Source organism: Phaseolus vulgaris, chromosome 1 (assembly GCF_000499845.2).
Source record: "Phaseolus vulgaris cultivar G19833 chromosome 1, P. vulgaris v2.0, whole genome shotgun sequence".
Classification (NCBI taxonomy): domain Eukaryota; kingdom Viridiplantae; phylum Streptophyta; class Magnoliopsida; order Fabales; family Fabaceae; genus Phaseolus; species Phaseolus vulgaris.
In genome coordinates, this window is record NC_023759.2 from 1,621,268 (window position 1) to 1,763,913 (window position 142,646).

General features: G+C 30.5%; 15 protein-coding genes and 1 pseudogene across 24 annotated transcripts; 10 read left to right on the forward strand and 6 right to left on the reverse strand.

Annotated features, from left to right (window-relative positions):
- Positions 1–904: 904 nt before the first annotated feature.
- Positions 905–8,720, reverse strand: LOC137816475 (uncharacterized). 4 transcript variants are annotated; one of them, XM_068619625.1, is made up of 10 exons: positions 7,878–8,720; positions 6,134–7,227; positions 4,878–6,017; positions 4,671–4,712; positions 3,787–3,863; positions 2,415–2,499; positions 2,258–2,341; positions 2,036–2,137; positions 1,854–1,952; positions 905–1,256 (listed from the first exon to the last, which is right to left on the reverse strand). In XM_068619625.1, the coding sequence occupies exons 2-10, from the start codon at positions 7,217–7,219 to the stop codon at positions 1,116–1,118; spliced, it is 2,856 nt and encodes a 951-aa protein (XP_068475726.1). In that variant the 5' UTR covers positions 7,220–7,227; positions 7,878–8,720; the 3' UTR covers positions 905–1,115. The 4 variants fall into 4 exon arrangements, with proteins under 4 accessions (XP_068475726.1, XP_068475725.1, XP_068475724.1 ...); XM_068619624.1 differs by having other exon boundaries at positions 6,134–7,270; XM_068619623.1 differs by having other exon boundaries at positions 6,134–7,273.
- A 6,757-nt stretch (positions 8,721–15,477) lies between these two features.
- Positions 15,478–19,381, forward strand: LOC137816476 (patatin-like protein 2). The gene is made up of 7 exons (XM_068619627.1): positions 15,478–15,890; positions 17,040–17,221; positions 17,293–17,485; positions 17,585–17,743; positions 17,876–18,181; positions 18,275–18,450; positions 19,046–19,381. Exons 1-7 carry the CDS (start codon positions 15,747–15,749, stop codon positions 19,107–19,109), a joined length of 1,224 nt encoding a protein of 407 aa, XP_068475728.1. The 5' UTR covers positions 15,478–15,746; the 3' UTR covers positions 19,110–19,381.
- A 4,031-nt stretch (positions 19,382–23,412) lies between these two features.
- On the forward strand, positions 23,413–27,007 carry LOC137816483 (patatin-like protein 2). The gene is made up of 7 exons (XM_068619634.1): positions 23,413–23,635; positions 25,172–25,356; positions 25,439–25,631; positions 25,738–25,902; positions 26,007–26,297; positions 26,404–26,579; positions 26,713–27,007. Exons 1-7 carry the CDS (start codon positions 23,525–23,527, stop codon positions 26,798–26,800), a joined length of 1,209 nt encoding a protein of 402 aa, XP_068475735.1. The 5' UTR covers positions 23,413–23,524; the 3' UTR covers positions 26,801–27,007.
- Positions 27,008–28,300: 1,293 nt separating this feature from the next.
- Positions 28,301–30,376, reverse strand: LOC137816482 (patatin-like protein 2). Of its 2 annotated transcripts, none has more exons than XM_068619631.1 (6): positions 30,116–30,376; positions 29,827–30,008; positions 29,540–29,729; positions 29,280–29,441; positions 28,678–29,156; positions 28,301–28,582 (listed from the first exon to the last, which is right to left on the reverse strand). In XM_068619631.1, exons 1-6 carry the CDS (start codon positions 30,254–30,256, stop codon positions 28,495–28,497), a joined length of 1,242 nt encoding a protein of 413 aa, XP_068475732.1. In that variant the 5' UTR covers positions 30,257–30,376; the 3' UTR covers positions 28,301–28,494. The 2 variants fall into 2 exon arrangements, with proteins under 2 accessions (XP_068475732.1, XP_068475733.1); XM_068619632.1 differs by having other exon boundaries at positions 29,827–29,956; positions 30,116–30,208.
- A 5,914-nt stretch (positions 30,377–36,290) lies between these two features.
- Positions 36,291–38,366, forward strand: LOC137816484 (patatin-like protein 2). Of its 2 annotated transcripts, none has more exons than XM_068619635.1 (6): positions 36,291–36,551; positions 36,659–36,840; positions 36,938–37,127; positions 37,226–37,387; positions 37,511–37,989; positions 38,085–38,366. In XM_068619635.1, exons 1-6 carry the CDS (start codon positions 36,411–36,413, stop codon positions 38,170–38,172), a joined length of 1,242 nt encoding a protein of 413 aa, XP_068475736.1. In that variant the 5' UTR covers positions 36,291–36,410; the 3' UTR covers positions 38,173–38,366. The 2 variants fall into 2 exon arrangements, with proteins under 2 accessions (XP_068475736.1, XP_068475737.1); XM_068619636.1 differs by having other exon boundaries at positions 36,459–36,551; positions 36,711–36,840.
- Positions 38,367–41,019: 2,653 nt separating this feature from the next.
- Positions 41,020–44,311, forward strand: LOC137816478 (26S proteasome non-ATPase regulatory subunit 14 homolog). Its single transcript, XM_068619628.1, has 6 exons — positions 41,020–41,309; positions 41,395–41,572; positions 41,681–41,762; positions 42,782–42,958; positions 43,052–43,219; positions 43,910–44,311. The coding sequence occupies exons 1-6, from the start codon at positions 41,168–41,170 to the stop codon at positions 44,099–44,101; spliced, it is 939 nt and encodes a 312-aa protein (XP_068475729.1). The 5' UTR covers positions 41,020–41,167; the 3' UTR covers positions 44,102–44,311.
- Positions 44,312–44,516: 205 nt separating this feature from the next.
- On the reverse strand, positions 44,517–45,722 carry LOC137816477 (probable carboxylesterase 13; annotated as a pseudogene).
- A 1,606-nt stretch (positions 45,723–47,328) lies between these two features.
- Positions 47,329–50,066, forward strand: LOC137816486 (succinate dehydrogenase subunit 5, mitochondrial). Its single transcript, XM_068619638.1, has 4 exons — positions 47,329–47,706; positions 48,473–48,783; positions 48,885–49,070; positions 49,799–50,066. The coding sequence occupies exons 1-4, from the start codon at positions 47,562–47,564 to the stop codon at positions 49,853–49,855; spliced, it is 699 nt and encodes a 232-aa protein (XP_068475739.1). The 5' UTR covers positions 47,329–47,561; the 3' UTR covers positions 49,856–50,066.
- A 135-nt stretch (positions 50,067–50,201) lies between these two features.
- On the forward strand, positions 50,202–53,489 carry LOC137816485 (uncharacterized). Its single transcript, XM_068619637.1, has 3 exons — positions 50,202–52,407; positions 52,519–52,918; positions 52,991–53,489. The coding sequence occupies exons 1-3, from the start codon at positions 50,972–50,974 to the stop codon at positions 53,357–53,359; spliced, it is 2,205 nt and encodes a 734-aa protein (XP_068475738.1). The 5' UTR covers positions 50,202–50,971; the 3' UTR covers positions 53,360–53,489.
- Positions 53,490–54,155: 666 nt separating this feature from the next.
- Positions 54,156–59,541, reverse strand: LOC137816479 (uncharacterized). The gene is made up of 3 exons (XM_068619629.1): positions 59,032–59,541; positions 55,255–55,439; positions 54,156–54,780 (listed from the first exon to the last, which is right to left on the reverse strand). The coding sequence occupies exons 2-3, from the start codon at positions 55,417–55,419 to the stop codon at positions 54,328–54,330; spliced, it is 618 nt and encodes a 205-aa protein (XP_068475730.1). The 5' UTR covers positions 55,420–55,439; positions 59,032–59,541; the 3' UTR covers positions 54,156–54,327.
- Positions 59,542–60,329: 788 nt separating this feature from the next.
- LOC137816481 (uncharacterized) lies at positions 60,330–65,535 on the reverse strand. Its single transcript, XM_068619630.1, has 7 exons — positions 64,949–65,535; positions 64,672–64,760; positions 64,424–64,583; positions 62,169–62,264; positions 61,911–62,033; positions 61,435–61,697; positions 60,330–60,943 (listed from the first exon to the last, which is right to left on the reverse strand). The coding sequence occupies exons 1-7, from the start codon at positions 65,352–65,354 to the stop codon at positions 60,833–60,835; spliced, it is 1,248 nt and encodes a 415-aa protein (XP_068475731.1). The 5' UTR covers positions 65,355–65,535; the 3' UTR covers positions 60,330–60,832.
- A 4,224-nt stretch (positions 65,536–69,759) lies between these two features.
- On the forward strand, positions 69,760–73,699 carry LOC137816487 (origin of replication complex subunit 2). Of its 2 annotated transcripts, XM_068619640.1 has the most exons (7): positions 69,785–70,019; positions 70,108–70,214; positions 70,312–70,444; positions 71,137–71,431; positions 72,331–72,555; positions 72,633–72,853; positions 73,275–73,699. In XM_068619640.1, the coding sequence occupies exons 1-6, from the start codon at positions 69,879–69,881 to the stop codon at positions 72,827–72,829; spliced, it is 1,098 nt and encodes a 365-aa protein (XP_068475741.1). In that variant the 5' UTR covers positions 69,785–69,878; the 3' UTR covers positions 72,830–72,853; positions 73,275–73,699. The 2 variants fall into 2 exon arrangements, with proteins under 2 accessions (XP_068475740.1, XP_068475741.1); XM_068619639.1 differs by lacking the exon at positions 73,275–73,699 and having other exon boundaries at positions 69,760–70,019; positions 72,633–73,135.
- Positions 73,700–78,584: 4,885 nt separating this feature from the next.
- On the forward strand, positions 78,585–83,468 carry LOC137816488 (probable protein phosphatase 2C 12). Its single transcript, XM_068619641.1, has 10 exons — positions 78,585–78,794; positions 79,168–79,512; positions 80,032–80,203; positions 80,869–81,022; positions 81,113–81,176; positions 81,611–81,718; positions 82,029–82,154; positions 82,353–82,585; positions 82,672–82,871; positions 82,958–83,468. Exons 2-10 carry the CDS (start codon positions 79,315–79,317, stop codon positions 82,984–82,986), a joined length of 1,284 nt encoding a protein of 427 aa, XP_068475742.1. The 5' UTR covers positions 78,585–78,794; positions 79,168–79,314; the 3' UTR covers positions 82,987–83,468.
- Positions 83,469–89,688: 6,220 nt separating this feature from the next.
- On the forward strand, positions 89,689–91,161 carry LOC137816490 (BRI1 kinase inhibitor 1-like). The gene has a single exon (XM_068619642.1). It carries the CDS (start codon positions 90,004–90,006, stop codon positions 90,910–90,912), a length of 909 nt encoding a protein of 302 aa, XP_068475743.1. The 5' UTR covers positions 89,689–90,003; the 3' UTR covers positions 90,913–91,161.
- Positions 91,162–96,818: 5,657 nt separating this feature from the next.
- On the forward strand, positions 96,819–102,665 carry LOC137816491 (phosphatidate phosphatase PAH2-like). 4 transcript variants are annotated; one of them, XM_068619643.1, is made up of 12 exons: positions 96,819–97,038; positions 97,402–98,230; positions 98,768–99,064; positions 99,201–99,274; positions 100,336–100,420; positions 100,544–100,630; positions 100,739–100,811; positions 101,206–101,249; positions 101,341–101,469; positions 101,549–101,650; positions 101,800–101,935; positions 102,272–102,665. In XM_068619643.1, exons 2-11 carry the CDS (start codon positions 97,427–97,429, stop codon positions 101,854–101,856), a joined length of 1,752 nt encoding a protein of 583 aa, XP_068475744.1. In that variant the 5' UTR covers positions 96,819–97,038; positions 97,402–97,426; the 3' UTR covers positions 101,857–101,935; positions 102,272–102,665. The 4 variants fall into 4 exon arrangements, with proteins under 4 accessions (XP_068475744.1, XP_068475748.1, XP_068475745.1 ...); XM_068619644.1 differs by lacking the exon at positions 96,819–97,038 and adding an exon at positions 97,170–97,308; XM_068619647.1 differs by lacking the exon at positions 101,206–101,249 and having other exon boundaries at positions 96,862–98,230; positions 102,272–102,477.
- Positions 102,666–129,059: 26,394 nt separating this feature from the next.
- Positions 129,060–132,548, reverse strand: LOC137815340 (uncharacterized). Its single transcript, XM_068618485.1, has 2 exons — positions 132,162–132,548; positions 129,060–129,742 (listed from the first exon to the last, which is right to left on the reverse strand). The coding sequence occupies exons 1-2, from the start codon at positions 132,447–132,449 to the stop codon at positions 129,389–129,391; spliced, it is 642 nt and encodes a 213-aa protein (XP_068474586.1). The 5' UTR covers positions 132,450–132,548; the 3' UTR covers positions 129,060–129,388.
- Positions 132,549–142,646: the final 10,098 nt, after the last annotated feature.

Genomic DNA, 142,646 nt, shown 5'->3' on the forward strand with positions numbered 1-142,646 from the left:
TAAAGAAATAGAGAATCAAAATTTTCCCAATTCAGATACAATTTTTTTCATCATGGGATAAATTAGTTTTTTTTTTACTGCTTCATATCTTCAGGAATGAATAGTAAAAAGGCATAATAAAAAATAGGCATGGATGAATAGTGTTAAATATTTTTATAACCTTAATTTATTTTTTTATGAATGATTTGGTGGATGTAAATCATGCTATGTTCCAATAAGTTAACAACATTTCTGATCAGTCATTTCATCAATGAAATGAATTCATTAGGATCTAAGGTAATACTTTTAACAAAGTATAATAATATAATTGACTTTTATATCTTTGAAATTCTTTGGCATTAACTCGCTCAGAAAGTTTTCTCCACTATGCAAGTTATTTGAAAGGAAAAGATTTTGTAACACCCAAAAAGTAAAATACAATACATACCATTATAATAATAATATTTTTAATTAAAAATAAATTAAATATTAATTTATTTATTTATCAAGTATATGTTTATTATGATTTATAATGATGCTTAGCATGAGTTTTTTTATTAAAAAAATAAACATGTTTGACTTTTTTAACTACACTTTCATTTTTAAAATTTTAAATTCATATTCCGTAGTTTTAATTATTTAATTTTTATATTGTAAATTCTACTACTAGTCTAGTATTAAAATATTCTCAATTAAATTTATAATAATACAAAAAACAATATACACTTAAATCAATGTCACATTATACTTATCATTTTGGTTTCTATAATTCAACTAACGTTGAACCTTTGAAGATGAGAGGGAAATAAACACTAAACCCTAAATCCTAAAAATACGAAACATCCCTTTAATGAGTAATCCTAAAAATACGAAACATCCCTTTAATGAGTAGGGCATAGGGCATAGGAGAGAAGATACAACAAAGTAGATGAAGAATTTAAATATACAAGGCTTATATTTGTGTTTTCCTATTTATGTACACTGATTACAACAACCCCTAAATGAATGGTTGATGAATGGGAAACTGTACAAGCTGAGGCAAGCCATATCTAATAGAAGGCTTGCACATTCAAGTTTCATTAACTATGTTAAACTTGGATTTATGACGTTTTTGTTGTTGTGTCAAGTTGAAGTACCTAGCTAAGCTCTTCTTCGGAAACATAAGCTGAGTCAAGGCATGTTTTTAATCTCTGCAAGAACTTTAACGTCTCCGTATACGAAGGGTCTAAGCGGCTCACTGGTTTGCAACAATTTATATGATCTGTTGACTCCAATACCTGTTTCAAAATTTGAAGCCAAATCAGAAAAACAAAACGCTTAAACTGCTATAATACTACAAAAAAGTATGGTCGATTCAAATATTGCAACCGAGTCGCATAAATACTTTGTAAATCGTGAATTGTCACACAGACAGAATTGACTTCTATTGTTTCAAATCCTATGTCATTGGAGTCTCTCAAGAAAAACGTATCCCTTTGGCTAAAAGCTTGCATCTAACAGGACATGCAGATCAACATTGTCCAACCATTCTTTGATAGTTTATGGACTAAAAATTTATAGAAGGGAACAGAAAACTTTTTTTTTCTGATGACCGTAAATATTTTGCAATCAATTCATGGCAACCACAAGTTAGTGATTATCTTAAATCATGAAACTAAAATAGCAATGACATCAGTTACTGCATTATATGTTCCTTAAAAGTGAAAAAGGAACCTTTTTTTTCAGAGTTGCCTTTTGCAACTGGGATGCTGGGAAGGGTAGGGAGATCAAAGGCCAGAGCTTGGATGAAAATGAATTATTTGGACAAAATATTTTACTCTTTATTTCATTTTCCTTTTCTTATAAAATGAGATAGAATTACACAATATACTTACAACTAATTCCCCAAATCCGGGATATGCTGACTCAATTGGTACAATTTCGGTCCGAAAGGCCCATCCACCATAACCTTCAACTATTGGAGTTACCTTGGTCTGCAAAAAGCAGTCACTCACAACTCAAACTCAAGAAAAAAACATCGGAATAGATACTACCAAATAGCTTAATTGCTGATTACCTCACAAAAGCTGAGGACATCAAGCAACCCCTTCTTATGAAGGTGACGAATATAGTCATTAAGCTCTATCAGTCTTGAAGATCCACTTCTTAGCTCTCCTATCTGTTAAACATTAAAAAGCAAGAGCAGAACACTCTTTCAAATGTAGCAAATATAATTGCATAGGAAATAGGTTAACCAACATCTATTGTTGAACAAGGGTAGGTAACTTCAAATACTAACTGTGGGAGCTGGACGAAGCACAAAGCCCATTCGCCAAGGCATATCTGCAAGTTTGCTACCAAAATGTGGGCAGCTATAAAAAACCTGCAACCAAAATAACATAAAAATAAACCCTGCATATTTTAAGCATATATTTAGTTAAGGAATCAATACTTACAATTCCCATAGTATTTTTCACAAGATTATCAAATCTTTCCTCCTTTGCTTTATGAAGAATCTGCTTTACAACCAGACCTCCCATACTGCAAACAATAGAAAAGCACATATGCAAAACAAAGTGAGGTACAGTTTGACTAAACATATAACTTGGTGATTAAAAGGCATCTGAAAAATGCAATTTACACGAAATATATAAATAAATAAACAATTAATTTTGACATTGTCCCAAAAGGACTCATAGGCTAAACTCTTTACTGGAAAAATAAAAGCAATTACAGTTGAGACACAAACAACAAAAATACTTGTCACCACTTGTTCATAAGACATACAAAGTGACGTATGCATCCATCACACCTGACAACAATTCTTGCCAAAAAAGAGCAAAATAGATTACACAGACACACGTAAAAATCAACAGAACTAATTTGTTCTGCATCCTTTTTTGCTACTTTTATATCAAAGTAAGGTATAAGTTCTCTTGTATAAGTAAGACATGTTCACATTTATGAAAAAAAAAGTTGCAAACTAAAACTCTGTATGATTGTGAATCAATCATGACTTAAATTCTTAAATTTAAAACCCTTCTGCATATAATTGTTACCTCAAGATTTTGAGGTGGTGCCACTGAAAGAGTGATTGAAAGAACAAATTATGATTAAAGCATGCCTTAAATATGAGTTAGGTCCTATAACATAACTACTTTTTCCTATTTTAGTACTTTTAATTTTTTTTAAATAGTCTCTCGATGTAATATTGAATTTTTAGCATTAGTTCCTTGTCATTAAATAGTGTTACTGTTAACTGCTGGTGTGCCTAAATATTCAGGGACTAAGGGATTGAAATAAAATAAAAAAAGGCATATTTACAGGGATTACTAAAAATTGTACAAATAGACTGAAGCAGCTGTTAATGAAAACCAAGTATACTCAGGAACTAATGCCAAAGAATTGAATATTGCAGGAAGATTTAAAAACAAATAGTTTCAGAAGTAGTAAGATAAAAAAAAAATGAGTAGTATATTAGACGGATTGATAACTAAAAGCATATCAAACCAAAAAACATTAAGATAATATACCTGAAAACAAGCAATAGTCAGGTGATATGCATGAATTCCCTTAATCTAACTGTTGATGATTGTTTAGAAGCATGTGTATATATATATATATATATATATATATATATATATATAGAGAGAGAGAGAGAGAGAGAGAGAGAAACACACAATAACATACAACAGTGAAAGAAATATTCTTGTAAGCAGAAGTTACTTGCACTTTCAGAGGACGCATGTCAATCATAAAAATGAGTAAGTAAACCAATGAGTGCACAAAAGTTCAATAATCTGAACACTCATAGGCAGCTAGACTAACCTGTGAGTAACAAAAACAACAGGTCGATTCCCAACTCCTGCCGCAACAAGCTTCTCCAATAGCATAGAACTAACTTCCTGCAAATTTCAAAATAAATGAGTATTTGAACTAGAAAACAAAGAGGCCTGTCAGTGGGTAAGTGAAAGGAAAGCAGTGGTAAGGATGCAAGAGAAATTGCCAACTGCAACCATACATGCAGGGAGGAATTTAAGAATTTGGTTGTAGATCTGTAGTGTATAGTTTTAGAGAAATTTAAGAGCTATGATACATACCCGTGATATGCAAACCAGAAACACAAAAATAACAAACTAATAATGAAGAAACAAAAGGATATAGAAAGAAAGAAACGTTCTCACAACTGCTTCACTCAAATCACAAGTAAATTGTTTAGATCTTCATAGTCTCACTTGGTAAGAGTTCATTTTTGGACAGCTTTTCTTAACAGTCATTTAAGCACATGTCAAAACTTAGTATGATGTCTAGATTTATATTTTCATAAAATGCTAACAAACTGATCATACAACCGTGTAATGGTGCTTTAGCCTCAAGCAAGATGAGGAAATTTCATCGTGTATAAGGGTTGGAACACCCCTAAAGTGTTTCTTTTAAATTCTATTAATTCATTGCTGATCAAAAAAAAAAAGATGAGGAAATTTCAATTTGCAAGTCTGTCTGATAAGGCAATTCCAGAATGACTGTAGCATAAAAAATGATAATTCTCTATAATCCTTAACAAGGCTCATAGTGCATGGAGACCCCGTATCCACTTTTACAAAGTCAAGTATCAGCAACTTTCCACATGACTAAGAAGCAGAGCATGGTAGATAAGTAAAAGCTAATGATGTTTCTAGATAATAAATAATGATGTGTTTTAAAATTGTAACCTGAAGAGGCAAGCTAGCTCCAGACCACTGTGTGAGATTAGTCTGCACAAAGAATTTACCTAAAGAGTTAGATGGAGGTAAAGGGAACCACCCATGAAACAAACTCTAGAAAAGGTGATAGAACTAACATAAAAAAAAGAATGCAATTCATATCCGAAACATCTCATCTTACTAAGGCAAATATGCCCCAACTTTACTAAGACAAACCTTGTATTTTAGGGTAAACATCCGAGCCTCAGGAAAATCACTGGAAAGCCATTCACCAGGCCAAAAGGTTCCAAGCTTTCCTGCTTCCTCGTCAATCTTCTCCACCAAGTGTGGTGAAGTAGAGATTTTTTCCTCAGCTATACGCCAAGTTTTGTAAGGCCCACCACGGAGTCCGTGGACAAAAACTATGTCTAGTGGAGGCAAATTTCTATCTGGGTTGCTTTTAGTTGAATCATTAGAAATAGAGCAGTTGTTGTTATTCCAGGATTCTATTCCATTGTCATTATCAGCAAAGGGAGCCAGAGATATCACATTTGATAAAGATTCTTGCTGATCTGTTTCTTTGGGACATTTCCAGTGGGGAAGATGAGAATTTATCAAGAATATCATGTCATCATAACGAGGACATGAGTTCCTATAATTTTTTACACCACCATCAGAAGGACCACTATTTCCACTCCTTCCATTAGGCTGGTCATTGCAAAACACATTTAAAAGTGCTGCCCTGGCATAGCTTTGCATTTTAAGATCACTGCAACCTGGAATTCGCCCATTAGCACAATCATCAAGCCATTTGCACCAGGTTTCATCAGCTGTGACGACCTTCTTGACTTTGGGAAGCAGTGAGAGGATGGTCAACAACCGAGCTGCATGCTTGCGGATATGAGCAGTAGGTGGAACTCGAACACTGGCTGAATCATATAATTCTGATATAGGTGGTTTCCCATCTACATTTGATATCCGCTCCTTCCCCTCATGTGCTCTAGATGATGCATCATAAGCCTCAATAGCAGCAAGTTTCTCATAATCATCACTCAACATAAAGCGCCTCAGTAAACTTAAAATCCCAAAATCAACTATCATGTCTTGACACACAGAATTTTCAGCACAAACTTCAGTCAGAGCTTTAATTCCTTTCAGTGTTGCCACGGCAGAATCTGCAGCATCTAATTTAGGCAGATTATCTTTTTTTAAATTTTTAAATGGTCCTGCTAAAGGTTCCAGAGACAGAAAATCTGCCAGTGGGGATGCATCCCCAGAGGTAATTCCCATTTTTTTAGCAGCCAGATTAACAACAGCAGTGGATAGTTGATTGGCAACTTGTGCAGCAGAAGCAATATTTGCATTATTGATTAACGTCTGCAAAAAGATAACACAGATAAAATGTGCACCAAAAGCAGACTTGGAATTGAAGTAGCACTATCAGATATAGTGAAAGGTAATTTCGACAGAATGAGAGAAAAATATTTGCATACCTTTACATTATCACTTTTTGGTTGACTGGTTCCACTATCATTTGATTTCTTGATAGAACTATGAACTTCAGATAGCATAATGGCTAACCATCCTTGAGAAAGTGGTACAGATGTTGGTCCGTAGTCTTCCAAGATCTGAGAAAGAATCTTTATGGCTGAAGATCGTATAGTATCAGAGGAAAACGTTCCAAAAACCCAAGGTACAAGAATGCCCGACCATTTTTGACTCTCTTCAAGTGACAAATGCAGCTCCCCAGTACAAAGTAGCTCTAATGCCTTTGCCATTGCTTCTTGCACCTGCTTATGTTTTGTCATCTGCTTGGCGATTTCTCTCATTGGGTTAAGACCATTCTCCATCACTATCTTCTGCACTGCAGGGCTCCTCTCAACAGATAAGAGAAGGGCAGATAAAGCTACATTAGCCAAAGAAACATCTTCATGCTTGCATGCCTGAGATATAGTAGAAAGAATACTGGAAGCCCATTCAGAAATAGATTCATTCAAAGGTGTATGGCGATCTTCTAATAGCAACCGCACCACCAAACTTGCATGCCATTTTACAGATCTCTCGGGTGCCATTAAAGCAGCCATGACTGCATGTCCATCTCGATCCAGCTCCCGAATGTGAGTTTTATTCATTTGCGATGCTGTTGCCCAATTTGCTAATGCCCAGGTGGCAAAAGGAACAGCAACATGTTCACAGTGCAAATCATCCCAGAGACCAGGAACAACAGAAGAGGATACATTCTTTTGTTGCGGAGAATTTTCATACTTATTTTGATATATGATAGTTTTAGGAGTTTGATGCTTCAATTCTTCACTATAGGAATCACTGCAGGTCCTTGAAAGCCCTAGAACAGGGGTACCTTCAAGTATCTTGATCCCAATCCCTTTCCTTCCGGTCCCACCACCATCATCTTCACCTTCAGGTGGCTCATCCAAGTGCAAACCCCCTTCCTCAATTACTTGTAGGGCAGCAGCAATGTCTCTAGTCTCAGCATTTCCAGGCAATGATGGATTAAAAGATACCTCTTGTGTATTGTCACAGCTGGACGTAACGATATCCATAATGGCAGCCACAAGCATACTCCTACCTTTCAAAGAATCAGAAATATCAAATGCACTACGTCTTGAATGCTGCTGCCACAAAAATTTGCATAATGTAAATGCCAGAACCAGAAAAGAGACTATCGTCAACATCCTATGCTTACATTTATATAATAGATCTAGAATAGCCACAGCACTAAGAAAACAACAATTCTACTGTGATACACTCACTTTCTCTTCTATCCTATCACATCACTGATCACATTATTAATTACTCTCCCTTTTCTTTTTACTTGCTCTCATGTTTCCACCTACATACCCCCCACCCACAATCGGGGGTGCGTTCATCACTACTCCTAAGAAAATACATGTTAAAAACAAAACAACGATCAGATTTTGGCATGCATCATTAAAAACGCAACAACTTTATGTTAAATATTAGATGTGAAATATACAAAAGGACAGTCATACACTTTATTCTAGTTCAAAAGACAACTCCTAAGATTACATACAGCTTCTGAGTCTTCTTACAAAATATCCTCAAGGAATAAACAAACAAACTGAATGTATTTCATGAGAAGTAATCAAGCACACTAGAAATAAAGTCCAATTGATTGTTCAGTTTGCAAATGCCTAAGCAACAAAACCACCACAACAACTCACACAGAAAAAGTAATTAACATAAAGAATGATTTACCTTCTTCTTCTTAGAACGCCGAGGCTGGCACGAAAATATGAACCTCAGAAGATTCGGAACCGCGTTAGGTCTCCCAAGCACCGCCGCAGACACGTTAGGGTCCGAAATCAGAGAAGCAAGCGCCCTCGCGGACTCCGCCTGAGTGCCGCCGCCGCCTTCTTTCGCCACGGCCTCCAGCAGCCAGTCCACGACAGCGCCGCCACCAGCCCCGACGATCGCGGCCCTACGACCGGAGTTCGCGGCGGCGATGTCGGCGAGCAAGGCCGCGACGCGAATCTCGAAGCCGGAGCGGACCTCATGGTTTGCTGACGACAGCACCGAGCACAGAGAGTGCCAGAGGACCGCAGCCGCGACGCCGGTGCGCCTGGCGTGGTGGAAAATCCGGTCGAAGGAGTCCGCGGCCTTGCGCGCGGCGTGCTCGGCTCTCGTGTAGAGAGGATTGGCTTCTCCGCCGCGATCAGATTCGTGGCGAACGTAGTCGGAGGTGAGGAAGGCGGCGGAGGTGAGAATGGCGGCGGCGGAGAGCGCGACGACGTAAGCGCGAGAGGAAGATTGCGGAGAGATAGGAGAGAGCTTGTGGCGGTGATCGTGGATTGGTGCAATTTGAGAATTCTCTACGCTTTTCTTTGTTGAATTGCTCGTTTTCCTTGAAGAAGAAATGCTTCGAGGAAGATGGTGGCGAAGAAGTAGTTGCGTTCTGTTACAGATTCGAAACATTTTATTTTTATATTTTTGCCTTTGCGTTTTGCCAAGAGAAGAGAAAGAGAAGAGATGTTAGTCGTTTTTCTTGACTCCAAGATGATTTAGATGGCGGGACCATAACTTGCTCTCATTCCTAATGGTACATGGATCATATTCAATTTTCTATATAAAGATTTTTTCTTACATTTAAAATACAAAATTTTATATTTTGGATGATAGAATTTAAAATACAAAATTTATTTTAAATTATATAATTAATAATAAAATTTATATTTCAAAGAAAATTTCGAATTCAAAAATTCTTTTCAAATTAATATAGAAAGAAAATATGTTTCAAACTCTATAGTTTGAAATACAAAATATAATGTATTTTGATTTTCAAATTCTACAATTTATAATCGAATTTGTAATCTGAATTGTTGAATTGTAGTTTTGAAAGTATTTTGTGATTAGAAGATAATTAAGAATACAAAAGTATCTTCCAAATTTTACAATTCAAGATACAATTATATTTTAAATTGTTGAGAATACTTTTCAAATTCTAGAATTTAAGGTAAATTGGATGTTCCATAAAAAAAAAAAAGGAGAAATGGAGGTGCATGAAGAATGTACCTAGGTGCAGGAAGATGCCGATAGAGAGTAGTTGACTGCCAACTTTTTTTGGGTTTCGGCCCACCTTCTAAAGCCCAAGTGATTTGTTATTCAAGTATGGCACTTTCTTCCTGTAACCCTACATTTTTCTTCCTGCACCCCCATAATGTTATGCAAATATCAAATTATCCCTATTATTTTTTAAAAACCCTAAAATGGACTTAAACTGTATTTATTTTTTTGCATTATGGATTATGGAACTAGAAAATTTTGGATTGGCATTTCCGGTAAAATTTCGGATCCACCAATCTCTAATTCAAAATATGCATTTCACATTCAAAAATCTATCATTCAAAAAAAAGCATTCCGGATCCATCAATCCGTAACAAAAATATGCATTATGGATTCAGAAATCCATAATTTAAAAAAAAGCATTCCAAATCCATGAATCCGTAACAAAATCAGGCTTCCAGATTCAGCAATCCAGAAATCAATAATTTATGTAAGAATTGCTTCCAGAACACCCCCTCATCCAGAAAAAAAAAATATTCAGTTCTGGATTGATGAATCCGTAACACACTCCCAGATCCCTATTTCTGGTAACTACGGTATCCTTTTTCAAATAAAAGATTAAGGCCAATTTCAAAATTTAAAAAATTGTGGGGTGCAGGAAAAAATATGTAAGGGTGCAGGAAGAAGAAGCCTTCAAGTATTATAGGAAGGATAAATTCCTCTTACACTCAATCTTTTTGAACTCGCACTCTATATAGTTTTAAATTTTAAAAATGTCCTTTATTTCAAAAATAAAAATCTGAAATTAAAAATAATACATTTCAAAAAAGTAAATCCATAAGAAATGATTGTGTTACGAAAATAAAAATCTGGAAACAAAATCAAAATCCCATTCTGAGTAAAAAAAAAATCCAAAATACAAAAAATTCTTTTAGGAAAAACAATCTAAAAACATATTTTAGAAAAAAGGTTTTGGAATATAATTAAATATGTATTTAAGGGCATTTTGAAATAAATTAAATAACATAAATATAAATTTAATAAACAGTATAACTGAAAATATATTAAATGATATAAATATAAATAAATATACATGACTAATTAGAAATTACATGATATAATTAAATTAAACAAATAAGACCACATATATAATTAAAAGATAAATCAAATAACATGAATATAAATAAATAAATAGAACGTAACAGGAGATTAAATTAAATAATAAAAATATAAAAAGAAAGAAAATAAAATAATATAAAATTCAAAATAGATAAAATGTTAATAAAACATACTTAAGTTTATTATGATTAATACAAAAAAAAAATTAATCTCACTCCCTCTTTACTTTATTGATTGGAGTTACACATTATAAGAACATATATAAATGCTTTTAGAAAAATAAAATTTCTTACAATCCATTGTTTAATTTCTCTCTCTCTCGAAATTTGTTTTTTAAACTCGTGATTGCTTCCACTTAATGAAGAGATAATAATTTTTTCTTATCTTATCTTTTTCTTTTCTTTTCAATCTTTTAGAAGGTTCTTTTAAAAATTTTAATAGTTAATATTAAAAACCATTTTAAGTTATTTATCTGCATTAATAAACTATTTTAAGAAATGTACAAAATGATATTAAAAAACATATAATATTAAAATTTGAAGTTATTAAGCTTTTTGATTTCATAACCATCACGAGTTACTCGAGCAGAAAGAAAGGTTTTTTTAATTAGTGTAATAATTTGCTTTACGGAGGAGCATCAAGAACAAGAAATCGAAAAGCCAATGAAAAGGGTGGTGGTAGAATATCTTATGTTTTAAATTAATGTGAAATTATGAATAATGTGAAACGTGAGGAATTCTTAAATAAATAATAAATATAAGTATGATTATGAATATCTCATCATCACTAATCTTTATAAATATAATATTATATTTGGCGTGCTTATAGTTGTAATTGAGTGGATCAAGTTACTATTTTAATTTTCAAATGAAATAATTTCAAACTTCTTTACTTCTTTTAAAGTTTAGTTGAGTAATTTTAGAGGGTAACTATTTTTCATAAAAGATTTGAAAAACTTTATAAGAAAATATATTGCTTGAATAGGGAACTTTTAAAACATTATACACATATTTTTATTAATTAGGGAATGTTAAATAAAAATTAAAAGCTCTTTATCTTCTTACCTTTTTTATTTTATACACGCCAATGAAATTATTTTATGATTGATGTAAATAAGAGATTTCAAAGTTAAATAATTTAAACTCAATATTTAAATTTCTTAAAAATTAAAAAAAAATTATCCAAATACATCAATGAATTAAAAATTATTTAGAAGCCTTTCAATTATGAGTAAGGTACACCAAAATGGTGGAGCATATTGACCTACTGTGTTTTGCCAATATCAATAATTCACCATGCAAGTCATGTGTGTGTTAAAATAGTAACTAGTGGTTTTAATTTAGTGAGTTATATCTCATATGCATTGGTTTTCTCTATGTGCCCATTCCTACAAAACAAAAGTTCATACCATTATCTATATATTTTATTAAGATAATATAGTTGTTATAAGAAAAATGATTAAATATAATTTTTATCTTTAATTCAAACTTTAGATGTTCTTCGTATACTAAAAAATATTAAAATAAGTCAGATATTAAAATAAGTCAGTGTTTTTATGTAACAAACGAATTTTCAACCAACTATATTATAAATCAATATAAAATATTTTAATATTTTAATTTATTAAAAATTCATTTATCATATAAAAAAAACACTCATAATTCTTTATTTCAATAATTTTCTTTTACTCTAAGTAACTAGAAGACATAAAATTTTGGACTATAAACCAAAATTAATTTTACTTTAAAATACAAAACATATATAACTTAAAAAATTCAACCAATCTTAGCTGTTGGTATGTTGTTTGTCAAAGTTGGACTTGTTTTACATAAAAGTATGTCTTATTATAATTTTGTTTGCATATAAGTATGTCCTATTATAAATTTATCTTGTTATAAGATTTTCAAAAAAGACTTGTGAATTTCTTATATTATTAATCTAAATAAACTCACTAAAAATATTCTTTTTATATTATGTAATACATTGTACATATTTTATACCTAATTATATATAAATAATATAGTAGGAAAAAATAATTTATTTAAGATTATATTTATTTATAACATGAAAAAAATAATATAACATGATCACGTTTTTATATGTCTTTATCAATGTTGATTAGGTATCAAAAAGATTGCTTTTGGAAATTTAATGTATAAGAGTTAAGATACATTTGAACTATCTTATTTTATTTTATTTCTTGTTAATAGGAAGAAATGATATACTTTAATAACTTTATAAACTTTAATATAAGTCAACATACCTAACAATTAAAAAAAATAACTGATACATTCAAACAATTTTAACATAATAATAATTCTATAAAAAAAATCATCTATATTTAGTTAAATGTGTTATATGACTATTTAAATATTTAAGGTCTATCTCTTCTAATAAAATGTTTTTTCTAATATTTTTTTTCTAAAAAAAATGTTTTTTCTAATAAAAAAATGTTTTTTCTAATAAAAAATGTTTTTATGAAGTTTAACTTGCCTAATTTCTAAAAAAAAGGTTTAGTTTGATTTAAGCTCAATGCAGGCTATAAAGTATATTTTTGTGGAATAATCTAACTCATTTTTATTCTTACGAGATATTCTTCTACATATTCTTTGCTATATTTCACATGCACATTTTTTTTTAAATTATTCGGGTCAAGTATGTTCATTATGAATGTTTACACAATTCTATATATAATATTAAAACTCTATGTTATTTTAGTTCTAGTTGCTTCGCATGATTGTTGGAATAATATAATACATTAGAGTAATAATTACGAATTTTTAATAAATCGAGAAATATAAAAAAATACTGAAATTTATATTCTTTTAACCCTTATGGGAAGAGTTGTGAAAAATAGATATTTGTGTACCTCACGAGCACGCCATTAATATTTTAATGGTTATATGAAAACTCGTGTTTCTCGTTTGGGTTCTTCACCTGAGGTTGTGTTGATTATTCATCAATGATGTTGTTTTTGTTACTTCAATAAGGAAAAATAAATAATTGGCATTCATTACTATCAACCAAACCTAACATCAATAATAAATGCAATAAACTAAAATTAAGTAAAATAGATGACAAGTTCTGTATTAACTCAACTGTCATAAAAAAAACTATAAATAAAAATTGATTTTATAAATAAAAAATAATTAATTATATATACTAAATTAAATATTATTTTAAAAATTAAAAAAATTATAAATATTTAAATTAGTTTTTTATTATTAATAAATTATTTATAAATTGATATTTAATTAGTTATTAATATTTTAGTTATAAGTTTTAGAATTTAAATAACTAATAATTAAAATGTTATAACTAATTAAATATCAATTTAAAAATATTTATTAATTATTATTATAATTTTTTATCAGCATAAATTAATAAAAAAGTATACTTTAAAAATATCTTCACCCTTCTACATAATCTAAATATCATGTTACTTAAAACAACAGAACCAAAACAATTATTGTTGTGTATAAAATTAAATTATGAACCAAAACAATTATTGTTGTGTATAAAATTAAATTATGCATGTAGAACAAATATAGTCACTGTTTGGACAATCATATTTAAGCAGACTCTATAAAGTTAGAATTTAATAAATTAATTATAATTTAAACAACCCAAAAAATAAAATTAAAAACTCCTTTAACCTAGCCTGTGCCTCATAAATAATATTCGTGTTATTATAAATTACTAGTTAATTAATTAATTAATGATTTGGAATTTGTAACTTTCATTGACACAGTGTTTTAGATATTTTCATTGACTCATGTTTTCATGAGTATCGTGATGGTGGCTACTAATAGTGAATATTATTCTTGTCGTTAATGATAAGTTTTCTTTATGATAAGAAGGAATTTTCATACAATCAATGTAAAAATGAGACTTTTTTTTTATGATGGTTGAACTTTGTGTCACATAACTTTATTATTTATTGCATACATTTAGCTAGAAAAAGATTTATGTTAACAGTTTAAAATATGGTTAAATGTGTTGAAAATTTGATTAAATGGGTATTTTAAGTCCATCAAAGTATTCCCCATTTTTTAATTTGATTTTTTTATTTATAAAACATTATTGCAACTTAACATCAGAGCTAAACATTGGAGTTAGGCTGACATTTCAATCAACAACAATCATCTATCATCACATAGAAATTTTTTTATCAAAAATAAATAAAAAAATACAAAAAATACAAAAATATGGAAAGACTAAACTATTGGCATCAGTGGTGTTTCCTGGAATTTAGAATGAGAGAAATTGACCCTTTGATCCATCAATCTTTGAAGCCATAAGCTTTTTGGTCTTCTAGCTTAATGGCTATCTGCTGGAAAGTGTGATTAGTTCTTAAAATTTATAGGAAGAGTATCTAGTTTAAGCAGGTTTGTGTGAGCCTTATATGTGCTTCCTGGTGTTTGGTCTTATGTATACGGGTTGGAACACCCCTGAAGTGTCCCCTTTTTAATTTATTAATTCTTTGCTGATCAAAAAATAAAAAAAATAAAAAATGGAAAGACTAAACTAAAACTCATATACTAAGAAAAACGATACATAGTTAGATTATACCTATTAATAAAGAATTTTAAGAATGAACTAGATGAAAGCCTATTATACCAATGAAATGGTTCGCGTAAATCATAAATTAGTCAACTTATCAGCACATACATTTTCCAACTTAATTAGTTTTCTACTATTTATCATGTTTTTTTTATTGATAATACAAAGAATAAATAAATAAAAATATTTAAAAGATACTTCAACAAGTAGTCCAAGTTACATATTTGAAAAGCAAAAGACACCCCCCACAAATCTATATGACCCTACTAAACCATGGATAAGTCCTTAAACATCCTTGATTATATAATGTATGCAGGAAATAGCATCTAATAAAAATGGCAACTACAGATATTTAGCCAACACACTCCACATCACAGCCAACCTGTTTCTTGTGCTTGTCATGTACTATGTTTGTCATGTATTAATGACTACAAAGTTTTATTTTACAGTACACAACACCACCACCTCATGTTAGAGTGGCATGGATAGATATACTCCTCTACGTGTATTATCACTAATGGTTTGAATAGTAGCTCATAAACAACTCGATGCATTCATTGGTTGTCTTGTCACAGTCAAAAACCATAAGTAACACGTGAAAACTGATTAAAATAATGTGACTTAGAAGTTCTCGACATGTTATCCATTTCCATGTTTGTGGCAGCTAATATAACACGCTAAAAAACCAGACAACATAATTTACTCAGTAACATGTTCCTTCTTTACATGGTTTAGCCATATATAAATATCTAGCTTCTCCTCATCAAACCAAGCCATGAAAACTAGATTTTTCTGAATAACTTTGTTCAAGAGTTCTGTAGTTTTCTTTGCCCTTTCCTAAGCTCAGTTCATTCCATCTCTCTCTCTCTCTCTCTCTCTGTCATGGATGGTACCAATGGGATTGGTTCTGAAACTCCAAGCAACAGTGATGAAGGACACATGGTTACTCTTCTCAGTATTGATGGTGGTGGCATTCGGGGAATCATTCCAGGAGTTATACTGGGTTTCCTCGAATCAGAGCTTCAGGTAATAATATCCTTTCCATCTTTCTATAAACAAAGTGATTTCTGATAAGTTGGGTAAGTGATTTTTTCTGCTGTTTGTAAGATATTGTTTGAACTGTTGTGAGTTTTCTGTTATTAAGGTTAAACCATTGAAATGATTCAAAAAAAAATCTTTCTATCTGTTTCTTTTCTAAGTTCAGAAGATAATTATAATTTTTCATAAAACTTTGTGTTCTGTATCTCATGAATTAAATACAATCTTCTGTATTTTGTTGGTCTTCTATTGTAGCAAAAGTTGTAATTCTGGTTCAATTTGTGGATCTACCTTCAAGTGTGAGGATAATGTCTCAACAAGATTTTGTTTTCTGCATTAGTCTTGTCTTCCTAAAATACCTTTTTAAATAAATGTAAAAAAATATAAATTGATATTAATTAATTTTTCATCATTTTTAATTTGTTAACTTTTTACAATATTGACAGTTAAAAAAGTACATTATTTTTTAGATATTTTTCATGAAATTATGTATTTTGTAAAAAAATTATTGTTTCTATGAAAAATATTATAAGTTATTTCCTTGTTCCCACTTGAAAAAGTTTCTGGATCTCGAATCGAGTTTAATCATTAATTTTTGACTAAACTTTATTACTTTTATTTTGTTTTAATCGAACAACCTAACTAATACTGTAAAATATAATTTAGTTAATGACATAAAACAAATAAATGCAGCTAAAATTATGAAGTTTTAAAAATAAATACTCTCTATTTTAAAATAAGAACTATAATTTATAGATTGACCAAAATTATATTTAACCTTGTTAATATTTCAGAAAATTCTAAAAAAAAAATAATGGAGATCACACATCAATTAAAAATAAGAATTTTTGACAAATATATGAATAATTACATATCTTAATTTAAAAGTTGACTAAATTAGAGACTATTTTAAATACTAAAAAATTTATTAATTTTTAAATTAGTTTATATTATTATTAAATAATTTTTAAATTAATATATAATTACCTATCAACAGTTTTTTTATTAAATATAGAATGTAAATAATTAGTAGTTTATATATGCATAAACAAATTTTAATAAGTAGAAAAATATTTTATATTTGGAAAGTGTTTATAATTATTTGATCCAAACCATTGACTCTATTAATAATTGCAGAAGCTGGATGGTGATGATGCAAGGCTGGCAGACTACTTTGATGTGATTGCAGGAACAAGCACCGGAGGATTAGTCACTGCCATGCTCACTGCTCCAAATGAAAATAACAGACCCTTGTATGCAGCCAAAGACATTAAGGATTTCTACCTTGAACATACCCCTAAAATCTTCCCACAGAACAAGTAAACACCACAAACTTCATACCAAATCATTTCCATGTTTCATCACTGTGTACTAATTTACAGTGTAACAGAGGCTGGAATTTGATCTCATCGGTGATGAAGTTGAGCAGAACTTTGTTGGGACCACAGTACGACGGCAAGTATTTACACAACCTCGTTAGGGAAAAACTAGGAGACATCAAACTGCACCAGACCTTAACCAATGTCGTTATCCCAGCCTTTGACATCAAACACCTTCAACCCACCATCTTTTCCAGCTTCCAGGTTCATCTCCTTTCTCTCAATTATTATCTAAAACATATCACTCTCGTGTGTTTGTCTTGTTCTCTAATGAAACTGTTACTCTCTAATGTGATGTCATAGGTGAAGAAGAGGCCACATTTGAATGGAAAGTTGTCGGATATATGCATTTCAACTTCTGCAGCACCAACCTATCTTCCAGCTCATTCCTTTGAAACCGAAACCAACAAAGGTGCTTTCAAATTCGAGCTTATAGACGGTGGTGTAGCAGCAAATAACCCGGTATTATACACTCTCATCAAATAATCATTCATACACTACTATGAGAAAACTTGGTATAAGAACAAAAATCTGTATGTAGGATTGTTGTTAAAGAGAAGAAGTTGATAGATATGTTAATTTGTGGTTTTGCAGGCACTGGTGGCGATGGCAGAAGTGTCGAACGAAATTTGCCATGAAGGGTCATGTGGAAGCGTGAATGTGAAACCGCTGCAATACAAAAAGTTTTTGGTGATATCATTGGGAACAGGTTCTCAGACACAAGAAATGAGATACAGTGCTGCTGCTGCATCTAACTGGGGCATCGTGGGTTGGGTTACCAACAGCTATGGCAACCCTCTCATCGATGCCTTCTCTCATGCCAGTTCTGACATGGTTGATTTCCACATCTCCTCCGTTTTCCAAGCACGCCGTTCTGAACACAACTATCTCCGAATCCAGGTTCTCTCAGAATACAAAACTATCTGCAATAGTCATTCTCATCTTTACAAACCAAAACTCATGAGTTGTAGTTCTTGTGTTCAAATCTTGCAGGACGATACTTTAACTGGGGACTTATCTTCTGTTGACATGGCCACGGAGAAGAATTTGAAAGGTCTCGTCCAAGTTGCGGAAGAACTGTTAAAGAAACCAGTTTCAAAGATTAACTTGATGACTGGTATTCATGAACCTGCTGATTCTCACGAAACAAACGCAGATGCCTTGAAGAGGTATTTATATATCCTATACAAAAGATAAGCTTTACACTTTGCTCTCCCAACATAGAAGATACACATCCATTAAGAAAAAAACATTTCCAGTAGTATATAATTGGGTTTCCAAGAGTTGAGTTATATTTAAAATACACTGCTTAATATGATGGTATCAGAATTATTTTAGAGTTCATTCTAACGAGAGTTTGTTTTCCTTATCAATCGGACCACATCTACATAACATATAGTAAATGTACCGTCAATTAGTTTCTCGTATGTCTAAAACCCCATGTGTCGGAGGTAGACAATTCTTTTGGAATTTTGTTTGAGTACAGATAAATGTGTTTTTGTCTATCTTGCTTTACATAAGAGTTTGACCACCCGTTAAGTGAGTCGGTTTAATTTATTTGTTTTTTTACTTGTTGATACTGTAAGATAAGCCTTTTCTTTAATACAGAAACTATATAAGAAATTTAAGTATAATAAACCCCATGTGTTTATCATACTAATACTTTATTAATAATGTATTTTTTATCAAACAAAATCAATATCCATGAGTTGTAACTTGCTTCAAATCACAGTTTCATGCACAATTGACTATTTTTTTTATCAGGTTTGCGGAACGACTATCCAGACAGAGGAGATTTCGTAAGTCTGAGATGTCTGCAAATAAATGAAATCTTTGAAAGATGAAGGGATAAGAGAAACTTGTTTTTTTGATGAATATGGTATATGATTGGTGTTGTGTGTTAGTTTTTTTATTTTATTTTGTACTGTCAATTGTAGTGAAGATCTATTTCATTGTATCGAATCACAATAAATTGAGTGTCCCTGCAATATTCCTTCATGTGGTGTAAACGCTTTGTGTTTCTTATTTTATTTGTAACCCAAATGGATATTATCAAATATTCTCCCTTCAAAGTGCAGGGGAAGATTCCTTTGTATTTTATCTCATTTTCTCTGCACCAATTTGGTCCCTGCTCATGTTTCTTCTGGTCTCCTCAGAATATCATTATAAATTCAACATCATAACTGAACAAAACTGTTGCTGCATTAGAAATTATGCAGAATTTAGAAATTATGCAGAGTTGATGCATAAGGCAGCTATAAAATAAAAACCAGTACCAGTGTACAAACATTGACTCATATCTTTTCAATTCTGTTTGATGTTATGTTTTGGTTTGTTATTAGGCAGTGAATTTTGGTTCTTTTTATAAATATTGAGAGAAGTGTCTCTTTTAATTTATTTACTTTTTACTGATAAAAAATAACTGTTTAAATAAAATAAAAAAAACAGAGACTTCATTCGAGAGTACTGGAAAAGAAATGTTCTAAAGGACTCACAGCCATGTTAATTTTCTTTAATATTCAGGTACATACAAAAATAAAAAAATAAAAACCAATTTTAGAAAACAAAAATAATTAGTTGTTATAGTAACTAAATTAGAAACTGTTTTAGGGACTAAATAATTTTTTGGTTTTTAAATTAATTTTTATTATTATTAAATGATTTTTAAATTGGTATCTAATTAGCAACTAAAATTTTTGCTACTAAATTTAGAATTTAAATAATTGATAGTTAAAATCTTGGTAACTAATTAGATATCAATTTAGAAACTATTTCACAATAATATAAACTAATTTAGAAATATTTTTTTTTAGTTTCTAAAATGATTTCTAATTTAGTTATTATTGTAACTAATTATTTTGGAATAAAAAAATAGTTTCTATTTAATTTAATGTAGTAGTGTTAGTTTTTAATTGTTTGTTTCCCATCACATGACATGACATATTTATTTAGTTATTCAAGTGTATGTTATACTTTATTCTATTATATCATTGGTTAGTCTATGCAATTGCATCGTCAAAAAGTGCAAAATCTTTTAAAATAAAAGTTATTATTTTGACGTTAGATTAGTTAGCTAAATCACTTAACACTCAATTATACCATCTTGATGTGTACTTTTTAAGGTATTTATAGCATAGTTAGAACAAAAGAATGAGCCAAGTAGTTTTCAATTTTAGTAGTCAGTATACTTACAATCAACTAACTATTTAAAAGTGTGTAAAATGTGTATAACTATAATTAATTATATTTTCTTGAATCTTTTGGAGACTTGTATCAAAATCCAAAATATAGGATTAATTATATCTAGTTGTAATTGCTGATAAAAAAAAAACTCTTCATTGTAATTAGTCATCAATATAGGTTATTAAGTACTTCTCTTGTTCTCATCTGGTTTGAAAATTTGGCTTTTAAGCTTATAGATTATAAGATTGGTGTTGAGGTTAGAAGAAATCTAAATATATAAAGAAGTTAATATATATATATATATAAATTTTCAATTAAGCCCTTCCATTCTGTTACTCCCAGTAGTATTTTATAAAAAAAATGTTTTCATAAAATATAAAACAATTAATTAAAAGCCTTTCCATTAAATGTATGCATCTGGTAATAATATTAATTATCAGTAATTAAATCATAATAGGATATTATTTCAAATATGATAAAGTATATTTTCAATTAGTAATATATACTAGTATATCCTTTTAATCTAATTGTACATTGTTTAGACATCATATATTTCTTCTCTTTATAAATGATTGCAGGCAAAGCCAAGTACTTTGAAAAATAACAAAATCTTCAACCAAAATTATTATTAACATAAAAATTTAGTAACCACATTTAATGGATAAAAAACTTATTATTAAAGATGTATTGAAAAAACAAATAGTTTGGTTTACATATGTATTTATTAGGAAATATTTCAAAAATAATTTAATAATAAATCATCTTTAATTAAAATTATTATATATTGTTTATAGGAAATATAAAAATCAATGAAAGCGTCACATTTTAAGTTTTGTTAATAAACTAATGTTAGACATCACTATGACATCGACATCTCAGATAGGTTGACACCTCAATCTAAACAATCATTTGTCATCACATGAAACAATCCATAAACGAAAAAAGAATACAAGTAAACATGAAGACCAAACTTATGCAAATAAATACAAAGATGCTCCCTAGAACATAGACACAACGATACACAATTTATGCCTATTATGGAAAAGGACTAAGTAAAAACTAGAGGGCAAATTAAAATACTAAACAAACTCAAGTTGATTAAGCAAACATATAGAGACAAGCTTATTAGCATACTGATTACCTTCCCTAAAAATATGTGATACTTTAAACTCAATCCTTTCCTTTTAAAGAAAGACAAACATTTATTACATCTACTATGTATAGTCCAAGGAACAAGATACAAGTGCATAGAAGAAAAAAACGTACCAGTGTAGAATCACTCTCCATTCATAAGCAACAATATCCAACATGTTGAGTTTGTTCAATAACAATGATAGATCTCATGAGTTTGGCAAAAATAGGCGATTGAACACCAAAAAAGGAAGAAAACTCACCAACAAACTCTCTCATACTACCTCTAAAACTCCTAACACACACAACAACTCCTCGAGAACCTTTGGCAGCACCATCTTTATTAACTTTAATCCAGTAAACTTGAGGAAAACTTCAAACAACCCGAATAAGTTGCAAGATTTTCATTGATCTCATTAATTGCAAAGAATCAGATATCTCATTATTCATAGATTTCTTAATAGAGAAAATTATATATTTTAAAATGAGAAGACAAAAAGTAATCTTTAAATTTCGTAGTCTTTAAATTTCGTAGCATTGAGTGTAAAAAATATTTAATCATAAAATTAATTTTATTGAAAACTTTATAATAAAATAGGAAATATGAAGATAAAATGTAACACTACAAATAAAATCAATTTTTCTGGAGGAATACATTTGTAGGTAAAGTCTCAAATTTATCGCAAACTAGACATTACCGATGTATTATATATAGAAATAAATCCATATGTAAATGGGAGATAGTTCTACATACATAAATCTTTCCATGGATAATGTTATCTATGAACTATAATATGTAAATAATGACTAGGTGCATTATCCACAACCAAATGTTGTATGTAATATATGAATATGTTTACTTATGAAAATTATCATTCATATGTAAGAAATCTATGGATTACCTACGAATGTATTACATACGAAAAAATATGTCATATAATCCAAATCAAATTCTAACAACACATAATCTAAATCAACTGGTAACATAATACAAAATTTTAAAATTAAAACTAAATGCCTAATAATTAAAATAATCAGTATGTCCATGTTGGTCTTGGTGGTTTTATTCTTGGTTGTTTTGTTGTGGTCCCTATTGGCATTATTGAGATTTGTGTTGTTCTTGTTGTTGTTCATAAAACACACAAAGTATTACCTAACTCTATACCAAATTTAGAATCTAAATAATTGGTAGTTAAAATTTTGGAAGCTAATTAAATATCAATTTAGAAACTATTTATCAATAATAGAAATTAATTTAGAAACCAATAATATTTTTAGTCTTTAAAGTGATCTTTAATTTAGTCACTATATCAACTAATTATTTTTATTCATAAAATTGATTTCTTTTTAATGATTTATTGTAGTGTGATATTCTCTTATGCACGCATCTCCTCTTAAGTGATCTTCACTGTATCTAAACACATGATAATCATGTGAAGAATGACTCTATATCTTCTATGTATATTATAAAAACAAGGCTCCCAAAAGGTCGATGCATTCAAAAGATTGAATCATTGTTTTTAGTGTTTTTGTACATATCTAAATGAATCATTGTTAATTTAAATATTAGATTCATATCCTTAGATGGATACATTTCTTGATTTGTTCGTGTACACTATAAAAAAAAGCATGATTAACGTGAAGAGTAACTGGTTAATAAACAAATCAAGTGTAGAAGTATTCAACGTAGATATCTCTTGTTTAAAATAATATTATCCATGCTATTTGTAAATTGATTTAACACGCCAAAAAAAAGTCAATAATTAGAAGGATTTCCCTGCATGTTTGTGTAGTTTGGTTGGCCTATATATAGAGATTCTCCTCATCAAACCAAACCATGAAAACTAGGGTTTCTGAGAACCAAAAAAGTTTGCAGAGGAGTTTAACCTCTCTCACTCTTTTGCTACTAACTCATCAATATTCACGTCCATGGCAGCAAAAGAAGATAAACACCTTGTTACTGTGCTCAGTATTGATGGTGGTGGCATTCGGGGAATCATTCCTGCAATCATTCTTGGTTTCCTTGAATCAGAGCTTCAGGTAATGTGTTTAGGGTTTATGTTTTGGTTAGGATATGTTAAAATATCCCTATATATTAATTTTATTCTTTCTTTATTAATAGAAAAAACTATAAATCTTTGGATAAGTTTTTTGTGAAATCATTCTTGAAAAAGAATATATAAAGAAAAACATATTAAACATTCTCATAAGCTAATTCAAAATTATCTTATACATAAAATTAAATATTAAATTTCGAAATGGTTAAATATATGGGAATTTTTACATTTTAATTTATTATTAAATTAATTTTGATTTATGAGAAAACTTTTTTCAATTTTTATTATTTTATTTTTATAAAAGTACTTCTAGGAAATATTTAACCAAACAGGTACAAATTAAAAAAAGAAATAACATATAGTTTGAGAGTAAATAAAAATTTAATTAGCTTAAACATGCTTACTAGTCAGCTAATACGTTTTAAAAAATTTGTACCATTAGCTTATTAAATTTTCATATAACAACATAAAAATAAAAAATGACAAGCACTAGTTAAACAAAAAATTATTAATTTTTAAAGTGTACACTAAAATGGATCAATTAAAACTATGAGAATATAAATTAAATTATTCTTTTATCAACAAAAAAAACAAATTAAATATAATTAAATGGGATGATTGATCTCCAACCCATTTACAAACATAAAAAAAGACTAGCAGAACAACAAAAAGTTAATGCTTAAACCATAAATTAAATTATTAGTCGTTGTCATGTATGAATAAAAATCAAATAATTAAGCCTGCAAGGACCAAAATTGTCGCATATTAACCAAATTATAATTAAGCTTAAATATATATATATATATAATAAAAATAATGTATGAAGTTATAAAGATATTTAGTTACTTCAACCTTTCACAAAAGAAAATATCTATATAACAATCACCACAAAAAAATCATTCAATAAAAATTAATTTTAAAAATAAAAAATAATTAGTTGTTATAACAACCAAATTAAATACTATATTTTAAAAACTAAAAGATCATTGATTTTTAAATTAATAGTTAGCAAAATTTTTACTATCAAATTTAGAATATAAATAATTGATAGTTAAAACATGGGTAGCTAATTACATACCAATTTAGATACTATTTATTAATAATATAAACTAATTTAAAAATTAATAATTTTTTTAGTTTCTAAAATAATATTTAATTTAATCATTATAGTAACTAATTATTTTTAATTTCTAAAATTATTTTCTATTTAATAATTTTATAGTAATGTATACAGAGATATAAATATATATATATATATATATATATATATATATATATATATATATATACTTTGAAAGGAATTTGATCCTTCCATATATAATGCTAAATAAAGTCATCTATTACGTCCTCCATCTATGTATTAATATAATTTATATGACATCATGAAAGCAACAATTTGATTGATTATTTTTTTTTACTATTACCTTAATTTTATTTAGATTAGGTGCAACATATGTAATATACTGCAGTCTATTCCGTCTAGCTTAATTAATTAACATTTAATTAACGTGTTGTGCAGAGGCTAGACGGTAAAGGTGTAAGATTAGCAGACTATTTTGATGTGATTGCAGGAACAAGTACAGGGGGATTGGTCACTGCAATGCTTACTGCTCCAGATCAAAAAACTAAACGACCCTTGTTTGCAGCAGAAGATCTTAAAAAGTTCTACCTTGATCATTGTCCAGAAATCTTCCAACAGAATAAGTAAGAAAAATACCTTAATAAAATCAAATCAAACTATACATTTTATGACCATACAGTAACAGTTTGATGAACCCTAATACAGGTGGTGGAATGTAATAGCGTCTGTGATGAAGTTCAGTAGAACCATGTTTGGACCACAGTACGATGGCAAGTATTTACGCAAGCTTATTAGGGATGAACTAGGCGACACAAGGTTGGACCAGACATTGACCAATGTTGTCATTCCTGCATTTGACATCAAACGCCTTCAACCTACCATCTTTTCCAGCTTCCAGGTTCATCCCTCTTCCATTAATATATTATATAAAATGCATTCATTGTAGAAAAAAGTTGAGAATCAAAATTAGAAGAAAGTGCTAACAGAAAGTTTTGTTTCAACAGGTGGAGACGAGGCCAGATTTGAACGGGTTGTTGTCGGATATATGCATTTCAACTTCAGCAGCTCCAACCTATCTTCCAGCTCATTGCTTTGAAACCAAAACTCACCATGGTGATGTCATAGGCAACTTTGACCTAATAGATGGTGGTGTCGCAGCAAATAACCCGGTACATGCACAATCTTAATGAAATTTAAAGTAAAATCTCAACAATATGATTCAAATGAATAACTAAGATGAAAGAAAAAATGTAATGTAAATTTGGTGATGCAGACACTGGTGGCCATGGCAGAAGTAACAAACAAAATTTCCCATGAAGGGCGATGTGCCAGCTTGAACGTGGAAGCGATGCAATACGATAGGTTTTTGGTGATATCACTGGGAACAGGTTCTCAGAAACAGGAACCGAAATACAGTGCTAAAGATGCAGCTGAATGGGGTACCTTGAGTTGGGTTTCCCCCTTAATTGATGCCTTTGGTCAAGCCAGTTCTGACATGGTTGACTTTCACATCTCTTCAGTTTTTCGAGCACTCAATTCTGAACACAACTACCTTCGAATCCAGGTTTTCATCATTCCACATTATTTTAACTCAGTAGTTCACTCAAAATATATTCTAATAATGTTTCTTTTTATATTTACAAATGAATCCGTGTATTCAAACTTTGTAGGACGATACATTAACTGGGAACTTATCTTCTGTGGACATGGCCACGAAGGAGAATTTGCTGCAACTGGTAGCAGTTGGGGAATCACTGTTAAAGAAAAAAGTTTCAAAGATTAACTTAAAAACTGGCCTTTATGAATTTTCTGATTCTGATGAAACAAACGAAGAAGCCTTGAGAAGGTATACATATTATAAAATGTTTATTTATAATAAACATTTTAACCTTTGTTGTACAGATCCAAACTATTGAATTTGATCATGATTTTGAATGTGCCTGTGCTAAATCTCATGCTTGACTAATTTGTTTCACCAGGTTTGCGATACGACTATCCAAACAGAGGAAATTTCGTAACCCTGAATTGTCTGCAAATAATGAAAATCCTTCGTCTTCAAAGGGATAAGAGAGAATTGAATGAATATTATATATGTTTTTCTATTACAAGTGTTGTGTTAATATAGTGTATGATAAAGGTGCCATTAAGGTCAACTGTTCATTAATGTTCTTCGCTCCACTGTGATGAATCGAAATAAATTTTCTTTAGAAGCTTGAATGATGTGATGTAAACGCTTTGTATATGTTAAATAGTGTTCACTTTCTGCTTATTTAATTCTGGGTTGAAAACGCTTTTGTCCTTTATCTCCTTGGTTCTTGTCATGAATAAAAGTATACCATAAATTATAAGTTGAATATGACCATAACAACAAAATTATAATATGTATTATAAGATGAATATTTACAATTGTGCTTTCGTGGAACTGATTGAAATCAGTGAGGGTCCATAAGGAAGAATTGGGCAATGGCAATTTATCAGATTAATTCGGTTTATACCTTAAGTTAAACTAGGAAGGTAGCCACTTTAGACCGAATTTATATAATTCGTGTACGTGTATTCAAATAACTTATGGTATTTCTGTTTCAGAGAAGAGGTACTAATGGGTCGACCTCAACTCACTCCTAAATTAAACCTATAAACATATATAAATTTGAAGTTAATTTTTTTATCAACAAAAATGAATTAAATAAATAGTGATATTTAAGAGATATCACCAACTATTTCATAAGAGTGACTAGTGACTATTTTAATGATATATCATCAACAAAGCCTAAAACTAAAAACTTTAAACCTTACACTAGGAAATTACTTTTTTGTTATTGCTGAAATATCTAAAATGATATATTGATAACTTAAACCAATATACAAGTTCTGATGAAATAAATGAAGAAAGAGTATTTTCATAATTTCATGAGAAAAAATTAAAAATTTACGCCAAGAATTTCATTCCACCCCAGTTACACAACATAATTGCATTTCAGCACAGTTTACATTTAAATTGTGGGATACCTCCAATACAAAGTTGAAGTTGATAAATCCTCATTAATTCTTTCTCTCACATGCAAGGTTATCATAAAATTATGTTTATTTATTTAATTATGGTATATATAATGTTGATAATAACTTTTTTATTACATTGATTTAAGGTAATTGAGGTTTATTGATTACCTGGATCAGTCAACAAGTTCTTTTGTTTTGGATCATTTGATTTAAACCTTCATGCATATATATATATAAAAGGAATTATATAGTCTTTGATTTTTTATTCTAATAATTTGTTATATAATTACTATAATGTTATGGTTTTGTTCATATCTATTCTATTTTATAATAATTTAGGAATTATTTTAAATATTAATATTATTTTAAAGTATAAAATAATATAATTTAATTAATATAATAATTAATTATTTTTTATTTTTAAATTTAATTTTTATTCTAATAATTTGTTATATGATTAGTATAATGCTGTGTTTTTTAACCACAATAAACAATATACTAAAAAAGAGGTTTTACTTTTAGTTTTGATTTTGTTTTAGGGTAAATAACAATTAATAACACGAGGAATTAATTAATATAGAATCTATATTATATCAGTTGATTAAGTAAAAGCAAAAGTATAAGAATAAAGTAGCTAGCCCCCTGAAGTGGAGTTACATCATATTGAATAAACCCTAAACAAAAATACATGAACTGTATTAAGAAATGTGACAGAAGAGAAGAAAGATAAGAGAAAGAACAATATAGAATGATGAAGAGAACTAGAAGACGAGGGGTTTCTTATTCTTTGTAGTGTGTGGGGATCTCATCTCACGGAGCCTCCTCTCCTGAGACAGTATTTTTGCAAACCTGAAATCAAACCACTAATTAGAATATATTCAATTAATATCATAATTATACTAATTAAACCAAAACTAATTAGAGTAATTAAAAAAGAAACCTACCTTGTGAGAGCGTGTTGATTAGTTTCCCCGTTGGCGAGTGGCTCAAAGAGACCATTCTCTAAATTCACCCTAGAGACTGATTTCTTCAACAGGTTTTGACCAATCTCACTAAGCTTCTGCAGATTCTCCTTGGTAGCAATGTCAACCGAAGATTCCGTTCCACTCAAGGTGTCATCCTGAATTCGAAGGTAATTATCTTCAGAGTGAAGTGCTTGAGTCACAGCAGATAAATGGAAATCAACCATGTCTGCACTCGACTGCGTGAAAACGTCTGTCAATGGAGTACTCCCATTGTAGGTTAGCCAATCCAATAAACCCCATTTTGCTGCAGTTTCACCATTGAATTTTTCCTCATTTCTTGCTGTTCCAGTGCCTATTGAAATTATCAGGAACCGACTATATTCCAGAGGCTTGATGGGAAAGAAATCTGAATTTTGCTTTATGATTTGCTTCGTAACTTCGTTCATGGCAACTAGGGTCTGCATCATCAAATTCCAAGAACAGAACAAGTCAGTGATAACATCATTCAACATTAGTATTAATTAGTCAAATAAAAGTTTTGAAACAAGAAATAGTTTTAGTTTATGCATGTATATATTTACCGGGTTATTTGCACAAACGCCGCCATCAATGAGATTGAATTGGTGTAGGTTCCCTTGGGAGTCTTGGTTAGTGAAAGTGTGTGCAGGCAGATAAGTAGGTGCAGCGGAGGTGCCTATGCAGATGTCTGAGAGTTTAGCATCCATGTAAGAACACTTCTTCATCTGCATCCATTCATTTCAAACCTTCCTGTTACTTTCTTTCTCATTCATTTCATTTCAAAAGTGATGAAAAGAAGAAAAAAAGAGAGAGGAAAGTGAACCTGATAAGAAGAAAAAAGAATGGGTTGCATAGACTTGATGTCGAAGGTGGGAATCACAACGTTGGTGAGAGTGTCATGCAACCGAATCTCTCCGAGTTTCTCTCTCACCACCTCATGAAGGTATTTCCCATCGTATTTGGGTCCTCCCAAAGATCTTACCAAATTTGCTATTATAGTTCCACCAAGCCCACTGCAACAACGCAAAGCATGCTTCATATTAATTTCTCAAAACGAATGAATGCATGCATGCATGATTTGATCTAGATAGAATATTATGAATGAATTACCTGTGGTGTGGGAAAATCTTAGGACCGTGTTCCAAGTAAAAGGGCTTGATGTCTTTGGCAGCAAAAAGTGGTCGATGGTTGTTGTCAGGAGCAGTTAGCATGGCTGTTACAAGACCTCCCGTGCTTGTTCCTGAGATCACATCAAAGTAATCTGCAAGCCTTGCCTCTGGACCATCCAACTCCTGCATCATTTTCATTATCAGTGTTCCATACTAAGTATTTAACATGTCTCTTCATCAATGTTATTGGTTAATATGAATGAAGTAGGTTTTGGAGCATTGAAATATACCTGAAGCTGAGACTCGAGGAAATCAATAATGGTGGCGGGGATGATGCCCCTGATGCCACCACCATCGATGCTAAGAATGGTCACTAAGTTTCCATAAGTTGGAGGCTGAATTTGTTCAACGGATGATTTTGATCTCTCCATGGTTAATTTGTGCGTGGACAAAAACTTTGTCTATGAATAAGAGTTAACGTTGAGAAAATACAGTAGCTTGTTTGTGGAGAGAAAACAATGTGCAAGAAGGAGTAATGGTTTGTGTGGATTGTTGGCATGGTGGTGGTGATATTTATAGTGGGAGCTGGACCCAATAGATATTGATATTATATTGCAGAGGTTAATCGAATTCAAAAGAGGAGAAAGAATTTAATACTGAAGGAAGACACAGTCAAAAGAGGAGAAATGTTGGTTCTAAACAGTAGTTGACCATAGATGACTCTGATGGCGATAACAATTTGAAGATTCACCTCCAAGTTCTTGGTACCTTCATTCACAAAAGTTAGTTGGTATGTTCATAGTCATCACCATAGGATTATATATATATAAAATGCTTACTTAGTTAGTCTTTGGGTGACTACATTTCAAAGAGCGTGTGTCCTGTTCATAGGGAGATCAGTTCCACATTTCTTCACATTCTGCATTTCTGACTAAGTCTTCCTTCAATTTTACTTCACTGTTTCAACTCTTTCAATTCCAACTCTGCATTAACCACAATAGGTACCAAAAATGGGGCAAATGGGATATTAGAGTCGTGCCACTATAAATATCACTACAACTGAAATTTTCTCTCTCACACAGATTAAGGTCGAGTCACTAATTTCTCATTCTCTGATTGGTGTCTTGAACCGTTGATATGTATGTATTCAGTTTAGTTTTATGTAAAAGGTTATTTCTTAGGTTTCTTTTATTATTGATTGAGATGAGATAGAGAGTAGGAGGTCTTTTGGTTGATATGTAGATGGGAAGACTCTTTGAAAAAATCTGTTTTGTTGTATAAGGGTTGGACCACCCTGAAGTGGTCTCATTTAATTTCACTACAACCATGCCTAGTTTCTTATCATCAAAGTTTGCATTAACTTCAATCCTAAAACTCTGAATAAATTTTCTTAAAACGCTTGTCACAAAATCTTCAAGTTGATTTAACATTTTAAATTTTAGTATTTTTTCTTGATTTGCCTTAGTTATATCTTTCTTCATCTTCCAAATTAGTAAGTAATGTTTTTCTACCAAATTTAGAATTAAATAATTGGTAGTTAAAACCTTAGTAGCTAATTATATACCAATTTAAAAACCATTTAACAATAATAGAAACTAATTTAGAAACCATTTTTTTTAGTTTCTAAAAAGGTCTCTAATTTAGTTACTATAGCAACTAATTATTTTTTTGTATCTAAAATTGATTTATATTTCATGTTTTTTTTTTGTAGTGACTTCAGGGGTGTCCCAAACCTTATACAAAATAGAAACATAGACAGTCTAAAAAACCACATCAAATCTAGAAAAAAAAATCCAACCAAGTCCTACTGTGAACAACATTGTTAAACATAACCAAACTGTCCAAGCACTACATAAAACATGTCTGCTTACATATTTAAGATTCCTGTCTACGTTCATCTATTAATAAGTTTACAAAATTGTTTCACATGATTAAACACTAAAATACACCTATTGTCAAATTGGATATAGCTAGAGTGCTCTTTAAAATACTACCCTTATTTTAAAAAAGGGTGGAACTTAGTTACTATCTAAGAGCATCCGCTTTACAGCCAAAAAGCTTCCTTCCAAAGCAGTAACCATCATGCCATCAAACAAAATAGGTATTGAATATGCAAAAGACACAATATCTAGACTTGATAGCCTAATTCAAATTACCACATACCACATTCAGATTAAAGAAATCACAAAGAGTTGTTTGCACATTATTGGAGATAAACACCAATTTGAATATGAGAATATAGATTTGGGGTGCCTAAATGTGATTCAAGCCCAAGATTTGATCTGAATCAAAGCAAAGATTTGAATACCATCTAGTATTTTATTTTTGAAAATTATATCATTTCTATGGTTCCAAAGAAGCAATCCATATAATTTTACATATTTGATTGCGTTTTATAGTTAAACCCAAATGTTCATAACTTTGAAAGTAGAAAATAGCGTCTTGGTAGCTAATTTAGATACCTTTCTAGAAATAATTTTATAAATTTTATTAATAATAGAAATCACTTTAGATAGGAATAATTTTTTAGTCTCTAAAATAGTATATAATTTAGTCAATATAATGTAATTATTTTTTGTCTTTAAATTTGATTGTTATTTGATTATTTTCTTGTAGTGGATGTTGATCAAGTCAATATTGATGTATTTTGTACTTTAAAATTTATTTAATTTAGTGTCAACTATTTTTAATATTAATTTAACTTGGTTTGATGTGATCGACATTAATGACAATAATTTCATAAAACATGTTTCTCATGCAATGCCTCCGTTCTCAACAAAAATAAAAGAAATGCAAAAAAAAATAAGAGAGAGGTGAATATATGGGTGAAGGAGATGAATATGGTTGAGACGAATAATCTAGAAGAAAGATATGGATGTGGATAAAGTACATGAGAGTGTGATGAGATTTATATATAAAAATGAGAGAGAAATTGTGTTCTGATAGGTAAGATAAATCTCAAACGGATTATAATACTTTTGTCACATTTAAACGTAAATTTTTGGACTAAGAGTAAAATATTATTTCAATTCGTTTCTACCAAGATACATAGATTCATAATATATAATAGATTTATAATATATAATTAGAATAGGTTAAAAAATACTAACTTAAATAAATATTAAAAGTATATTATATTAACATTCACTTTTTTTTAACGACAATAACAAATAAATAAATTAGAATCACTTTAAGATGTTTTAACTCTTATAAACATTCACTTAATCAACCCTAAATTAAACAAATAATATATATATATATATGAGTATTATGTTTTTAGCATTAAAAATATGCGCACTTTGATAAAATTCTAGAAGTATTTTGAGAGGCGGCTTGAAAATCAAAGTGTTAGTAATGGTAACAAGTTGCACAAATTTAAAGATATCTTAAAACTTTAGAAGAAGCACTAACCAATTTATAGAAATAGTATAATCCTTGCTAGTACTATTCTAATTCTTAAACCATACTTAGAAAGGAACTGAACTAAGAAACCTCTCTCTGCTATAATTTGAGTTCACTTTGAAAAAAACATTACTACTTTTATATGGCTTTACTAAATTACTAATCATGCTTCCAATTATAAACACATTGTTTTTTTCTTTCTATACATTCCCTTTACATCACCTAGTGGCGTGTCTATTCTTCACACGTCTCCTTCAAATCTAAACAATGTTTCACTTTGTGACCATTATCCTATTTATATCACATGCAACAACTCATCAATATTTTATCGCCATCGGATTCATGGGTCAGCTACCAAAGTTATGTGGTCGTCTTTTACTGCTTCGAAAATAGCTAAATTCCAAACACTAGAACCAAATCACCCACAACATTTCTAAACCACACAAAATTTTAAATAATTTACTCAACTCACTAATTATTTCATCCTTAAAATTATTTTTTATTTAATAAATTTTTAGTAATTTAACTACTTTAATTAAAAATTAGTAGTTGATTAATGTTAAATCGATCGATGTTAGAAAGTTAACATCTATAGTTTTGTTGTTTGTTGCATGTGTGACGTGAACTCAATCTTAGTGTTATGTTTTATTTGTTAATTAGCATCAACTTTTGGATGGTAATAAATATTTATCTTTTGTAGTATAGTTATAACTAAATTTAAATATAACATAATCTATTTAAATTTTCATATGTATTTTATCTTCTTGACTTGAGACAATCAGTTTTTTTAGAAGAAAGGGGGATTTTGGACAGCATTCTCATGGCCAATGAGGTTCTTGAGGAGGTGAAGAGGAAGAAGAGAAGCTGTGTTTTCTTTAAAGTTGATTATGAGAAGGCTTATGATTCTGTAAGTTGGGATTTCATCTACTACATGTTAAGAAGGTTAGATTTTTGCGATAAATGGATCAACTAGATAAAATCTTGTCTGGAATCTTCCTCTCTGTTTGTGCTTATGAACGGGAGCCCATCTAAGGAGTTTTTTTTAAAAGAGGGTCTTACGTCAAGGCGAAAGATTAAGACACCAATCTAAAAAAGAAAAAACAAGTTGAAGGAACTTTGGAAGTAACCCAAAGACCAAACCTTCAGTTGAGCCAAAGATAAAATTTCAAAATGATCAATCACTTCTCCCTTGAAAATATACTTATTCCTAACCAAAGCAATCCAAATATTTTCAAAAGCTAAGTTGACAGCAACAGGAGCGTCAACCAAGTTAAAGTGCAAGAAATGTGAAGCAGGCTCAAAATAATCAGCCGAATTTAACCCTACCCAAGCATAACAAATATTTCATACTAGCCAAGCAATTCTACATTCAAAGAAGAAATGACTTGTAGTCTCCTCTTTCTCCATACAAAAACAACAAATCGCTCTATCCACCACAATCCCATGTCTTGTCATATTGACCTTGATATCGATCTTGTTCTCCAGGACCCTCCAAGTAGTTATTTTTTTTATTAGCAAGAACCCTCTGAGCAGTGATTTGAGTTGAGGGCAAAGTCTTAATCTTCTAAAAAATGTTATACAAACTCGACCTTGAAAAAATACTTTTCAAATTACCAAAACCCAACCAATTATCTTCCCGGAATAATAATTTTTTTCCATTACCAAGCTCCCACCTGAAACGATCTTCAAATGACGTTACCCAAATTTCCTGCTGTCCAAACCTCCTTCAAACCTCTCTACCAGAGGGAATCAGAATTGCATAATCGTTGCTTTTTAAGACTTCTCCACCCACCATACTTAGATTCTAGAATATCCTTCCAGAGTCCTCCCACAATATAGATTATAATTTCTTATAAAAAAATGAGGTTTTTGTTTTGTTATTATGATGATAATCAACTTATCATTTATGGGAGGGACGTGACCCAAACCCAACCATGGTAGACTTTTATTCATGACAAGAAACCAAAGAGATAAAGGAGAAAAACGTTTTCAACCCAGAATTTAATAAGAGATACGAGGCCATTGAAAAACGTTTTCAACGCATTTACCCCAAATCTAGGGGCACCTCTCAAATCCTTCGTATTTATTAATTTTTATTTGAAGGAAAGCTAATTTCAAGTTTATTAAGAAATATATAACTAAGGTAAATCAAGAAAAAATACTAAAATTTAAAATGTTAAATAAACTTGAAGATTTTGTGACAAGGGTTTAAAAAAATTTATATAGAGTTTTAGGATTGAAGTTTATGCAAACTTTGCTAGGCATGATTTTTTTTTTTATCAGCAAATAGCAATGAAATTAAATGAGACCACTTCAGGAATGGTCCAACCCTTATACAACAAAACAGATTTTCTCAAAGAGCCTTTCCATCTACATATCGACCAAAAGACCTCCTACTCTCTATCTCATCTCAATCAATAATAAAAGAAACCTAAGAAATAACCTTTTACATAAAACTAAACTGAATACATACATACCAAGGGTTCAAGACACTAATGAGAGAATGAGAAATTAGTGGCACGACCTTAATCTGTGTGAGAGAGAAAATTTCAGTTGTAGTGGTATTTATAGTGGCACGACTGTAATATCCCATTTGCCCCATTTTTGGTACCTATTGTGGTTAATGCAGAGTTGGAATTGAAAGAGGAGAAACAGTGAAGTAAAATTGAAGGAAGACTTAGTCAGAAATGCAGAATGTGAAGAAATGTGGAACTGATCTCCCTATGAACAGGACACACGCTCTTTGAAATGTAGTCACCCAAAGACTAACTAAGTAAGCATTTTATGTATATATATAATCCTATGGTGATGACTATGAACATACCAACTAACTTTTGTGAATGAAGGTACCAAGAACTTGGAGGTGAATCTTCAAATTGTTATCGCCATCAGATTCATCTATGGTCAACTACTGTTCAGAACCAACATTTCTCCTCTTTTGACTGTGTCTTCCTTCAGTATTAAATACTTTCTCCTCTTTTGAATTCGATTAACCTCTGCAATATAATATCAATATCTATTGGGTCCAGCTCCCACTATAAATATCACCACCACCATGCCAACAATCCACACAAACCATTACTCCTTCTTGCACATTGTTTTCTCTCCACAAACAAGCTACTGTATTTTCTCAACGTTAACTCTTATTCATAGACAAAGTTTTTGTCCACGCACAAATTAACCATGGAGAGATCAAAATCATCCGTTGAACAAATTCAGCCTCCAACTTATGGAAACTTAGTGACCATTCTTAGCATCGATGGTGGTGGCATCAGGGGCATCATCCCCGCCACCATTATTGATTTCCTCGAGTCTCAGCTTCAGGTATATTTCAATGCTCCAAAACCTACTTCATTCATATTAACCAATAACATTGATGAAGAGACATGTTAAATACTTAGTATGGAACACTGATAATGAAAATGATGCAGGAGTTGGATGGTCCAGAGGCAAGGCTTGCAGATTACTTTGATGTGATCTCAGGAACAAGCACGGGAGGTCTTGTAACAGCCATGCTAACTGCTCCTGACAACAACCATCGACCACTTTTTGCTGCCAAAGACATCAAGCCCTTTTACTTGGAACACGGTCCTAAGATTTTCCCACACCACAGGTAATTCATTCATAATATTCTATCTAGATCAAATCATGCATGCATGCATTCATTCGTTTTGAGAAATTAATATGAAGCATGCTTTGCGTTGTTGCAGTGGGCTTGGTGGAACTATAATAGCAAATTTGGTAAGATCTTTGGGAGGACCCAAATACGATGGGAAATACCTTCATGAGGTGGTGAGAGAGAAACTCGGAGAGATTCGGTTGCATGACACTCTCACCAACGTTGTGATTCCCACCTTCGACATCAAGTCTATGCAACCCATTCTTTTTTCTTCTTATCAGGTTCACTTTCCTCTCTCTTTTTTTCTTCTTTTCATCACTTTTGAAATGAAATGAATGAGAAAGAAAGTAACAGGAAGGTTTGAAATGAATGGATGCAGATGAAGAAGTGTTCTTACATGGATGCTAAACTCTCAGACATCTGCATAGGCACCTCCGCTGCACCTACTTATCTGCCTGCACACACTTTCACTAACCAAGACTCCCAAGGGAACCTACACCAATTCAATCTCATTGATGGCGGCGTTTGTGCAAATAACCCGGTAAATATATACATGCATAAACTAAAACTATTTCTTGTTTCAAAACTTTTATTTGACTAATTAATACTAATGTTGAATGATGTTATCACTGACTTGTTCTGTTCTTGGAATTTGATGATGCAGACCCTAGTTGCCATGAACGAAGTTACGAAGCAAATCATAAAGCAAAATTCAGATTTCTTTCCCATCAAGCCTCTGGAATATAGTCGGTTCCTGATAATTTCAATAGGCACTGGAACAGCAAGAAATGAGGAAAAATTCAATGGTGAAACTGCAGCAAAATGGGGTTTATTGGATTGGCTAACCTACAATGGGAGTACTCCATTGACAGACGTTTTCACGCAGTCGAGTGCAGACATGGTTGATTTCCATTTATCTGCTGTGACTCAAGCACTTCACTCTGAAGATAATTACCTTCGAATTCAGGATGACACCTTGAGTGGAACGGAATCTTCGGTTGACATTGCTACCAAGGAGAATCTGCAGAAGCTTAGTGAGATTGGTCAAAACCTGTTGAAGAAATCAGTCTCTAGGGTGAATTTAGAGAATGGTCTCTTTGAGCCACTCGCCAACGGGGAAACTAATCAACACGCTCTCACAAGGTAGGTTTCTTTTTTAATTACTCTAATTAGTTTTGGTTTAATTAGTATAATTATGATATTAATTGAATATATTCTAATTAGTGGTTTGATTTCAGGTTTGCAAAAATACTGTCTCAGGAGAGGAGGCTCCGTGAGATGAGATCCCCACACACTACAAAGAATAAGAAACCCCTCGTCTTCTAGTTCTCTTCATCATTCTATATTGTTCTTTCTCTTATCTTTCTTCTCTTCTGTCACATTTCTTAATACAGTTCATGTATTTTTGTTTAGGGTTTATTCAATATGATGTAACTCCACTTCAGGGGGCTAGCTACTTTATTCTTATACTTTTGCTTTTACTTAATCAACTGATATAATATAGATTCTATATTAATTAATTCCTCGTGTTATTAATTGTTGTTTACCCTAAAACAAAATCAAAACTAAAAGTAAAACCTCTTTTTTATAGTAATCATATAACAAATTATTAGAATAACGAAAAATTAAACACTATATAATTCCTTATAAATATGCATGAAGGTTTAAATCAGATTTGATGTATACATTCCTAGATTTGAGATATAACTGGATCCAAAACAAAAGAACTTGTTCACTGATCCAGGTAATCATTAAACCTTCAATTACCTTAAATCAATGTTATAAAGAAAATTATTATCAACATTATATATACCGTAATTAAATAAATAAACATAATTTTAACATGAGAGAAAGAATTAATGAGGATGGATCAGTGGGGTTATTTTAGGAGTAGGTTGGAGTTGAACAAGTCATTAATGAGGATTTATCATTAGGTTTATTTTAGGATTAGGTTGTGGTTGAAGATAAGTCATTAATGATTGTGGATTTATTTTAGGAGTAGGTTGGGGTTGAAGATAAATCATGAGGTAAATTATCATTTAAACTCTTCTGAAATTTTTTAATTTTGTTATGATTTAAAGTTATGGTGTTTTTCAATACGAAGTTATACAAGTCTCTAAGTGAATAACTTTGACCCCGCACATTTTAAATATATAATAATTTTTGCATTTTTATTAAGCATAAGAAATAAACTTATAAAAACATACCTATTACTTGTATTTTCTAAATGCATATCACCTCATTTGTTCATGCCTTTACAAACTTTTTTTCTTATAAGGAATGACTCATACTTCATTCACATACTCAACAATTAATGACCATGACAAAGAGACAATTTTAGAACATTGAATACACTCTTGTTGAATGCATCACAATCTAGATAATTCATCACACATTCCCTTGCTTCATCACCACATAGAGATTTTGAAGCTTAGAAAAGTAAGATTTTTATCACTGACAATTAGGGGGATGGGATCCGCTCCCACAACAACCATTTAAGTCTTTTAATAGCTAAAATAGTTTTTTTTTTCGTTCACTTGTCAACAAGATAAAAGTTGTAAAAGATGTCAACCTTGTGGATGTCACATCAACAATCTCAAGTAAAAGAAAAATATATTTATTCGTATTGTATGTTTTATATATCAACAATGCAATGTTAAATATATTTAGTAATTTTACTGAATTAGGATGTGTCTACAAAATATTATTTGTAATAACTTCTGAGATTTTGTCGCATCTATTAGAGTCAATATACATGCGTCACATTCAAACATCATTAAGTGTTACATTTTAGTTCTTGATTCTCTTTGTACCTTTCATATACATACCTCACAATATAGACTTTCTTTATATTGATGGCATTATCTTCAGTGTTTTGCTTCAAAGTTAGTAAAATGTTGGTAAACTTCACTAAACAGTCATGTACGTCAAGTAGCATGTATCGTTCAGGTCTTAATTTGCTAGTATATGGATACTTATTAATATCAATCAACTCATGATTTTCACATATTATTTGCACAATCCACCTTCCTCCATTATGTACTCGTTTACCACGTAATTTAAATATAAAAAAACACATTTTCTTATTCCAGTAACCATGAATTGTAAATCATATATGTAGCTCTTATATATATTTCCCACATCTTTCACAACCTAATAACGCATATGTTTCTTTTTTTCTTATTGCTCATTTGTGGTAACAAAACTCAATATCACAATGACAAATCTAACTCTGAATGTTACCCCACGAACCCATTGAAGTAAGTCATCCTTCGTCTCAAATACTTATACAAATACATTAATTGCAACATCAACATATTTTCCTTGTCACATTTTTTACACAATAATAATTTATTTTACTTCTTTCATCCACGGTAAAAGCTCAAACATAATCTCCTTTAACTAATTCATCTTTATTTGACTTAAATTTTTTGATATCAGAAATTTCATCCATATGAGATAATATATCAACTTCTTCAGATATTTTCCTCCAAAATTTTGAATACATTTATGTGAAAGGTAATCAACATTACCAATTGCAATCACTAACATGTAAAAAATTACACATTTTGGATTATGCAATCTAAAACATAAAAATAATATTTTGAATCACAATTTGAAATAAAATTTTCAAATTCAAATATGTATTGCAAATTGTATAATCCAAATCACTATTTTCAAATTTTTGGAAAACACAATTCGAAAGAGGACAATATCAATTCAATATTTTGCCTTATTGATTACTCAATCTAAAAGACTTTCAAATTGCACAATCTAAAAAATGTCAAAATTCATCGCAAGCATAACGTGTTCGAAAACCATAGAAGAAAAAAAAAACTATCAATGATAAATGAGTTACCCACCTTCAAGCTTTACAAAAAAATCTTAAACTTCAACTAATTCTTTAATCAAAACCTTAATATCCAATTAAGATTAAAGAGCAGCAGCAAAAGTACCGGAGAGGCAGCAAGAAAAATGGAGCTTTTATATACATATAAATCACAAAGGACAAAATAAGTAATTTGAAAAATATTTGGTGTAGGAAGAAGATATGGGGTGAAAAAGGAAATGCCATCATTCTAGTACTAACAAAACGTATAAATGGGCCGTTTGGGCCCGAATTAAAGTACCAGACTTTTTTTTTCATAGTTTCTTGATGGAAACGTCACCCTTGCGACGTCGTATTTAACCATCATCACCGTCTTCACTTCGGAACCATTTACAGTAACAACATAACAGCGAAAGAAGCATTCTTTCTTTTCGTGAAACAAAAGAAAACTAAGATTTGAGGTTCCTTGTCCCTTCCATCACCATCATCGTCATGTCAGGGATGGAGAGGCTTCAGAGGATGTTTGCGGGTGCAGGCGGAGCCCTAGGGCACCCTCCACCAGATTCCCCCACCCTCGATTCCTCCGAGCAGGTTTACATCTCCTCTCTCGCGCTTCTCAAAATGCTCAAACACGGTACATTTTTCTTCTTTCTCTGTGCCTTCCATTTTTCTTGGTTTTTATTGGCCCAATTTTTTCAAAAACCCTAATCTGTGTGCAGGAAGAGCTGGGGTACCCATGGAAGTGATGGGTCTGATGTTGGGGGAGTTCGTGGATGAGTACACCGTGCGCGTCGTGGATGTGTTTGCGATGCCTCAGAGTGGGACCGGTGTTAGCGTTGAAGCCGTTGATCATGTTTTTCAGACTAATATGCTTGATATGTTGAAGCAGACTGGAAGGTACTTTTTGGGTTCGGTTAAAGTTTCTTTCTTTCTGTGAAAGAAGGTTTGCTTCTGGTTTTTGTTTCACTTGTGGATAGTTGAAACGCTGTCGGTTTGTTGTTGCAGGCCGGAGATGGTTGTGGGGTGGTATCACTCGCATCCTGGATTTGGGTGTTGGCTTTCTGGAGTGGATATTAATACCCAACAGGTTTTTTACTGTTTCTTTGGTCTTTAGTTCGTTATGGTGTCATGTGTTTGTGGTATTGTGCATTGTTTGTGTTTAAAAAATAAATTTGAAACTGAGTGAGGAATTCATAGATGTGTATGAATTTGCTTTCTGTTCTGAAATGAAAGTCTATAATTGTGCTGGCTGACACTGTGATCCATATAACATTTGTTTTGCTGTTCTTGACCAAAACAAATTAGGCACATGCTAATTGTGATACATCCAAGGTTTTAAATTATGATCTCAGTCTCGGTTTCGTTGTGATTCTTGATAGTGCGTTAGTTGTGAACAAACGTGGCCAATGTGGCCGCAATTGTTTTTGGGTTATGGTCACTGAGACTCCAAAATAGCGGTGGTAAACCATTTTTAAAACCTTGGTTACATCTCTTGAAAAATACTACAGATGGATAGTGTGAGAGAGAAAGAGAGATACAAAAGTCTGCAGTATGGTTATGTAAACAATTTGTTAGATTTCATTTTTATTGTTTACGGTTATAACTTATTGGTAATATGGATGTATAGACAAGTGATATCTGTGCTTTGGCTGTTCATAATTTCAAATGAAAGAAGCATTAATTGGTTAAAACTCATTTTTATTAAGTAGATGCTAGGGAAGTGCAAAAGGGGAGAGGGATGGATTGCTTGGTGTGGGATTGTATCTCTATCTCATTGCATCCCAATCTTAGATTGGAACTGATTCTAGTCGTAACAGGTGGAAATTCGGGAAGGAATAATGTTTGAGTCATAAAACTTGTCTTAATTCTATAGTAGCTACTTAAATTGCAAGAATGAAAAAACTAAACATTCTTCTATCGATAAACTGTGATATGTATTTCATAGCTTAATTTATAAATTATGAATGAACGGAATAATTAATGGTTAAAACTTATGTGAATTTAGAAAGTTTAGACTTGAATTTAGTTAAGGGAGCCTTTATAAGCCCTTAATCCATTAGGGATTTTGGTTGTAGAAATGTAACATATATGTACTTTCTAATGCAGAGTTTTGAGGCTTTAAATCAACGTGCAGTGGCTGTGGTGGTGGATCCCATTCAGAGTGTTAAAGGCAAAGTGGTAATTGATGCTTTCCGGCTGATTAATCCACAAACTATGATGCTGGGTCAGGAACCACGGCAGACAACTTCCAACCTGGGCCATCTAAACAAGCCATCTATCCAAGTGAGTGTTCCTTTATTTCATTCTAAACGTATAGATGCTGCTCTGTTTTTTTCCTTTTGTTGTTACTTATTGTCTTTGCAAACTCCTTTTTAGGCTCTGATCCATGGCTTGAATAGACATTATTATTCCATAGCAATTAATTACAGAAAGAATGAACTTGAAGAGAAGATGTTGCTTAACCTTCACAAAAAGAAGTGGACTGATGGTTTGACACTCAGGCGCTTTGATTCACATTCTAAAACTAATGAACAGACTGTCCAGGTCAGCTAAGAGTTTTCATTGTGAAATATAAATGTTGAGCATTCAACCTTTTAATTTCTGTTTTCTTCTTCCCAGTTCAACTTTTTTTCAAACTTTTTCTTTGTTGAATTCATTGCATACATGAGACTTGCTCAAATAATACAAGCAAAGCACTGTTTAAATGTTACCACTCACTTTCCTGACTTTTCGCACAACAGTGAATGATTGATATGGTTCTCAATTGGAGATTCTGCTGACATGGTTTTAGTAAATTTCAGAAACTTGCTATACTGATTGATTAATTTCTTGATTCTTTCTTTCGTTTCCTTGTCTCTGAACTACTACTCCCCTACCACTCCTAAAGAGATTTCAAATAAAATGGTTTTCACTGATTATTGTAGTATAATGTGCATGATAGTTATAGAAACATAAGAATACAAAAATTAGCTCATGAACTTTAATCTACCCATAATACGAATGGAAAGGACAACTATTTGGATGCACTACATTGCTCCAACATGCTCTGGCATGGTGAGGGAGGAGGATGTGAATTATCACTTCAATCTTGGAAATGAATAATGAGAAACAAATGACACGGTCTTGATAAAGTTTGGTACTGAAAAGAGGGGGATTACGACATGCCTACATTTTTTAAAAAACTGAGCTGAATGACAAATTCAGGTGATAATATTTTTATTACTGATGATGCAGGAGATGCTAAGTTTAGCATCCAAGTACAACAAGGCAGTGCAGGAAGAAGATGAGCTGCCACCAGAAAAACTCGCAATTGCAAATGTGGGAAGGCAAGATGCTAAGAAGCACCTCGAAGAGCACGTTTCCAATTTGATGTCATCAAACATTGTTCAGACTTTGGGAATGATGCTCGACACAGTTGTTTTCTAGAGTTAGCATTGTCTAATGTATTCCTCCTTACACCAACATTTCATTGTCCAATGTATTTCTTGACATGTTTTTTAACAGAAATTGTTTTATCACAGGTATTTGTATTTTGTGTTCTTTAAAATGCAGGAGCAAAGTTACATCTTAAAGGATGAGAATCATATTTTAATCTCTCTAATCTAAATGTAATGAAAGTCTTAATCGTGCGCTAAAGTTTTATTTGTTTATTATTTTGGCTTCAGTTGTACCTGGAAACATATCCATTAAAACTGCATCCTGAGTGAATAATATATTTCTAGAATTAATAGGAGTAGTTAGATCGGTAATACTAATCCATTTTTTACTCCAGAAATAGTCAATTAATTTTTAGTTTCACACAACTTGTTCTTGAGTGGTTTTGTAGAGACATTTTTCAGACTTTTGAAAATCTTGAATCTTTGTACTGTATGCACAAAACTAATTACATGGTAGGAAAGTTAAACAGAATTCCAAGCTGTGCGTTAAATTGAAGGAGGAGGATCTCTGTTGAAGAAAAGAGCCAAGGTTTTGATCAAATCCTGAGCCTTTTCACTTGCCAAGTCATGAAGATGAAAGGCATGACCCTCCCCATGAGTCTCCTCAATCTGCACCACCCCAATCCACCCACTCCTACTCAAAGCATTGTAGTAAATCCACCCTCTCTCCCTCAGCACATCCTTCTCCGCCACACACACCAGCACCCTCCTGCACCCTAGCCACGCCAAGCTCGGCGCTCCCTCCCCCACCGGGTTAACCCGTGGGTCATCATTGTCTGGTGACTCCGGACACACAAAGGGCCACAGCCGGTCCACCACACCCTTCTTATCCAAATCCATGGTCTCGGATCCGGCAGGAACCGAACCCCAAAAATACGGGTGGACAAGACAAACTCCTAGGATGTCCATGCCAATGTCCCAATCCGAATCCCCAAGTAGCATAGTTAAATTATGCACTATGTTGGCACCAGCACTGTCCCCAGCCAAGAAAACTCTTCCGAAGTCTACATTTTCATTCAACCAAGGCTCTGGTCCGTTGTTACTGCGGTGTGACGCTACCCATTGCAGTGCAGCCCATGAATCCTCGTACGCTGCCGGAATAGGGTGCTCCGGGGCCAGCCTGTACTCGACAGAGACGGCGACGAGCTTGGCGCGACAGCGGCGATGTAGTGGTGGTAGGTTGACGTGAAGGGGGAGGAGGTGCAGAAGGCGCCGCCGTGGAAGTAGACCAGGAGAGGGAGTTTGCGGCGGTGGTTGGTGGTGGTGGTGGATGGAGGCGGCGGGAGGAAGAGGCGAGCGGAGAGAGTGGAATGAGGGTGGAGAGTGATGTCTTTGGAGGAAACAGGGTGAGTGGTGGGGGTGGAGGGTGGAACGACGTCGGTTCCTTTGAAACGTTGAATGCGACCATCGGTGAAGACGCGGATGAGACCGGGGAAATCGTGTGCTACTTCTGCCTCTGCGGTGGTCGGTGTGTTGGTATCGGTGTCCATGGGAGTGACTGATGAGTGAGACAGAAACAGAGTGAGAGTGAGAGAGGAACAGAGTGAGAGTAAGAGAGAAACAGAGTGAGATAGATAAGTAGATGGAGAGGTATCATGCTCCACTTATGTTTTGTGGCTACTTGGGCCACCCATAGGATAAGCTTTCATCATGCAAAATTTCTAATCTCGGCCATTCATTATGTTCTTCATATACTATTATCAAACTACAATATTTTTACTCATTAAAACTTAAATAGTACTTTGGAATTAATTACCATCTTATCTTAAAAAAACCTTTTGTCTCACGGATGATTATTTTAGTTTTTCAATTTAACTACTCATCGTTTATCTGTTTTAAAGTAAAGTGATTTCAGCCAGTGATTTTTAAATTAAGTGTTAAAAAACTTATTCGAAAGGTAAGAGACTCATTATAAATAAAAAATAAAAAAAATCAAGGATTCTATTGTTTTTGAGTTTTCAAAATTTTGTTAAGGAAATCGTCATTCGTGTTATTCTTGCTAGACTTGCTAAAGATAGCACCCTATTATTCACGAAGGTTTAAATTAAATTTGATCTATACATTCTTAGATTTAAGATATAACTGGATCCAAAACAAAAGAACTTGTTGACTGATCCAGGTAATCAATAATCCTTCAATTATCTTAAATCAATGTTATAAAAAAATTATTATCAACATTATATATACCATAATTAAATAAATAAACATAATTTTAACATGAGAGAAAGAAAATGAGGATTTATTTAGGAGTAGGTTGGGGTTGAAGATAATTGTCAAATCAATCTCTAGTTACTCTAAACTCTTCTCAAATTCTTTAAGTTTATGAGTTTATTATGATCATTAATGGAGAGTAACAGTTCGGTTCAAAAGTATCTAGTATTATCGATATAGACGGATATTTCCATAGTATATTTTCACTAATGTAATTAACTTGTCATTTATGATGTAAAAATAATAATAAATATTAAAATATGTTGTTTGAAATCTTAATTAGGATTGTGAAGAGAGTTTTACTTGTGATAAAGTTTTATAGGAGGTAATGTAAATCTTGCATTATATTTATATTTGTATAATATGTTTTATTTTTTGGTTATAAGAAAATTAGTAATTTGACTTAATCAATGGTAATTAAACAACAAGATGTAGTTTTCTTCTAACAATGAGGTTTTTGGAAAAGTTTAATTCATTTTTCTTTTAAACTAAACCAATAATTGGTGTGAAGGAGAACAAGGTCTTGATATTGCAATTCTTACTATTTCCTTTTATTAGTTATAACCACCTTATATAATAGATGGATAACAAATAATAATAAATGTTCAAATATAACCACCTTATTCAGGTATAATTTTTCAATATATTAATATCGGGTTACAGGTAGTAATAACTTGTGTTTTTTAGCTAAGTTAAATGTTCAAATTTTCTTAATTTCCCTTTAAATATAGAATAAAATTATATTAAAATCTATGTTGCGTGTATTTAAAGTTATTGATATTTATGTAACATACACGCTTATACAACATGCAGACAGAGAGACGTATAAATGTAAGATAAAAAATACAAATCTATATATATTATATAATTTATAAATAAATATATATATTATATAATTATAAATTAACAATAAAGTTTTAGAGATTTAGGTGGATAAATATGTTTTAATTTTTTTTAATAGAAATTTATGAATGGTTTAAAAAGACATGTTGTTGTGTTAGAATCATATTAAAAAAAAATTGAAGAAATATATTTTGAACCAATATTTCATCATCCATTGTCATATGGGTGTTAGTGTCTTATTTGTATATCCGATCATTTGAGAGTTGTAAACGCATAGCTTAATATACTATTCTTATTTACGAAAGTTTTGTTGTGTTGTGTTAGTGTTTGTAGGTCGCGTGCGTCTTCTGAGTTTTCCCTATTGCAGGCTTTGAAGAAGAAAAAACGAACGAACAATGGAGAAAATGATGCGACTCAGATCACTTTTCCGATCACTGAGTTGCAGATCTTATCACGCTTTTTCTTCCACCAAGCATATCCTTCCTTCAACCTCTCTTCTCTCTCATTCTCCCAATCACTTTCCTTCTCCCTCTTCCTCAGGTACTTTCTCTCTCCTACCGTTTCCTCTTTTCTATTCTGTTAGGTTTTCCTTCCGCATCGCTTTTTTCTTTAATCCGACGTCGTTCGCACTTTTCCCCGCACAATTCGATCCATTTTTTTTCAAATTCAATTAATCTGATTCAATTTCAATGTACTGGTATATGACGCTTATACGGACAATAAGACGGTGTAATACGGTTCGTCTTCCGATTATTGTGACTGGAATTATTTTTTATACTTCGATTCGTAACTAACTCCACAATTGAATCAATCTGTAGTTATAGTACCGGCTCTGTATTCTGGTTAACAAATTGACGATGATTTTCGTGTTGTTAGTGGCATCGTTCTCTTTCATGATGAAATTGGTTATTCATCAAAGAAAAAAATGTTGTATCTGGTTCACTTTCGAAGTGCTGAGGTTTTTTGAGACTTGTTTGGTGAACTTCCCGATTAGAACATGCTGGAATAGAAAATAAGAAGATAAAATGAACTAGCTAGGTTTCTCTTGTGAGTTAAAATTAGTTTTGCATGAGTTAAAATCAACCCTGGAGAAGCTGAATCTGAATGTGTCTATAAATTAGATTGTGCATCAATTAGTTTTAACTAATGAGAGAAGTTTAGTTTATTTTGTCTTCTTATTTTATTCCTCTGTAAGTGTTAGTGAGAAATTTATCGAAATGGAATCTTTGTTGATTGAGCTAGAGTGTTGTGTTTGAGGATGGCTGTCGTATGCTGAATTGGTTTTGCTTCTGAAAAACATGAACAGAATGCAGGTCTCCTTTCTCGATGGGTTTAGGGAGCATGCGATTCTTTAGCGAAGATGTGACTCACATGCCCAATATTAAAGACCCTGAACTGTACAATGCTTTCAAGGATTTGTTGGCTGTAAATTGGAGTGAGCTTCCGGATTCTGTTGTTCATGACGTTAAGAATGTGTTGTCTAGAAACACTGATGACAAGGCTGGCAAGGAGGTTGTGGAGAATGTGTTCCGAGCAGCTGAAGCTGTTGAGGAGTTTGGTGGGATTCTAGTCAGCTTGAAACTGGAAATTGATGACAGCATTGGAGTGAGCGGCGAGGTATTTCTCGTTTAAACTTGCACCTGTAAAGTTGCACTATTGCATTCTATTCAATTTTTCCCATCACATTAGGCTGCTAATGATTGGTTTTCTTTTTGTAGGATGTAAAGCCATTGCCTAATCATATAAAAAATGCTCTTAATCTCATTTTTGATCGTTACTCCACCTATTTGAATTCCTTTGGACCGGACGAGAATTATCTGCGGAAGAAGGTGGAGATAGAGTTGGGCGCAAGCATGATTAACTTAAAGATGAGATGCAGTGGCCTTGGTGCTGAATGGGGAAAGGTATCATCTAACATTTTCACTTGTTATTGCCTATTTATATAGTAGTTTGTGCATGGTAGCCAATGGGATATGTACTGCTTCTCTCTCTTTTTCTCACATGACATACGCATAAAATCTCACTTCCATCATTGAATGAGGAATATGAGGTGAGACATACCCAAAATCTGTCATTCCCTGGGGCCAACACCATGGCACTGCCATTTGAAGATACACCAGTGGAAGTTTATGGCAAGGATCCCCAAAACCATCACGGCAGATGTCATCAACAACTCCGATTTCCAATTTTTGTGTGCACTTGCAAGTTGCAACATGGTTTAATTCTTTAGATCTTTGAAAAATGTGTTGTCAAATGTTATTGTGTCTTGTTTTCTGGAATGTCATTTTAACTTTTTGCATGTGCTTTTTTAAATTCCTCCTTGCATTGTTTAGTTGGTAGTCTATCTATCCTATATAGTTATTAATAAGAAAAATGTAAGTAGCATGGATATACCTTCAGAAAATAACTAAAAAAGAAGAAAAAATGTTAGGAAATTTGTTGTGATAAGTCAATTGCGTTTTTTTTTTTGTTTTTCAACTTTCTTTTTTTCTCTTTCCCACCATGATTGGTTAGTACTTTTAGCATTTGCGGTACCCTTTGTTCAATTACTTCCATGGCAAATAGCATTGCTACATTCAAAATTACAGACCAATTCCCATTCCGTTATCTAAATCTGAGGTTTCTGTTGCAGGTTACTGTTCTTGGAACTTCTGGACTTGCGGGTTCATATGTTGAGCAAAGAGCTTAGAAGAAAGATTCAAGAAACAGAGCATGTAATTGTTTGTTACCCTTCCATTGGTTTTCTCCTGATCTTTTTGTTGTCAAGCGTTTGATAGCATAGAAATAAGAGCGCTTAACTCTGTTAACTGGGATTATCCTTAAACAGCGTTTTCTTTCATTTTGAATGTCATTTTCCTCAAGTTAACAAGTAAATGACAAGTCAAGAAGTTATTTAATTATATCGAGCTACTCATTTGTATAAATGCATGTAGCCTGCAAGAACATTCCGAACAGAACAGGAAAAGCTAGCAACACCTTTTCATCACATGTATACATTAAAATTTATTGAAATTCACAAAATTTTGCTTCTCGTAACAAAAAGTTATACTTGCAAGCAGTTATGATCATGGTTGTCAAACTCGCGAGTCAACTCGTTGACTCGTCCGAGTTCACGTTTCCACTTTGCCTTACCGAGTTAACTCGGTAGCAGACTCGGTTTTGAGGTAAACTCGGTGGACTCGGTGTGGAATCGGTAGACTCGGTGTGGACTCGCGACTCTGGTCCGAGTTGGCGAGTCCAGCTGGGTTTTTTTTTTAAAAACAAAACTGTGTCGTTTTGAATGGGGGCCTGAATGAAATAAAAAAACTTAGGTTTTTGCATTTCGTTTTGTGTTTCCGTTTTGTTCTGTGGAGTGTAGCATAGCAGCGATCGATTGAGTTGTGAGTTGTAGTGGTGGTGGTGGTCGCGTCGCAAGTTGCAGTGGTGGTGGTCGCGAGTTGCTGCAGGTTGCTGTAGGTGGTGCGGTGGTCGCGTCGGGAGTTGCTGTAGGTGGTGGTGTCGCGTTGCTGCAAGTGGGGCGTCGCGGTGGTGCGTTGCGGAGGTCGCATCGGGAGTTGCTGCAGGTGGTGGTGTCGCGTTGCTGCAGGTGGGGCGTCGCGGTGGTGCGTTGCTGCTCATCATATAAGGTTAGAGTTTGGTGGTGTGAAATTAGGGTAGGAAAGGGAAGGGATTATTAGGGTTCTGTTTTTTTTTAATTGGCTGCAGAATGGACTGTTTTTTAATTGAGAATAGTTGCTGGTTGCCCTGCACTTTTGTTTTTTTTTTACAGAAATTGAATTTGGAGGAGCAGTATTTTTGTTAAGAAATGTCTGGGAGTGGATCAAATTCAAGTGAGCTCAATAGAACTACATCTGCATCTTCTAATAGAAGTAAAAATGCTCCAGGAAATAGAACTGATGTTGGATGGAAGCATGTGATAGATATTAATGGCAATGGTAAAAAAGTGAAGTGTAGTTATTGTTCAAAGACTATGAGTGGAGGAATCTTTAGGTTCAAACATCATCTGGCTGGAACTAGGGAGGACTCTGAACCTTGTTATTCTGTTCCAGAAGAAATAAGAGATTTGATGATAAAAATTGTTGCAGAAGCTAAGCAAGCCTCTTTGAAAAAAAGAAAGTTAAATATAATTGATGAAGACCAAGGATGTGAGGGGCTTGAAGAAAGACAACATATATTTGGTTCTAAAGGAAAAGAAAAAGTTGGTAGTAAGGGGGCAGTTCAAGCTACCATAAATCAAATGATGAAGAAAGGTTATAAAGAAGAAGTGGATGCTCAAGTTGCTGAATTTTTTTACACAAGTGCCATTCCGTTTAATGTAATTAAAAATCCAGCTTTTACAAAGATGTGTGAAATGATTGGAAAATATGGAGCTGGCTATAAACCTCCATCTTATCATGATATTAGAGAAAAACTATTGAAGCAAGCAATTGACAAAACTGATTTAGTGCTTCAAGAATACAAGGAAGAGTGGAAGAAAACAGGTTGCACAATCATGTCTGATGGGTGGACAGATAAAAAGAGGCGTTCTATTTGCAACTTCTTGGTAAATAGTCCTAAAGGGACTGTTTTTATGTATTCATTGGACACCTCGGACATATCAAAAACTGCAGATAAAGTTTTTAAGATGCTGGATGATGTTGTTGAATTAGTTGGAGAAGAAAATGTGGTACAAGTGGTGACTGATAATGCTGCAAATTTCAAGGCAGCTGGAGAGTTGTTGATGCAAAAAAGGGAGCATTTGTATTGGACCCCATGTGCTGCCCACTGCATTGATTTGATTTTTGAAGATTTTGAAAAGAAGTTGAAGGTCCATGAGCTTACTATCAAGAAAGGAAGAAAGATCACCACTTATATTTATGGCAGATCAATGCTAATCAGCATGTTGAAGAAGTTCACAAAAGAAAGAGACTTGATAAGACCGGGTGTAACTAGATTTGCCACCGCTTATTTAACTCTAGGTTGTCTTCATGAACTGAAAGCCTCATTATTGACCATGTTCAGTTCTGAAGAATGGAAAACAAGTAAATTTGGAACTTCACAAGAGGGGAAAAAGGTTGAAAATATGATATTAGACAACCGATTTTGGAAGAATATCTCCACGTGCCTCAAAGTTGCTGCCCCTCTTATGGTGGTCCTAAGATTGGTGGATTCAGATGCAAAACCTGCAATGGGTTTCATATATGAAGAGATGGATCGTGCAAAGGAGAAGATTAAGAACAATTTTAATCATATTAAGAAAAGGTAAAAATTTTATAGCTTTTCTCTTTAAAAATTTAATTACTCCTTCTTCTTCTATTACTTATATGATAGTTGGTTGGTTGATATTGATTACTATTGAATGAATGTATGTAGCTATGAAGAGGTTTGGCAAATAATTGATGCAAGATGGGATAATCAACTTCATAGGCCTCTGCATGCAGCTGCATACTATCTTAATCCACAATTCCATTATGAACCTGAGTTTAGATCTGATGATCCTGAGGTGAAAGAAGGCTTGTATACATCCATGAGAAGATTGGTTAAGGATGCTGCTGAAAGAAGGATAATTAATGTGCAACTTGTTGAGTATCATTTTGGTAGAGGAGCCTTTGCAATGGATGACGCAAAGGAAAGTAGAAAAACAATACTTCCTGGAGAATGGTGGGAGATGTTTGGGTATAGAACTCCTGAGTTGAAGAGGTTTGCTATCCGAATTCTAAGCTTGACTTGTAGCTCTTCTGGATGTGAGCGAAATTGGAGCTCATTTGAAATGGTAATTGAAGTTATTTATAATTTCTTTATTTAGTTTTATATGGTTAGTTACTAAATTTCCTTTTTAATATAGGTTCATACAAAGAGAAGAAACCGTTTGCATCAGAAAAAGATGAATGATTTGGTGTATGTCATGTACAACTTGAAGTTGAGTAATAAGCAAATTAGAAAAACAGTTGCTCTTCCCTTTGATGATATTCAATCAGATGATGAATGGATAACTGAAGAGGGAGATAATATTGATGAGATTGATCAAGTTCAAGATGCAAATGTTCACTTAAATCCGGCAATAACAGTTCCAACTCTAGATGCATTTGATCTTGAAAATTTGACTTTTGATGTCAATGTGGATGAAGATGAAGATGAAGATGGAGATGATGATGGAGATGATGATGGAGATGATGGAGAGGATATCATTAGAGGATTGGACATGGAAATTTGAATTTCTAATTATTTAATTTCTATGACTTGAATTGAACAATTTAACTTTTGTAGTATTTGTATGACCTTCTTTATTTGAGACTTTGAAGTTAGATGATTTGGTATATTATTAATTCTCATTCAGGACTAAATGTAGTTATTTACACTATTTTTTTTTTTTAATATGAAAGTAGACTCTTACGAGTCTACGAGTCGAGTCTACGGAGCTCCCACGAGTCTACGTAGACTCGCGAGTTTGACAACCATGGTTATGATAAATTACTGAAATGCATATTCATTAAAGAATGCGCTGACATTTGTATTAGACAAAGACGTGAAATGGTTACCCTTTTTCTTTTTTTTTAATGGTACATTGATAACCCACATTTCTTATACAATTACCAATACTATTATTTTAATAATTTTTTTATATCATTTAATTTTAAACTTACTTTTTATTATATATATTTATTTTTAAATTCATCACATCAAAAATTGTATATAATTTTATAAATTAATTTCATAGAGGGATGCTACTTTTATAACGACAGTTAAAAATTGATGCCCTTTGTTATGAGATGAGAAGAACCACACCATATGCACCAAGAACTGCTCCAAATCATCAATTCTATAAACTGGGACTGTAGTGAATATATGAATAAGTTTTGTCTCCATCAGATAAAAAAGATCGAAGTTATGATGTTCTTTTAATAAATTGATCTGATTGAATAAACGTATAGCTCACATCTAAATCTGGTCGATTCAACCAGTATGCAATCAAAGATCGTGTCATTCTTGTCAGATTAATGAATCAAGTGTTACGCAATTGTGCAAGAGTTTGTTTATCTCAGTTCTCGTATATGTTAAAACTAAACATAGTCTATATGTAGCTTGAGCTATATATCCATTATTCCATCATCTTCAACTAACTTCTCTTACAAGTACACTAGAGATAACTAGAACAGAAAAGACAGAGCAAGTATAATAACTTCAGATAACTTTGGTACTTCTTTGTATTTTGCGTGACAACCATGACTCAGATGGTGACTTAGGCAGTGGTGGAAGTAGCACAGCTTTCCGGCACAGCCCAAAAGGCCACCCTTGGCAGTGGCAGAACTCTTGAATTATTGAACGCCTCCAATGCTCTGACATGTCAACCCCACTCATGCTTGAACATCTAGACAGGTTGGTCTTCACAGAAAAAAATGGCTGCTCACTCACAGCATTCGAAGAACAGCATGACAGACAACTTTTGACGGAGAAAAACTCTTCTCTTTCATCATCTTCTCCATCACCTATCACCACCCTTGGTTGTGGTGATGCCATTGTCACATACAGTTCCCTTGTTGCAGGAGAATCTGTCCAGGAAAAGTCATCTCTCAATGGGCTTGGCTTCAGCTTTTGTTTCTCCATAGCTCGGCTTCTAACTACCGAAACAACCATCTGAGAAAACAGTACACCATAGAACAATGAGAACAACTGAGATCACTTCATAGCTCAACATAGAATTCACCTTATTAACATGTTTGGTTTTCCAAAATCATGTTGAGACGTGATTGTGAAGAATAAAGATATTGGTTTTATATGAGATGAATTCTGAAGTCATATAACAACTAATAAGATCATATAATAATTGATATATTCATAGTGATGTTATACAAATGTTCTCCTGTTTGGTTTCAGGTAGAAAAACTGATTCTGAGTTTAGAATTGATTGAGCTGAAACAACTTAGTAGATAAAAATTTTCATGATGAATTTTATCACTAGCTTTTAAAATACATAAATCATGTCACTTTAAAATCAATTTTAGTTAAAATAATTTTCCTTCAAAATCATTTTTTCAAACCCCCTCTCAAGAACTTTTCAAAGTGAAGAACTTTTCAGAAGGGTTTGATGAAGGTACTTCATGTATGTACCTCATCAACATCTTCAATGATGGGGCACTCCTCCTCAAGGCTTGCAGTAGAAAGCCTGCGGCTAAAAGTTTGACAGTGGGAAAATACTTCTTTCAGAGTCCCTGCAAGGAATTTGCATCTCTTGTTATGGTTCGCTGACTCCTCATGGTAGAAGACACCACCCATGCTTGGAATTACTTGATCAACTTTTCACATAAGATGAGAGGATATATATTACAAACACTTGGTGTGTGCTGATACTCAAATTAATATGCTTCATTGATAGTGGCCTGTTACTGAAACCCCCACTAAGCTTTCCGTTCTTTAAGGTAAAGGAAAGTTAAATGGGCTACAAACACTTTCAATGAATGGCAAGAAAATCCACCTAGTCTTCAAATGTATCTTTGACTGCTTCAAGTAGCAAGCCCTTCACTCTTTTTGGTCCATTATTTTTTTAACCATGTTATCAATTAGAAGTATTTGTTAATTTTAGTGAAATTCTTCCTCTACCTCGCACCTATCGTGTCCATATTAATTGTAAAACCTCTATTTTAAAGTTTTTAAAAAATTCTAAAAGGGTTTTTTTAGATAACCTCTTCATCTCATATCTCTCTTCTAAACATAACTCTAGCGTTAGAGAGAATAGTTCCATTATTTGAGTGTGTAAAAGATAGTTAACGAGAAAATTATCTCTGTTCGATGTTTTCAGTGTGAATTTTTTTTTTTTTTTAGTTTTGTATGCCATTTTTCGTTTTGCTGATTTTTTTTTCTGAGTTTTGTGACTTTTGAATTGTACCACCATAAAAAATAACATAAAATTTATCTTAATCGTTAACGTTCAACACCACTAACAATCAATCAACAAAAACAACCGTCACTACTTGAATATGAAAAAATAAGATATCACATTTTTCATCTTACTCAAATATATTGTTAGAATTAAAAATGTACCGAATTACAGAAAGAAGGTATGGAGGGATAGGTAAAATTTGACTAATTTTATTGATTTCTAACATTTGTCACAAGAAAAACCCAACTGGCTAAGTGATTTTTTCTTGCAATCACATTTTTATATACCTAAAGTCTTAAATTCAGAAATCTTATATAAGAAGATCAACCCCACTTCAAGTCTAAACAATGACTTGTTGCAAACTTTGTTGTATCTATTTTAATCTAATTATCTTTGTGTATAAGTAGTGGTGCTTATTCAGAGTTACACTTGAAGCTAAAGTCATGCTTAACAGGACGTGCCACCCAACAAAAGCAAGTGCTATATCTGATAAATTTGTGTTAAATGGTAAGTAGTAATCCTCCAATTGAAGTTATTTGGTGCAAAGATAATGCAGAAAGGGACAACAGAATCGCTAAGGTTTGCCCTAAGTGGCCCTCTTAAAATTGACTCCCATGACATGACATCAAAGCAGATTCTGTTGGACGTGCAAAAAGATTAATTTCGAGAAAAGAGAAAAGTAAAAGTTCTGCTGAGTCATTCAAAAAAAAGTGCAGAGGAATGCCTTATTTGGATTTTATAATATAGAGAGATAATGAATGAAAAAGGGAAAAGAAAGAAGAAAAAACTAATGAAAACTAAGATAATTTAGATTAAGCAAAAAAAACGAAAAAATAAGTTATTTTTAATATTAGTAATTTATTTTATTAATTATTTATTATTATTATGATTGAAAATGTTACAATTTAATATATTATGTGGAAAGACTACGTATTTTGAATATACATGGAAAAAATATTCAAATATTTATAACATATATGTAATGTAAATATTTAATGATATTAAAATTAGTGGAAAGAAATGGCATTTCCGCATGCATCTACTTTTTTGTTATAATAAAAAAATATTTAATTAAAAAGTAATTATTAAAATAAACTACTATCAAAACTATAAAAAAATATATATAGATAAATAATTAATTATATTTTATTAATTTTATGATATTTTTAATCTTTCAATTAATTATGTTTATAAGGATAGAAATGGTGAAAAAGTACGTATACAGCATAGTAGTTACAAAAACACAATTCCACAATTCGTATATGTACATTTAAAAATAATTACAAAATACTCATTTATTATACAGTAGCGAAAACTTAACTGACATTTTCATTTTTTAAATTTAAATAATTCAGTTTTAAAATACATATATATTTCTAAAAAATATGTGTTAATTATTTTAAGTGAAAATTTAGATGTTTATATTTGGAGAGAGTAATAACGCATTTTTATTAAATAAAAAATTGTTTTTATTTACTGAAAGATAAAATTATTTAATAAAAAAATTACAACAAAGATAATATATATATATATATATATATATTATAAAACGATAAATTGTCAAATAAAAATAAAACATTAAAGATTATTAAAAAATATATTCTTTATATAATGATATATATATTCAATTGATCTTTTTTTTTCTTCATGTTGAAAATTGTCTGCTTTTTTTTGTTATTTTTTCTCCTCATATCAACAAGATAAGAGATCATTTAGTGAGACCAATTATTTCCAAGCACTCTAAACTCAACATTTTTATCTAGACACAAAACTTAAGTTCTTTTAGAATAATATAGAAAAAATAGTGAATTAAGTTCTTTTAAAATAATATAGAAAAAAAATGATTAAGTTCTTTTAGAATAATATAGGGAAAAAACCGTGACTTAAGTTATTTTAGAATAACATGGAAAAAAATTACTGAAGTTCTTTTAATAATATGGAAAAAAAAATGAGAAAGTGAAAAGAGAATAAAATATACTGAAAAATGAAGTGGTTATACTAAGTAAAAGTGAGTAAACAATTTATATATGCAGATCTTCCATTGGAATGAAAGGGGAAAAAAATGAAAAGGTATTTGTTATGAAAAAAATCACTATATCTTTCAAATCCATATCATTTTAATTTTAAATTTCAAAATAAAATGTTGATGTATGCATATTTGATTATCTTCCACAAGTCCATAATCATGTATGTCACTTTCCATTTCCTTGAAACAGTGATATTAATGCATACATAATCAATATGTGTACACACTAAATCAAATTATAATACATTTTATGGTTATATAATCGATTATAAAACATGCCTATGATTATGTATTTCAGTTGTGATTGTAAAATTCACTTTATGGATCAAGAATTCATTGCTGGGAGTGAAGAATTAAGGTGGATGAGGGTTGAAGAATGCAAGATTTGTTCTTGGGTGAGCCAATTAGAGGAGCAAAAATGTGCAAGTGATGGATTCATTGTTGGAGGGATAATTTTTCAAACATGTATATACCAGTTTGAGCTTGACTTTCACTGCAAATCTCACTCTTAATTGGCGAAAAGTAACACCAGTGAAAACCCTAAGAACTTCCTTTGTCATCCCCTGAAAATCAGCTCAAACAATCCATTACAATCATCTCTAATCCAAAGTTAAGTTTGGATCTAACTCATATGTACAAAACTGAGTTTCTGCAAGTAATTTTTCTTCTACAAAATTGAGTTTCTGAGTAAAACTTTTATGTGAAATTATCAAGAATCAATGTATTTGTCATTGATTCTTCATGGATGCTACATTCTAAGATGTTGTTAACAATAAATAATGGCAAATTTTATGGTGAATTTTACATTGCTTGTTTCAATTCAATAGGAACGGTGATATTTTGTTCTTACTTGAGAAAATACATTCCCTGTCAATGTTGCTATAGGTAGAATTTGGGAGTAACAAAACCAGGTATCATCGATCACAATCATATTCCGAACAATAGTGATACAGAAAAACAAGATCAATTCGAAAGAACTTACAGTTCAAGATTCACCAGAATCGTGACGAAACGAAACGACGCGTTGTCATTTGGAGGAGGCTGGAAGGTGGCGAGAGGCGAGAGCGATGAGCGAGTTGAGTTTTGCGAGCGCGGAGGCCTTGTCGGGAGGGCACTTCGCGAGAGAGAGGTTCAGAGATTGGAGCGCCTCGTCCAGCTTGCCGGCGGCGAGGGCGGCGCAGCCCGCCTTGTATGCCTCATCGGCCACGCGCGCGTCGTATCCCTCGTCGGCGTCGAGCATAGCGGTGGCGCGTGAGTGTTCCAGAGCCGAGATCGCGGAATCGATCTCCGCCATCAGCGCCTCCGGCGTCGCCGCGATTATCTTCACGCCGTCGAACACGTTCCAGAGGTGGACTCTATCCGAACCCGAACCCGAACCCGAACTTGAACCCGAACCTGAACCCATGTCCACGAGATCCCGTTAATCGGTTAGTAATTGACGAGAAAAAGAGAAAAACGATGAAAGACTGTTAACAAAGGGGAAAAGTTGCTCAAAAGCGTCTGAAATTATTTGTTGTGAACATATTCCTAAACAATTTTGTTTAAGCACAATTCTCAATTTTTATACTATTGTTATTGAAAAAATATAAATAAATAAATAGTTTGAACAAGTTTTGATAATTAAATAATAATTACAAAAACCATACAGATTTACATATTCAAAAAGTGTTTTATGACCATCTGATAAAAGAATTATACTTTATATAACTTTTAAATATCAATAAACTTATTATATACTCATAATTAGATGATAGTATACAATTATTTTATATTGCCAATGCATAATCTTTTATTTTAATAATACTAATAATAAAAGTTATTTGTAATTAAATGAGAGTGTTAAATTAATTTCTTTATCGTTTTTAATAAATGTACAAATAGTTTGAGAATCTAATTAAAGATAACTAATTAAAAATAATTAAGATTATTTTAAACTATAATGGTCATACATATAAATAATTTTTTTCTAAAATTAAATAATAAAAAATAATTTATCAATCGTTTAGAAACATGTTCAAGAATTACGCTTGGTTTGAATAAATTTATCAATAAACCCCCTTTTTCAATGTTCTATTTTATTACTTTCTTTCTTCATAGAGCAAATATATGTGTGTAAACTATTTAAAGAGTAAAAGACAAATGAATATAATTGATACCAAAAAAAAGTAATTAACATGACTTGAAATTGGAACTGACAAATTAAAAAATAATCAGACAATGTTCTATTTATATATTCACATGCATGCACTATGATTATAATGGATCAAATGGAAGACAGAGAAGAGACAAAGGATTTTGATGATCACCATGAACATGAACATGAACAACATTATAAATCCCAGATACAAGTGAATTATGATTTCAGCTACCTCACAACAAAACAATTTCCTAATCAGTTAGTGCATGTTAGCTTCACCTTTTGGTGAAGACTTAACACGAAAACAACACTTCCCATAGCACTTTCAAAGGAACCAAATACTTGACCAATAATCTACAACTCATCATCCAACACTTTCCAACACACCCTTTTGTGGTTACAGATCTCATTACATAATCTAAGACTCTAATAATTGAAACAAACAAATCAAATTCACCCCACCTCAGTCTTAGACCGGTCTTGAGGGAAAAAATTTTGATCCCCATTTCAACCATTGATGATAAAGGCATAAACATGAAGAACAAACAGTACAATCCACAAAGCATGTCAAATCCAGCTTTGCTTGTCTGCAATCTACAAGGTAGGTCTGCACTCTATTTGATCATGTTATCTTTAATTGTTCATCTCATGTGCTGACAATTCCAGAGGCCCACGGGACGACCAATGGTGCGGAGGGGCGCAAATTTCGATACCATTCAGGATACTTATCCTTAAAGTTTAGTTTGGGTTTCTCTGCCTGTGTTCAAAATACCAAGTATGTAAACCAGAAGGGGTGAAAGGAAAAAAAAATATACACAACTAGATTAATCAATCAGAAGTCATCCTTAGAAAACTTTTAAGATAATTATCATAAAAGTTAACATACTTATCATATGAGAAAATTTACTGTGAAAAACTATTACAATATGAGTGCATTTTACTTAAATTATTTTTATTTGAAGACTAAATTGTCCAAGCACAGGTAGTAGAAAGCATTTTGTATACCCTCATTTAATCACAAATGCAATGTAAGGTGACTTTGTTGCCTTATACATCAACTACTTTAAAAGTTAAATTTATCATGGTTAACGACATAAAAGTTTACTCTGAGAGTGCATAGAAGTTAAACTTCTATTTGAAATTCAAGAGCATTTTGTAAGATCCCACTGAAAATAAAGTACCAAAGGCTATTAAGCATTATGTAAAGAGGAGAAAAGTAGTGAATCACATTCATATGTTGCAACTTACATATTTCAGCCAGCATTCCTGATATTTGTGCTGATAGATATCTGGTGAATGACACCCAAATTGTGATGGGCAATAAACCCAAATATTGCATTTCTTTTCGTCTTTTTTGGCATGTTTAGCATGGTCCAAGCAAGCCTGACAGCAATCAGCTGCACTATCTTTGTGATGAGTAAGACCCCATCTCACCGCAACGCCACCATAATCCGTATGAAGTTCGGCATTGCATTGAGGTGGAAGGGGCCTGCCAGGAAGAACTTCCTCCTCTGAAGAGAGTGTAGACTTAGTACATATAGAAATTAACTTTCTGCATGGAAAAATATGTACACATTTCCAGATTCTAACAAAGTGCACGCATGATAAGTTGTTAACAGAATCTAGTTAAACCACTTTAAGTGATGAATTATAACTGTATAAGGATTACGGCGAAACTGAAAAATTAGAAAAGATGGGGGGAAATTTTTTGACCAAACTATTACCTATCTCTGACTCGCCCTCAGGTTTGTCATTATGTTCTTCATTACCAACCTCAAATGGTATCCAAAGGCCAATTTCTTCAGAAACCACAGTCCAATCAGTCCCCAAAGCTCTTAGTAGCATTCCTGCGAAATTGAAAAAAAAATCGATACAAAGATATAAAAAGCATTCATTGGTAATGTGCAAAAAGACAAACTTCACCTAAATGTGTCAGCAACCCATTTAACTGGCAAAGCAGAGCATAATGTTTTTGTTCATACCTGCCTCTTCATGTGGAATGATTGAGTTGGAAGTCCCTTTGACAATAGCCAACTTGACTTCTTCCAATTTTTGTTTGCGCCAACTTTCAACTGCTTCTGTATAAGTTAATGTTAAAAATATATCAGCAATAAAATATCTTCCATTTTGGACAAAATTATCATTTACACAACAATTTGATTTGAAATGAACTTCAAATACAAAAGATGAACCCCATTCTAAGGCAGAATTTGACCATATGACAGTAAAAGAAATGATTAGTTATGCAATAAAATAATCAAAATACAAACATACACATATTTGGAAAAAATTATATAAAACATCTCAATACAACAAAATGAAAGATTTCCTTTTCTTATTTTTTTATTCTGGTCCAACACCAAACACTGTTGTCTATGGGTGGATACAGTAGGAAACCAAAAGGGGGGGTTTCACCTTCAACACCATGAACACAATAATTTATGAATGGATTCATCCGTACAAAATAGTATGGGAAAAGAAACAGTTATACAGGCCTCCTGCAATAAGCTATAAAATGTTTTATATCCTCCACTTCCCAAACCCCAAAAGAAATGATAGATCCAAATAGCCCAACAGTTCCAGATAAAAGCTTTGACTAAACATCCTAAAGCCAAAAACATTCACTATGTTAAGACTTAAGCACAAGAGGAAAGCTCAATCCAAAAACTAATCCATTAGGTGGAGAGTAGGCTAAAATACTACATCAAGTAGTTCATCTTACTCGATGTAAGACTAGACTACTAACATTGTCACCCCCTTTCAAAGGCTCCACTCTATCAACATTGACCTAGTGGTAACTCCCTTTTCTCTTTGACGAATTTACTCATCTACCAGTATTTAGTTTGCACCTTAATGCAGCCAACAAGTTACTCTTTCTATGACCAAACTCAACAAAAGTACAAATTATTAGGACTTAAGCACAAGAGGAGAGTCCAACCCAAAAGACTAGTCTTATTAGATGAGAGGGTCTCACGGCTTAAGTATCACATCAGGTAACTTATCCTACTCAATGTGAGTCTCCTAACATATTACCAACCTAAAAAATTTCACACCCTCCTTCACATTCTAACTACTTAGCTAATACACTTGTTCATCTCTCAACCTTTACCCGTGCATGGTGATCTTTAACTTTTGTTTCAACATTATTTCGTGGAAAGATTAAATTTAATTGAATAGCATGATCTAATCTGGTCCCAAAAAATCCCTGTTATTTACACACAACACAAGAAAACAAATTTTGAATAATTCAGTTCATCAATCATCATCATTTCTCTAAATAAAACATGAAACTACTGAATAATTTCGTTCTTTCAAAAATCAAATGCATAATGAAGTTTTTGGACATTCATTAGTGTTAAAGATGTCCCATACCAAATTATGTCCTTACCCCTTCAGCTAGATTTTAAGTTTGATATTGCATACTATCCAAATGAATAAATTCATTTTCTTAACAACTATTTTTAAAATTTTGCGTTGAGATTATCTAAACAGGTTTTCAAAGGGAGTAGAAGAGTAATTGCCAACTTCATACATTATGTTATCCTTACGTATTTGAAAAACTTTGAAAGCTATTGTCCCTTCAGGTCATAAGATGGGTCGAGCATGCAACAAATTGCCATGGCAATGTCATTTGTAACATAAGGTTAATAATTGCTTAATCATGAAACCCAATAAAATATCTAATAGTGTAGAACAACTAAATTCTCTCCCGTCCTACACAACCAATATTTGGATTAGGACCAAAATTAATAGAATCCAAATGGTCTCTTTCTAAGTTAAAGATTGAAAAAAGTAGGGGAAAAACGGATGGCGAATAATAAAATCAAAGCAATTTCCTAAGCAACGTTAAAACAGAACAAAAAATTGACAAGCATGTCTTCTAATTGTGACTTGAACCATGATTTAAAGAAAGAAATTTGTACAGTCCATCTTATATTTCAAACATCAAAATTCTAGTTTCCTCATTGAACAACAAAATACATACTATATGACTGACCAGCAAGAAACAAACATTTAAATAAAAGTAAACATCTATTAACGCATCATATCTAAGAAAATTCAAGTTTAGTCCAGAACTTTTAACATTGCAGCAGTTATACATGCAAGGGGCGATAAAAAAAACTCTATGTTTTAAGGACAGCAAAAGGACAAAACTAGTGTTTATGATCCTATTCCTCTTGCCTCACATAGCAACAACATTGATTCTAACAAGAATTTCTTATCAGCAAACGCTCACCTCGCTCCTTAGCCATGACCTGGGGGTGGGAGACATTTATGCTGCTTCCCTTCAAGCTACCTAGTTTCTGCATAACCTCATCAATTATTTTCTGTTTCAAATGCCGTGGCAACTTAACCACCACATCTTCTCTTGAAAACTCACCTTCAAATTCCTTCACCTATTTGCACAAGTTTCACAACATCAACTAGAGGTTAACTTCAGCAAAAAATGTTTGCTCAAGGCAAGGATAACAAAACGGTTCATACCAGTTTCATTAACTCAGCCGGTTTGTAATCCTTCCTGATTCGATTAGACTCTTCCATCTTTTGAATCTGATCTGGCTTATACACCACAACTGAAAACACAAACGAAATTAAGAACAAAAAGTGTTGAAAAAAGAAATTGAACATTTTCCTGTCTCGAACAAAAGACCCTTTTAGGGTGGTTCAAAATTTTCCATAAAGGATAAACTTTTTGCCACCCTTTTTTGTGTTATCAGGGAAACAGAAAGAAAAACATCCTGAAAAGATTGACATGACTTACTGTTTCGTGCAACGCTACCAGAGTAGATATAAAGAGAAGCATAGAGACAGCGAAGAGAGTAGAGAGCAACAACAATGTTGAAAAAGCAAACTAGAAGAGTTATTTTCTTGTAGGAACAATTCCAGTTCCCTCTGTTCAGAAGTTGAAGCCTCCACTCCCCTCTCGCCATTTCCCTCCCTTTCTCTTCTTTTCCCCCTCTATCCTCATCCCACCATTGCCCACTTTCTCTTTCCGAATCAAAACCAGAAAAAGGTTGCCCCTTTGGCAAGATTTCGCGACCCCAGAATCGAATTAGATCGTGAGTGCCTAGTTTTGTTGTGGGGGTTGAAGCATTGAGACAGAACCGGTCGGGTGCTAACTTACGCTTTGTGGTCAGGGAATGGTGGGAATTGGTCGGATCAGTCATTCATTTCGGTGGTTCCCCTCATCATTCATGGTGGACCTGCTGCTCCTGCTAAGGTGCACACCGATTCAAAGCACTGTGTAGTTCCTGTGCATGGCAGCTAACGTGCGCCTCTCTGTAAACATTGATGTAGTTCTGTTTCTTTCATGCTTTTCCATTTATTTTGAGCAAATCAGTTTTAATTATTATTAGATATAAAAAAAATTGTATTTGTGTTTATAGAACTGTTGTTATTGAATATAAACATCAATAAATAAAACAATTGACATCAATAGTTTATCAAAATTAATATATCCAGAAAAGTAAATAATATATTGGCTTAACTACTTGTTCTAGTTTAAATTTTTATGTGGTAATTTTTTATTTTTTAATAAATATTGTAAGCTACTTCATTTGTTTGCTTGGATGATTAATTACACATGCAGCCTAACTAAACATTAAGTAAATAATTTAAACAAAATATTAAGTGTATGTTTAATTGCCCCATCCATTTCATGGCTAATGTAATTTTCATTAACTCAAACGTTAAATTATAAAGATATACATGATTTCGGATTACTTTACAAATAATTAGTTTGAATATGTTTTTATCTGTATATGATTTCTCTGGTTTTAGTTCTTAAAATAGTTATTAGTTTTAAATATTTAACCTTTTGTAATTGTTTTCTTTTAGTCTTCATTACTAAGCTAACAAACAATAAATTAAATTTGGATATTTGGATATTTTATATGCACAATTTAATTAAGTAATATATTTATTATTTAACAAAAAATAATTAATTATATACATACATATATTAATTTTACTTTTTAAAATAATTTTTTTTTACAATTTTGTTTTATTAAAATAAACTCTTTCTTAACGAGTGTGCAATGGGCATTAAAACATGAAGAATTTAGTTACTTTCTATGTTCATCTTCATTTGATCTTGGTATTATGGTGGTAAGAAGTGACTCATTATAACTTTAAATTATATATATATATATATTATATTTTAATTAAATATTTTATGTAATTATTGTTTTTAAGTTATACTTATATATTGGAGGATTTTTCAATATAACGGTTTTTTTTTGTTATAAACAAATTTGTTCTTATTTTATCCTTATATCAATATTTTATTTTAGTTATTTTGTTATTTTATAATTACTTAAATTTAAAAATAATAATAATAATAATAAATTTGAAAGAAACTGTTTGTTGTTCTACATTTATTTGAAAAGAATGAGTCAATTAAAATTTTGAATTGAAACGGAGTTTGATGGGTAGTTACTTTAACTCCAGGGAGGCACACTGCAAAAGAAATAAAATTTTGAGAGAAGTGTGAGAAAAAGAGATTCAAACAATCAACAAAATACATCAAAAAATGAATGTAAACCACAAAAAGGTATTTTTTATTGAACCAATGTCATTATGGTTTATTTTGTTCTCATCAATCAATACAGGTTGCATAAAGTCTTATGGTTTAATTGTTAATACTCTTCATTTTTATTTCTTGTACTCTTGTTTTTCATTCATTTTCATACAACAAGTGAAGACGAAAGAAAAAGAAGATAGAGAAGCATAATATCCCAAACTGTTACTTGAATACAAAGCATTCAGATTTTTGCACAAGTACAAAGTTATCTTGACGTCATTGTTGATGTGAGCATCAACGGGGATAATGGATGTGTTTCCAATACGATATTGTTGTAGAGAAGAAAGAAGAGATTAGAAAATACATATATTTCTTAGGATTTGTTAGTGTAGTTTCCCAAACTTATACTTTTTTTTTTCTTCATTATTATATTCATTTTTTTTAAGTTTTATATTAGTTACAATTCAAGATTAGTGATTTTTAACAACGAAGCAAATGATGTAATTGATTTAATATAATTATGTTCATTGTGTTATAAATTTAAATTTGTTTAATATATTTTTTACTTAAATTTGTATCTTATATATTTACATTATTTCATTAAGCAGGTAGCAGGTAGCAGGTAGCAGGTAGCAGGTAGCAGGTAGCAGGTAGCAGGTAGCAGGTAGCAGGTAGCAGGTAGCAGGTAGCAGGTAGCAGGTAGCAGGTAGCAGGTAGCAGGTAGCAGGTAGCAGGTAGCAGGTAGCAGGTAGCAGGTAGCAGGTAGCAGGTAGCAGGTAGCAGGTAGCAGGTAGCAGGTAGCAGGTAGCAGGTAGCAGGTAGCAGGTAGCAGGTAGCAGGTAGCAGGTAGCAGGTAGCAGGTAGCAGGTAGCAGGTAGCAGGTAGCAGGTAGCAGGTAGCAGGTAGCAGGTAGCAGGTAGCAGGTAGCAGGTAGCAGGTAGCAGGTAGCAGGTAGCAGGTAGCAGGTAGCAGGTAGCAGGTAGCAGGTATGGCCAATAAAAGTGCAATATCAATTAGTATTTGCAAATAAGTGGTGGATGCTGAGGTAGAGTTGTTGCATTCACCTATGTGTGTTTATAACCAATTAGGAGATTCGTGTTTTGTCTAAACAAATTAATTGGACGATTATGTCACGGTACCTGAATTGCATACATATATTTTATTCATTAAATAAGAAAATCATATTTAAGTTCCTTGCATTCAATTGAAGATAATTTGACTATGATTCTTATTTGATGTTTCCCATATCTCTAATAATAATTTTTTTTCTCTTTACTACAATTCATTTTAATCTATACTTTTACATTCCATTTCATCCATTTTTAATTCATTTCAATTTGAGTTTACCTCAATTGTAATTTCAATTTTAACTACGCTCTATTTTTTATTATAAGTTCTTATAGCTTCAATGGTTATATTTAGATATACTTTCTCTTTACAATTTTATTGATTTTTACTTAAAAGAATTCTATTGTTCCCTTTTACAATTTTTGTCATTTATATTTTTTTGCAGTTTTACATTTATTTTATTTATAATTTCAACACTTTTACATTTTTGTCATTTATAATTTGATTAGACCCTAAATTTTTTATTGTCAAAACTACTAGATAGTCTAATAGATGATTGTCGGTTAGACAATCTGATAGTTACACTTGATTTTATAATTATTAAATTCATTTGTTTTAGTCACTGCTTTAAATTTTTAATTTGCTTTTACATTCATATTGTTGTTTAGGGTTTAAATTATAGTTTAAATTATGTTTTTACATTCATTGCTTTGTAATTTTTATTGTTTACAATTTCTGCATTTTTACTGTCATTTACTATTTATTAAATGTTAAAATTTTTATTATCAAAACTAGACAATCCATTTTTATATAATGTTATTTTTTTTATAAAACTTTTTAGATATCATTTAACTTGACATCTTCCAATAACAAAAATCTTAATCATATAAAAAAAAATATTATTAAAAAAAACTAAAATTTTGATTATCAAAACTACTAAAAAAATCCAATAAACAATTATCATTTAGAAAATATGTTAATTACATCTAATTTTTATAATTCTTCAACACATATATCAATAAATTTATATAATATTTAAATTTATTATAAAAAATTAAGCTCAATACACATCAATCAACTATTGTCACCAACCCAACAAATGAATAAATTTTTATGTGTAATTAATATGAGCTCGTAAGTTAACCAAACAAGTTAAAATACCTCAAATATTTTTTTTACTCTGTAGAAAAATGTTTTTTTTTGGATGTTTAAATTTTTTGTCGGTTTTACATTTGAAGTATTTTATAAAATACCTCAAATTTATTGTTGAATTATGAAAAAACATTTGTCAGTTATATCTAACTTTAATGGTTAAAATATGAAAAACAACATAAAAATACATATATGTGTTTTTCTATATAAAATATATCTGTTATTTTGTGGAAAAACTGCTTATTTGATGATGGTTGTTTTATACTATTTTTAATTTTGAAAAAGTGGGTATCTTATTAAAATTAAGAAAATATAACATAAAAGCAATAAAATCCGTTTGGATAAAAGGGACTTATATTAAACTAAAAAAGATTATGATAAGAGAATGAGAATAAAAACTTATAGATTTAAATACTGCATCGTAATATTATTAAAGCATTGTAAAATACGAAATAATCTCACAAATTAAATAGAGTGAGTAATTTATGCATTTACAAGTTGGTTGAGTTTTATAAAAATTATTTTAAAATGCATACTTGTGATTAATGTTTATTCTTACATAAATTTAGTCTAGTAAAAAAATACTTGTGATTAATGTTTATTCCAATTTTTAGTTATTATTCTTACAAAAACAAACATAAATATTTTAATAGTGTCGATGTAAAAGTATGAATTAAAATTACAGTTAATATATTTATTATAAAAATAATAAATTTATCATCAGTTAATTTTGATTAAAAAACCATGGATCGCTATTTTTTAAAATTAAAAAGTTTTGTCAAAACGCTAATCGGGTTATAGGAACCGTCAATGATTTAGGGAAACCCGACCCGGTGGGATCAGATGAAATATGGCGGGAAAATCGTCTAGGGCACAAGAGCATAGAGAAGAAAGAAACTGCATCATAAATTTTCGTCAACACTGTTCCCTTTACTTTGTTGATTGAAGAATGGATACCAATGACAATTGGGACGAGGACGAGGAGGAAGAGTTCGAGTTCTCAAGAAACTATTTTCTGGCGAAGGAACTTGCTTCCTCGGCCAAGAAATCGAAGCATAAGCTAACCGACATCGACGTCGTTGATGAACAGGTATTACTCCTAATTGTAATTCTTAAAGTGATGTTCCATTCCCCTGTATTTTATTCTCTCCAATCACTGCGATTTCGCAATTTACCAGGAGTTGAGGGAAGCCGCATCGCGAATTCAACCCAAGCATGAAGACGAGATCGCTCTCTTATTGGATTCCTATAAAACCATATACCCTGAATGGCTTTTGGCGCTAAGGTTCGTTTGGATGTGGTTTTATTTTATTTTTTCCAAAAGTGCATTTATTGCGCGAAGTTTGTTTTCTTATTTTCCGGTTGTTACATGGATGATTCAGGTGTGGTTTTGGGCTTCTAATGTATGGATTTGGATCTAAGAAAGCTCTGATTGAAGATTTCGCTTCGACGGCACTGACTGAGTATTCTGTAGTTGTCATTAATGGATATCTTCAATCCATTAACTTAAAACAGGTTTGGTTTTTTCTTTCCTAACTTTTTCCATTTCTATGATATGTATGATTAGAACTCTTTCTACTATGGCAAAAAAAAGGAGAAAAGTAAAAGACCGAACTTAGGCATTGTTTGTTTACTATAAAGCAGTTTTATGTGTTGTAAAAATTTTCTGTCTCTAGAGCATATTTGCAAGCGTTTTTCTCCTTAGCCGTTTTTGTTTATTTATTTCTAAATGTCTATCTCCTGAGCACTTGAGTAGAACATGTGAAGAAAACTGAAGAAGAGGATGAGGAAATATCTTCCAGTTCTGTTTTTGTTTTTTAAAATGATTTTCAAAACTTAATACATTTTGGATGGGAGATTGATTGTTAAGTAGTGTGAAATTGCTTTATATAACATTTTTTTTAAAGTGAGAATAGAATCAAACATGCCCTTAGATTTTGTTCCTCAAGCATATTCGGAACTGTTCTTCAATTATAATTTCAGTTTCACTTTGCACAATTAAAGTTTGCATTAAAAAATAAAATAGGTTACTAAGGTAAAACTCTAAATCAAATAGGAGAACAACACCAAAATCACACAAGGAACTGCATCCAAGTTTTGTCCAATAGTAAATGTTTTGTATGAAGATGATGATTGTGATGTGCTCTAAGCATGTTCTTCTCATCGTACATCACTAATCCAGTATATATTTTCTTAAAATATATTAGGCTGTGATAGCTTTAGCTGAACTTCTGTGGGACCAAATGAAAACCAAACGAAGGGTTTTATATCGGGAATCACCGAAGAGCCAGCAGCCACTGAATTCTCAATCGATGGAAGAACTTCTTACATTATTGGATCAAGCAGAAATAGATGATGTTGATTTTTTTGTTTGTGTTGTTATTCACAATATTGATGGACCTGGATTGAGGGACTCTGAAACCCAACAGTATCTTGCTCGACTAGCTGCCTGCGCACGTATTCGGATTGTTGCCACTATTGACCACATCAATGCACCACTGTGTAAGTATAATCTGCACTGTTTCTCTGTCTTTGCAGAATGTTTTATCTCTTGTAAATTGTATTTGTGATTGTTATCTTTGGATATGCCTTAAACAAATGTATAGTTATATTGTTATTTGAAGGTTTATTTTGTTCTGCTATATAATCTATTTGTGATTCATTTTGAGTGCTTGAATAGAACTTGAAGATGCAATATGAATTTGCAATTAAAGGTATAAATGGCTTTGTAAATGAAACACTATAACCTTTTTTTATCTATGCTGCACATTCTTAGAGGTCGTCTGAGTTTCTGATCATATGTATGTTTAACTGACAATAGGACTAAGTAATATCACCCTTTCATAAAGTTGAAGAATCCAAACACTTCTTGGTCATGGAACATAAAATTGAAACTACTAATAACATGCACTTCTTTGAAGTTGTTTGTAGGAAAAAGAAAACAAACAATAAATATACAACAGCATAATTACTTACAGAACAAGCATGGTCTTGTTGTGATGCTAGTGCTGATAAAAAAATAATCAGGTAAATCAAAGTAGGAGTTCACCGTATGAGGAAAAGACGGTGAAATAACTTATGGGTTTGGTCATGTGTGAAGAGACCTGCATAAATGCTAGTAAAAAGAGTTTTTTTTTTTATTGGCACTAGTAAGAAGAGTTGATCAAGTGGAGAGTAGTCCAAAATTTAGAATCAGAGGTAGTGAAGACCAAGCAAAACTCGGTAGAAACATTGAAAAGAACTTCTTAGATCTAAATGGCCTCTTTGAAGACCTGATTCTGACATAATACAAGGCTGTTGAAAGTTCTTTTTTGTTGCTTTAGCAATAGAAATGACGGATATGTGACTGAAAGGTTTTTTTGTAGTCTATGTCTATTAACAATTTCCTCTTCTGTTGGCAGTTTGGGACAAAAAGATGGCCCACACGCAGTTCAATTGGTCCTGGTATCACGTTCCTACTTTTGCCCCTTACAAGGTTGAAGGCATGTTTTATCCTCTGATTCTTGCTCATGGCAGTGCCAGCCAAACTGTCAAAACAGCCACAATAGTTTTGCTAAGTTTGACACGTAATGCTCAGAGTGTATTTAAAGTTCTTGCTGAACATCAACTCTCTCACCCAGACGAAGGCAAGTTTCTATCATCTACTTGGATTTGTTGTTCTTTTCAAATCTAAGTTGTGTTAAATATTTCATTTATTTTACAGGAATGCCAATAAGTGATCTCTACTCAGTCTGTCGAGAACGTTTCCTTGTTAGCAGTCAAGTTACGCTGAACTCTAATCTAACTGAATTTAAAGACCATGAGCTGGTCAAGATTAAAAAGCATTCTGATGGTCAAGATTGCTTGCACATCCCACTGACAGCAGAAGCACTTCAGAAAGTTGTGTTTGAGATCAATTAGTAAATTCAAAATGAAATTGGACGGGTAAGCAAACTACTTAAATGGAAAATTTCCACAATTGGATGATAAGGAAACTCTGTTTATGAATCAATGACAACCATGGAAATTTAGGTCAAATATGTCTGTGTTCTCAAATTGAGGGTTGTAGGATTCTTGACTATGACAAGTTTTAGGTGGAGAACAAAGGTGATACTCAGGATTTGTTCTTAACTACAAAGTGGGAAAATGTATAAAAGACAATGGGTTAAATAAGTTTTTTGTTATCTCCAAATCTGGTTATATTGAATGAAATTGGTACTTCCAAAAGTTTTAGTGTTTTTTATATTCATTGTTTAATAAATTGTTATTTTTAAATTAACAATATTGACATGTTAATTTTGATAATATCTCGTATATAAATAATACAGAATTTAGAGGCTAATTTAAATCCATATTAATTTTGTAGATATCATTGAAAAACAATAACAGACAATTACAGTGAAGCTATAGCCACGTTCTCTGATGTGGTGATAAGACGTGGAATTTCAAACATAACAAGAAAAAAGGAAGGGAAAAACAAGAAACGCGTCCCATTTGTCAACCATGTTGGATGGGGCAACATGTCAAGAGAATAGAGACCATGTGTTTTCCAATCCAAATCACACATAACGTGGGAGGATGTATTCATTAATGAATTATTAATTCATGTTTTTGACACGGTCCAACCAATACCCTGCATGCCAACATAATCACTGGATTTTCATGGAAGACATGGATTACCAAACTATAGTTTGCATATTAATAAGCACAAAAAACATCATTCAAGTCCTTGGTTTTGGCTTATGATGTCTCAAGGTAGCAAAAGCAATGAATGAGGTGTAGTGAGCTGTACCCAATACGCGTATTTGAAGTTTGATAGATATATTTGATGGCAACACTTGCTTGAGAAGGTGGAAGTTTACAGCTTCCAAAAAGCACGTTCAAGTCCAAGCCTTTCTGGCTTGACTAGTTGGTGGAGCATCTTATACGCCTAAAAGTAATAAAAAAGAAGAAGAATATCATAACTTTGTGCATGTATTGGGTCTACTCTCTTCTTCTCATCCTCACTATAATGCGTTACAGAAGGATGGAATCACAAAAAATAATGTTAGGAGACAATTTTATTGCATGGTAAGCAAAAAAACACTAACATTTTCTTGGTTAATAATACCTTTTCATGGATCCTATCCTAAGTTATCTGAGATGTCATTTGTATTGACAGTCTAACTGAAATGTCGATATATAAATTATGAGTATCGTCAGTTTATCTGAGATGGTTGCATTGACAGTCTAACTGAGATGTCGATATGTGAATTCTGATATGTTGGTTGATTTCATAGTGTAATATAAAATTTTATTAGAAAAATGTGAATTTTATCGGTATAAACAATAAATAATAAAAAATACTTCTTTTTATTAGAATGAAAAAAATTATAATTATTAAAATAATTTTTTATTAAATTTTATAAAAGAATGTTCAATTTCTATTAAACAATGGAAAATACTTCTTTTTATTAGGATGAAAAAAAATTATAATTATTAAAATGATTTTTTTATTGAATTTTATAAAAGAAATTAATTTTATTTACAATCAATTTAAAAACCCTACTTTTTGGGGGCACTGTCCCTCCTCTCTAAAAAGCATAGCCATGACTGTGTGAGATGAGCCATGAGAAGTTAGTTGGTAGGTATAAAATTCAGCATCAGCACCATAAACCACGACTCCCCAAAATTAGCACTATCAAAAGCATAAAGAAACTGTAATAAAAATTTAATTGGCATAAAGAATAATATTTACAAAGTTTTTTTTTAAATTATTTTGTTAAAACATGTTGTTCAGATAGAAAATTCTAAAAGTAAAATTTATAAAGTAATTTGATTATTTAAAACTAAATAAGTTTTAAAATTTTATTTGAAATTTGAAATCCTTAGTACTCCCCCTTACTTGTATTTGATAAGAGACTTAAACCATTTTAAAAATTTAAAATTGGTAACACTTAAATAACTTAGAATTGGTCTCTCTTTCTTTTTCAAATGTTTTATTCAGATAAAATAATTAAAATATCTTATTTTGATTTTTTTTTATTTAGATAAAGCAATTGAATTTTTTTAATATAAATTTAATATTAAAAATTTCTAAACAAATAAATATTAGTCTATTTAAAATACTCCAATAATATTTAGTAATTGATTTTTTAATATTAGAATATATTTAATAATTTGAAAATACAAATATTAATATTTGTTTACATTAATATTGATCATTTACAAAAGAACCACTTAGTTATACAAATCCCAATTATAAGAGGTAACATAAAAGCGAAAATAGTGGACTATAATTTAGTCCATAATTAAAATATAAATATGTTAATCAACCTTGTGGTAGATCTTTTATTCGTTTTTTATTCAATAAGTGTGTTTCATTTAATAAATTTTTAAACATCTTACTTTAATTATATATAACATGCAAGTGATACATGCACCAAAAACATATTATAATACCCATCCACTACAATAAAATCTCAATACAATTCAAAAAAATGGAATACATGCAAGTGATACATGTATTAATTTCCTCATTGATTTTTTTTGTCTTGTTTCTTTTCCCTTTCGTGTTTTCTTAACTTATTCCTAACAAAATTCACATATAACACATTAATAAATTTAATATCTATAACTACTAACTTGATTAATCTAATGCATAACTATAGATTACATGAGACTTTTATCCAAACAAGCTCATAATGACTACTAAAAGTCAACATTTCAATAGAAAAATACAAAGGGGTAACAAAACCAAATATATAAAACTATGCTTTCAGGAACAAATTACATAAAAAAACAAACAAAATAATTAACAAGTTCAACACCTTGTTAATAAATTATTTATTTTATTAAATTTATTTAAATAGTAAAATTTAGTTAAATTACGTAAATTATCTTAGTAGTTCAGTTTAAAATTTATTTGAATAATATATTTCCATTAATAATCAATAAATTAATTTTATAAAGTAAATTAATAATAATATAAAAACATATATTTTGATTTTTAAGAATAATAAATTTTAAAACATACTCAATTTCAAGAAAATTATATATATATATATATATAAATATATATATATATATATATATATATAAATATATATATATATATATATATATATATATATATTTAATAGAGCAGGTTTATCAATCTTTAATTTATCAAGTTAACATGTTAGGTGAAATATATTGCTGCGTTAAAACACCTAACCCAATCTTAAATGAGTTTGTCCTCTTACTTTCTTTCTTTTTTTTTTTACATTTATGTCACGTTTTTTTTTTATATTTTCTTAAACTTAATTTTAATCTTGACATTGTTAACTCTACTAAAATTAAGACGTCAGTTAATTGTTTTTTTTATTGATATAAATTAGAGTTTTTTTTAGATTGAGTTTGAACAATTTTTTTTTTCTTTAATCAACACATAATCTCAACTAATATCAACTAAAGTATATAACTTATGTTTTCAAATTATTAAATATTATTTAACATTAAAATATTTTTTAGCTGATGATAACTAAGATATTATATGAAAAAAATCAACAAATTTAAGCTGTCTTATTCAAATAAAATATTTCAAAGAAAAAAAATCAAATTTATTACATTCTAATTTCTTTCTAAAATTACTCACCCAAATACACTCTTACTTAATTTTTGTTAGACGTGACAGTGATTTTTCACAATAAATTATGATACTCAAGTTAAGTAATATTATCACAGGTAATAAAAGTAATGTAATTATATATTAAATATATGTTTACTTACAAGAAATCCTCTTTAAAATACAATCTAAAAGTCCAACCCGCAAATTCTGAGTTTAAACCACAACGATTAAGCTAGAACAATGCATCACTTAATTCATATTAAATTAATTTGATAAAAAATATGAAAGATGTATAAAAAAATATATAGAAACTGAAACTAATTATTTTTTATCTTATATAGTTATGCAGTCATGTTTTGCGATTTTCTACGAATAATTACTTGGTCCAAATAGTGTGACATATAACAGAAACACAAAAGCACTTGAGTCAACGCAACAACCGTGATTATTTGTGAAGAAACTTTTTTGTAATCCGGCCAAATAAACTTTTGATGTATCCATTAATACATACTTTTGGAAGAAGGTTGTGTCTTGCATGACACCCTATGCCAAATGGATTTCTGCCAAATAAGTCCTTAACTGGCGCCAATTCGGATAGAAAACCAACAAAACACAAAGCAATCAAAAGCACGTTTTCAACCCAATTTTTTTCATTTCACTTGATTATGACCAATCACGTCAGAACCGAATGTAGGACCAATTCACCGTTCAACTGTCCAAGAACTCAGTATTACAACTTACAACAATCTAAATATTTTTTTTCCTTCACTTTAATATACACATATATAAATATGTTATGTTTAGAATTAATTAAACCAAATAAGAGAGATAACAATATTTGTAAACTTAAGGACTGAATCAAAATTATGAATTTTGTAAGAATGTATATTTTTTAAAATATAAGAAAAACTAATATCACATTTATTTTCTACTGGTCGAGTCCATACAACAGTTGGAAATTCAATACCCAGTCAGGACCGACTGACACAACTGAACTCATTATGCCTATACAAAAGATTAACAAGACTAACCAGTGGTCAAACATTAGGTAATATCCTCTTAATCATGGCCTAAAGCCTTAATTCGTTATAATAACAAATGGTTCATAATAATCATATAAATAAGCACATGTTTCGAGAATAATGTACGTTGTCATTCAGTACTAATAGTACCGAGTGTGTCGAATACCGATATCTTAATTGAGCTTTGAAATGCCTTCTGCAGGTGTCATCCAAGTTTGGAGTTTACGGGAACGAGAAGCAAAGGAGTGAAAAGAGAGTAAAGAGTCTGTTCCAAAAAAGGAGGGAGTAGTAGAAGACCAACTGAGAAAGGAGTTAATCCTTTGTTCCAACCCCGAGAACATATTTTTTTAAGAAAATGGTTAAAGACGATGTCAACTAAGGTCAATCACAAGACATGAACATAAGAAGTTTTTACTTTTTTTATTTTATTTCTACGTTACTATGTTCCACATTATAGGTATTGTCCACTTTAGAGGTCGGTGCTCCATCACGATTTTGTTATTAAAAGATGTCTCGTTGGATTGCAGGAGGAAGAAATATATATATTGTCATTGACTTAAATCTCGTTGGATTGCAGTGATGTAGGACTATATTGGTACAAAAAACAAGCATCGTCCAAGGGGAGGATTCTCCCTAATTGAGGGGCTAAGGAACCTTTTTGGCCCCACAGTGGACATCATTGTTCTGATCTCAAGGAGATAGCATCGTAAGGGTCAATCACTGCATCCGAAGTATTGTCCGTTTTAGAGGTCAGTGTTCTGTCCCGATTTTATCCTTAAAAAGCGTCTCCATGGGTTGGAGGAGAAATGAATATATAAAATGTCCTTAGTCTTAATTTTTCTGAGTAATGTAAGACTATATTAATATCGGAAACCCAAAATATATATATTAAAATTAAAATAATAAATAAAATAAATTGTTTTGAAGAATTAAAAATGATATTTGGCAAGTGCGGGGTGTGAAGGGTGGAGGAGAAAATGAATACTCCCTTATAGGCTAGCTGGCTGACAGAGCCGAGCCAAGTGAAAACGAAGCGTTTTTGCCACGTCATAGCATTATGCTTTCTGTAATTTTGATTTTCTTTAGAAATGAAATGGTTCATTTTTACGCTTTTATTTTCCCTTCTCTTCCTTTCTTTGTCTGTATCAACGAAAACCAACAATGGAATATTTGCAGGACGTTGGGATCCGTGTTTCTCGATCATACACAACAATCCAATTCAGCCTGCCTCCACATTTTCGCGCCTGAACCTCATCGCCATTTTTCCTTCTCCACTGTAAATTCTCGATTCCGATTCGCTATTCACCGATATCCTCCTTTTGCCAATTTATTTCTCCCTCATTGCCGTATTTCTATCGGCTTAATTGAATCTCTTGTTGCGTTTCTCTCTATTTGCTCCAACAACGACCAACGTTCGAAGTTATTTATTATTTATTTATGTTTTTTCATTCTTGGCGAGTGGTGTTGATATAATTGTTTTGTTACTCTCTTCGTTCTGTATGCATTGCGATCTTGATTGTAGCCACATAGGTTTTTCTGTTAATTTGCATGAAAATGTTGGATTAATTGTGATAATATGGAAATTTCCGTTAAGGTTTTGATTTAGTTGCTTATTAATTAACGCGCGTTTGTTTTGTTTCCATATTTAGGATTGCATTTAATTTCACAGAATGGAGGTTTAAAGTTGCAGGGAACGTGTTGTTGTTGTTGTTGCTGCTGCTCTTCTTCTTACAATTGTTGGTGTTGTGGTGCGGTAGAGGTATTTGGAATTTAAGGATTGAGCGGGAGCGAGAGAAATGGCTGCCAGGAGTGAACACCAAACGGTTCCTCTTTCGGTGCTCCTTAAGCGTGAATTGGCTCATGAGAAAATTGAGAATCCTGAGATTGTTCATGGTCAAGCTTGCCAAAGCAAGAAAGGGGAGGATTTAACACTGGTTAAAACAGAATGCCAAAGGATGGTGGGGGATGGGGTCTCTACATATTCAGTTTTTGGGGTATGTTTCTGACGGCTTTCCTTTCCAGATTGAATGAAATGTTTATTATATAGGATTTGAGGGTTGAAACTTGTCAGTAGATTTTAATGTGATATGTATTTTACGTTATCATTCTATGGACGGGGCATTATGAACGAGAGAGTCGTAAAAATTTCAGGCTTATGGACTGTGATTTCTTTTCGTAAATTTACTTAGAATCCAATCTGTTGTTTTTATTCTTATATTTGATCTACTTGAGTTCATGGCTAAATCAGACTGCGGAAAGACTTTAGCAAGTTACATATTATTGATTTTATTGCTATGTTGATGTGAATAGACTAATACATTTTCTAGGTGTTTTTGCCTCAGTTTTCTTTTTATTTTCAAGATTTGTTTTTGTGCAGTGATTTTAGTTTGATGACAGAAGGACTATAGCTACCCTCTGAACGCTTATAATTCTTTGAACTATCATTTATTTATTGTTATTGTTCTATTTTTTAGTTTTCCGTGGTTTCATTTTCTGATTTAGAGGTTTTACAGATGTTTGATGGACACAATGGATCTGCCGCTGCTATTTATACTAAGGAGAATCTTCTAAATAACGTTTTAAGCGCAATTCCTCCGGATCTTAACAGAGACGAGTGGATAGCAGCATTGCCCAGGGCTTTAGTTGCTGGCTTTGTAAAAACTGATAAAGATTTTCAAGAGAAAGGTATAAATTGTTAAATTCCTTTTAGTGTTTGTTTGGTCCTTTGTTAACTATTTGTTTAGGAGGGAATTCATGTACATCAACTTGAATATCAATTGTACTATCACTAAAAATATTTATACATATTTCTAACTTTTCTTTTTATCCTACATTTAAAGTTAAAATGTTAAACAATGATAAAGAAAAGCTTTGCAGATATGTACCGTGAACATGCTGACCTTATTTTGAAACCTTAGTATAAATTTCGTATTTCTAACCTTTATAAGAAGGTTTGCTATTGCTACTGGCTCTGTTTGAAACAAAGTTATCATAATCTAGCCCATGATAGGTGCAATTTGTGCAGTTTCATACTTTCTTGATTAAAGTTAGTTAAGTGTGTAGTTACCTTTCTAAAAAATATTTACATAATTCCCCATTTTGGAATTTATTTTAATGATTTTTGCTTAGTTTCAGCTTGAGATTCTAGAATTTAACATACTGGATTCATTTACTGCTTTTGTAACATATTTCCTAAGGGTTTTTTCACCTAGCTCTTGTTGGGGTGGGGGGTTTAATATTAGATTCTTGATAAAGAATATCAATTACTAATAAAAGTTATTAATATGATGAGGTCCTGAGCTTGACTGATGATAGTATTTATTTGTTTTTGCTATTTTTTGTTTTTTCAGGACAAAAATCTGGAACAACTGTCACCTTTGTGATTATAGAAGGTTGGGTTGTAACAGTGGCATCAGTTGGCGATTCCCGTTGTGTACTTGAATCTTCTGATGGTGAGATTTATTACTTGTCTGCAGATCACAGGCTAGACACGAATGAAGAGGAGTACGTTGTTAATTGAATGTCTTTTCCTTTTCAACAACGATTTGGAATTTCTGTTATAACACAGACTTACCCTTCTTTTACTTACATCAGAAGGGTGCGAATCACCTCTAGCGGTGGTGAAGTTGGTCGGCTAAATACAGGGGGAGGTGCAGAGGTACATTCCCTTTTAATCATGAGCCCTTTTAACTTAAGTGGTATTTACTTCGTAACAAGCTTCAACTACACTTCCTATGGCCACAAAATAAGATAGAGAACGGCGTGTTTTTTATGTGATTCCTTATAATACTTTTATTTTTGGTACCTATACTTTGCCCAATTACACTACATACACAGAGATTAAGAAGTAAACTAGACGAATCACATCATGGAGAACTGAGAGGCGAGGGTACTTTTGTTGATAACATTAGGTGATAAGACCATATCAACATAAAAGCATAGTGCACTTTGCATTTCATTAGAACTTTTACAATTAAAGGACACTGTTGTTTAGATTTTGTACTATACAGACCATATTTGTTGTCTACCAATATTCTTTGTAAAAAATGTTTGTCATACCAATATGCCTGACTAGATTAACTTATATTTTAGGTTGGTCCTTTGAGATGTTGGCCCGGTGGCTTGTGTCTCTCGCGATCTATTGGAGATATGGATGTTGGTGAATTTATTGTCCCTGTACCGCATGTAAAGCAAGTGAAGGTTAGTCACCACTCTACGTCACTTAAAGCCGTTTCTTTTGTTGATTAGTAACTTTTCTCTTGCACACTTTTTGCTTTACATAGTTCCTTTATCTTCCTCTGTTTGATTCTACACGGATTTTCACATCTCTTCTAAGCAAGTATTTCTGCCATCTGCATGATGGTTCAGGATATTGTGTGGATCAAATTATTAGATTCATTTGTTGTGAATTTATCTTTTGTGTCCATGTAATCCATTAGTCTCTCTTTTTTTAAATGAAGAATTTAATTTCTTCCTTTTTCTCTCCCATTTTTTTTTAATCTTTATTTAGTTGCCCACTGCTGGAGGCCGGCTTGTTATCTGCAGTGATGGTGTTTGGGATTCTCTACCTGCAGAAGTAGCCCTTGATTGTTGTCGTGGCATGTCACCTGATGCCGCAGCACCGCATATTGTTAAAGTGAGATTAATGTACAAATTTTGAATCATTTTGTTTCCTGGGGCTGTTTTCATGTTTGGTGTAATAGTAATCATCTGGACTCAAACATCATAAGATACATTGTTTGCAGATTTAGATTTTCTTAGCTTCTCTTGATAACTGTTATATGGTGCCAGTAGTTATGTTTTTGTGCCGTTTGTACCCTCTCTCTATCTTTAGGAAGCTGTACAAGCAAAGGGACTTAGAGATGATACAACCTGCATCGTTGTTGATATATTACATCTGGAGAAGCCATCTGTTTCTGCACAAACAAGGAGGCCGGTAAAAGGAATGCTCAAGTCCATGTTTCGTAAAAAGTCTTCTGAATCATCTTCTTGTCACGACAAAGAGTACGCTGAGCCAGATGTTGTGGAGGAATTGTATGAAGAAGGATCTGCCATGCTTTCTGAGAGGTCTACTTTTGTAACAACTCGTCTAAGTTTAACCACTTGCTCTCTAGTTTTTTCTCCTGACAGTAAAATGTTCGTCTAAATCGCAGGTTCGATACTAAATATCCAGTCTGCAACATGTTTAAGTTGTTTATGTGTGCAGTATGCCAAGTAGAGATAAAACCTGGAGAGGGCATTTCAATACATGAGGGTGCATCCAATTCTACAAAATTTCGTCCCTGGGACGGACCTTTCCTGTGCTCAAGTTGCCAAGAGAAGAAAGAAGCCATGGAAGGGAAAAGATCATTAGGTGTTTTGATAACCCTTCGTTGTTGGCCATCTTCCTTTGATAGATGTGTCCATAATATAACCCGATATTTTTTATTCTGATTTCAGGTAGACTTAGCAGTGGAAGTGACGACTGAACTCTCATGTATATTTGCATTTTGAGAGTGATAAAAATTGTGAATATGATGGCAAGGTCAAACATCCAAGCAACAAAGATTCCCTTCTATTAGCACAGGGGCTTTATGGATATAATTTGGAATTCCAAATGAAAATGCATATGAAAACCAATTGCATCCCCTTAGAAGATTCTTGACTTGGAAGTATGAAATAGCAACAACCAAGTGTTGTGAAGGGTTGTGTTAAATGTGGCAGTCACACCAAGCTGTCCGAGGTAATGCATTCTTTTTTATATCGTTTTTTTGGGATCCTTTCATTTGTATACGGGTCTATTGGAATCACTATTGACCTTTAATGAAAGTAGCCTTTGTTATTGTAATGTAATATAGGAAGTTTAATTAGAATTCATGGAATCAATTTACTGTAGGCTAGATGTGTGTTTAAGCCTATTGAATGATTTGTTCCTTCATCATTCTATTGACATTTCCTTTTGCCATACCAACATTAGGTCTTTTGTAACAGATTGTTAGCTAGAAGTATCCCTTACCTTCTTCAATCCCCCTACCCCTCTCCTAAAGTCTCCCAAAAAAAAGAGGGAACAAAAACACATTAGTACATTACACATTTACACCCCACCCAACTTTTTTTTTCTTTTTCTATTAGATGTATGAGCATCATTGCACGCATTTGAACACCCTATCCTTGAAAAATGTTTAACCGTTTCCCCAAAATAGATGCTATCATGTTTTTACTACTATTGTGTCTTTTACGACAATTCTTTTTCGGAGCATTAGACCCAAAAATAAGAGCAATTTGTTTACTATTATGCTCTAGTTTGTTTAAAATCTTACACATTTTCTTAGTTTTAAAAATATACTATCACATTTTTTTTACATTGCGTTGTCCATTTACTCATTTTAAGTTTTAAAACTACTACACTTATACACATAAGAGAAAGACAATTGTAAATGTAAAAAAGAAAGAAAGATGTAAGCATAATTTGAAATTTATTTAAGAAATACCATTGTAATTTACCCAATTATTAAGCAAAAGCTATGATCCAACAAGTAACTATACATACCTATATTGATTTTAAAGGTCTACATGATAAAGACTCACGAGTTTGAACATGATCATTCAGAAAGGCAACTAAAACACACCATCTATGAAGAATAGTGACTCCTAGCTATTGAGTTTTGCTATCTGTCAAAAAGACAATTATTTAGAAAAGCAATTGAGAATTTGATATTGATCTAAGAATCAATTTAACCTGTTAATTGTTATTGATTTGCAATAAGTCCAATGAATGAAGAAATGATAATTTCTTGATGATTTCTGACAATCAATCTTTCCACTGATTAGTCCCTGTAATTTTATCAATTTTTTTTAATTTAGTCCTTATAGTTTGAAACGTTTTAACAAAGATTTCAACTTTATCAATTATATCATTCAAAATTAACACAAGTGAGTATTAAGATATTTTTAAAAGTGAGTATTAAGATATTTTTTTTTCATGATTTAATGTTTATATTGATTTTTTATTTTATTTAAATATATTATATTTTTTCACTCACAAATTGAAAATATTTAAGGTTGCTAGTCCAAAAAAATCCCTAAATTATATTTGTTTTTGTTTGGATGAAATCTTAAAGTTAAATTTTCGTTCAAAACAATACTACAATAAAAAATTCTAAAATCTAAGACTAAACAATACAAAATAGTATTAAGAAAAGTGTGAATATAAAACCAAGAAAACCAAATAATAATTTAAAAAATGTGAAGAAAATCACCATTGAATTAATATAAGCAAATGAAGGAATGGTTTTCCATTTTAAAGTATTTAGGTTGAAGACATGAGGGTAAAGGACTATTATATTTGTCTTATGTTTCCATTTTTCTCACTCTTTAAATTTTTTAAATGACATAATATTTTGGCAAGAAGCAAATAATGGCCCCATGATTAAGATGCTCACCTAAAACCATTCATAATTTTTTTTTATATGTTTGCTTCAAGTGTGTCTAAGTCCACAATGCACACCTAAGTCGTCTTCTTCTTCTTCTTTCCTTTTCTTTTCTGCATTTTCATTTTTCATTATCTTTCTGTGTCCTTCCCAGTCAATGTAGGGCCATAGACACACGAGCACACACAAATTTCACCCTCATTCACATGCCCACTTTTTCATAAACTACACCCTTCATTAACAAAAAGCAAAACTACTAACAAAATTCAATATAATAATAATAAATTAAAGTTTTTAATATTAGTGTTGATGAACTAAGTAATCTTTATCCTATAAAAAAAAGTTACATTGTTCTAAAATTATCAGTTATTCTCCAAATATCTAAGAAGTCTAAAATTTTGACTATGGATAAAAATCAATTTCATATGAAAATACATAAAAGGAACAACTATGGTTCAAGAAAGTGTTTAGCGGGTTTGAAGAGAGTAGTTTTTTCGGATTTAGTTTGGTAATATTAGGAACAACTTTGTTTTGCTATTTGTTTCAATAAGATGTTATTTTGTTTTCTAGAAGACTCGCGTATTGAAATTAACATTTAGAGACTTGCACTTGTCATACTAGTCACTGTGAAATCCATACAACCATATGCATAATCATCTCAATATCTCATAATCTCATATGACAGGTAAATCCATTTGATCTGCTCTGATAAGTTCTTTCAACCTTCAAACTCAGCTAAATGAACCTACTTCAACTCTCATTAATTGAATAATTTCATCTATGTGATCCCATTATATCAGTAAAGTCATAATTGTCTTATTCACAAGATAGTTAAAACATCCCTTTAGTGCTCTTTGTTTATTATTTTTATTTTTTACCAAAAAAACATAAAAAAATATATTTAACCTTTTAAATATCAATTCAATCATTTGTCTAAATAAATAATAATTTAGACTATTAACACCACTTTAAATCTAACTAGTAAAATTAATCTATAGTTTAAAACATTATTCCATTGGGATAAATATGTATGGCTAGTAATTGATAAACTGAATTTCAAAGTTTTTAGGTGGCATTGAGGATATAAAAAAAAGTGTGAAACTCAATGTGTTCACGTGGTGATGATCTCATTCTCGTTAGCAACAAATTACTTTCACTCTTCATATGATTGTACTACACTAATTATGGGGTCAACGTGTGTCTCTGCTTTTTACATTTCCAAGAACATCAATAGTAATCCACTATTGGGATATTATTTGCTCATTCTATGTAACTACACTGAAAAAAATGTAAGTAACAAGAGGTTATTTTAAGTGGTATAGTGCAAAAGTGAGAGATGAAAATGAAAGAAAATGAAAGGAATAGAATATTGAATAGCAAAGGAATAGGGTGATTCACTAGTTGACATAAAATGAAGATTAGAATTTGGAGAGTTGTATATGTTTGGTTACTCCTTTTTTGACTCTTTGTTAGGCTCTTGCTTTCTAAACACCAAACACCTTTGAGTGCACGTGGGGAACTCAATCACAAGGACCAAACTATACCACACACATAACCAATAAATATATATTTATTAAAATTATTTTTTTTATAAAAAATTTCATATTAAACATCATTATAAACCTACAAGAAAAAAATAAATATAAATCAATTTTAAAGACAAAAATAATTAGTTACTATAATAACTAAATTATAGATATTTTAAAAATAAAAAAATTGGTTTCTATATTAATTTCTATTATTATTAAATGGTTTCTAAATTAGTATTTAATTAGCGACCAATGTTTTTTTATCAAATTTAGAATTTAAATAATAGAAACTAATTTAGAAACTAAAATTATTTTTAGTCTTTAAAATGTGTCTAATTTAGTTACTATAGCAACTAATTATTTTAGTTTCTAAAATTAATTTTTATTTTATGATTTTTTTTAGTGAAAACTTAACATCTAAACTAGACTAACATCTCAAATAATAACAATTATTTGTTATTATATAAAAAATTATTATTAAAAAAAATACTAAAAAAAATGGAGAATTAAATCAAAACTCATATTTAACAAAAACGATATGTATATGATTTATACCTATTAATAAAGGAATAAAGAACCCTTAGAGAAAATTATATGAAAATCTATTATATCATTAAAAATATTTTAATAAAGTCTATTAGAATAAAGTGAAAGTTTTTAATCCAAAATAAATTAATAATCCCAAGCTTAAAAAAAAATATTCAAATGGATTCATGAAGATGAAGATAATGGAGTGATTTAGATCCTTAATCACTTATAATGTTTTTTTTATCCATTATAATTATTTTTGGTCCTATCTCTATCTCTCCACAAGAGTCCAAAAATAAATTTGCTATTTTCAAAGATTCCTTTTGAAGTAGTCGGTGCTATTTTCAAACTCTTGGTGTAAACGGACATCAAACTTTCTTTTTCAGGAGACTCAAACAATTATCTACAATACTTTAAAACCTTATGTGTTCATCCATACCAATGACTATAATAGGATCTTATTAGTTCTTTTTTATTTAGCTTTTTTACAACTAAAAACATACATTGTTAATTACAATATCTTATAAAACCATTAATTAGTAGTAGTGTCAAATGAGTTTACTTGATAGAGTTGGGTTTGAAACAAATCTTTTCACGTGGTTTGTTTTAGTGGGTTAGAAAATTTTCGAACTGATAAAGATAAAAAATAATTAGTTTTATATTTATTAAGTTAGATAATATTTTATAAATTAAATAACTATTGATATTATAAGTAATTTTTAAATTGGGATCTAAGTGACGCGTTATTATTCTAATATTGTCTGCTTTGAAGTTTTTGAGTTTCATTACAGTTTTGTCTTTATTAAGCATCTGGATGGATTAAGAGAGTAAAATGTATTAAAACTGTCTTTGACCTCAATTCTTAAGTGACGTGAGACTATATTTACCTTTAACCTCGACTGTTAAGTGGTGTGAGACTATATTAGTCGTATCAAAATACAACTTATTATAAATTGAATCGATCAACCTATTTATTATAAATAAATAGTTAAAAAATGTTATTGAGTCAATAAAGGAGGTTCTAAATTTATTTATACAGAAGTAGGTTACTTTACTGATCAGTCCACATTCAATTTAGCTCAAATTTATTTAACTTGTTAGTTAGTTAAGTAAGTTAAATTCATTTTAATCTGTATTAAGTATTTTTTTCCAGCTTAAAATGACGTACAAGTGTGAACTTATTTTAACACCTATAAAATATTATTGTAACATAGATATAGCATTTTTATTAAAAAGGATTAGGGAAGAGTAAGTTGAAATACTATATATTATTTTAATTTTTTTTTTATCTTATTAATTACAAAAGTTGATTAAACTTAAGAAACATTATTTTCAAAAAATTTATCATTAAAGTAAGTGATGTGCTGCTGCTATTGTAGAGTAAATCGAGTCAATTAAAAGTCACTCAAAATTAAATTAAATATTCATTTTAATAATTTTAATATTTGAGTGAATTTTTATACAGAATGAATAAATCTGTGATGTTGTAAGACCATACAATTAAATTAAATGCATGTGGATAAATAATGAAAAGAAATATTAAACATTTATTAATTATAGTTAATTGTTTACCCTATTTTTCTTCTTTGTGTTTGTTTTATAATATGTGATGATGGAGTGTTAAGCACAGAATGTTACAGGTGTGGAACTTATAATAAGCCAAAAAAGTTTCTCCTTTTCTTTCTTTTGATGGTTTATTTTTTATTTATTTTTTAAATATTACAATTTGACAACTAGACATCAAGTAAGAGTTTAATGGGAAGAAAATTTTAATAAATAAATTGTGATAGAAATTTGATAAAGTGGAAAATGTGTGATGTGAAATGAAGGTGGCCAATCCCACCCCATCATGTTCTGCTGCTAAATTTGGCTGTTTGTGACCTTATTTCCCAAACCCTTTCTATGCACACCACTCATCACTCATTCCATTCTTCCCACACCACACTCCAACACACAACAATATAATCACAATTCTAACTAATACCAAATTTTGTAGCACAAAACAAAATAATGACACTGATCCATCAACTCAACTAGGATTTTCAAGCCAAACTAAGATTTAAATCACTATTAAGAAAGATATTTGTATTTGATGTTGAGTGTAATTGTAAAAACTTTTCACAGGAGAGTGTCTTCAAGATCTATCCTTATTTTTCCTTTCTTGATTTTTTTTCTCCGTACATTCTTTCTCTCGATCATTTGTGTTTCTAAAAATATCTCTAAGTCTCTCTATAAAGTGTTGTATTTGTAAGAATCCTTCCAAACTTAAATCAGTATTTTGTAAAAAAACTAAACTACAGAACTAACTACTTTATCTATTTATACTACTCATTAATGGATCTATTCAACCTGTCACTTCATATTAAAACTTATATTTATCCTTTATTATTGATTTTTTATTTTATAATTTTGTCCCTAACTCATATATGTTTTTTTTTTTACGTAAGATTTCTACTAATATCTTTTGGTACTTTTTTTCTTTCAACTTCTCAACCTCTCAACTTTTTGACACGACTTTTCGACATGATCAGGATCAACAAAACCTTTAAAAAATACGTTGTATCTTGGAAGTATATGATCAATGTTGATAAGTTTTCTTATCTTTTGTATATGGGTTGGGACACTTCTAAGAGTGTAACTTTTTATTCATTAGATTCTTTACTGATTAAAAGAAGAAAAAAAAAGGTGTGGAGAAAAAATTACTCAAAAGACGTATGGTATGTAAGAACTCTGAGAATCAGTTTTACAAAACACAGGTAAATATCTGCTGTAAGAACTGTGAGAATTAGGATAGCATAGATGGTTAGTTTTTGTCAAAAGAAAGTTACTCAAAAGACCAAATGCAGTTTGACGAAGAGTCCCTCTCTTTCTTTTCCTCCTTTTTGATTCCTTTATACCCTTCTAAAGGTTTATTTGACACTCACACAAAAAGAAGATTACAAAGCATTTTTCAATTCTCTTGCCACCAAAAAGAAAAGACTAAACACCAAGAATTTTAGATATTGCATCAAATCTTGCTATGGAGACTCATCGGCACCAAAAGAACACAGAAAACTATGTGCCAAAGCAACAAATTGAAGCAGCACCACCACCCCAATTATCATGGCAACAAGAAAACAGAGAAGACCAAACTTCATCATCACCTCAATCTTCAACACCCTCTTCCCCTTCTCAAGAGTTCTCCTTCACAATCTCCCTCCACCACCACACATTCCCTGAAGATAACTCCAAAGCTCAACCATCTTCTATTGCACTTGATTTATCTCCTGCTGATGACATTTTCTTCCATGGTCACTTGCTCCCTCTACACCTCCCTTCATCACCCCGCTCTTCAACCAATTCCATGGACAGCTTCACCCTCCCCATCAGAGACTTATTACAAGATGAAAACCACCCCATTAAGGATAGTGGCAGCAACAGCACCACCTCAGACAGCAACAGCAGCAGCAAAAGAGACCAACACAACAACAGCAACAACATAGGAAAAAAGGTACAAGGTAAGTCCAAATTTAACTTTTCATTGTTTGGATTAGCCAAGGGGCAAAAAGGGTGCCAAGATAGTAAGGAGGATAAAGTGAAGCACAAGAAGAAGGCAAGGTTTGATGTGATCCATGCAATGAAAAAGTACTTGAAAATGGTTCATCCTAAGATGCTTTTCAAAGGACAAAGAGAGAAGATTAGAAGTGGACAGTGTTATTCTTATTCAGGAAATGTCACTCCGAGAAATTACAAACAGGGTTGGAGAGGACAATATTCAGCACCAGCATCAATGAGGACTTCTCCAACAAATAGTGGCCTCTTGATTGCAACCACACCTCTTCCTTCTTCTGCTAGGGACAGTACCATGGAAGAGTTGCAAGCAGCCATTCAAGCTGCAATTGCTCACTGCAAAAATTCAATTGCAAAAGAAGAGAAACTCAAATGCTGATTTTTGTGGTGTCTTGTTCAAACACAATCTGTTCCAGACATGTCAGACACAGAAACTTCTCTCAACATGAACTCGTAATCTATGTAATACAGACACTGAGATGAAAATTGATACTGATACGAGTTGAATAGAGAATTTTTGTTTCCTTAAGAGTGTTATTTCCTAAATTTTGATGTGATATTTGAATAATGATGCATATAAAATAATGTACCATAAAAAAACCTGAAATTATTCGATTAAGTTCTAGAATCTTGATCAACTTGTATTATATTATAGTATGTAGTGTATATATGTATGGATTTTTGGAAGCTTCAGGCATTGTCAGGTTCTGTTCCCAGTTAGATGAATGATAGAATAATTGATATGTATCCAGAAAACAAGGGTTGATAAGAGAGAGATATCCACACGAAACTATTTGTTATTTTGTTAAGAAAATGGTACTGATTCTCTCTGTGTGTGGCTATTTTGACATGAATGTGCACCACCCTAGAAGGCTGAGAAATGTAAGATTTTATCTTATTAAGGGCCAATATTTTCTCTTAGATTGTCCTTCTGTTCTTTTTCTTTCATTTTCCTTTGCGTTGGTATTTTGTTTTCTTTCAAAATCATATCCTATTGAGACGTGTTTGGACCAGATATACCTGATTGATTCAATTTCCTTGCCAAATAATCTGTTCTACCCTGTCACAATCATGTCAAGAAAAGTTATATGAATTTTTTCTGATATATATGCTGAAAGGGTGTGAACCAACTGGTTCCTGATATACCTAACAGTGACCAAAGCTAAGTCCACACACCAACCAATTTTTTTGCCTATAAACATAAGGAATATCATGATTGTGTGATTATAGTTTCAAACACAAACTAATTACAACACCTAATAATATTGGTTGGCACTCATAGTATGATATATCTTATTATTAGGACACAAGGAAGGAGAGAGAAACAACACATGTGAAAAGAGAAAGGGGTGTTCCATGGTGTTTGGATTCTTTGTTAAGAACTTGAAAGAGAGTTTCCTACTTCTTGATCCAAAGAGTCAAAACTAAACCTAACTCGTTGAATCTAAACAACCTTTTAACTCATTCAATTCATAGGATTGTGATTTAAGACAAGTTGGATTATTATTTTAGTGGGAGAATGCTAATTGTAGTAAATTTTTAGTAATTTTTTTAATGAAGATAACACTATTAAAAGAAAATAATCAAATGGTCAAAATAATTATTTTTTATTAATAATAGAAACTATTTTATATATTAATAATTTTTTAGTTAATATAGTGATTAATTATTTTTTTATCTCTAAATTTGATTAATATTTAATAAATTTCTTGTAGTGTAAATTATAATTATGTATTCTAGGTTCCTAGCATAATAAATTGATACAAAAAGAGTGGTGAATTTCTGAAAGAACCCGAAAATATAACAATTAATTGTTTTGTAAATAAGTAATTCAAAATTAATATAATTGTTTTTAGAGATTTTGTTTTATTCCAAAATAGCATTTGTAATGTTTTCTAGCGTTAACATTTTCAAAAGTGTAACATTAAACATGGGTATTTTAGTGAACAAATATACCAATTACTATTTGATATGAAATATTCAAGTTTATCTAAAAGAGGTTCATCAATATATTTAAATATTTTTATAACATTTTCCTTTATGTAGATAAAGAATGTTGAACTTTTTGATTGTTTTTCATGATGCACCTTGTTGTGTATTATATATATTTTTTGTCTTGTTTGTGATTGATTTTCTCCAACATTGAACCAAATCTTAACTTTGGTTGAGTTGATTCAACTATCAATAAAATTAAAAAAAGGTTCAATAATCTTAGTTATAGACCCCACCCATAATGGTATTGAAAAAGAACTAGAAAGTGGGGGATATATTTTAATCAAAATAATTATTAGTGAAATTAAAGGAAAGACATGATTGAAGAGGGATGGGATAGGTGAAGAACAATTAAGGGAAGTTAATAGAGAACCAAGCAATGATGATACCATATATATATATATATATAAATGTTGACATTTGAAATGTGTGTAACTTTCATGATAGAGAAATGGTGGTGAAAGTCACAAAGATCATACTAATCATAAAGAATGAACATAATGATGAAGTCTATATATAGATGTGAGTAGGGATAATCACAAAGTCATTTCCTTTTTAAACAGGGTGAACTTAACAAAAAGCCCAATTGAAATAAAAGCCCATTTAAAGCAGGTGCATGTGTCATCTTGGTCAAGAGAAAGGTCACCAAGACAACAACCAAACCCTTCAATGGTTCATCACCAAAACATTTTATCAACACTTCTTGCATTATTAATATGTGAATTCTTTATTTACACGTTTCTATAAATATTTTTATATTTTAAAAAAATATGATAATTAATTAAAATAAAATTATTACATTAATTTTTTGTAGTCTCTAACATTTGGAGTGAAAACTCCATTCTTAGTCTCTTCAATTAAAAAATATTTTAATCTCTCAATTTTTTTTAAAAAAATTAAGCAAATATTTTAGATATTCTCAATGCATCGTAATATTCACTTGGAATGGTGGTGACTTCCAATTCTTAATTGTTCTCTCAAACTGTTAATCCTTTCCACAGTTTGTTTCGTTTGGTCAGCACCTTTAACTAATGTCAATGACTACTATTCTACCAATTATATATATATATATATATATATATATATATAAAATGAAAATGACTTGTGTAGATAAAACCTTTGCTTTGTCCTTTTTCTTATATTCTTATAAGGACTTTAATTCCCTTAATAATGTAAATATTGTATAAGCTAATCATCATGCTTTTGAAATCACAACCCTCCATATTAACGGCACACAATTATAAAAAAGTATATTTATCAAGATTATTATTAATAATATGTTGTTAGAGAAAATCGAACACAAATTTTATGAGTAGATAAATTAACCATTATACTAAATAATCTCAATGATTATATTATAATTTTGTTTATTATTGTTATTATTATTATTAATATTATTAAAATAATTATGATAAGTAATATTATTATTAGGATTATGATTATTATTGTTAAGTAGTAGTTTGAGATTGGAAGATTGAGATTAAAACATTCTGGATGTTAATCTGGATGCGTTTGAGAGTCCAAATTGTCCTTTTTGAGAGTTGTAGTCTATTGGATAATTTTGTTATCCGTAAGGATTTGTTTTTGAGATAGTATTAAAGGTGGACATTTGAGCTTTCTTTTTCTTCATGTAGCCTTTGTGCACAAAAGGTACATATCACTAATGCCTTCTTTGTCAATGGTCTTCTTCCCTCTTCGATGTCCATTCATGGTGGTTGTTATCATTTTTCTCTGACCTTTTACACCTCTTCGACCTCAATTTGGGATGAGGCTTTATTACAAATTTCGATCATAGACTCAAACTTATTTTGATGGAGTGATTTACAAATTGTGACTCCTCATTTGGTTCATGAATCCGCATTGAGATATCATAAAAGTGATTCAAGTAGTTCTTCAACAACTCGTTTTCCTTAAAAAAGGTCAGAAATAATGGGGAAACTTTAGTTTGCTAGCCGCAAACAGTTCCACAAACATTTGAGAGAAATTTTTGAAAGAGGTAATTGCCATCGAGAATCCCATTGAACAATTGCAAGACAATTCTTGTGAAGGTACCCACGAACATTTTGTATTGAACTACGTCTAAGCCCCTAAGATCAACATCTGAGCTAGGAAAGTTTTGAGGTAGCTCACAGGGTCTCCCGATCTAGAGAATGGTATGATCTAGGATACCAAGTAGTATGGTGGTACTAACTCATTCATGATTGCCTGGGAGAAAGGATGTGAGTTTGCTTGAGCTTGGATCAAATATGGGTCGACTTGTCCCTAATGAGTCATTTGTCTGCACATGACTTGTTGCAATTTCTCATTAGTTTTATGTAGCCCTTCATGTGCTCTCAAAGCCTCCTCCATTAAATGGCATGCAACTCTACTTCTTTGTGTTATCAGTTTTGTTTTGTTTGAGCCTCCTCTACTCTTCTTCTAGTCTTGTGTCTTATCCTGTTGCAACTCCCACATGGTATCTAGGATTTGTTGTAGGGTTGGAGCATGACGATCTTCTTTGATTGAATAATTCCTCTTTGATTTCTCATGATTTTGTATAGTGTTGTCCCGTGAAGGTAGGAAATTTTGTACCTAACCCCATGATGGGTTTGAGCCCTACGGTAGACGCCAATTTGTGTTGGTTGAAAGTAGTGACTTTAAGTTAATAAGTTCAAGTGTCTTTCTCAACCTGAAACATGTCATATTTATAGGATTTTTTTCTTCTTAGTGTTTGTTAGATAAATTTAAGTACAGTAAAAATGATTCAAAAGATAAGGGATGTAGAATACCAAAATTTGAGTTCAAAAAATACAAGAAATTTTTTCAAGCTTCTAAAATTCAGACAACAAAATCGTTATTCTCACTAATCTCTTTAGAATTGCCAAAAATAACATCTCATAACCAACACACTAATCATCTAAAGAACTATCATTATTGACAAACTTATTACGGAAAGGACTATCATTATCCACAAATTGTGTGACTTATTTTAAATATAATTGAAGTAGGTTGCTGGTTTGGTAAACATATATGAATATAATACTATTGAAGTTTTCCATTTAAGGTTCACTTCAAGATAGTGATTATTTGTGTATATTGTTCATTACATTGAATACTTGTTTACTCAACTTATGAAACATGGTGAATTATAAAATGGACAATGGTTGAATTAGAAGGCATCGGAAAAGTAGTATGTAACCCTTCTCTTATAATTGTACTTTTTTTATAAACCTATATAATTTTTTTATTAAGCTATATTATAATTGTACTTTTTATGTTTTAGTAATTATTTCTCATTGTAATAATAATTATATCAAATTTTTTAATTATATTAATTATTTTTACTATCATAAAAGTTGTACCACTTGATATCGGACAAACTATGTCACTCGACCTCGATGATCGACCGACCGCATTAATATACATTAAAGACACTCAATAAATGACAACAATGACAATTATGAAAATTCCCTATGAATCATGATCATCTTCCACATACCGGTGACATTCCCGAGAAATCAGCTAACACTAATTTAGTGAAAAATATTATTTATTAAAGATATTCTTCAAATATATCAATATACCACCCTATAAATATATACCAATATACCATCCTATAAATATATACCAATATATCACCATATAAATCAAGGATCATGCTAGAAATCAGTTAACACTGAAGTCTGATAGATTCAATCCATCACACCAAATGCCTGTGACTAAACATATAAATAAACCCTCTGCAGAGATGTAAGATATACTTTAATCAGTTTTCATTATACACCCTTTACACAGAGTACTCACTTGATTGTCGGAATACCTTTTTCATGTCAATTTGACCGCACACCAACAATTAAAGAAGAAAACTTGAAGAGAAAAATGGTAAAATAACCAACCCATTAACAATTTTACAACCAGTTTCAAATATTATATATATTTATTTTGTTCATACAAGTACAAAAATGTTCACTTATACACATCACAACACCTGAATTTCAAATTAGTTTATAAAAAAGTGAATAAGAGTTTTAATCAAAGAAAGGAATATAAAAAGGAATATAAAGATCATAAAATAAAACCTACAATGAAATTAATTTTAATTTTAAATATAACAATTTGATATAAATAAATATCAGCAATAATATTTGTATATATACATATAAAAAATGTGGAATGTAAACCTATTTAAACCACATACTAAACGAACAAAATAAAAAAAAATAATTCATCCAATTTTTTGATATGATAAAAAAAAATTTAGAATTTAATTTGATAAACGTTTGCTTTTGAATGATTACACTAATTATGATTAATGTATTGTTCATTTAGTATTGAGTGTTTGGAATGAGCGAAAGGTGGTGGTAGCAACACACATTCCCTGCAAATTCTGAATTTCCTTTGCGTTGCTATCACCTCCATTTTCAGAACTTTCAGCTTTCAATTCAAACACTCAATCAATTACTGCTATTTTTTTCATTGATTTAATGCGATTGGATTAGGATTATTAGATCTCCAGAATATTCTCAAAATCTCGGTACATTCCCCACTTTCCAACCGAATATTCTTCCGTTTGCATTTGGCGGTACCTTTTTATTTAAGTTTTCTAAGTCGGTGTCCTACACAACACAACATCATGTGTATTGTTTGTTTGACGTACGAGGTTAACCAGATCTCTAATTAACATTTATCTCCTTCTGCAAATATTGCTACACTTTTTGTCTGAATTTACAAAACAATACATACTTATATGGGTTGGGGAGAGAATCACCAAAAGATTGTGTAACAATTGGATCAACTTTTGTATGTGAGTTTTGCCATCTTAAATTTTCATACTCAGCAAAAGCAAGATCAGTGTTCTTATTGGGTTTCAGCAAGATTGTTTTTTTTTGAAGGATAGTGGTGGTTTCATATAAAATATTAGCATGCAAGCAGTGGGAAGGCTTGGCGGCTACATCAGCCGTGGCGTGTTCACTGTTTCAGGGCCGTTTCTTCCTTTTGGTGGGGCAGTGGACATTGTTGTGGTTCAGCAGAAAGATGGGAGCTTCAAATCCTCTCCTTGGTATGTTAGGTTTGGGAAATTCCACATGGGTTTGAAGGAAAAGGTGAAGGTTCATGTCAGTGTCAATGGTGTGGAGCCTGATTTCCATTTGTGTTTGAACCTTAAGGGGGAAGTTGTTTTCCGCCATGGAGACACACAAGACGAACAAGAAGGGGAATCAATAGTTGAGGGTGAAAGTGAAAGTGACAGTGATGGTATCATACCACAGGGTGGTTGTAGGCATTTCAAGTCCAGAAGTTGGAACTTTGATTCAGTGGACAAGTCAAATGAAGAGGCTAAGGTTGTTGGTAGAACTAGGTCTCGCCGCTCCCGAATTCTTGGGCTTGTGTCGAGGTCTTTGAGAGGGGAGGGTGAAGATGGTGATGTGAATTTCGTGGAGCGTGCTGAGATTGCAGCCAACTTGTTGGAGCTGAAGTGGTCCACCAATCTCAGTTTTGATCATCAACTACCTCGTACAGACAGGAAAAAGACAGAGGGTGAGGCCTTGTGCAATGGTTTACCTTTACCACCGTGTAAAATGAAGGAGGAGTCTTGTTCTTGCAGTGATCAAGAAGGTACCAGACCAAAGCATGTGTCCAATAAGATGTGCCCTGCAAGTGCAGGGTGTGGAGAAGTTCGTGTCATTGCTGAGGAGGTCTTGCAAGCTGCAACTCTAGTTCCACCTGAGGTAAATCATGTTCTTCTAGGTGAACTTGTTAGAGCTTTATTTTAGAACTCAATTTGAATTTTGAACCTAATAGTACTATAATATGTCAATCATAGTAGCTGTTGTCAAAAGTATCCATCACTGCAAATTTCATCTTCGAGATTTTTTGTCTTCAACATGGCAAGATAAGAGATTTCTTTCCCATTGATTAGTGATATGACCTACATAGTAGTATATAAGTGGAGTTAGCTTTTAGAGTTGAGTTTGACTCAAACCAAATTCTAGATTTATATATCAACATCAATCAAAGCTTCTTTGGATAAGCTTCTCATAAAAGACAATAAAGCGAACCAATTTTCTTTCATAAATTACATCAACTTATACACCTCATTTTTTTAAAAGCCTCCTCATTGGCTTCTTCATATGCACTTGTCTGGTTTCATAGTTGAAAATCTCTTATAACTTAGCGGCTAATTTTAAGTTTAAGTAAAACAGGCAGAAGGAGTGAAGAGTGCATTTCGTTTTGGTCGACACTGATATGCTTTAGTTCTTGTTTAGGTTAAACAAAGTGTGGAAGTTACTAAGGATTTTGACATTGAGAGAACACAAATGGAGGCCTCTGTGTTACAATCTCAGCAAATAGAATGTTCCCATAATTGTATGTGTGCTGTCAGGGATGTTGGAGACACACCAAAGTTTCGAAAATCTCATACTGTTAATATTGGTCGAAGAGATTGTTCGATTAAGAATGTTAGAGAAAATACTCCAACGTCTGAACAACTTGAGTCCTTGAATCTGAAGGAAGGAAGGAACACAATAACCTTCAGTTTCTCTACAGCTATGGGGAAGCAGGAGGTTAGTAATCAATAACATAGAAGAATTTTATTTCAAGTACAAGAGGCTTACTTCACCTTTTACTTTGTTTCTTCTATTGAAATCTCTCTTTTATTGTTATTTATTTTCTATTTTAAAATACTTTTTTGACTATCAGGTTGATGCTCAAATATATTTGTGGAAATGGAATACTCGTATAGTGATATCAGATGTAGACGGGACAATTACAAAGTGAGGATATATCTTATTGAAAAGGAAACAGTTTCCCAAATACATATTGTACTGTGACAGAATTATGGTTAACATTTATTCTTATAATAGTTTATTGCCTTTTCATTGCCATTTTCATATAGCAAATAAATCATATTTGGTATCTACCAAAAAATGCTCTTCTGCAATTTTGCTAAATCAATGACTCAACTTTAATCAACTGTGTCTTTCCTATACCAACAACAATAAGTCAGAACTATAATCTATTTCGAAAGAGCTTCCTGACATGTTTTCTTAAATCAATGAGAAAACACAGCACCAAACTCTTTCTTCTTATGAGTCAGCAAAGTAAACTTCTATCAAATTTTTGGTGCTGAACAAGATGCTCTGAGGATCCTGTTTCTTTTGAACAAAGCACGAAACATTTATGTGTCCTGTTATCACTTGAGCACTAGACTCAGGGTCTCTGTTTCACTGAAATGCATGTTTAGTTTATAGTACCAATGGGATACCAAGATCAAGGAAATGTGTTTGTTCAGTTGTTTGCTGCTGTGTTCAAGGGTCTTAAAAATATTATTCCACTTTTTTTCTTATTTGGTTGCCATTTTGTATCACGTTCTCTCCTCTATGACATTGTAAGGATTGGTATGTTCATATACAAGCATGAATACATTAAATTCGGTCATGTTATACTATCATGATGCTTTTTGAGAATTAGATTTGGTTGTAAACATAATTTACCAATCTGGTAAACATAATTTACCAAATACTTTAATGTTAGTATTAGTATTTATGACGTGTTATTATGGAAATTTCGTGGTTGCAGTAACAGCTTGGTTAAATTTTAGCTGAGTTGATATTATATGACATGTTGTTTTGCACGTTTAAGTGAGATTGATTTTGTTAGAATTCAAATTGCATAATGACAGTAAGTAAGAAAGCAAGGCAAGCATTTTTAACATCCAAATATATGCATCTGCCTTTTAGTGTCTTGTCTTTCTTGTCTCTTGTTTTTGTCTCGATTTTAATTATTTTCCATGGTGTGACAATGTTAAATTCCTTCTTTTATTTTACACTGACAGGTCAGATGTTCTAGGACAATTCATGCCATTAGTAGGAATCGACTGGTCACAAACAGGCGTTGCTCATTTATTCTCAGATATCAAGGTTTGTCTGTCTTGTCTGTGTTTAGGTGTTTTGAGATTACTACAACATGAAAATCCATCGATCCTATATATCAATGTCACTGTTGGGTGTTGAATCTTCTCTAGTCTAATACAAGTTCTACAGGAAAATGGCTACCAACTACTTTTTCTCAGTGCTCGTGCAATATCTCAGGCCTATCACACCAGACAATTTCTATACAACCTTAAGCAGGTGATGCACAAAGTTTCAAATCAATCTTGAATGTCAAGGATGGATAAAACAAGACCATGAAATAAAGAAAGCAGTTTACATCCTCATATTCCTTTTGTTATGATGCAGGATGGGAAAGTTTTACCAGATGGCCCTGTTGTCATATCCCCTGATGGACTTTTTCCTTCTCTATATCGAGAAGGTAACTAGTCTGCACATCTTTCTTTTCTTTTCTGTTTCTTCTTAGTGTTCCTCTTCTCACTTGTAGGAGTATGACCTTTTTCTCTTTTTAGTCCCTTAGGTTTTGAAAATCCTCTTTTATCCATTTTAATCCCTTTTTACTTTATTGTTTAATCTCGTTTTATTTAGGGACTGACCAACAAATTTAGTAAAATCTCGGGCATGATAATGTCAACTCGAACATCTTGTGAACTAATAAGAGGTTTAAACACACTTGTTTTGTTGGGAGTTATCTTAGGTGATTTATTAGCTTTTGTTTTAATATGTTGTCAAGGCTTTGAGTGTAGAATAGAACACCTCGATCATGATGCCTTTATAATATTGGGTCTATGACACATTTCTTCTCTTTTTTCCAGTTATCCGGAGGGCTCCTCATGAGTTTAAAATTGCATGTTTAGAGGTTAGGTTCCCACTATACTAAAATTGGCAAAAAAAATGTTTTTTCTGTATAGTCATGTTATTTAAGATAAGTGAAAATTTAATGCATGCAGGACATTAAGGCACTTTTTCCTCCAGATTGCAATCCATTCTATGCTGGTTTTGGCAATAGGGATACTGATGCAGTCAGCTACCTTAAGGTTGGAATCCCAAAAGGAAAAGTATTCATCATTAATCCAAGGGTACGCATTGTATTATACTAAAACTTCCTGAGTTGTTCATACTTTGCAAAACTTCCATTCTCATGTCTTAAGTTTTCAGGGAGAGATTGTTGTAAATAGTCGTTGCTTTGACACACAATCATACACCTCTCTGCATGCTCTTGTGAATGGAATGTTCCCCCCTACAAACTCATCTGAACAGGTTTAACTCTGAAGGGATTTTCTTTATTTTTTTTCCCTACAAACTCCTTTTGGGTCTTTCCAAAATTTAGTAGCAAGTTTGATGATATAAGGATTTGTTCTTGATGTACATTATTTGTTGGCCTTGTTCTTGCTGAATATTGGTTGCAGGAGGATTTTAATTCATGGAATTACTGGAAATTACCTGAGACTCCTTCTGCTATGTGAAAGGGTCTTTTGGCATTTATCTTGTTCTGCTGCAGATGGATGCAGGACTGCTTGATGTGCTGCTCCAAGAATTATATAGGTAAAAATTTAAGCATGTTTGGACTTAAGTAGAATTTTTAATTTGAGCATCTTTCCCATAGTTATTATCTTGAGTTCTTCCTTTTATTAATCAGATTTCTGAAGTTGTTTAGGGAGATTTCTTTAAGCTTATCTACACTAATTTGCTTGATATTTCTGTTTGGATTGCTTTGTGACTATTGTTAAATATGAATGCACAAATTTAGAACTTAGGCCTTAAGATGATTCAAGTCTCAGTATCAGTATGCACTATGCTTTAATTTGATATTAATATTGCTAGTATAAGTGATGTGTATTAGCTAAGCCTGATGAGATAAGCATCATTCTGTGGAATTAGATGGACAGAGGATTTATGACAGCACAGAATACAATTTTCTGCTTCAGAATTACAACTTCGGCTCAAAGCTGGAACATCAGCAGATATCATTGTTTTCTTCGCTGTACGGTGGTTTTTTGTAGTGGTTATTTATTTATCTGATTCAATTGTCATGGACATGGCAGCAATAATCCTATAATGAAAATCACATCAATTTAACATTGTCATCTTCTCATCATCAATGAGCAGCTTCACCTTGTATGTATGTAATCTTAAAGGGTTCTGTCTTCAGATTCATTTTCTCAACTTCTGAACAAATGAACACATGCTCATGCAAAAGTTCAGAAAAGGAACCAAGTTGTATGCTATTAAGCATTAATGAGAATATCTTTTTGTTCTGAAAATCAAACAATAATTTTATCATTGATGGTAAAGTATATAAGAATCAACTAAGTTGTATGCTATTATGCATTAATGACAGTATCCTTTTGTTCTGAAAATCAAACAATAATTTGAGTATTGATGGGTAAGTAAGTATATAAGAATCAACTAATCATACAAATTGATCTGAGATTCGAGATGGTGGCCCCAAGACCAAGATCCATTTATGCCTCTTATTTTATCAGCAGCACCACAAAGTCCATGAAACTAGAGAACTACAATAGCTAAAACAACTATAGACTTCTATATATATATATATATATGATATGATATGATATGATATGATATGAATAATGTTATACATCATGATTTATTACCCATCTTCAACCTTATCTGTGTAGGCATCAGGGTATATTATATAAAAGCACAAACACAAACTATAGTATATGATTAACACATATTGATTATTTGATGAAATAATGATGGATCATTATTTTCCAAAGCCACAAGAATAAAGATACTCAAGGAGAGTGTCGATTTCGTGGCCGCTAATCTGACCGTCGTTGTTGGCATCAGCTTTTGCAAAAGCTCGAAAGGATCTCCAACCAGGGAAGAAGGCACCCAAGTCTTTGAGGGCTTGCTTCAGTTCATCCTTGTTGAAACTGTCATTTTTGTCTCTGTCTGCATTTTTCAATGCTACCATTATTTTCTGCAAAGTGAAACTCTCAGAAATGGTCTTCTCTTGTATACCTGACACCACTATTGTCTTCCCTGGTGTACTTGGGATTATTCTCACAGGCCTTCTGCTTTCATACACAAACTGTGACATTCTTTTTCTTCTTCTCAAAAGAGTGGTAGGGAAGGGATGAATAGCTATGGTCTCTCTCAAACATATATATATATATATATATATATATATATATATATGTATATATATATATGTATGTATGCATAACTTTCAAATATTAAAATGCATTGGCTAGTTTGTGAGAAGTTCTATACCCACACGCTATGTGTATATTAGTATTTTTCATATAGTAAGAAAAATTCTATGAATTTTCAAAAAGTTCTATGATTTTTTTATAAAAAATTGGAGGAAATGATTTAGTGTGTGTGAATTTTATGAAATTTCATCAAATATTTCTAGAAAATACAAAATGAAGAATTCTAATAGTGATATATTTACTCTCAACAATATTAATATTATATATATATATATACACAATAAATTTTAATAAATTGAAAAATGATTTATTTATTCCTTTTCTTTTATTTAGAAGCCCAAGCATATTTTTTTAAAATGTTGTTAAAAATTAAATAACACTCATACAAAAATTTAAATGAGGTAGAGAAACTTTTTTAAAAATATTTTCCTTCTCTCATTAATTGCCTCCTCTCTTTTTTATTTATTTTTTCCTATCTTCTATTCACCCCTATCTCCTTTTCACTTGTTTTCTTTCTTTCATGTTCTACACTCTCTTGAATTATTTCTTTTAAATTAAAATAAAATTAATTAATGAAAGTATTTATATACTTTAATTTAAAAAATCATTTTATATTTTAATTTTAAATTGACAAGTAAAAAATTAAATCAAGACAAATATAGCATAATAAATATGTTTGTTTAGCTTCGAAATGTATTGAAATTCCCTATATAATATAAAATAAAGAAAAAATATTAGTAATACATACTCTTTCTAACAATTTTTTTTTATTATTAATTGAGAATTATTAAAATAAGTAAATTTTATAGATCTCACTTTTTATTTAATAATTTTAATATGATTTTGTAATTTTTTTTATAATTAACCAGTAATAAAAAAATTATAAAATATATATTAACTACCAACCTTACCTAACAAAATAAAATATAGGTTAAAATAGCTAAGTATTCTATTATTTATATATTTTTTTATTAAAAAATAAAAATTTTAAAATGGAATTGTAGGTGTAAACTTTTCAAGTTATCTAATTATTTAATATTTTTATTCTTCCAAATTGCCTTAATTACTCTCATCACCTTGTCCAAATAGGATGCTTGTGAAATGGCATATGATTCTTTAATGGGATGGGACACTCACCCCATTAATTGCATTAATATATTTGATTTTGTTCATAAATATTCAAAGTAACTTTGCCAAAAGCATTGAAGATAAGCAAGAATCTCTATAATATGGTATATCACACTGTAATCTCTATATATGCTTTTTGTCGGAAAAAAATGTTGAAATGTTTAATAATGATAATAATAATAATAATGTTACTTATCTACACAAAATATTGATAATAATGTTTACAAATAAATTTTAATAAGGTAATCATTGAAAACACATTCATGGAGATAATATACTAATCTTGAATAAAATTGTTTAATTCGAAAAACAGAAAAATTGAATAAACTATTATATTTTATAGAGATAAGAAATAAGTGGATTGAAGTCTTCTATTGTAACTACCTATATATTCGACACAAGGAAAATTCCAGAAAGCCTTTATAATAGTCATAAAGTGAGTAAAATTAATGATAAAGAAAAAAGAGTGGTTAGGTTCTAAATAAAATTATTCCTATATATGTGATTTGGAAAAAATAGGAAGTTTGAGTAATATATAGAAACTTCATTATTAAGACATTGAAATATATATATATATATATATATATATATATATTTTTTTTTAATAGTAAAGTTTTATGATTCATAATAAATATGTAATTCCATAAATTAAGTTTTACAAATATAGAAAATGATACCTTTAAAACTAAAAAGATGAAGTTGAGGTTAACAATATACTCCAAATCCAATAATTTGAAATTGAATAAACCAATATATTACTATTTAAATTTTATAAAATGATTAAATTGCATAATCAACTCAAATTAAAACTACTATGTTCTAACACGTCAAGACATGATGTAACGCATATTTTGTCACAAATACTTACCTAAATTCCTTTTCATTTGGTCTAATTTTCAAGCACAAAAACATTTTGATTATTGCAAAGTAAAGTGGAAAGGGAATCATGCTCTACATTATAAAACGTTAAGTATTTCAAGGCTGTGGTGAGACGAGAGGCACGAAAACAAGTTGTAGTTTGACTTAAAGAAGGAATATATAATTAAAAAAATAATTATATAACTATTTAAATTATCTAATTATATAATACGTTTATTCTTCTAAAGTTGCCTCAATCACGTGAGAAATATGGTTATTTAATGAAAGTAACTTTGACAATGAGTGGTTAGATATTTTGCCGGTTGTCCTTCCTTTGTTTTTACTATATTTTTTGCAGTTCAGGTTGTGTAATATTCTTGAGTCGATCAACTTATGGCTGAGGAGTATTTGGATTGCGATGGTTAGTGAGAATTAGAGTCATAGGAACACTATTTTATTCAAAGGTGGAGTGTTGGACTACTCTGAGATATTTTTTCTTTGGCTCAATTGAAGGTTTAGTCTTGGATTACTTCTAAATTTCTCTGTGCTTGTTTTTCTTATTCTGATTGGTGTCTTGTTCCTCTGATTTGTCTTGTTTCACTTTAGCTTGTTTGCGGTTGTGATTTTTGGCAGGGTTAGTTTTGAGTAGTCAGCTAGAAGGTGTTGTGGTGTAAGGTCGTGTCAGGTTTTTTGTATATGAGTTGAATCACCCTAAAGTGATTCTTATGTATATATTGTTTCTTGTTGATAAAAAAAACTTTACCATAAAACATGGAAGATAAGGAAGAATCTCTATCATATGGTATACATGAAATTTTAGTATGTGAAAATAAATAATAATTACATTGAATATTGCCACAATAAGGAATTTACTTATTAAATACGAAAAAAATATTATGGCAAAATTTTTCATCCTCTTCCTCTTAAAATTCTTCATCCTTACCCTGAGAATTTCTTTCACCAGGTTGGGTTGAAATTAATACTGATAGTGTTGCTAGGGGTTCTCCTAGTCTTGCTGCTTGAGGTGATATTTTTCATGGGAGTATGAGAGAGTTTATTGGTGGTTTCTCTGCTTTCTTTGATATTCAAACTGCTTTGGTTATTGAGTTTTATGGAGTTATACATGTCATTAAAGAAGCTAAAAAGTTGGGTCTTACTAGTTTATGACTTGAATGTGATTTTGTCTTGATTTGTGCTATATTTACTGTTAGGACTAACATTCATTGGATTCTTCGTAATAGGTGAAACACTTGCCTTGATTACTGTGGAAAAATTAGGTTAAGAATTTCTCACATTTTTCGTAAAGGTAATGTATGTGCCGACATACTTGCTAATTTAAGGTTTCTTCATAGAAAACAATTTCATTGGTATAATAAACTTCCATCTAGTATTTTCTTTTAAAATTCTTTGTTAATAGGTATATATTACCTAAGTACCGCTTTTCTTAGTTTTTTTATATATGAATTTTAGTCTAGTTCTTCCATATTTGTTTGTATTTCCTTTTTTTTTCTTTTTTTTATTAATTTTTTCATCTGGTGACAGATAATTGTTGACACTTGAGGTGTTAGTATAACTGAGATGTCAAGTTGAGGTGTTAATTTAGTTGAGATGTCAAATTCCATTATAATACAAATACTCTAAAATATTTAAAATAAAAAAAAAGTTACGTTTGTGAAAAATTCATAATAATTCACAATTTTTTTTAATGTTTATCTAATTTCATAATAATTCACAATTTTTTTTAATGTTTATCTAAAAGGTTTAGACAGAATTAACAATTTTAATAATATACCCAAATCTATTTCTTCTTTAACAATTTTAATAATATATCAAAATCTATTTCTTCTTAACTAAAAGAGATTCCTATATCACACACTAATAAAGTAAAGAGTATTAAAACAAGCATAGAAAATTGTATAGTCACAATCAGTTTTTTAGTGTCAAAATCAATAATAATAACAAAAAGACGTGATATATATAACCTTGTAAGACATTTAAGTCAATTCACCTCTTGTTTTTTTAAATGGCATTTCTCTCTCTCTCTCGTCAGTCATCAACAGCATAAGCCCCACTAAATTTCTCAAGAACAAAAACTAAAATGTTAAGTTATAGTAGAAGGTGGTGTTAGGGTTTATAAAAACACTGTTACGTTTTCTTCAAAGTTATTATCTGAATGAAAAGCCAAAATGTTTAACGAGCAAACAGTATTAAAATCACAATATAGAAGTGTAGATAAAGAGAGAAGAAAAGAAACTCTGATACACATATATTACAATTCTTCATACCAACAAACTGAGATCCATTCACACAAGTTTCGGAAGAAAACTCTGATTCAGATACTTGAAAAACAAAGTTATCCATAAATAATGAACCCATCTTCAACCTTAATACCATATTTTGTAATCCATCTTCAACCTTGTGTAGCCATGGATGATATTTTGCTGATAAAAAGAAAAAAAAGACATGGATGATATTTGAAAACACCAACACAAACTATCTTATGTATAACACATAATCTTAACAACACATATAGGGCTATATAGAGTATATATATATATATAGAGAGAGAGAGGATTATGACTCATTCTCCAAAGCCACAAGAAGTAAGATACTCAAGGAGAGTGTCGATTTCCTCGCCGCTAATTTCCCCGTCGTTGTTGGCATCAACTTTTCCAAAAGCACGGTGGGCTCTCCAGCCAGGCAAGATGGCATCTAAGTCTTTGAGGGCTTTGTTGAGATCACTCTTGTCGAAGCAACCATCTTTGTTTCTGGCTGCTTCTTTCAACTTTTCCATTATTTTCTGCAGATTCTTATGTTTGTTTTTTTTATGCATACCCGACGTTGCGGGTAATGCCTTTTGTGGTTTGTTACGAAGGAGGATCTCAGGCTTTTCGGTCTTCTCTGCTATACCTGACACCACTGTTGTCTTCTCTGCTGTAGTTGGGATTATTCTCACAGGCCTTCTGCTTTCATACACAAAATCTGACATTCTTTTCTTCTTCCACAAAGACTGGTAGGGAAGGGATCAATGGCTATGGTCTCACCAAATGTCTCAAACACACAAAATATATATATATATATATATATATATATATTTTGATAGAAAAACGTATGCGGAAGAAGCAACACACAATCACGAATTAAGTGTAGAAAAATAAATAACACAAGATTTAACGTGATTCGGTCGCCAACTGCAACCTACTGACAATTATTAGATTTTTATTAATGTTCTGTTGCACTCAATTACAATGATTTTTTCAAATAGAGATAATAAAGGAACAAAATGATTAAGCCTACTCACTAAAATATGATGGAACCTAATTGGTCATGACTTCATATACCATATATATGTGTATAACTTTGAAAAATTAAGATGCATTTGATAGTTTGAGAGAAGTTTTAGATCCACATGTGTATATTAGTATTTTTTCATATAGTAAGAAAAATTCTATGAATTTTCTAAAAGTACTATGAATTTTTTATAAAAGATTGGAGGAAATGATTTTGTGTGTGAATTTTATGAAATTTCGTCAAATATTTATACACAATACATTTTAATAAATTGAAAAATGATTTATTTATTCCTTTTCTTTTCTATAAAAGCCCTGGCATATTTTTTAAAATGTTGTTAAAAATTAAATAACACTCGTAAAAAAATTTAAATGAGGTAAAGAAACTTTTTTAAAAATATTTTTCCTTCTCACATTAATTGCTTCCTTTCTTTTTATTTATTTTTTTCCTATCTTCTATTCACCCCCTACGTCCTTTTCACTTGTTTTCTTTCTTTAATCTTCCACACTCTCTTGAATTATTTCTTTTAAATTAAAATAAAATTAATTAATGAAAGTATTTATATACTTTAATTTAAAAAATCATTTATATTTGAATTTTAAATTGACAAGTAAAAAATTAATTAGAGACAAATATATCATAATAAACATGTTTATTTACACTATAAGAAAATCATGAAATAGAAACCAATTTTTAGATACCAAAATAATTAGTTACAATAGTAACTAAAATAGAAACCATTTTAGAAACTAAAAAAAAATTGGTTTCTAAATTAGTTTCTATTATTGTTAAATAGTTTCTAAAATTGGTATCTAATTAGCAACTAAGGTTTTAACTACCAATTATTTAGTTTCTAAATTTGGTAGCCAAAACTTTTGTTGCTAATTAGATACCAATTTAGAAACTATTTAACAATAATAGAAAATAATAAAAACTAATTTAAAAATTAAATTTTTTTTTAGTTTCTAAAATGGTCTCTAATTTAGTTACTATTGCAACTAATTATTTTGGTTTCTACAAATTGGTTTCTATTTCATGATTTTCTTGTAGTATTAGCTTCGAAATGTATTGAAATTCCCTATATAATATAAAATAAAGAAAAAAATCTTAGTAATACATACTCTTTCTAACAATTTTTTTTATTAATTGAGAATTATTAAAATAATAAAATTTTATAGATCTCACTTTTTATTTAATAATTGTAATATGATTTTGTAATTTTTTTTAAATTAATGTATATTCAAATTTTTCTTATTCTGATTGGATTGGTGTATTAATGTTTATGAATGTTTAAAATCACTATATTGATGATTAATGTCTTTCCTCTACTTTTGGCTGGACTATCGGTTTGCATGAGTTGAATCTCTTGGGGTATAATTACAGTCATAATGGACAATGGATGCTTGGAAATTGCACTGGATAACAAGAAGACAAAGTCCTTCTTTTGAGCTGATATGCTTATATTCTGGATTAGGACTAAGGGCTGGATTCCTTGATAGATAATCTGATGTATGTATAGACATCCTAATGTGTTTAAAAAAGTGTAAGATCATCAGAATTATATCTGTAGAATATGGCTATGTTTAGGTACTTTATCTGTAAACCTCTTTTTCTAGCATAGGAAATTTCTGTACATTAGTATCGCAAGTACTTCTACTTATTAAATTTTTAAATTTTTATTGTTGATTAAAAAAAACCACTAATAAAAAATTATAAAATATATATTACTACCATCCTCACTAACAAAATAAAATATAGGTTAAAATAGTTAAGTATTCTATTATTTATATATTTTTTGTTGATTAAAAAAAATAAAAAATTTAAAAGGGAAATGTAGGTGTAAACTTTTCAAGTTATCTATTATTTAATATTTTTATTCTTCCAAAGTTGCCTTAATTACTCTCATCACCTGGATGTTTGTGAAATGGCATACGATTCTTTAATGGGATGGGACACTCACCCCATTAATTGCATTAATATATTTGATTTTGTTCATAAATATTCAAAGTAACTTTGCCAAAAGCATTGAAGATAAGGAAGAATCTCTATAATATGGTATATCACATTGTAATCTCTATATATGCTTTTTGTCGGAAAAAAATGTTGAAGTGTTTAATAATAATAATAATAATAATAGTGTTACTTATTTACATAGAATATTGATAATAATGTTTATAAGGAAATTTTAATATAGGTAATAATTGAAAACACATTCATGCAGATAATATACTAATCTTGAATAAAATTGTTTAATTCGAAAAACTGAAAAATTGAATAAACTATTATATTTTATAGAGATAAGAAATAAGTTGATTGAAGTCTTCTATTGTAACTGCCCATATATTGGACACAAGGAAAATTCTAGAAAGCATTTATAATAGTCATAAAGTGAGTAAAATTAATGATAAAGAAAAAATTGTTCTAAATAAAATTATTCCTATATATGTGATTTGGAAAGCATAAGAAGTTTGAGTAATATATAGAAGCTTCTTATTAAGACATTGAAACATATATATATTTTGAATAGTAAAGTTTTATGATTCATAATAAATATATAATTCCATAAATTAAGTTTTAAAAATATAGAATATGATACCTTTAAAACAAAAAAGATGAAGTTGAGGTTAAAAATAAACTCCAAATCCAATCATTTGAAAATGACTAAACCAAATATACTACTATTCAAATTTTATAAAAGGATTAAATTACATAATAATCAACTTAAATTAAGTATAGCACAAATGCAAAGTACTATGTTGTAACACGTCAAGACATGATGTGAGGCATATTTTGTCACAAATACTTACCTAAATTCTTTTCCACTTGGTCCAATTTTCAAGCACAAAAACATTAAATTATTGCAAAGTGGAAAGGGAATCATACTTTACATTATAAAAGGTTAAGTAGATGAGAGACACAAAAACACGTTGTAGTTTGATTTAAGAGGGAATAATTACAAAAACACATGTAACACCATTCATATTTGGTATGATAAAATTTGTGTTTTAATTTAACTATTGATTCAATTTCAATATCTCTCCCTAGTGGTAAACAAATATGTGTAACTCATACGTTCTCCTTATTTAACTCTCACTAATGTTTAGGATATTCCAACCTTTTCTATCAATCTTATTTTTATTTTAAAGATAACAACTAATTTAGGTTCTCTTCTTATTTTTAATAGTTCTAATTATATTATGATGCAAATAAAACTTTACAACTAATAAAATTAATGATCTTTACATTTTAAATTATACAAGTAGATTAGGTTCTCATTATCACCTTGTTTTTAACAGTTCTAATTGTATTCTTATGCAAGATTTCAGAAGATGATTCGTATACAACCACTACAAGAAAATCATAAAATAGAAATCAATTTTTAGAGATCAAAATAATTGGTTACAATAGTAATTAAATTAGACCATTTTAATAAATAAAAAATTGGTTTCTAAATTAGTTTCTATTATTGTTAAATAGTTTCTAAATTGGTATCTAATTAGCAACCAAGGTTTTAACTACCAATTATTTAGTTTCTAAATTTGGTCTCTAAAACATTGGTTGCTAATTAAATATCAATTTAGAAACTATTTAGTTTCTAAAATGGTCTCTAATTTAGTTACTATTACAACTAATTATTTTAGTTTCTAAAAATTGGTTTCTATTTCATGATTGTCTTGTAGTGAACTAATAAATCAATTATCTTTATATTTTAAATTATACAAGTAACTTGAGTCCTCATTCTTATCTTGTTCTATATTTTCCTACCTAAATTTTCTTTCTTACTTATAATATTCAAAAGACAAAACCTATTGGTTTTTGCCTCTTTATATTGGAACACTTGTCTCAAGACAAGCCTTTCTTATTGTCAAAACAATATTCTTATATTTCACATACTCATGTTTGACATCTTTGGAAAAAAAGAAAATTGCCCTATCCTATTAGCAATACTAAAAAACCAAATTTCTTTGAGAAATTACATGCTAACATATGAACCTTTGAATATTTACGATCATGATGCACATATACTCATTTAAATTTATATCAAGTGAACAAAATTATTTACTCACAATTAAATGACATGACAATAATTTTATTATAGATTTAAAAATTCTTAAAATATAAAACGAGAATAAATTTTCTTGTTTAATATCAAATTCATTATTATAAAAGTTTAACGTGTATGTTTGTTTTGACTGTAATAACTCAAATATTATTCATGAAAATAAACAATTTAAGTATTATAACATTAGATAACGTTTATTCTATCTCATCTTATTAAAATATTTCCATCAATCCTAACACGTGAGAATATAGAATTTCTTGTTATTAAAAATTATATATGTTATTCAGATTCTTTAATTTATTTGAGATGTCTTTCTTTGGCACGAAATATCTTGTTATAAAGAAAGGAATATATGTGGTATGGATGGATGATATGATTTGTTCCATAGGCCAAACCAAACACATTCATGTGAGTCTTTAAATTGACCAAGAATATGTGTGGGACACAACTAGTGAATTCACTTGAAAGTTAGCATTTGATTCATTCATGTTGGTTAGCCAAAAAAAAAGTATATTAAAAAGTTATTCAAAAGTAATATTCTTGATTAATAATAATTTTTTAATAAATAATAGTTTAACTATCATCTATCATTGTTTTTTATTAGTAAAAAGAATATATTAATATGGAACTACTTGGGGTCCTCTAAACAACACATTATGTATGTGGTTCCATGTGTACCTCATTAGTGTCATCCACGTAACCTTCCATGTTATCATTATTTTTCAACTCTCACATGTAAAGGTGATAGAAATTTTCATAGTTTTGTTATGAGCAACCAATGTTAATCCTGTCCATTTATTGCATAAGTATCATGTTAAGGTTGTCTTACATTCAAAATAAATTTTAAACCACTACAAGAAAAATCATCAAATAGAAACCAATTTTTAAAGATCAAAATAATTAGTTGCAATAGTAACTAAATTAAAGACCATTTTAGAAACTAAACAAAAAATTGGTTTCTAAATTAGTTTCTATTATTGTTAAATAATTTTTAAATTGGTATCTAATTAGCAACCAAGGTTTTAACTACCAATTATTTAGTTTCTAAATTTGGTCTCTAAAATCTTGGTTGCTAATTAGATACCAATTTAGAAACTATTTAACAATAATAAAAACTAATTTAGAAACCAAAATTTTATTTAGTTTCTAAAATGGTCTCTAATTTAGTTACTATTGAAGTGATTATTTTGGTATCTAAAAATTGGTTTCTATTTCATAATTTTCTTGTAGTGAACTGATTTTTCATTTTCTTTCCGTAACACACATAACTTACAAGATATATGTACACCTTTATGTTCAGATATTATCCTTAGTTGTCACACTATTCAAGCTCACTCTCTATACAAAGTGTTTTACCTTTGGAATTGAATTTATCATTCATATAAAGTGAAATAGGTCCTTATCTTTTGTACAAACATTGTTGTGCAAAAGTTTGTATGTTAATTTGACAGTAGACCTTACTCCTTATTCCATGTACTCATTTCCAATATTGTGGCTTGTTTGGAATTGGAATTGTTATATGTTTTAGGAAATTTTTTCAGTAAGTGATGTGTCACTATTCCACTTATTATTCCAAAATTCAATTTTTGTTTCCTTTCCTTCCATGTGATGTTATTGTCAAACTATCATTGATAAGATTCTAATTCACTTACTTTCTTCAAGTTCTTCCACCACATTGATTCATATTTGGTTTGATTCACTTGGTTTAGTAATCTCCAATCTCCGTATTTGAATTTTAGTATATTCATTCATAACCTTTTATTTCAATTGCATATCTTCACTTTCATTTTGCTAAAAGTGATTCATTAAACCATTGTACATTCTTTAGTCTAATGTCTTTTTTTTTGTGTACATATGATTTTCCATTCCACCCATGCTATTTTCTTTACCTTAGATTTCTATCCCCACAAACGTTGTCTTTGTATTTTCTAATTCCTTTAACACTAATTTTGGGACTTTGTATAAAGATAAAAACAAAAGTGGGATGGTAGTGATAACAAATCTAATAAGAGAAATTCTACTAGAAAATAACAAATGTGTACCTTTACGTCGTCTCAATCTCTTCCTCATTTTGTGTATCATGGTATCTCACATGCTTATCTTTCTTAGATTTTGTCCTAATAAGTATTCCTAAATATGTGCTTGTCAGTCTTGTAGAGATCAAGATGGCATCAAAAGGATCAAGGTGATTATCTTAAACCCTAATCCCTCCTAATTTACTCTTATAGAAATTAAATTTGAATCCTAAGACTAATTCAAAGCATCATAAGATATATTTCAAAGTCAAAACATTATTTGAATTTTATTCATACATATGAATAGAGTATCATTTGTAAATTGTAACATATTTATTTCAATCTCTCTTCTCCCAATTTAGACTCCTTCTAGTACATTTTTAATTTTCTTACTATTCCTACAACTCTCTCAGCCATAATGAAGAGGAGAAAGATGCAAGGAGAGTCACCTTATATAATTCCGTTCGATGATCTAAATTCATCAGTGAGGCTCCCATTAAGAAAGATGAATATTGTTGTTGATTTCAAGCAACCTCTAAAATAATTTATTTCTCACCAAATCCTAATCTTTAAAACTTATATGAAATCTTACCTCAATGAATATAAGCTTTTTCTCAATGAATCATAAGCTTTTTCATATAGTCACCTTCATAATCAAACATCTTTTCTTCTAAGTCTGATCTCATCCACCACTTCATTACTTTTGTTTATTATTACTTTTGTTCAGTAAGAACTTATTTTTTATGATTTGTAAAGGCAACCAACCAAAGATATTTGTTGATATTCCTTCAGCTCTTGTGGTTTCTCCACTTTTGGGATATTATGCCTCAATTCATTTGCAAGGACAATGTCATATCCCCTGTTCTTTTTCTTTAATATAAATTAATTAAATTGAATAATACATGGCCTTCGCGGGTTAATTCCTGAAAGTACTGTATTTATTTAAAGTTTAATTTTATAAGTTGTTCATAAGTAAAATTAATTGAGCAATATAGTCTAATAAAATATGTTTCTTCTGTTTCAAAACGTGTTCGAAATCCCATACGATATAATATAAAGAGAAATATTAATAATGTTTAATTAATTTCATTTTTTTTATATAATGAGTTAAGTACACTCGTGATTTTTTTTATTTTTTTTAAATTAACCAACAATAACAAAAATCGTTAAAATGTATTACTACCATCTTCAAATATAAAGTGATTTTCCTTCCCATTATGCAATAAATTTACGAATATCAGTGTTTTATAAAATACCAATTAATTTTTTTATAATTAATAATTATTCATTTTTCACTTTGACAGTGAGCTATAAGGATATTAACTTAACTTCAAGAGTTATAGGTTTAAATCTCCCTCTATATGCAGCCTTGTTTATTGAGTCACCTTAATTAAACTAACAAAATCAAAATTAAAAGGGAGTTAATAAATTATATATTATTCATGTAAAATCTTCAAGTTAATTATCTAATTATATAATACGTTTATTCTTCTAAAGTTGCCTCAATTATTCTTGTCACCCTGTCCAATTATTTTTGTGAGAAATATGGCTATTTAATGAAAATAACTTTGCCAAAAAGCATGGAGGATAAGGAAGAATCTCTATCATATGGTATATATGAAATTTTACTCTCTGAAAATAAAAAAAATAACTACACTGAATATTGCCACAATAAGGAATTTGCTTGTTAAATACCAAAAGAATATCATAAATTATCGATGGTTAAATCTTACCAAAATACGATAGTACTAATATAGACTTTTACAAATAGATACTTCTCATGCAATATTTTAAAAGTTGTACAACTAATATTTTGTTGGTGCATGGTGTTATTGATGATATGCTCCATTTTTGTAAGATGCAAAAAAATCCTAACCTAATAAAATTTTTGAAACTAAGAAATCCTAATTTATATTGATGCAAAAATAATCTTGTAAGACATTTAAGTAAATTCAACTCTTTTTTTTTTAAATGGCATTTTTTCTCGCATAAGCACCACTAAATTTCTCAAGAACAAAAACTATCCAAAAACTAAAATGTTAAGTTATAGTAGATGGTGGTGTTAGGGTTTATAAAAACATTGTTACGTTTCTTCGAAGTTATCTGAAAGACTTGTGAAAAGCAAAAATAGCAAACAGTTTTAAAATCACAATACAAAAAGTGTAGATAAAGAGAGAAGAAAAGAAACTTCGATACATATATATTAGTTTCTTCATATATTGGTTTCTTCATACCAATAAACTGAGATACATTCACACAAGTTTCGGAAGGAAACTCTGATTCAGATACTTGAAAAACAAAGTTATCTATAAATCATGAACCCATCTTATAATCCATCTTCAACCTTATTACTGTGTAGACATGGATGATATTTTGCTGATAGAAAAAAAAGCATGGATGATATTTGAAAACACCAACACAAACTATATTATGTATAACGCATAATCTTAACAACACATATAGGGCTATATAGAGTATATATATATATATATATATATATATATAGAGGATTATGACTCATTTTCCAAAGCCACAAGAACCAAGATACTCAAGGAGAGAATCGATTTCCTCGCCGCTAATTAGACCGTCGTTGTTGACATCAATTTTTCCGAAAGCACGGTCAGCTCTCCAGCCAGGGAAGTAGGCACCTAAGTCTTTGAGGGCATGCTTGAGTTCACTCTTGTTGAAGGAACCATTGTTGTCTCTGTCTGCTTCTCTCAACTTTTTCATTATTTTCTGCAGATGCACAGGTAAGTTTTTGTCACGCGACGGGGGTATCTTTCTGGGATGAGGGAGCATCACAGTCATTTTGGTTTTGCTGCGTCTTCTTTTGATCTTTGTGAGAAGAGTGAGAGGGATGAATGGCTATGAAATGTTATAGAGTGTTTTATAGAGGCCATTGTGGGTCACCTCAAGAATCTTGTCCTATAATCACACTCTCTTTCTACCTCTTTCACTGTGTTCAAAAACAAAGTTACTTAAAATGGCATCTTTTTAAAGAGCTTTGTTCATGTTGGTTCACATACAAGGTGATGTGTTTTTAGTAAAAAACAGAGAAATAAAGTCATCACCAATGAAATTTGTAAAGTATCTCATAAAAAAAAAACTAAATATACCAATTAGTTATCATATTACCTAAATTATATATTATTCTAGAGATTAAAATAATTATTGGTATCTAAATTAGTTTTTATTAGTGATAAATTGTAACCTACTTTCTGAAATTTTGTTCTGTGTTCGTATTGCGCTGAAAAAATTCACACAAGTACTTTCATATGTTGTTTGCACCCAAGTAAGGAGACACATCCATAAACAAATCACTAAAAGAAGATACGGGGGAGAAAAGCCAGGATGTTTTGTTTTCGGAAAACCAGTTTTGTTCACTCGGTCTGGGACTTACTACGCCTTATTCCTTGGGTATTTTGGTCTGAAATTTTTACCAGACGTTCGTTACTGTGTCTACTGAGTTCTGGCTGAGATTTGAGCCCCAGATTCGTCCCACAAGATTGTTAACAAATTTTTTATTCATCACTGCCGGGAATGAAAGGATGGTTCGTTTGTGTGTGAAACTATTTGATTTTTTTCGTGGGTGAATACTTATCCGTTTGACCTGAAATTTGTCGCGTTTTGTCCCAAATTCAGTGGAGATTCTTACGTGAAATTTCAGGAAAAAACTATTTCGGGAGAATTTTTCAGAAATTTTGTGCAAAACAAGGCTATCCACTACCAAAACTTGTGAAATTTCGTCCTACTTTTTGAAATTTTCTACCGGGTCCGTATTGCGCTTAAAAAATTCACACAAGTAATTTTATATGTTGTTTGCACTCAGGTAAGGAGGCACGTCCATAAAAAAATCACAAAAAGAAGATACAGGAAAGAAAATTCAGGACATTTTATTTTCGGAAAACCAACTTGTGTTCACTCTCGGTCTGAGACTTACTATGCCTTACTCCTTGTGTATTTTGGTCTAAAATTTTTACCAGACGTTCGTCATTGTGTGTACTGAGTTTTGGCTTAGATTTGAGCCCCAGATTCGTCCCACAAGATTGGCAATAAATTTTTTATTCATCACTGCCAGGGCTGAAAGGAAGGTTCGTTTGTGTGTGAAACTGTTTGATTTTTTTCGTGGGTGAATACTCATCCGTTTGACCTAAAATTTGTCGCGTTTTGTCCCAAATTCAGTGGATATTCTTACGTGGAATTTCAGCAAAAAACTATTTCGGAAGATTTTTTCAGAAATATTGTCCTCTACCAAGGCTATCCTCTACCAAAACTTGTGAAATTTCGTCATACTTTTTGAAATTTTCTACTGGGTCCGTATTGCACTTAAAAAATTCACATAAGTAATTTCATAAGTTGTTTGCACACAGGTAACGAGGCACGTCCATAAACAAATCACAAAAAGAATATACGGGGAAGAAAATCTAGGATGTTTTATTTTCGAAAAACCAGTTTTGTTCACTCTCGGTCTAGGACTTACTACGCCTTACTCCTTGGGTATTTTGGTCTGAAATTTTTACCATATATTCCTCAATGTGTCTATTGAGTTTTGGCTGAGACTTGAGCCCCAAATTCGTCCCACAAGATTGAAAATAATTTTTTTATTCATCACTGCCAGGGCTGAAAGGAAGGTTCGTTTGTGTGTGAAACTGTTTGATTTTTTTCGTGGGTGAATACTCATTCGTTTGACCTAAAATTTGTTGCGTTTAGTCCCAAATTCAGTGGAGATTCTTATGTGGAATTTCAGGAAAAAATTATTTAGGGAAAATTTTTCAGAAATTTTGTTTTCTACCAAGGCATACTCTACCAAAACTTGTGAAATTTCGTCCTATTTCTGAAATTTTATTCTGGGTCCGTATTGCGCTGAAAAAATTCACACAAGTACTTTCATATGTTGTTTGCACCAGGTAAGGAGGCACGTCCATAAACAAATCACAAAAAGAAGATACGGAGAGAAAAATCCAGGACGTTTTATTTTCGGAAAACCAATTTTGTTCACTCTCGGTCTGGGACTTACTACGCCTTACTCCTTAGGTATTTTGGTCTGAAATTTTTACCAGACGTTCGTCACTGTGTCTACTTACTTTTGCTGAGATTTGAGTCCCAGATTTGTCCCACAAGATTGCCAATAAATTTTTTATTCTTCACTGCCAGGGCTGAAATGAAGGTTCGTTTGTGTGTGAAATTGTTTGATTTTTTTCGTGGGTGAATACTCATCCGTTTGACCTGATATTTGTTGAGTTTTGTCCCAAATTCAATGGAGATTCATATGTGGAATTTCAAGAAAAAATTATTTCGGGATAATTTTTCAGAAATTTAATCTTCTACCAAGGCTATCTTATACCAAAACTTGTGAAATTTCGCCCTACTTTCTGAAATTTTATTCTGGGTCCGTATTGCGCCTAAAAAATTCACACAAGTACTTTCATATGTTATTTGCACCCATGTAAGGAGACACCTCCATAAACAAATCACAAAAAGAAGATATGGGAGAGGAAAGCCAGAATGTTTTGTTTTCGAAAAACCAGTTTTGTTCACTCTCGGTCTGGGACTTACTACGCCTTACTCCTTGGGTATTTTGGTCTGAAATTTTTATCAGACGTTTGTCACTATGTCTACTGAGTTTTGGCTGAGATTTGAGCCCCAGATTCGTCCCACAAGATTGGAAATAGTTTTTTTATTCATCACTGCCAGGGCTGAAAGGAGGGTTCGTTTGTGTGTGAAACTGTTTGATTTTTTTCGTGGGTGAATACTTATTCGTTTGACCTGAAATTTGTCGCGTTTTGTCCCAAATTCAGTGGAGATTCTTACATGGAATTTCAGGAAAAAACTATTTCAGGAGAATTTTTCAGAAATTTTGTGCAAACCAAGGCTATCCTCTACCAAAATTTGTGAAATACGGCCCTAATTTCTGCAATTTTATTCTGGGTCCGTATTGCGCTGAAAAAATTCACACAAGTACTTTCATATGTTGTTTGCACCCAGGTAAGGAGACACGTCCATAAACAAATCACAAAAAGAAGATACGGAGGAGAAAAGCCAGGACGTTTAATTTTCAGAAAACCAATTTTGTTTACTCTCGGTCTGGGACTTAATACGCCTTACTCCTTGGGTATTTTGGTCTGAAATTTTTACCAGACGTTCTTCACTGTGTCTACTGACTTTTGGCTGAGATTTGAGCCCTAGATTCTTCCCACAAGATTGTCAATAAATTTTTTATTCATCACTGCCAGGGCTGAAAGGAAGGTTCGTTTGTGTGTGGAATTGTTTGATTTTTTTCGTGGGTGAATATTAATCCGTTTGACCTGAAATTTGTCGCGTTTTGTTTCAAATTCAATGGAGATTCATACGTGGAATTTCAGGAAAAAACTATTTCGGGAGAATTTTTCAGAAATTTTGTCCTCTACCAAGGTTATCATCCTCTACCAAAACTTGTGAAATTTCGCCCTACTTTATGAAATTTTATTCTGGGTCCGTATTGCGCTGAAAAAATTCACACAAGTACTTTCATATGTTGTTTGCACTTAGGTAAGGAGGCACGTCTATAAACAAATCATTAAAAGAAGATACGGAGGAGAAAATCCAGGATATTTTATTTTCGGAAAACCAGTTTTGTTCACTCTCGGTCTGGGACTTACTACGCCTTACTCCTTGACTATTTTGTTCTGAAATTTTTACCAGACGTTCGTCACTGTGTCTGCTGACTTTTGGCTGAGATTTGAGCCTTAGATTCTTCCCACAAGATTGACAATAAATTTTTTATTCTTTACTGCCAGGGCTGAAAGGAAGGTTCGTTTGTGTGTGAAACTGTTTGATTTTTTTTCGTGGGTGAATACTCATTCGTTTGACCTGAAATTTGTTGCGTTTTGTCCCAAATTCAGTGGAGATTCATACGTGGAATTTCAGGAAAAAACTATTTCGGTAGAATTTTTCAGAAATTTTGTCCTCTACCAAGGTTATCCTCTACCAAAACTTGTGAAATTTCGCCTTACTTTCTGAAATTTTATTCTGGGTCCGTATTGCGTTTAAAAAATTCACACAAGTACTTTCATATGTTGTTTGCACCCAGGTAAGGAGGCACATACGTAAACAAATCACAAAAAGAAGATACGGGGAAGAAAAGCCAAGACGTTTTGTTTTCGGAAAACCAGTTTTGTTCACTCTCGGCCTGGGACTTACTACGTCTTACTCTTTTGGTAATTTGGACTGAAATTTTTACTAGACGTTCGTCACTTTGTCTACTGATTTTTGGTTGAGATTTGAGCCCCAGATTCGTCCCACAAGATTGCCAATAAATTTATTATTCACCACTGCCAGGGCTGAAAGGAAGGTTCGTTTGTGTGTGAAATTGTTTGATTTTTTTCATGGGTGAATACTCATCCATTTGACCTGCAATTTGTCGCGTTTTGTCTCAAATTCAATGGAGATTCTTACGTAAAATCTCAGGAGAAAACTATTTCGGGAGAATTTTTCAGAAATTTTGTCCTCTACCAAAAACTTTGTTAGTTTGATTAAATATGAATTTATAAATTACTTTATAAATTTTTATTAATAAGAGAAACTACTTTAGATGCAACCAATAATTTTTTTAGTTTATAAAATGATTTTTAATCTAGGTAAATAGTAATTAAATATTTTGATTTCTAAAATTAATTTTTATTTAATAATTTTTTTAGTGTGAGTTGTTATGTCAGAAAAGAGTAATTTAGAAAAAGTTCAAGAATTTGTTTAGTAACATGAAATTTCTCATGTATTAATCCTTTGGGAATGATAACTAGCTGTTTAAAAAAGGTGATTATTAGAAAAATAATTTTTTGCAAAGTATAAGATGTATATTTGTTTTAGACAGAGATTTCAAAAATTATTCATGGATATAAATAATTTACTATAATAATAGATAACCATTATTTTATATTATTATATTTTTTTATTGGCAAGATATAAATGAATTAAGAGGAGTAAACGGATGTTTGAACCCATATAAAAAAAATATGTACAAAAATGAATCTTATCTTAATTGATGTGGCAGTTTTGCTATTTTTATTTTTTTAAAAACTAATTCCAAACTTCTTAACATCTAATCATTGGGGATCTAATATACCTTACAAAACATCAATCAAAATGATATAGACATAACAAAATTAATATAGTATTATCACATCATAATACAATTACATCATTCATCTAAAGAAGACATGTTCTCACAAAATAAAACAAAATAAATATGATTATACACCATTCTCCAACAACTGAATAGGATCTTTGTCAGCAAACAAAACGGAAGCTAAAAACTAGAACTAAATCACACAAAAACTTCCAAACCTGATCAAAACGTTAAACATAAATCACTTAACATCAATTTCTCAAATACATCATACAACATGAAGGTTCCAAACATCAATATGAGTGAGAGAAATCAGTTAATCTTTACTTTACTGTAATCCAAGATCAAGTCTTCTTTTATACCACAGTAAAAATAATCTAAAGTAGATCAACTCGTCTATTCTTAAAAACAACTTTATTCCTATGATTCCAAATATCACCCAAACATAATATCTTTCAAACCTAAAAATTTATATGTATGCAAAATGAGGTATGCATGAATATCTCAGCAAAACATATGTGAGATAATAAGCTGTAAAGAAAAGGAATCTTTGTCGTATGAATGGCTGATATCATATGTTCGAATTTGGCAACAATACGGCTGGACCAGTGAATTCAGTTTAAACCTTTTATTTGGTTCACCAAAACAACACAAAATTGAAACATAGATAACTGATATTGTGGGTGAATTTGCAAAAAATAAAAATAAAAAATAGTATAATTAATGATATCACTCACGTATTATTAATTAATAAATTAAATAAAAATAGAACACTCACGCATTATTATGAATATCATAACTTTTACATGATCAACAGATAATATATATGTTTAATGATTTAATTGCACTCATGATCAATATGCATTTTTTTAAAAATTAACCGATAATAAATAAAGTTAAAAAGGGCATATTACCACCATCCTTCAATTTTGCTTTTCTCACCACCATCCTTCAATATAAAATCATGTTCTTTCACATATATCAAATACATTTTAACCTTAATCAAACTATTAAACTCAAAATTAAATGGAGTTGACCAATCATGTATATTATACATGCAAGATCTTCTTACGGTCTTGGTTGAATGAGAATATTAGTCTGGGGTTTAAGTAATTGTGTTTGGTATTAATGATAAAAGATTCTTCTTATTTTTTATTCTATAATTTTTTTTGTTATTGTAAAAGTTTTTATTAGAATTCTCTGATTTTGTTACTAGACTTCTATAGTAATTTTTGTATAAAATTAAAATATTCCTAAAATATATATATATTTTTTTATTATGATTAAAAAAATACATGCAAGGTATTAATTAAAGTTTTGTAATTATGTCTAATACTTTATTTATTATTATTGTCACGTTGCCGAAATACGTTGGTCATAGTCAAACGTGGCATAGGATTCTTCGATAGGATGGGAGGAACCCAATTATTTGCTTAAAATTTATTGTTCATAAATAGTGAAAGTAAGTTTGGGAAAGCATACATGGAGGATAAGGAAGAATCTCATGACTAGCACTGCCAAAAGGGTGGGCATCACCAATTTTAATTTCATCAATTTGTTTTTTTAACTTCATACCTTCACTCTTTGCATCTTTATATATATTTTTTTAAATTTCAATAATATCATTTTAAGTATAATAGAGAATATGGTGTTTTCTTAGTGGTGATTGTTTGTAATGATTAGTGATGACTGTGCTGAATATTGATAATTGAAGTTTTGTGGTATTTTTATTTTTGATGGCTGTGTCATTTATTTGTTTGGAAAGAAATGAGTTTTTACAAAATAAAAATAAAAATTAATAAATTAAAAATGTTTAGTTTAAATATTTATAAAATTGTAGTGAATTTATATATTAATAAATTGAAATAGAAGAAAATTTAAAAACTAAAATAAGTAATAGTAAAAATTAAATAAGATTTTTTGGATATTTTATAAAAAAAAATTAATGAAATGTTTAAAAAATTATAAATAAAAATTAAGTTATTCATTGATGATATGTATGTAATAATAAAAAAAATAAGTGAATAAATTTATTATTAGGTTTAATAAAAAATATAAATGTATAAATTGTAATTTTAAAATAAAAATTAAGAAAAAAAATTATATTTAAATTGAAAGATTGTGTAAATAATGAGTTATATATAAATATATGTTATAAATTATAATAACAAATATGATTATATAATATTTCTTATATTTTCTTAGGGCTTAGGGTTTAGAGTTTATGGGTTAGGGTTTAGAGTTTAGTATTGAGGTTTTAGAGTTAGGATTTATGGTTTATGGTTTAAGATGTAGGGTTTACATTTATTTTACCCATAATAAATGAGAGGGTAGTGATAACAGATGTAATCAAAGAAGCTATACTAGCAAATAACAAATGTTTACATTTACATCGTGTTAATTTTTAGGATTTTGTCCTATAAATATTCCTAAATATGTGATTGTTGATGAAGATGGATGCTGCCCCTTTCAAGACAAGTGTTTGATGAAGGCAAATGTGTAATTTTTCCTTAGTGTTTGTATTTGCTTTAAGGATGTCTTAGGTCTAGATTAGAGGTTGTTTAAAGTGGGCTTTTTGCTGGGTAACCCACCTCTTAGCCATTGACCATGTGATAAGAGCAAACACAAGTTTTATGAAAATGTTTTTCACATGTTTTGCAAAAATATCATTTACTGCATAGAAAATGAATCTGTTCTTTTCTAAATAAATAGATTCTTTTCTTAAACTGATGCCTTGATTAAGTGTTTTTGAAAATAATGTTTTATGCATCAAGTATCTTAACTAAGTTTTCATTCCTTCAAAACGATTGTGTTTCACTTGTTAAAGAGTTCTTGTTATCGTTTTGAAAATGAATCTGTTCTTCTGTAAATGAATAGATTCTTTTTAGTCTGGTGCCATGTTTCTCTTAATCGATTTTTCACTGTTTTATCCTTGCACCAGGGTGTTTGACTAAGTCTCCTACATATAACAAATTCTCTCACTGCCTTTGAAAATAAGTCTGTTCATTTTATTTTCAATCTGTTCTTTTTTTGTAACAGCTTTAACTGTTTTTCGAAAGTTTGTTATAAAATATTTTCCTATAAAAAGAGAGTTTGTTTTGGCTTTAAAATGTTGTTCATATCTTTGAGAAAACTGGTTTTACAACAGAGAAATAAGAGATTTCAGAGGATTAGAACGAGTTCTTGAAAGATTTTTTCAAATCACAAGGTGTGCTTGTTCTTGGTTGGTTCTAAGGCTTGGCTAGAGGTGCTGTCACTGTGTGAGCAATTGTTCTACTGGTCTAAGGCAGATTTCTGCATTCTCTATCAGGTGTATTCGTTTCATACTTCAATGTAAAGTGTGGTTGTAAACTCTTCTTGATAGGGTTTCTTGAAGAGTTATGTATGTTGGAATAGTGTTTTTCAGCAAGGTGTGTCATGTTCTTGTAAGGTTCAAGAACAGTGATTTTTGTAATTGTTTTGAATTGTGGTTTAGTGAATTTCATCTTGGATTAGGTGAAGACTGGATGTAGCTCATTTGAGTGAACCAGTATAATTGTTTTGTGTTCATTCTCTCTTAATCTTTGCACCCAATAATTGTTGATCAAACTAATCTGTCAAGAAATAAATCTATTCAATTGTGATTGAATCTGTTCTTTCTAAGCACGTGTATTCTGTTCTTGATTTTCTGGAAAACTTTCTGAAGAACTTCTGCGTAAATCTATATGTGTTGTGAAACATCATTGAAATTCATGTTTTGTGAAGGTTATTTCAATTTGTTAAGTGTTTTAAAAACAAGCATTGATTTTGTATTCAAAGGTTGTGATTAGCTGTTGTAGCTCTCTGTTTTTATTCTGTGAAAATCAATTTGATCTTTGCCTGCAGATCATCAAACTCAATCTTAAAATAAAAAATCATTCAACCAAGATAAACGTCTTAAAGTACATAAACAGTATAAAAATAAATCTGTTCATTGCTAAATAAATCGATTTATTTTCGGTGTACTATGATAAAAATCTGAATTTGTGCGAAAGTTTTAAAAGCTTTGAACTCAACAATTGTCATTCTTGTATAGTTAAAGATAACAACAAAATGATCAATGTGATTATCTTAAACCCTAATTCCTTCAATTTACTCGTATAGAAATTACATTTGAATCCTAAGGCAAATTCAAAGCATCATAAGTTACATTTCAAAGTCAAAACATTTTAAATTTTATTCATACATATGAATAGAGTATCATCGGCAAATTGCAACATATTTATTTCAATCTCTCTTCTCCCTCCTTTTAATACATGTAAATTTTTAATTTGTCTTACTATTCCTGCAACTCTCTCACCCATAATGAGGAAGAGAAAAAGGTGAAGGGGGTCACCTTATCTAATTCCGTTCGATGGTTTAAATTCATCTGTGAGGCTCCCATTAAGGATGAATGTTGTTGTTGATTCCAAATAACTTCTAAGGTGATTAATTTCTCACAAAATCCCCATTTTTGCAACATATAAAATATGAAATCTTACCTCACTTAATGATAAGCTTTTTCATATAATAACCTTCTTAATCAAACATATTTTTTTCTAAGTCTGATTGAGTTTTGTTTATTACTTTTGGGAGGGAGAGATTTCTTCAGTCTCTTTGCTAACAACTTATATATGATTTTTATAAAGGCAAGGAACCAAAGATATTTGTTGATATTCTTTCAACTCTTATGGTTTCTCCACCTTTGGGATAAGCATAATGAATGTAGCATTACATCCTTTGGGTCAGTTTCCTTGTCTATGAAATTCATTTATTTGCTCTCACTATTTCTTCTTTGAATATTTCCCAATGGCATCATGGTGTGATTTTTTTTAAAGGAAGTTCTTATATTACTCTATTTATAATTTTTTTTTACTAATATAACATCTCAAATTACGGAGGAATTCATTTTTTCTATCTCAGAAGAACAACACTTTTCTTTTTTCAAAAAGAAAAAAATTATTTAAAAAATTCATTTAAAGATTAATTTTAAAAGTTGTTGATAAGTAAAAATAATTGAGCAATATAGTCTAAGACGTGTTCGAATTCCCATACGATATAATATAAAGAGAAATATTAATAATATTTGAAACACAATCTTTATCATCGATTGAAATTTATTAAATATTATAAAAATAAAAAAATTATAAAATTTAGTTTCTGATAAAAAAATTTATAAAATTTGATTAATTTCATTTTTATATAATGAGTTAAGTACACTCATGATTTTTTTTTTTAAATTAGCCATCACTAATCTTTACAATATAAAATGATTTTCCTTCACATATCTATACAATAAATTTAAGAATATCAGTGTTTTATAAAATACCAATTAATTTTTTATAATTAATTTTTTTTATCTAACAAATAATAAAATTAAATAAAAAGGGATATTCCTAACTCATGTACAACTCCTATAGACTTTGGACAAGACAAACCAGTCCTAAAACCCAACAAAATCCTCTACTTCAACAACTACATGATCAAAATCCTCTAATTATTAATTTTTTTATAATTAATAATTACTCATTTTTCACTTGGACGGTAAGCTATAAGGCTATGAACTTAACTTCAAGAGTTATAGGTTTAAATCTTCCTCTATATGCAGCCTTGTTTATTGAGTCACTTAATCAAACTAATAAAATCAAAATTAAAAGGGAGTTGATAAATTATATATTATTCATGTAAAATCTTCAAGTTATCTAATTATATAATACGTTTATTCTTCTAAAGTTGCCTCAATTATTCGTCACCTTGTCCAATTATATGGTTATTTAATGAAGTCAAATCAACTCTTTTTTTTTTGAAATGGAATTTTTCTCTGCACCACTAAATTTCTCATCAGCAAAACCTATCTTCATCGTCTCCAAGTTCCAAAAACTAAAATGTTAAGTTATAGTAGATGGTGGTGTTAGGGTTTATAAAAACATTGTTATGTTTTCTTCAAAGTTATTATCTGAATGAAAAGCCAAAATGTTTAACGAGCAAACAGTTTTAAAATCACAGTATAAAAGTGTAGATAAAGAGAGAAGAAAAGAAACTCCGATACATATATATTACAATTCTTCATACCAATAAACTGAGATCCATTCACACAAGTTTCGGAAGGAAACTCTGATTCAGATACTTGAAAAACAAAGTTATCTATAAATCACGAACCCTTCAACCTTAATACCATATTTTATAATCCATCTTCAACCTTATTACTGTGTAGACATGGATGATATTTTGCTGATAGAAAAAAAACATGGATGATATCTGAAAACACCAACACAAACTATATTATGTATAACACATAATCTTAACAACAGATATAGGGCTATATAGAGTATATATATAGAGAGAGAGGATTATGACTCATTTTCCAAAGCCACAAGAAGTAAGATACTCAAGGAGAGTGTCGATTTCCTCGCCGCTAATTAGACCGTCGTTGTTGTCATCAGCTTTTCCAAAAGCACGGTGGGCTCTCCAGCCAGGGAAGTAGGCACCTAGCTCTTTGAGGGCATTCTTGAGTTCACTCTTGTTGTAGAAACCATCTCTGTTTCTCAACGTTTCCATTATTTTCTGCAGTTTCTCAGGTATGTTTTTCTTATGCATAGCCGACGACGCGGGTAATGCCTTTCGTGGTTGGTTACGAGGGAGCATGACAGGCATTTTGGTTTTGCTGCGTCTTCTTTTGATCTTTGTGAGAAGAGTGAGAGGGATGAATGGCTATGAAATGTTATAGAGTGTTTTTATAGAGGCCATTGTGGGTCAGCTCAAGATTCTTGTCCTTCTGGTTCATCACACTCTCTTTCTAACTCTTGCACTGTGTTCAAAGACAAAGTTACTTAAAATGGCATCTTTTTAAAGAGCTTTGTTCATGTTGGTTCACATACAAGGTGATGAGTTTTTAGTAAAAAAGAGAGAAATAAAGTCATCACCAATTAAATTTGTAAAAACTAGAATATATGAAATTTGTAAAAACTAGAATATCTGATGAAATAAATAAATAAATGAAATTAATAAAAATTAAATATAACAATTAAATAAGATATTTTTTTAATATGATAAAAAAAATTATTGGTATTTAAATTAGTTTTTATTATTGATAAATCGTTAGAATTAATTAAATTACAGAATCTAGAAGTTAAAAATGAAAGTTGAGTTTAATTATGATGTTTTAGTTGTTTGAGTAAGTGGTATTTTGGGGTTTTTTAGTAGTTTTTAGTTTTTTTTAGTGAGTTTTGAGGTATTCCTTTTGTTTGGAATTATACGTATAAGGGTTGAATTACCTAAAGTGATTCTTATTTATTTATTTATTTATTTATTGCTTCTTACTAATAAAAAAAAGAATGAAGAAAAATTAGAGAAGAAACCGTGCACATGGAGAACTTTGATTGTGTAATTATTGTATCTTTTACATTTTAAAAATTTGAATATATATTTAAACTTTCCTTAGGTATGATTATTCACTACAAGAAAATTATCAAATAAAAACAAATTTTTAGAGATCAAAATAATTAAATTAGAGACCATTTTAGAAACTAAAAAAAATTGGTTTATAAATTAGTTTCTATTATTGTTAAATAGTTTCTAAATTGATATCTAATTAGCAACAAATATTTTAACTACCAATTATTTAGATTCTAAATTTGGTATCAAAAACCTTAGTTGCTAATTAGATACCAATTTAGAAATCATTTAACAATAATAGAAACTAATTTAGAAACCAAAAAGTTATTTAGTCCCTAAAATGGTTTCTAATTTAGTCACTAAAATTAGTTTATATTTCATGATTTTCTTGTAGTGTTACTTATCAGGACATCTTTTTAAAGAGTTTTGTTGATGTTGGTTCACATCCAAGGTGATGAGTTTTTAGTAAAAGGAAAATGGTTTTTTACACTCATGCTCCACCCTACACCGCAATAGATATTAATATTTTAATTATTTTTTACTTTTTATTTTAAAAATTATTTTGACATTTTGCATATTGTTTATATTTTCATTAAAGAGATTTTCTATTCTTTTTAATTTTTTTTATTACAAATATTAATATTTTGTTGTGGGTGTAAGGTGGAGTAAGGTGTCAAAATATCATCACCCAAAAAATTATTGGTATTTAAATTAGTTTTTATTATTGATCAATCGTTTCTAAATTAGTATCTAATTAACTACCAACTATTTAGATTCTAAAGTTGCTAACTAAAATATTATTCTTTAATATTATGAAGAATTAATTAAATTATACAAAAGTTAAAATCATAATGTTGATGAAAGTTGAGTTTAATTATGATGTTTTAGTTTTACTTATTTATACTTATATAGTATATATGGAATCATATCCAAAGTACACCTCTAATAAATACAAATGTTACTCCAACTAGTAATTTTTTTGTCAACCACAGTAGTTTTAAAGCTCACAATAAAAGAGAAGATAATGTTAATTATTGTGTAATTAGAAGGAAGAAAAATTAGAGAAGAAACAGTGCACATGGAGAATTTTGATTGTGTAATTATTGTATCTTTTACATTTAAAAAATTTGAATATATATTTAAACTTCCCTTAGGTATGATTATTGTATCTAAATGAAGTTTGGATTTTTTTTTTTTAAATGTTGGTGTAAACACCTCTCTGAAAAAGAATTTTTATTACATTAACACGACCCTTTGTATAAATAGATAGACAAAGAAAAGGTATATAATAATAAAAACAAAAATACTATAATATGGTTTAATTTATATTATATATATACAGATTACTTTTTGTCCATATAAAATAAAAACAGATTATATATTTTGAAGAACTTATTAAAATAAAACGAAAAATAACTTCTACAATTATCACAAAAAGACTTGCACAAACACTCATCTTAGAACATAATTTCAAACATAACTTTCTCCAACTTCTAAACACACCCTTATTCAACTTGACCTAATCCTAATATGGGTTTATAACTTTAACCCCTACAACAACCAAAAACATTCTCCCATCCTAATCCTAGTGTTCATTATAGAAAGTTGAACTTATCAAGCTCATGTTCTACCATTATTTATACATATACATACACATATATATGCGCCTCATTAAATGTCTTTGGATGATTGTTGCATTTATGGGCGTGATGATCCATGATCTTATGATTATTTACTTGGTAAACTTGTACCTAGTAAGAGCATAATCAACAATGATGTCAAGCTGTTCCATGTTGAGTTGTTCTTCGTTGCTGTTGTCAACTTTCTTCAGAAAACGACCTGCTCTCCATCCTGCTAGCTTGAAACCAAATTCCTTGAAAGCTTTCTTCAGTTCATCCTTGCTTAGATAACCATCTCCATTAAGATCTGCTTTTTTCAAAATATCCCTTATCTGATTTTCAGCCATGATTATCTGTGGAGATAGGGTCTTGTGTGGAGTCTTAGTAGGGATGAACACAGGCATTTTCAGATCTTCTTTTTCTTCTGTCTCAAGCTTGATCACTAGCTACTGCTTAAGTGTACTTGTGAGATGAGTTAGAATATGGTTTTTGAAAGGCCAAGATGAAAGGATTATATAGCCAAGTCTCATGCTTCTTATCACCAATAGTAGATGTGACTTTTTATACTTTTCATTATGTATTTATCACTGTCCAAATCTTAATAATGGTACTTTAGGGTGAAAGAAAAAAATTATATTTTATATGCCTTCAAGATTTTTAACATTATTATTTGTCATGATTTTTTATTTATTTATTTTTATCCGAAAATTATGAAAATAAATATAAAAAACTACTTCAGGGTTGATTTAACCCTTATAAAAAAATATGAGCCGTCACCTGTAAAACACCTTTGAACCAACTAAAAAACAGAGCAGTTCCTGACAAAATCATATAAAATTTGACATAAATCACTAAAACAAATACATACAAATCAAAGGAACAAGACATTGATCGAAAAATTTGTACAAATACTATAATTAAATAATAAGAGATGATGTTTATTTTTTTTATTATTTTGATTATAAGGAGATAGATAATTGAGATTCTTAAACATGTTTTCGCATATTAAAATTTTGACCAATTATTTTAAAAAATACTATATTGAAACTTAGGAGAGAAAAACTAATAATTTCCACAACTAAAAAAAAAGTTAGTCATTAAATATCGTTAAAGAAATATTATGGATGGAAAAAATAATCAAATAATTGCATGAAGAAGGTTAATCATTTACTATAATGACACTTGTAGCTAGATATGATTCTAAAGTTTTTCTCTTTTTTAACATTATCATTGTAATTAATTTTGTTATTCTAAAGATGCAATAATTATTGTTCTGGCTCAGACCAGATTAGATTCTTGGGACAAGTGTCTTATATATGCTTATCTTTTATTCGTTAAATCTTGAAAGGGAAGATAAATAATAACTAAGAATATATATATATATATATATATATATATTAAATTGTTTATATGTAAATCAAAATATATTATACAATATTACCACTACAAGAAAATCATGAAATAGAAACCAATTTGTAGAAAACAAAATAATTAGTTATAATAATAACTAAATTAGAGACCATTTTAGAAACTAAAAAAAATTAGTTTCTAAATTAGTTTATATTATTTTCTATTATTGTTAAATAGTTTCTAAATTGATATCTAATTAGCAACCAAGGTTTTTGCTACCAAATTTAGAAACTAAATAATTTGTAGTTAAAATCTTAGTTGCTAATTAGATACCAATTTAGAAACTATTTAACAATAATAGAAAATAATAGAAACTAATTTAAAAATCAATTTTTTTTTAGTTTTTAAAATGGTCTCTATTTTAGTTCCTATTGTAACTAATTATATTGGTCTCTAAAAATTTGTTTCTATTAGACGATTTTCTTGTAGTGTAGTTTAATCAATAATGTCTTTTTTCAAATGATACCTCTTCACATTATGTACCATGCAAACATATTTAACACCTCTCACTCACGCATCATGCATCACGTAAACATATTTAACAATTTAGTTATAATAAAAATTAAAAAAATATGAAATAATTGATGGTGTGTGAATACAAATAAAAAAAATTAATAGTATAAAAAAATATATTAGAATTTTTATATAAAGAACATATTTTACTCAAATAATACTATATCGTATCCCTTATATACCATTTCAATTTTAATTATACGAAATTAGTGTGTATTAAATGTGATTTCGGTTCCTATTAACTGTGATTCTGATAAAAATATTTTATGTTTGAATTTTTATTATTCTCATACAAATTGTTTTTGTCTCTCAAATCTCGGTTTGAATGAAATTTATAAAAGTATTTTTCATTTTGATTAAACTTGTTTTTAAGGTAAAATTCCTAGCATAACTCATTTTACTTTAAAATATATTTTAATGAAAAATAATTTTACAAAATCAATTCTATTCAAAATCAAATTTGCTACACACTAATTAGTTTTATTCGTAAAAAAGAAGTCAGCAAAACAAGAATGAATAAGTGAATAAGTTAAAAAAAAAAAAATCAGTTTGGAATACTGTTTTTACACAACTTTAACACTAAAGTCTGTAAATTGTTTTTAAAAATCGTAAAACAGATTTTTTTAAGTTCTAAATTAACAACTTTAGTTATTGAAATGTCACATTGGAGAAAAGAAAATTAGAACCACTTTTTAAGTGGAAAAAGAACATAAAAAACGAACACATGTAGAAGCTCTTTCTTGTTTTCTTTTCAAGGATTAGAAGTTTGAAAATCAAGTTATTTCAATATAGAACAATCCTGCAACTTTGTACTTATATATAATGATAAAAGGGTTGGATCATTCCAAATCCTCATATTTTAATATAATTTTTTTCTGATAAAAAAATTATATATTATAATCTAAAAATAAACAGAATCAGTAGCATATGTTGACCACAAATATTAAAAAGATATATTCTTGTAACTATGAATTGGTATTTTAGTACTACAAAAAAATTATTAAATAAAAATTAATTTTAAATATTAAAATAATTAGTTAGTATTTAAGTAAATTAGAGACTATTTTATAAACTAAAAAAATTTATTAGTATTTAAATTAATTTATATTATTAATAAAAAATTATAAAATAAATTTTGGTATCTAATCTTTTAGATACTAAGATTTTAGCTACTTACTACTTTATATTCTAAATTAGTCTCTATTAATCTTTTAGATACCAATTTAAAATCTAAAATATTAGTAACTAAAATCTAGGTAGTTAATTTAAATATCATTTTAAAAATTATTTTAATTTTTTTTATTAATAATACAAATAATTTTAAATACCAATAAATTTTTAGTCTCTAAATTAATATTTAATTTAATTAATATAATAACTAATTATTTTGATATTTGTTTTTTCTCATAGTGTTTATTATTCTATCGATAAGGAAAAAATTAATAAATAAAAATATTTAAAAAATACTTCTACTCTAACAAATACACATTTCTACATCTAAGTTATCATGCATTGTATCTACATATCTTTCTTTTCGTAATAATGCTTTGAAGCATATATAGATGTTTCTTTTCGTAATGATGCTTTGAAGCATAATAGATGGAATAACAAAAGTAAAAGGACAATACGAATAAAAGTGAAAGGACAACACCAATTATTTGCTTTGAACGGGAACATTTAATTACTATATTGTATAGAAAATAAATAAATTATTGTCTGATAGAAAAGAAAAAGAAAACACCGAGAAATAAGATAGATATACTAGAGAAATAAAAAAATAAAATGTTAAATTTTAAAAAATAAAGAAATATATATATATATATATATATAATTTTTTTTTTCTAAAACCCTTATGTTAGTTATGTAAATTTGCATAATTCAAAATTAATTGCTTACAAGACTTTGATGATTGATTGTTTGTGAAAATATAAGTCTTCGTCTAAACAAACACTTAACAAATAATTTTTTATTTTATTCATTTAAAATTTTAAATAATATAACTATTATCTTCTTAATCGTAATTGAGTTTTATTTTTAAATTTAATATAAACAAATATATTGATTATATTTCTTAATATGTGTGTTGTTTTCTAAAATAAAAAAGAAACGAAAATCATGTTTCATAGAGAATAAAAACATTGGTCAAAGAGTGAAAGTGTGTTGAAACTTATCTAAAACTGATAAATTCGTTATTCTTGACAAGATCTTTATAACCCTAATTTAACCATTAATTAAGTAAGACATTATTCTTATTCTCTTCATTTTATTTTAGTAGTAAACAATTACTAAACTAAGTGAGTGTAAGTAGTGATATCTTATATATAGAATTACTAAACCTCTGATAGTTTATATTTTTTTAATATAATAAGAAAAATTATAATTTTATTAGTGAAATATTATGTAACACTTAGTTAATAAAGATCATTTCATGTTTGTTTATCTTAATTACTAATGAAGTTTAAAAAAAATTAATCAAATTAACATTTGTGTTAAATTTTTAATTTTGTTATAATCAAAATAAAATATAATCAAATATTTATTGTACTTAATTAATCGATCATTCACCCTCTAAGATGAGATGTAAGTGATTATCAGTATTTAGTGTTACTTATATTTTATATTTATCTATATATTTTATTATAATGTAAATTAAAATATTCTATTTAAAAGATATTATTGTAATATAAACTAAATTATTTTATTTAATATTTCATTATATATAAAAACATTGTTAGCAATTATTCAACGCGCATATAAAAAAATATCATGAAAAAAGGAATTTCTAAAACATTTATAATTTTAAAAATATGTATTTAAAACATAAATAAATATGAATATAAAATAGTTATTACGAAGGAAATATTTAGGGGGAAAACTCCACTTTTGATTATAATGATATCATTTTAAGTTCAAGTAAAAAAAAATATAAATTAGTTTTAACTTCAACTTAAAACTAATAAAATATCTTACATAAAATATTAAATAATTAATATAACATGTCATGATTATCTAATATATTTATATATATATATATATAATCACTACAAGAAAATAATCAAATAGAAACCAATTTTTAGAAACCAAAATAATTAGTTGCAATAGTAACTAGAGACCATTTTAAAAACTAAAACAAAAATTGGTTTCTAAATTAGTTTCTATTATTGTTAAATAGTTTCTAAATTGGTATCTAATTAGCAACAAAGGTTTTAACTACCAATTATTTAATTTCTAAATTTGGTCTCCAAAACTTTGGTTGCTAATTAGATACCAATTTAGAAACTATTTAACAATAGTAAAAACTAATTTAGAAGCCAATTTTTGTTTTAGTTTTTAAAATGGTCTCTAATTTAGTTACTTTTGCAACTAATTATTTTGATTTCTAAAAATTGGTTTCTATTTCATGTTTTCTTGTAGTGAATATTCTAAAATTTCAATTTTCAAAAATTACATAAAGTAAATCTAAGTGCAAATAAATATATACTCGTAGTTTTGTTTATCAGGTAAGATTATCTATTTCAATTAGGAAGTGAATTTTATCAATGTTACAAAATCAGTTTATAAAATAAGATTTGTATTCAATTATATACTATAAAATGTCATTATCTTTAATTGATGTGAGATGTTCAATACACCTTCTCACACTAAGACTTGTCAACTTGTGCGTTGAAATATATATTCATGGATGATCCGATAACGGGTGACATGATAAACCTAACAACTCTTACTAGGATATCAAATAATCTGAAAGCATTCCCAATGAATTTAGGAATGGTAGAAAGTGTGTTCTTCGTGATTCAGGTATATCTTTTGAACCTTCAAGCTAATTTCATTCCATTTAGTCCAAAAATTGATGATCTTTTGCATCTCAGCAGCTGTCACATTGCTCAATAGCTGACACTTAAAGAGAACAAAACTATATATATGACAAAATTACGGTAAAATATAAAATAGTTTATTGAATCAAATCTATTATTCACACAAAAATGAAGCTATATATAATAATTAATATATTAATAATTACGAAGCAGCAGAGATGTCTAATTACAATTTAGCATTTGAAACTATAGGGGATTGCCAGAAGTGAAAGTTAAGGTACCCTGGTTTTTATGCAGTTTCCGACAAGAAAAATTGATGTTGTTTGTTGTAACAGGTAAGTCCATAAATGGTAAGATGTCATGAGCTCTGCTTTATAGTTGTTGTGTATTCCTTTTCCTTGTCTAATGACAAAAATGATTTCTGTGCAGACAGTGTTTTAAGATTCTCAATGGATACAATGATGCAGGATTAGATGTAGGAAAGAGGACTTAACCCCTAACACAAAAGAGATTGATGATTCAGTCACATTATGGAGTGTACTCAAATGTGGGTGTGTGCTTTATTTACAATATATTTCAATGTTTTTGTTGGATTTGGAGTAAATTTGAAACTTTTTTTCATTTATATACCTTCGGGATAGAACGATTCTGTGTTTGTAGGAGTGTCGATCAAATGACACAAGTTTAGGTATATTTCCTAAAGTATGTATTAACGATAATTAAATTTTAAGAAAATTAGGTAATGTGAGTGTTATTGGTGATATCCACCTTAATCAAGATTCAACAATGAAATAACTCATTATAAATATGTACTACAACCATGTTAAATATATATTATTATTATAACATTTATTGCACTCGAATCTTGAACACTTACTTAAATATTGAAGAACTTTTTGTAGGTGTCCTCATGATAGAGAGTTGAAACTCTAACGATCGAAGACTGAAGAACGAGAAAGACTAAAGGAGGAGATTCAATTGTTTAACCGGTGAATACTGGTGTCTTAGTCCTCTTACAAGAACAATAATTTATAATCTAGAACTTTATTTATGGAAGTTGTAAGGATGTGTTATAATAAATTAAATATAGTTGAATGTTAAAATTTTGTTACTCTTGCTAAGTTTATCATATTGAAATAAAAATATTTATATAAATGTTTGATTTTGTTAATTATCACCAATTATGCACGACGATTCTTAGAAATTTAAATATGATCATTAAAAGTTATATATACACGAGAAAGTTGAGTAATTGATAAAAAAAAAAACAGGCACAAATACATAATCTTAAGGTTTTTAATTAAATATATTCTCATAATCTTTTATAATGTTAAGATTTTAAATTAAATATAATCTCATAATTTTTTATATAATTATATAGGTTGTTTATGTTGACATAGTACAACTAAAGATTTTTGGTTATAAATAGTGTTTAAAATAAAGATTACAAAATTTTTCTTATTTATATTGGTGTTTGGATCTTGTATGGGTATGTTATCAATAAGAAAATAAAGATAAAGGTGGAGTAGATGGTTAGATTTGGGTAGGAGATAGAATTAAAAAAAGCAAAACATGTAGTAAAAGGTAATGTAAAATCTGTTATTATAATTGTTTATGGTTGGCTTTGGAAGGTATATGTGTGGCAAAGAAGAATTAACATTGAAACAAGAAGAAGAAGGACAGTGTATTAAAATAAGTATATATTTTTTATTAAAATTTTATTTTATTATTAATATTATTATTTTATTTTATTAAAATATATGTGTTAGTTAAATTGATTTAATAAGTATAAATTCAAAAATAACCTAACCTGATTTTCTTTTGTTTTTCTTCATTTTAGGGGAGAGGATATTTATTATTCACACTTTATCCTCTCCTCTTATTCCCCACAAAATCTTTGATCCAAATAATTTATATCCTCTCATATATATTTGCTTGTGAACAATACATATAAAGAATCTAACATATCCTAAATATTTTTGGCATTGTTAATATTAATAAATATTCCTTTTTATATAATATTTATCATTGAAATTTTTATAAAAAAATTAACTAACTTTGAATGATAATTTACAAGTGTAAAGAGATTTTGCCTTATGTTATTTTATGTTATTTTGGACATCTATACTTACATATCTATATTTTTATTATATTAAGATAATATAATTTTAAGTTGATTCAAGTGGAAAGATTATACAATTAATTATTTTATTAAATAATGTACTGGTCGGGTCCGTACGATCGAGCGGAGGTCTAATATCTGGTCAAGGTCGACTGAAACCATCAAACCCAAAGAGGATTAACGAGACTAATCAATGATCAAGCAGTAGGTAATACATAATTAATTACAATCCATATCCTTAATCCGATCCAATAACAAAAGGTCCATGATAATCATAAATAGGTAGAGATTCACAGAATCAGGTACCTCATCATTTAGTACTAATAGCACCAAGCGTTTTGTCCAAAATTCATTCGAGATTCTTACGTGAAATTTTAATAAAAAACTATTCCGGGAGAATTTTTCAGAAATTTTGTGCAAACGAAACTCTACCAAAACTTGTGAATATTCGCCCTACTTTCTACAATTTTATTCTGGGTCCGTATTGCGTTGAAAAATTCCGAAAAAATTCACACAAGTACTTTCATATGTTGTTTGCACCCAGGTAAGGAGACACGTCCATAAACAAATCACAAAAATGAGATACAGGGAAGAAAAGACAGAATGTTTTGTTTTCCGAACACTAGTTTTGTTCACTCTTGGTCTGTGATTTACTACGCCTTATTCCTTGAGTTTTTTGGTCTGAAATTTTTACCAGACATTCGTCATTGTGTGTGTTGAGTTTTGGCTTGGGTTTGAGCCCAAAATTCGTCTCACAAGATTCACAATAAATTTTTTATTCAAAATTGTCAAGGCTGAAAGGAAGGTTTGTTTGTGTGTGAAACTGTTTGATTTTTTTCTTAGGTGAATACTCATCCGTTTGACCTGAAATTTATCGCGTTTTGTTCCAAATTCAATCGAGATTCTTACGTGGAATTTCAAGAAAAAATTATTTCGGGAGAATTTTTATGAAATTTTGTGCAAACCAAGTCTATCTTCTACCAAACCTTGTGAAATTTTACCATACTTTCTACAATTTTATTCTGGGGTCCATATCGTGTTGAAAAATTCCAAAAAAATTCACAGAAGTACTTTCATATGTTTTTTGCACCTAGGTAACGAGGCATGTCCATAAAAAAATCACAAAAATGAGATATTGGGAAGAAAAGAAAGAACATTTTGTTTTCCGAAAAACAGTTTTGTTCAATCTCGGTCTGGCACTTACTACGCCTTATTCTTGGGTCTTTTGGTCTGAAATTTTTACCAGACATTCGTCATTGTGTGTGTTGAGTTTTGGCTTGGGTTTGAGCCCAAAATTCGTCCCACAAGATTTGCAATAAAATTTTTATTCATCATTGCTAGGGCTCAAAGGAAGGTTCGTGTGTGTGTGAAACTGTTTGATATTTTTCTAGGTGAGTACTCATCTGTTTGACCTGAAATTTGTCGTTCAAAATTCAATCAAGATTCTTACGTCGAATTTCCAAAAAAATTATTTCAGGAGAATTTTTCATAAATTTTGTGCAAACCAAGGCTAACCTTTACCAAAACTTTTGAAATTTCGCCATATTTTCTGCAATTTTCTTCTGGGGTCGTATTGCGTTGAATAATTATGAAAAAATTCACACAAGTATTTTCATATGTTGTTTACACCTACATAAGGAGGCACATCCATAAACAAATCACAAATAGGAGATATTGGGAAGAAAAGCTAGGACGTTTTGTTTTCCGAAAACAAGTTTTGTTCACTCTCGGTTTGGGACTTACTACACCTTATTTCTTGGGTCTTTTGGTCTGAAATTTTTACCAGACATTCGTCATTGTGTGTATTGAGTTTTGTCTTGGTTTTGAACCCAAAATTCGCCCCACAAGATTCACAATAAATTTTTTATTCATCACTGGTACGAAATTTTTACCAGACGTTCGTCACTGTGTTTGTTGAGTTTTGGCTGAGATTTGAGCCCCAGATTCGTCCCACAAGATTGGCAATAAATTTTTTATTCATCACTGTCAGGGCTGAAAGGAGGGTTCTTTTGTGGGCGAAACTATTTGATTTTTCTCGTGGGTGAATACTCATCCTTTTGACCTGAAATTTGTCGCGTTTTGTCCCAAATTCAGTGGAGATTCTTACGTGGATTTTAAGGAAAAACTATTTCGGGAGAATTTTTCAGAAATTTTGTGCAAACCAAGACTATCCTCTACCAAAACTTGTGAAATTTGGCCCGTATGGCGCTGAAAAAATTCACACGAGTACTTTCCTATGTTGTTTGCACCCAGCTAAGGAGGCACGTCCATAAACAAATCACACAAAGAAGATACGGGGTAGAAAAGCCATGCCGTTTTGTTTTTGGAAAACCAGTTTTGTGTGCTCTCGGTCTGGGAATTTCTACGCCTTACTCCTTGGATATTTTGGTCTGAAATTTTTACCAGACGTTCGTCACTGTGTCTAATAAGTTTTGACTGAGATTTGAGACCCAGATTCGTCTCACAAGATTGGCAATAAATTTTTTATTCATCACTGCCAGGGCTGAAAGGAGGGTTCGTTTGTGTGCGAAACTGTTTGATTTTTTTCGTTGGTGAATACTCATCCGTTTGACCTGAAATTTGTCGCGTTTTGTCCCAAATTCAGTGGAGATTCTTACGTGGAATTTTAGGAAAAAACTATTTCGGTAGAATTTTTCAGAAATTTTGTGCGAACCAAGGCCATCATCTACCAAAACTTGTGAAATTTGGCCATACTTTCTGCAATTTTAATTTGGGCCGTA

Bases quoted from the DNA above. Each gene is read 5' to 3' on its own strand.
- LOC137816475 (XM_068619623.1), bottom strand. From the start codon at position 8,594: ATGTTTCGAATCTGTAACAGAACGCAACTACTTCTTCGCCACCATCTT. The intron at 6,018-6,133 runs GTATGCAAATAT...ATCTTTTTGCAG, and splicing joins CAAAAAGTGATAATGTAAAG to ACGTTAATCAATAATGCAAA. The intron at 1,953-2,035 runs GTAATCAGCAAT...TGCTTTTTGCAG, and splicing joins ATGTCCTCAGCTTTTGTGAG to ACCAAGGTAACTCCAATAGT.
- LOC137816476 (XM_068619627.1), top strand. From the start codon at position 15,747: ATGGATGGTACCAATGGGATTGGTTCTGAAACTCCAAGCAACAGTGAT. The intron at 15,891-17,039 runs GTAATAATATCC...TAATAATTGCAG, and splicing joins TCCTCGAATCAGAGCTTCAG to AAGCTGGATGGTGATGATGC. The intron at 17,222-17,292 runs GTAAACACCACA...ACAGTGTAACAG, and splicing joins AAAATCTTCCCACAGAACAA to AGGCTGGAATTTGATCTCAT.
- LOC137816483 (XM_068619634.1), top strand. From the start codon at position 23,525: ATGGCAGCAAAAGAAGATAAACACCTTGTTACTGTGCTCAGTATTGAT. The intron at 23,636-25,171 runs GTAATGTGTTTA...CGTGTTGTGCAG, and splicing joins TCCTTGAATCAGAGCTTCAG to AGGCTAGACGGTAAAGGTGT. The intron at 25,903-26,006 runs GTACATGCACAA...TTGGTGATGCAG, and splicing joins GTGTCGCAGCAAATAACCCG to ACACTGGTGGCCATGGCAGA.
- LOC137816482 (XM_068619631.1), bottom strand. From the start codon at position 30,256: ATGGAGAGATCAAAATCATCCGTTGAACAAATTCAGCCTCCAACTTAT. The intron at 30,009-30,115 runs GTATATTTCAAT...AAAATGATGCAG, and splicing joins TCCTCGAGTCTCAGCTTCAG to GAGTTGGATGGTCCAGAGGC. The intron at 29,442-29,539 runs GTTCACTTTCCT...GAATGGATGCAG, and splicing joins TTCTTTTTTCTTCTTATCAG to ATGAAGAAGTGTTCTTACAT.
- LOC137816484 (XM_068619635.1), top strand. From the start codon at position 36,411: ATGGAGAGATCAAAATCATCCGTTGAACAAATTCAGCCTCCAACTTAT. The intron at 36,552-36,658 runs GTATATTTCAAT...AAAATGATGCAG, and splicing joins TCCTCGAGTCTCAGCTTCAG to GAGTTGGATGGTCCAGAGGC. The intron at 37,388-37,510 runs GTAAATATATAC...TTGATGATGCAG, and splicing joins GCGTTTGTGCAAATAACCCG to ACCCTAGTTGCCATGAACGA.
- LOC137816478 (XM_068619628.1), top strand. From the start codon at position 41,168: ATGTCAGGGATGGAGAGGCTTCAGAGGATGTTTGCGGGTGCAGGCGGA. The intron at 41,763-42,781 runs GTTTTTTACTGT...TTTCTAATGCAG, and splicing joins TGGATATTAATACCCAACAG to AGTTTTGAGGCTTTAAATCA. The intron at 43,220-43,909 runs GTCAGCTAAGAG...CTGATGATGCAG, and splicing joins CTAATGAACAGACTGTCCAG to GAGATGCTAAGTTTAGCATC.
- LOC137816486 (XM_068619638.1), top strand. From the start codon at position 47,562: ATGGAGAAAATGATGCGACTCAGATCACTTTTCCGATCACTGAGTTGC. The intron at 48,784-48,884 runs GTATTTCTCGTT...TTCTTTTTGTAG, and splicing joins GCATTGGAGTGAGCGGCGAG to GATGTAAAGCCATTGCCTAA. The intron at 49,071-49,798 runs GTATCATCTAAC...TTTCTGTTGCAG, and splicing joins TTGGTGCTGAATGGGGAAAG to GTTACTGTTCTTGGAACTTC.
- LOC137816485 (XM_068619637.1), top strand. From the start codon at position 50,972: ATGTCTGGGAGTGGATCAAATTCAAGTGAGCTCAATAGAACTACATCT. The intron at 52,408-52,518 runs GTAAAAATTTTA...GAATGTATGTAG, and splicing joins TTTAATCATATTAAGAAAAG to CTATGAAGAGGTTTGGCAAA. The intron at 52,919-52,990 runs GTAATTGAAGTT...TTTTTAATATAG, and splicing joins ATTGGAGCTCATTTGAAATG to GTTCATACAAAGAGAAGAAA.
- LOC137816479 (XM_068619629.1), bottom strand. From the start codon at position 55,419: ATGGGTGGTGTCTTCTACCATGAGGAGTCAGCGAACCATAACAAGAGA. The intron at 54,781-55,254 runs GTACATACATGA...CTGTTTTCTCAG, and splicing joins TCATTGAAGATGTTGATGAG to ATGGTTGTTTCGGTAGTTAG.
- LOC137816481 (XM_068619630.1), bottom strand. From the start codon at position 65,354: ATGACTGATCCGACCAATTCCCACCATTCCCTGACCACAAAGCGTAAG. The intron at 64,761-64,948 runs GTAAGTCATGTC...TTGTGTTTTCAG, and splicing joins TGGTAGCGTTGCACGAAACA to TTGTGGTGTATAAGCCAGAT. The intron at 60,944-61,434 runs GTAAGTTGCAAC...TTTTGAACACAG, and splicing joins AGGAATGCTGGCTGAAATAT to GCAGAGAAACCCAAACTAAA.
- LOC137816487 (XM_068619639.1), top strand. From the start codon at position 69,879: ATGGATACCAATGACAATTGGGACGAGGACGAGGAGGAAGAGTTCGAG. The intron at 70,215-70,311 runs GTTCGTTTGGAT...TGGATGATTCAG, and splicing joins GAATGGCTTTTGGCGCTAAG to GTGTGGTTTTGGGCTTCTAA. The intron at 72,556-72,632 runs GCAAGTTTCTAT...TTTATTTTACAG, and splicing joins ACTCTCTCACCCAGACGAAG to GAATGCCAATAAGTGATCTC.
- LOC137816488 (XM_068619641.1), top strand. From the start codon at position 79,315: ATGGCTGCCAGGAGTGAACACCAAACGGTTCCTCTTTCGGTGCTCCTT. The intron at 81,177-81,610 runs GTACATTCCCTT...CTTATATTTTAG, and splicing joins ATACAGGGGGAGGTGCAGAG to GTTGGTCCTTTGAGATGTTG. The intron at 82,872-82,957 runs GTGTTTTGATAA...TTCTGATTTCAG, and splicing joins GGAAGGGAAAAGATCATTAG to GTAGACTTAGCAGTGGAAGT.
- LOC137816490 (XM_068619642.1), top strand. From the start codon at position 90,004: ATGGAGACTCATCGGCACCAAAAGAACACAGAAAACTATGTGCCAAAG.
- LOC137816491 (XM_068619643.1), top strand. From the start codon at position 97,427: ATGCAAGCAGTGGGAAGGCTTGGCGGCTACATCAGCCGTGGCGTGTTC. The intron at 100,631-100,738 runs GTGATGCACAAA...GTTATGATGCAG, and splicing joins TTCTATACAACCTTAAGCAG to GATGGGAAAGTTTTACCAGA. The intron at 101,651-101,799 runs GTTTAACTCTGA...TATTGGTTGCAG, and splicing joins CTACAAACTCATCTGAACAG to GAGGATTTTAATTCATGGAA.
- LOC137815340 (XM_068618485.1), bottom strand. From the start codon at position 132,449: ATGCCTGTGTTCATCCCTACTAAGACTCCACACAAGACCCTATCTCCA. The intron at 129,743-132,161 runs TAAATAATCATA...AACATTTCATAG, and splicing joins CTAGGTACAAGTTTACCAAG to CCATTCATCCCTCTCACTCT.